General features: G+C 39.4%; 4 protein-coding genes and 3 long non-coding RNA genes across 7 annotated transcripts in view; 2 read left to right on the top strand and 5 right to left on the bottom strand.

Annotated features, from left to right (window-relative positions):
* Window positions 1-582, bottom strand: part of LOC128526384 (polymeric immunoglobulin receptor-like) — a 12,049-nt gene extending 11,467 nt beyond the window's left edge. The window contains exon 1 of the mRNA XM_053498187.1: window positions 309-582. Within this exon, the coding sequence (XP_053354162.1) occupies window positions 309-418 (110 nt within the window). The 5' untranslated portion in view covers window positions 419-582. The remainder of the gene's footprint in view (window positions 1-308) is intronic.
* Window positions 583-13,944: 13,362 nt separating this feature from the next.
* On the bottom strand, window positions 13,945-15,019 carry LOC128526127 (uncharacterized). Its single transcript, XR_008360771.1, has 3 exons — window positions 14,927-15,019; window positions 14,393-14,427; window positions 13,945-14,301 (listed from the first exon to the last, which is right to left on the bottom strand). It is a non-coding gene; the product is annotated as an uncharacterized LOC128526127 (long non-coding RNA).
* A 9,636-nt stretch (window positions 15,020-24,655) lies between these two features.
* LOC128526383 (putative protein TPRXL) lies at window positions 24,656-40,000 on the bottom strand (the record flags this gene model as incomplete). Its single annotated transcript, XM_053498186.1, has 4 exons — window positions 24,656-25,145; window positions 36,980-37,035; window positions 39,530-39,634; window positions 39,715-40,000. Coding segments are annotated over 4 exons (840 nt in total), but the record flags the coding sequence as incomplete, so codon positions are not given.
* On the bottom strand, window positions 27,998-31,755 carry LOC128526259 (uncharacterized). Its single transcript, XR_008360792.1, has 3 exons — window positions 31,452-31,755; window positions 28,353-28,697; window positions 27,998-28,065 (listed from the first exon to the last, which is right to left on the bottom strand). It is a non-coding gene; the product is annotated as an uncharacterized LOC128526259 (long non-coding RNA).
* A 14,884-nt stretch (window positions 40,001-54,884) lies between the features above and the next one.
* On the top strand, window positions 54,885-58,214 carry LOC128527112 (CMRF35-like molecule 6). The gene is made up of 4 exons (XM_053499417.1): window positions 54,885-55,082; window positions 55,929-56,258; window positions 57,339-57,452; window positions 57,564-58,214. The coding sequence occupies exons 1-4, from the start codon at window positions 54,977-54,979 to the stop codon at window positions 57,770-57,772; spliced, it is 759 nt and encodes a 252-aa protein (XP_053355392.1). The 5' UTR covers window positions 54,885-54,976; the 3' UTR covers window positions 57,773-58,214.
* Window positions 58,215-58,517: 303 nt separating this feature from the next.
* LOC128527041 (uncharacterized) lies at window positions 58,518-60,353 on the top strand. Its single transcript, XR_008360830.1, has 2 exons — window positions 58,518-58,609; window positions 59,222-60,353. It is a non-coding gene; the product is annotated as an uncharacterized LOC128527041 (long non-coding RNA).
* A 10,056-nt stretch (window positions 60,354-70,409) lies between these two features.
* sema5bb (sema domain, seven thrombospondin repeats (type 1 and type 1-like), transmembrane domain (TM) and short cytoplasmic domain, (semaphorin) 5Bb) lies at window positions 70,410-143,083 on the bottom strand. The gene is made up of 22 exons (XM_053499126.1): window positions 142,998-143,083; window positions 123,833-123,891; window positions 107,882-108,091; window positions 107,667-107,766; window positions 107,478-107,523; window positions 94,456-94,518; window positions 92,659-92,971; window positions 91,295-91,580; window positions 89,641-89,776; window positions 88,823-89,030; window positions 88,401-88,608; window positions 78,773-78,890; window positions 77,865-78,049; window positions 77,617-77,760; window positions 77,365-77,512; window positions 76,936-77,164; window positions 75,387-75,605; window positions 75,091-75,261; window positions 74,824-74,961; window positions 74,499-74,537; window positions 73,972-74,180; window positions 70,410-71,389 (listed from the first exon to the last, which is right to left on the bottom strand). Exons 3-22 carry the CDS (start codon window positions 108,054-108,056, stop codon window positions 71,228-71,230), a joined length of 3,297 nt encoding a protein of 1,098 aa, XP_053355101.1. The 5' UTR covers window positions 108,057-108,091; window positions 123,833-123,891; window positions 142,998-143,083; the 3' UTR covers window positions 70,410-71,227.
* Window positions 143,084-144,179: the final 1,096 nt, after the last annotated feature.

The raw sequence follows: 144,179 nt of genomic DNA, 5'->3' as shown, positions 1-144,179 counted from the left end.
TATGGTTCGGAAGATCCCAGGTTCAAACCCCACAACCACCATGTTGCCACTGTTGGGCCCTTGAGCAAGACCCTAAACCCTCAACTGCTCAGATGTATAATGAGATAAAAATGTAAGTCGTTCTGGATAAGAGCGTCTGCCAAATGCCTAAATGTAAATAAAGTTCTCCCATCCATTGCATTGGTCAGCAATCAAGCTCACTCCTTCTCCAAGATCCTTCCAGCGGTAAAACGCTACAGTATATTAATAAAGTATGATTTTTTGGCATTTTGTATTTTGTATGTTTGCTAATGTCAGTGATGATAGACTCACCTTCCTTTACCTTCAGGTCCACTGATGTGTAATTGTCTATCCACAATAGTATATCAACTCCACAGTAGTATGTGCCAGTGTCCTGTACAGTGAGATTTCTGATCATCACCCAGAACTCTGCTGATTTCGTTTCATCATAAAGTGAGAATCTTCCTGAATTTATCCACTCGTTCTTAACTCCTGTCTTTATTTGGTCAGAACAGCCTTTCCATGGACCGTTACAGAAATATTTCTTGTTTTGTGTGTATCCTGTATCATACTTGCACTTGATAAGGACTCCTGCTCCTGAATATCCTGTTACTTCCTTGGAATCTCCTCCATCTAACAAAACACGAAATATCCACCTGAGCAAAACCTTCCTTCATGTAACACTGCTGCTGAGAGTGAGGATTATTCTGAAGTGCATTTCTTTACCTGAGATCAGACAGAGGGTGAAGATGAGGAGGATCTTCATCCTGAGTTCACACTCACACATCTCCACACCAACTCCACTACAGAAAGATATTAAAGCTCCTGTTCTGTTACACGTTCTTACTGTCTCTGTCCTGCTCTGTGAATGTACTGTGTCTTTATCTGTCTTAAACAGAGTGTGATGCTGCACCCACTTCCTCTTCTAGCTGTGTGAGAAAGAACCGCTCAATAAGTGTATGTGTGAGATATGTGTGAAAAACATGCAGGGAACTCATAAACTTTTAGATTTTAAACATAAAAAGGTCAGTTACAGTGTGTAAACAATCATATGAGGGTGTTTTTAATATTGATGTATCTCATGTGTTTCCTCTCAGTGTTCCAGTATTAATTTTACTGATATCTATCACTCCATGTCATTGTGTACTGCGCTCTAATGCCTGAAGGCCTCTACTGCCCCCTAGAGCACAAGGTGCATCATAGCATCAGCAAGAAAGAAACTTGACCAGTATCACTGGTAAAGCAATGTATTTTATTGGTATACTCACACTAACAGTTAGCTACAGAACTGCTAGGAAGTCAAGTAGGCTTTTATTGTCACTTCAACCATATACAGTTTAGTACACAGTGAAACTAAACAACGTTCCTCCAAGACCAAGGTGCTACATAACAACATCAATTAACAAAAACTAATTAGCTAATTAGCTGTGTGTGTGTGTGTGTGTGTGTGTGTGTGTGTGTGTGTTTATATTTGTCCAGTCCCTTTTTGTTGAGGAGACGGATGGCTTGTGAAAAAAAGCTGTTACACAGTCTGGATGTGTGTGCCCGAATGCTTTTTCCAGATGGCAGGAGGGTGAAGAGTATGATAGGATAGGGATAACCAGTAGTAGATAATAGAAACAAAAAATCTCAACAATATTGTAGTGAACAACAACACACTTAACACACTAACACAGTTCTTACACACAAAAAACTGTTTAAGTTTGGTAGCTCTTCACTATATATATATATATACTTTGCCGGTTCAGGGTGCTGACCCACCAAAGACTGTCTGATAAGGGACAGATGACGATGCAGATAGCTTAGTGGATAAGGCATTAGACTACGGTTCAGAAGATCCCAGGTTCAAACCCCACAACCATCAAGTTGCCACTGTTGGGCCCTTGAGCAAGGCCCTTAACCCTCAACTGCTCAGATGTGTAATGAGATAAAATGCAAGTCGCTCTGGATAAGAGCGTCTGCCAAATGCCCAATGGTGAGACATTTAAAGATTATTCCCCATTTTTTCTCGTTACGCCGGCCCGTTTGGACAACATAAGGATCAAAACAATCCATGCCAAAAGGCAGGTTTAAAAAGTCGTAGTCTTGCTGAGGGGAGGTTTGCTATTTTTGGTACCTCCGGTTTCTTCCTCCATTTCTGACAGTGTGCACACTCTCGCTGCGAACGCTTGACTGCTTCCCGTCCACACAGGATCCAGTATTTACGGCGGAGTTCTGCAAACACCCTCTCAGGACCTGGATGACAAAGCTTTGTGTCGTAACTTTGAATGATAAATTTGGTGATGGGGTGCTTTGGATCCAATATGATAGGATGCATAAGGTCAGGTTCCAATTTTGTAATCTGATTAAATTAGATTCTACATGGAGGGACCAGGGCCCTTAGTCGGCTGTTGCAAAAAAGTGCTTTTCCAGACATTAGTTGATTTATGTCTGACGAGAAGCAGTCTTGTTGCGATTGTTGCATGAGACTGGTTTCAGCACATCTATAGTCACTGGCTGTGGGTTTACCATTGGCCACCCCTTGAATAGCAGTGGACTTGATTAGCTCCTCCAGATTCTTAAACTGGCTAAAATCAGATGATATGAAGCAGATAAAGGCACAGGTATCAACTTTGCGAAGTTTGTCACTGTCTAGTTTCTCAGGACTGGGACATTCAGGCCACTGGTTAGGAGGATCTCTCAGGAAGTTCGGTCCTTGGCACCAGTGACTTTCTGGACTGAGCACTGCATGAAAAGAGGTGTATCTGTACTAGGAAACTCCTGTATACACCACTGATTTTCGGAAGTATCTACAAGTACCACTGAGCGTATACATCAAATTCCACCAAGCTAGGATACTTCCGGATTGATACCAAAAATAAATGTCCTTCCAGCTCAGTCACATTAGATATGACACGCTGACGGCATGGCACGCAATGGCATCCTCCTCATCGGACATCAGTTCCAGTATTGCAGTCTGCCACAGTTCTCTCTCTGCATCTGTTTAAATGACTCTACAACTGGACTCCAGCAACTGCAAAACACACCATACATTAACCCCTAAAAACACTCAGAAATGTACCGAACTTAATACATAGATGAATTTGTACACTTACTTATCTTTGTTAGTTTTTAGCCCGAGTCTTAATGGAGTCTCTTAACTGAGACTTTCTTGGCTGAGACAAAAAGTATTTCCTCTGCAATGTTTAACATGTTGGTAAAAAAAAATTCAGATAAGTGATAGAAACAATTCAAATTATTAGAGGGACAAAAATAAAGGGACATAAAAATAATAACAATAACATTTTCTGATGACCCTTTATATACTCAGAGTCTGCATTTGCAAAAGTCATCTTTAATTCCTCCAGCAGATGTCATCACTCCTGATCATGAAGTAAACTAATTCTGTGTGGAAAGAGAGTGGTATCATTTATTACATTCAAAATGATTATGTAAAACCCCATACATAGCATGTAAAGAAACAACATTCTTACCCAGTTTGTGGATCGTATTTATGTGGGCTGTTTCTGAATTATGGAGGCTCCTTACAACTTCCTGTAATGTTGAATTAAAACCGCTTTAATAAATACATTTTTAAACAACATTGTATAATTAGGACGTGACAAACTTTTAAATATGCTGGACATCTACAACAATGCAAAAAACAAAAAGAAGATGTGTAGCCAAATGCTTAGGTTAACTTGGCAAGATATAATTTACTACTGTATTGTCAGGTAACATAAAGGTCAACTTACCGCATTGCCCATGTTATGTGCCCCCTTAGCTCTTTTATGCACATGGCTTGACTCTTCCTGCGGTCTTCTCTCATCAAACTTGTGCTTAAATGCATCAATACTCTGGATAACTTCATTGAGAAGAGCAGTGTGTGCAGCTTGTTTCCCCTTCAAACCCTCAAGCTGAAGGGACAAAGGCACACCATGGCTAATCCCCCCACCCGGCTATGATAAGAAGGACAACACCTCTTCCTGCTGGTCATTAACATACAAAAGGCCTTTACACCTTACAGCCATCACCTCTCACTGCTAGCTGTGAGGATTCCTGGAAAGTTTCACAGATTCCTGTATACATCCACATACATGAGGTATCGGGTCATTTCACAAAATTTCCTTTCCGATCTACCATTGTAGGACAGTGGTAGAGTCGGTCCACAAGGTCGTTTGGCGAATGGGCAGGTTCAGCTCGGTTAAGAGTACTTTGGAGAGCTGGACTCCAGTCAGTGCAGCACACAATTCCAGTCAAGGCATAGATTGTTTTTTTTTTTGGTGCAACACGGGATCCAGCGGTTAGAAAAGTCACCTCGGTTTGCCCATGTTGGTCCTCGAAGATATGCTACAGACCCATAAGCACGTTCAGAGGCATCACAGAAGATGTATATGTCACGTACACTCTTTTCTTTCTCTTTGTCAAGGCTACAGTAACATCGAGAAAGAACAATAGTTTATAGGGCAGGTAACTCCTCTTCCCACTCAGTCCAGGCTCGTAGAAGATTTATTGGCAAGTGTGGGTCATCCCAATCCCGTTTTTTGTCCCACAGGTGCTGTACAATGATCTTAGCGCGAGTGGGGATGAGGTGAGGTAGTCTAATGGATCGTACTGTCTGGCCAGTACTCGGTATATGGTGCGAATTGTAGTCTCACCACTGTCTTTGGTACGGTATTTGTAAGAGATTGTGTCTGACTGATGGTTCCAAAGGAGCCCCAGTGTTGATTCCTGAGTGTCTGTTTGACCTTGTAAAATCCACAGTTCGGTACTGTTCGATATGGAATCGTGGGCAGGTGACTTATAGTTGAGGGAACATTGCTATACCACTGCCTTAACTCAAAGCCTCCTTCATTCAGCAGCTTCCCAATTTTATTAACAAAAACTTTTGCTACCTCTGTTGATGTGAAACTCTGTAGGCAGTTGTCTACATAAAAGGATTTCAGCACAGAATTACGGACATCATCACCAGGCTGGCTATGATTTAGGATGTGTTCCTGAAGTACAAAGATAGCACAGCAGGGGCTGCAGGTAGTGCCGAAAGGGAGGACCTGCCATTCGTACACGGTGGGTTGTTCCTTTATATTTAGGTCTCTCCAGAGGAAGCGTAAAAGTGGTTTGTCTTCTGGAAGCAGCCTAACTTGGTAAAACATACCCTCAATGTCGCTGCTGACTGCCACAAAATGTTCCCTAAATTCGAGTAACACAGCAAGTAGGGATGGCCCCAACACTGGTCCTGGAAGCAGAAGCTCATTCAGGTTTTGTCCACGATACTGGAACAAGCAGTTGAAAACAATGCGATTTTTTTCAATGCGATATCTTGCTGGACCATATGGTGCGGGATGTACCAAGAGCAGGACATGTTGGTCACAGAAATCTGTGGCAATCACTTAACATAGCCTGATTGTTCCAATTTTAAAATCTCTGTGACGTAAGCTGCTGCCTGCTGTGGATTTTTGGCTAGTCTCTGTTCAGTGGACTTCAGTTGCGACAAAACCGCCTCTTGAGGTGCTTTGAGTTCAGGCATGCTCCTGACACGCATATAACTTGACACCATCCAACTCCACCCTTATTGTCCTACTTTTTAAATGTTCCACTGCCTCTTGATCCTGTCTGGACCTGATGCAAGTCTTTTCATTACACCAGGGCAGTACATCCATCTGCCATAATCTCTTGACTTGTTTGTGGAGATCTAATTCTGGTGAAGAGATTGAAGTAAAAAGGCAATGCTGTTTATTCATGTCCCTTTGCAGGTGCTGCACTGGACCCTGTAATGTCCAACCAAGATGGGTCTTTATAGCGACTGGTCCTCCAGGTGGACCTAGCTTAACTGGTTCCACAGGGTTGATAAGGTGGGGGGTAGTCAGATCCGATGAGTAACACGGAACTGACTTGGTCACTGTGGTTATCCTTGATCCAGCTTCGCTTTCGGTCTTTTGTAAGGTGTTTGAAATTACTGCAGTTGTTGAGGGAGTGCTTACTGTTGTCACAGTATGGGTAGTAAGGTCTTAGCATATCTTTCAATGTTGGAACAGGTGGTGCAGACTCAGAAACTGCTTCCTCAGTGCCCAGAAAAATTCTGGTGCTTTTAGGGGCTGGCTTAGAGTCTCTTATGCGCATCAAGGGGACTCTGCATTGACTGGTTACAAACCTTATAGTGTCCTTTTGAATTTGGATTTCATAATCCAGCTATTCTGCAAAATCCAGAAGAGTAGGAATGGACACACGATGTGGATGTGCAAATCTCCTAAACCCTGACCTTAGGTCATGTGGGAGCTTCCCAAGTAGCCGAGACACACACTGTAACTCTAAGATGCCATTCCTGCCTAGCTGCTCTAGCATGCCGACCAGTGAACGAACTTTAAGGGTAAAAAGTCTGAAGGCCTTCTAATCTCCGCTAGCTATAGATGGACCATTCATCAACTCAGCGATCCGCTGTAAAGCTAGTTGGTGTGGTTGACCATACTGCTGGTCTAAAGCAGCCATTGTCCTTGTGTAAGGATGTTGTGAATGGAAATAGGAGTCAGTGATTAATAAAGCCTTTTCCAGCTTCAGATGATCCATCAGTATTTGAAATTTAAAACTTTCTGTCGCATTAACTGGAAGAATGTTCCCCAGAGCAATTTTCAGCTGTGCAAACTCTCTCAGGCTGGGGTGAATATAGTCAGGAATTGAGGGAGTTGGACCCCGATAAGTGAGTTCCTGTTCAAGCAGAGGGGATGGAGTTGGTTGCCTTCATAATATAGGATTTTGTGCGCCCTGGTAGACTGAATTTGATGGGTCTCATCGCCTAAAGTGATGCACGTATGAATTTTCATCCCTCTTTTGCACATTGTGATAGAAGGGCTGTTCCTGTACCTGTTCAGATGGAGGGGATGGAGTACTACTGTGTGACAGACTTCGATGCTCGTCCCCTGTGCGATGCTGTGTTCAATATATGAACCATGGAGCAGGTATGGGTTGAGCACTCATTTCGTTAGGACATGCCTGTGGCTGGACACGTGGTGCAGGGTACAGGACGAATAGAGCTGTACTGTCTTGATGAAGCAACAGTTTGTTGCGGCTGACTTACAGGACTTGGCTGCTCCACTTGAATTTGTAGTTGTTTCAGTTGGTGCTTAAGCTGGTCTAGATCCTTCGCATATTGATCATTTATGCTTTGAAATGTGTTCAAATTCAAATTCAAATTTTATTTGTCACATACACAGTCATACACAGTACGATATGCAGTGAAATGCTTATATGACCGCCGGTAACCTTAAAAAGAAAATTAAAAAAACTATATAAGGAATAAATATTAATAAAAATAAATAAAATACAAAGGAAAATAAATGTAACTAGTAAAATAAACAAACTGTAAAGATAAGGGCATGTAAAAATATCACAAAATATAGAATATAGGAATATGGGGGAAAATATATATATAAAAAACTTTAAATGTTTTAAAGTGGCATTAAAATGTTTTAAAGTGGCAAAGTGGCAAAGTGGCATGTGCAATGGCAGATAAACATGTATTGTATAAAGTGACTTATGAAAAGTGTCCTGTTCAATGGCTTCAGATATGTAAATATGTATTGCATGAATGTGTCCATGATTGTCCTGTTAGTGTCAATGTTTAAAAGATATTACTCCTGTGTGGTGTGATGTGATTGAGAGACCTTATCGCCTGCGGGAAGAAGCTCCTCCTCAGTCTCTCTGTGTTGGCCTTCAGGGAGCGGAATCGCTTCCCATCCCGCAACAGAGAAAACAGTCCATTGTTGGGATGGCTGAGGTCCTTCACAATCTTCCTGGCCTTGGTCCAGCACCGCTTGCTGTAGATCAAGTGCAGGTCAGGGAGCTCGGTGCGGATGATGCGCTCAGCTGATCACACCCTCTGTAGAGCTCGTCTGTCCTGCATGGTGCTGTTTCCAAACCAGGTCGTAATGTTTCCCGTCAGGATGCTCTCTATGTACAGGAGTAGAAATTCCTGAGCACCTTAGAGGGCAGTCTAAGTTTGGTAGCTCTTCACTGTATATATACTTTGCCGGTTCAGTGTGCTGACCCACCAAAGACTGTTTGATAATGGACAAATGACGATGCACTAGGTGTATGTAAACAACTCCTTTATTGTCACCACTCAACAGACTGGGGTCCGTTCTTCGTACGTCGCTAACTCAGTTAGCTGGATTTAATTGTTGTGGATTTGTCCTGATCTTGGATTGTTTCGTTCTTCAATGCGCTTCTACCATTTGTTGTCATAGCAACATATCCGTAAGCTTGAACCTGCTCGGGAGCAGGTTTATTTCATGTAAACAGGATTTAGCCTGCGCTCCTGACGGGTTATGATTGGTTGAAATGGCGAGGTCACATCTGATTGGTTAAAGAGCACGACTGACTCCATGGAAAAAGAAAAGTATATGCCCCCTGCCATGGACTCCCCCCACCCACACACATAATCGCTATCAAATATTATATAGGAACATAAATTCATAGGTTTATTATTATCAAATATGATATTACTATTATAATAAACCCTCGGCACATCTTGTATAATGTTTATTTTGTAACATTTATTTTTCAGGGGTTTGTCATAAAAATATGCGAATAAATATTTATATATATATTAAAAATAAATATTTTATAATTTATACGAAACTAATTTTATTATAAAATAAACAATATAAAAGTATACATAATATTTGTATTTTTTCATGTACAACATATTTATTTTTATATTGCTTATTTTATTTTATTGTCTCATGTAATTTGTAATTTGTAAACCATTAACTTATGAATTTATGTTCTAATATAATATTTGATAGTGATTATGTAAGGGGGGGGCAATCCATGGCAGGAGGGCATTTCAGCGCATACCACGTGTTACAAATAAAAATTGAGCCGCTCTTTTTTCATTTCGTCAACCAATCGGAGGGGTTGTGATCAGTGTTTCTACTGTCGATGCATATTACCTTTTAAACCAACGCACGAGCACGCAATAATCCTAGACAACTCAATCCAGCTATACTAATCAACAACAACAGGTGTGCTCGAAGCACCGAATTAGCCAGATCATAATTAGCACGATGATCTCATCTTAGATGTGTCAATTCATCTCGAATGTGTCAAGCGACGTACGAAGAACAGACCCCTGGTTTGTAGGATTGTAATGCGTCAGCTTGTGTTTTTTTTTCTTGAAATAAAACAATGACATAAATGTTAGCATACAGCATAATAATAGCAATATTCACAATAAAATATGCAGGCAATAACATAATCCAATCGTTGATGCTTATTAATTTAACACTAGGACTACCAGAAAGGGGCCATTTGGCCCGGTTGTTTTTACCTAATATCCTTAATCACAAGTGAACAGTTGCCTTTGTTCTGTAAATGTGGCAATTACTTACTTAATTACTTACAGTACTTAAATGAATGGGAATCAATTTGTTGGTGATTAAGTTGTTAGTTTAAAACCAAGGGGCCATTTGGCCTACCTCTGGTAGGGCTGGAGGGGTCAGAAAAACCTGGCAGTTCTAGTGAAAAAAACACCATAACTCACTGCCTTTTTTTACAACTTATTCTAATAAAACAGAACATTAATCATCACATTAACCGACAGCTGCAAGACCTTACAGTTCTACACATTTGCTTTTTTTTTTTTTTTTTTTTTACATATAATAAAGAAGAATACTTACAAAATAGTAGAGATTCAAAGTAAGGTTTTTAGCTCTAACCTTATTCCAGTAATCTGTCCACATAAAGCAGTGTAACTGACTGAAGTAAAGTCACACAGGAGCTCATCGTTAATGTGTGGAACTGCATCATTAGAGTTGGTGTTGTAGATAGTTTAAGGACGATTAACCAAAGATGCAAAGATCACAATGGAGACCAGGGGTGTTGAGGCCAAAAGATTTTATTCTATTCAGAATAGTAAAGCTAAGCAGTTTCTCTGCAGAGAAAAAAGTTCTCATCTCGTCTAAGATGCATGCTTATATACATTTACTGTATTAATATTCCGCTTCTAACAAGATACTGTACAATGCTCCAGTACATATGTTTACTCTTTTCCACGAGGCACAATGCTCCCATACATGTTTATCCTATGGCTAAAGGAAACATAACTTAATTGGACAGCTTGTCCATGCGTTCCCATCCTATAGCGAGATGCATCTGCTCTGTAGGGTCACAGTGAGGCCTTGGTGTTCCAGCACACAGTTCCGCACTTGCCCGTGATTATCACTGTTATGTAGAGTATACAATAACCACATATACAATAACATATAAGAACATACACACTAACACTAGTTCACTATTCTCTGCTTAATATCCTTTCCTAAGTGAAAAAAGTATGCTAAGTATATTAAATCCTAGCATGCCGAAGCATACTAAAGTGTACTTGCAGCCAGACACATGGCTATTATACTTGAAGTTTGCTATTTTGGAACAATTAATTTTGTATTAAGTGCATTTAAGTTGTAAATAAATTGTTTAAATGCACAATTTTAAGTGTATTAAGTATACTTTTGTGTGCTAAAGTGGAACGACGTTAAGTATACTTAATACACTTAAAGTATATGGCTGCATTTAAACTAATGTACATACTTGACAGTAATGAAAAAATCGCTACTGTAAAGTAAAAATATAACAAATTAACCTGCACTGTACCTTCAAAAAGAATCCTGACAGAGCAGTGTTTCCATTAGAGAGAGAAAGAGAGAGTATGTGTGTGTGTCAAAACGAGAGGAGGATGGGTATGTGTGTGATGGGACTGGTCTCCAACACATAACATAACAGAGAGAGAGAGAGAAAATGAACCTTTAACCTCTTTACTGAGACTTTCTTTTGCTTTACATGCGTAAACACACGCATGTTATAATAAACATTACACGCGCACTGTACACACACATACAAACACAAAATAAAAGATGCTTTATGCTCACACACATGATCACAGTGTTAAAGAAAACAGTACACTAGTGCATGGATGTTGATTATACCAATGAGAGACGCGCATTAAGACCCAGCAGGGGAGGCGATTACCCACAATTCTGCAGCGCAAGAGAGAGAAAACCATTGGCTCAGTTGTGTTCACGCGATGCTCAGCGTCAAAACAAGAAGCTCATGCGTGATACATGATACTCGGTACTCGTAAATCAGGTCAAAATTTAGTAAAAATCTTTGCTCGTCTTACGGAACACTCGCAAACCGCGTTACTCGCAATCCAAGGTTTTACTGTACTAAAAAAGTAGTGTGGCTTTTACGCCTGTTTACCGCTCACTCGCTTCTAAATAGTTTCTGGAACTGAAGCATAGTGTGGAAGCTGTATTCTAATGCCTGCTCTTTGTTGTTGTCTTTGTTGAGCCCTTTTGTTGTCTTTGTTGAAGTATTGTGTGTTGTTTGTTGAAGATATTGGTATTTTCTTTTGCAGGTTAATTCACATTTATAAAATAAATTATTCCCTACAGGGTTTTTTTTCACCAACCTTTCACTTAAAGTATATTTTCCTATAATACATGTTTGGAAAGTGTACTATAATACAATTCTTTTGAAGTATGTTTAAAGTTTAATTCCAAAAAATTAGTAAAAACATGATGTTAGTATAGGTTTTATGTATTACAGTCTTTTCCAATTGCTAACAGACTAAAATGACATGCACAGCACAATTATTTAAACTGACACACAGAGAGCAAAACTTCTTCTCAAGTCCTTAAAAATCTAAACACATTTTCTGCTTTACACACATTTTGCATTTCAAAATGACACTTTTTAAATGCACTGAAAATAGTTCTCTGCATAAGACACAACAATCTGACATAAAGTCACATGCTTGCCATTACAAATCACTGCCATTCAAAATGACACTACATGAGCTAATTGGCCAATTACATGTGCCACCTGGCCAAACACCTCAATGGTTAATTGTTAACACTTCAATTAGAATGTTAGCACTATAAAAAGACCACAGGTGAGAACCTTTTTTTTTTTAACAACAACAATGGAAGACATTGCAGAGAGAGGAAGAGGGAGAGGAAGGTTGAACATAAAAGGGGGAGGAAGAGTGAGAGGTAGGGGTAGAACAGGTAGACGACTTCATGGCCAAAGAAGACAAACACTTTCAAATGAAATCAAAGCAACCTTAGTAGATCATGTCATCAACCATGGGCTTACAATGCGTGAGCCTGGACAGAGAGTGCAGCCAAACTTGAGCCGTTTTACTGTCGCCTCTGTCATCCGGACCTTTAGACTGGAGAACAGGTATGTAACCAAAATTTCATGTAGTACACATGTAGTATACCGCATGTCATAGTGTACATAGTGACATTAGCCATTCATGAACTGTACGAGTTTCCTGTACAATGTACTCTACTGTGGGGGAAAATATTTAGCCTACATTGTCCAAGCCCTATCTATATTTTTATTTTATTTTTTCAAAAGGACTGAGAGACGACACCATGGTGGAGGAAGGGGCCAAATGTTCACCGGGGTACAGGAAGCTGCCATTGTAAACTTGGTTTTGGAAAATAATGAAATCAGATTACGAGAAATTCAAAGCCACATCATCCAAGACAACACTTTATTCGACAACATTCAACGAGTCAGTCTGTCCACATTGGCTCGCATTCTCAAGCGAAACCAAATCAGAATAAAACAACTTTATAAGGTGCTATTTGAGAGAAACTCTCAAAGAAACAAAGAGCTCAGACGAGCATATGTGGATGTAAGTACTATATTGACTGCAGTACACTACACGCAACATTGTTTTCCAGTGTACTGGATAACACCATATTGACTGATTTTTGTTCTTTGTTTTCAGGGAGTCCTGGAAATGGATGCTCATGCAATCCCACATGAGTTAATCTTTATAGATGAGGCTGGGTTCAACCTAGCAATGACCAGAAGAAGGGGGAGAAACGTTATAATGGCTCTGTGGCCAATAGTTGTTCCTGGCCAACGTGGTGGGAACATCACAATGTGCGCTGCCATCTCCAGTATGCATGGTGTCCTCCACCGTCATGCCAAACTTGGACCATACAACACAGCCCATATTCTCACATTTCTGGACAGACTTCACAACATCCTCATACCACCAGAGCGTATGAATGATGCAGACCATCAAAGATACCGGTACGTTGTAGTATGGGACAACATCAGCTTTCATTGTGCAGCCCCAGTCCAAAACTGGTTTGCTGACCACCCAACATTTCTCGTGCAATACCTCCCACCATACTCAACATTTCTAAACCCCATAGAAGAGTTTTTTTAGGCATGGCGGTGGAAGGTATACGACTGGCAGCCCTTTGTGCGCATGCCTCTTGTGCAGGCCATGGAAGAGGCATGTGATGAGATTGATGTGGGTGCAATTCAGGGATGAATAAGGCACTCAAGGCGCTTCTTCCCTCGATGTCTGGCAAGGGAAGATATTGCCTGTGATGTTGATGAGGCGTTGTGGCCAGACCCGGCTGTGCAGCAAGATGCTGCCTAATTTTTTTTCTTGCCTCTTTTTTTTAACTGTAATATATGTTTTCTAAAATTTTGTTTTTCAGTTTACTGTTTTTTGTAAGAATATTTTTGTTCAGTCCCATGTAAATATATCTGCTGTGCATATGTTGCACTGACTTGTAAATAAAAAAATTAAAAAAAATGTTGCAACAGCATGTGTGTGTATCTGCGAATATTTCTGTGCATGTGAACAATCTGATACATATTTTAGTATTATGGCAAAGCATACTAAAGATGGGGGTGCTTTTCATTATGCCCCACAGTGTGTAGTTGGTTAGGCAAAAATCTGGTAATATGAAGTGTGTGCCATTTCATGCAAAAGTTTGATCAGTTCATTTTGCAGGATATATGAGGTATTTTGCAGTTTGGGTGTGTGGTTTTTTAAATTGTGTTAAGTATTTTGATAAAACCAGACTAGTTTGAAAAATTGTGTGTTAGCAATTGGAAAAAACTGTACATTAACATAAAATCAACACAGGAGGAAACTATGGATGTGGAAGAGTACTGTATAATAAAGGTTGTATAACATACTACATGACTTCCACAACTTGACAAATGTATATTTATTGTGAATTTTTAGAAAATCTGGTGTTTTTACACATAACAAAGGAAGAAAAGTCTCAATAAATCAGTAGAGATCCAATGTACAGGTTATTTGTCTCTAATCTCAGTTCAGTAATCTATCCACATAAATCAGTGTAACTGACTGAAGTCACACAAGACCTCGTCCTCAATGTGTGGAACTGCCTCATTAAAGCTGGAGACACTGCTGTAAATAACCACTGTGTAAATTAGACCTTCAGCAGATTTCTCCTCCTCACAGTCACACACAGCAACAGAGACCTGAAAGCAAAGACAAATAGAATCTATATACAGTACATGTACACATTTTACCTCTTGTTGTAAATGAACACACACTGATAAAGACAGTTACCTCCTGGTCTTGGTTGGAACACCTGGACATAGAAGCTTTGAAGAAAAAAATAGTCAAATAATTTGTAGTTATTCTTACTGTTTTAATCTCAGATTTTAATAATGATTATAACTTAAACATTTGCTATAGATGTAAATTATAGTTACTAATTATTAAAGAATACTGTAACATTAAGATATAAAATATAAGTTATGTTTAGGGCTTCCAGAAAGTTTAAAAGTTATTTTAAAATAACTTAATATTCCTATGTGAATAAATAAGACATAGTGCATGGCTCAATCATATAACATTTACTCCTTTCTGCCTCTACTTTCAGTAAATGTTTTTCATCAGCCCATTGGAGGACTTTGTGCATTCCTACACACTCACACACACTCACTTTTGTGTAGCGAAAAAAAACAAAAGTAACCAAAGCTAAGAGTTAAAGCCTGAACCATGAACGTGTAAGACAACAACACAAGTACTTATTGTGTGTGTGTGTGTGTGTGTGTGTGTGTGTGTGTGTGTGTGTGCGTGTGTGTGTGTTTTGCATACTGAATTTTATTTGTAAAGCAAGGAATATGACTCCAATCACAAGCAGCAGCAGAATTACAGACACAGGGATCACAGTGGAAGCTGGAAATCCTGGAAGAGAAACAAACAGACACTTTAACCTACATACTGATCATTCAGAAGAGATTAGATTCATCAAAGTCATAGAATTAGATTATGGGTGTGATGTGCATCTGAGCAGAATTACCTGCTTGAGGAGAAACTGGAGTAGACTTAGATAATAACAATGTTGATGATGATGAGGAAGAAGAGGAGGCAGATGAGGGTGATGGTGGTGACGATGAAGGTTGTGATGGTGGTGACGATGAAGGTTGTGTTGGTATCCAGGTTGTAATTGGGACATGTGGATCTAAAGTTGTGAAAGTTTAGTTAGATACTGAATGACATTGAGTGAGTTCTTCCAGTGTATGACTGAGAGCAGAACAGATGCAACACAATACATAGAACGTTTGGTACGTGTGCAACTTCACAAACACTGACAGCTTTTTATGCTTCTGATATCAGGATGTGTACTGAAGCAAAAATACACAGGAAGAACAGAGAGTCTAATACAAATCTATTCATCACATTATTTAGTCGGAAGGGACAGAATTCATCATTTTAACATATAATATCAGCTGGATCACTTCTATTCCACGAGTTATCAAACATATTACTAAACATACCTGATTTATTTGTACTCACATTATTGTTATATTCACTAACAGTCTAATAATATCACAGGCTCGTCCTGGTTATGATGTGCACCAGGGGCGTAGATTTAGGCTGGTCAGAGGGGATGTGTCCCCACCAATATCCTCCGACCATTGAAATGTCCCCACCCAATAATTTAATCCCCTTTAAAAAAAAAAACACATATGAACATTTTGATCGGCTGTGCCTTTCCCTGCTATCACGTGAGAGACTATGGCTGCATTTGTCAGAAATCAGTCTTGTGAAAGAAATTGATATGCTACATACTAATATTGCCATGGCTAGAGTTTTGTTGACAGTTCACCAATAGACAATCCACTTCCCACAAATAATTTGTAAAATGCATTCACTGACTTGGCAAACATTAATGATTTGATTCGAGATTTGCACACTAAGACTCAGAAAAGCCTGGAAGACATTCTTCTGACAGGAGAGGTGGATGATATTGTTGATCAGTATCCAGCTAGCCATGTTCAAGTACAAAAACAGTTTCAAATCTAGTACAGAAGTGGCTACTATCATGAGAGGAATGCCAGTGGTCTATTTGATCACATTGAAACCCTTGTCAGGCTGCTTTTAGTTATCCCGGTGTCATCAGCTGAAGCTGAAAGGAGTTTCAGTACTCTCAGGAGACTAAAAACCTGGCTCAGATCAACAATGCTTGATTGAACAATGCTGCTGTATGCCATGTCCACCAGAACAGTCTGGACAATATTGATGTCAAACAATTATGCCAGCAGTTTATTTCTGTTAACGAGAGGCAAAAGCATATTTTTGGATTCTTCATATAGGAGCAATAGGCATTGAGCTGTTGTGTGGTACCTAACAGTAGTTCATGTTTAGATGTGATCTACTTTTATATATACTGATGTTTGAGATGTTTCATTTGCACTATGGCCTAATAAAGAATAGTCTTTATTAAACTATTTTTTGTCAGTTATTAAACATTCCTTTAACATTACACTATTCCTTAATTTACCTTAATGAATTGCATTTTAAGTGGATTAATATCAATCGAATCATTGCAAGTATTATTGTAAAGTGATTTTGCAGCATATAAAAAAAAACATGCATTCCGTGGACGGATTTGGGGTGGGGGGGTTGCTGGGTGGGGCAGGGAATGGGGGGGGGGAGTTTGGAGTCATAGGTCCCCACCAATGTCCAGAGCAAATCTACGCCCTTGATGTGCACTGACTCTGTGTTTCATTCCAAGTATCTGTAAGATCAACATAATTGAAGCAGTGTGTCTCTGTGTCTCTACAAACTCACCAGTAACTGTCAGGTTGATCTGTGTGAAATAAACCTTGTATCCATTATCAGATTCCCAGGCTGCTTCAGCTCCACACCAGTATTCACCAGAGTCTCGCTCAGTTACATTTCTAATACTCACACTCAAGATTCGTCTTTCTCTGTCATCATACAGGGAGAATTTACCCACATTTATGAATCTTCCACTTTCATTAATAGATTTTTTATAAGAACAAGCAGAATATTGCAGGCTCATTTTACAGAGAAACTTGGGATTACTCCTGAGGGATTCTGGGTATTTACAGCTGATGTTCAAATCTCCTCCTACATGGACAGTCTCACTGATGGACTTCTCATAGGACAGATCTGCAAATCCGAAAAACATCTGATCAGTTTTTATGTATGTATGTGTCCTAGAAAAAAAAACCTTACAGTGTGAATTATGACATTTCCTAGTATATTGTTTTGGACACAAAGTTTTTCTGAATTTTGATGCAGTGTCACATGACGCTCCTCATCACACCATCACTGCCTTTCTACTCACTATAACCTTTTGCTGTTTTTGTATGCTTCAAATCATATAAATACAAACATCAAATAATAATTCTGCCCCAGTTCTTACAATCTTACAACCAGTTATATGGAGATACACTAATCATGGCAGCAAAAACATTAACCTGGAGACATTTTAATATTCTGTTCCACTTATTGCTTAATGTGATACAATAAATTTGCATATACAGTACTAATTTCATTACATGTTTCTTTGCTAAAACATAAATAAATTTACTCACATTTTCTTACATCCAGGAACATTACAGTGTAGGTCTGTATTCTATCAGACACATCAACAGCACACGCGTATGTTCCAGTGTCCTCCGTAATCAGCTCTCTGATAAACACACTGAAGAATCCTGAACTTCTGTCGTCATGAACTGAGAATCTGCCATCATGTGACCATTCACTGTTTAGTTTTGTTCTTATTTGATTTAAACAGCTATGATCTGTCTCGATCTTACAGAAAGATTTGATTTTGTCTTTGTATTTATCTTCATATCTGCACTTGATGTTGACTCCTCCCCCTGCATGTGCACTTACTGCTCTAGAGACCCTGGGCCCTAATAAAGAACAAGAGGTTCAAATCATGATTAATCAATTAAAAGTAGAACTATCTAGTCGAAATGATATAATACTTAAGTTCAAGATCATTTTTAAAGATCACGTCTTAAATCCATATTTTATTAGAGGTAAGGTTAAAGTCTGAGCTGTTTCTTAAAATTTGCGTTGATAATTTGATGACAGATGAAAGTAAGCATGAATCATTTTTAACAATTTAAATCAGCAAACAAACTCATAGTTAAAAAAGGCAGGGGTTAAAGGTCAGACACACAGCAATGCAGGACAATCCTTCCTGAGATAAGCCATGAATGAACTGAAATCTATTGAACAAGTAAGTTAAAAAAGAGTGAGTTTAATAGTCAGGTTCAGGGGCAGGTTTGTATTTAATTGGGTTTTAAATTTTAAATTAGAAACTAGTCTCAGCCATGCAAAGGTTAAATATGAATTAAATCACGATCTTACTATTTAAATCATCAGAAAGAAAATGTTAAAGATAACAAAAAATCATAAAATATATTACATAAGTGTAAAAATAATATATGATTATTTGGTGTGTTGTATGTTTGCTAATATCAGTGATAATAGACTCACCTTCCTTTACCTTCAGTTCCACCAGTGTGTAAATGTCTGTCCATGATTGTATATCAACTCCACACTTGTACGCCCCAGTGTCCTGTACAGTGAGCTCTCTGATCATCACCCTGAACTCTGCTGATTTGGTGTCATCATACAGTGAGAATCTTCCTGAATCTATCCACTTGTTTTTAACTTTTGTCTTTATTTGGTCAGAACAGACTAGTGTTGAACCCTTACAGAAAAACTTCATGTTTTGTGTGTATCCTGTATGATACTTGCACTTGATAAGGACTCCTCCTCCTAAATATCCTGTTACATCCTTGGAATCTCCTCCATCTAACAAAACACCAAACATCCATCTGAGCAAAACCTTCCTTCATGTAACACTGCTGCTGAGAGTGAGGATTATTCTGAAGTGCATTTCTTTACCTGAGATCAGACAGAGGGTGAAGATGAGGAGGATCTTCATCCTGAGTTCACACTCACACATCTCCACACCAACTCCACTTCAGAAAGATATTAAAGCTCCTGTTCTGTTACACACTCTTACTGTCTCTGTCCTGCTCTGTGAATGTGCTCTGTGTCTTCATATGAGTCTTAAACAGAGTGTGATGCTGCACCCACTTCCTCTTCTACAGTAGCTGTGTGAAAAAGAGCTGCTCAATGATTGTGTTTGTGACATATGTGTGAAAAACATGCAGGCATCTCATAAGCTTTTAAATTTCAGACATAAAATGAGTCTCTGGTCAGTTACAGTGTGTAAACAATCATATGAAGGTGTGTGTGAGTGTTTAATGTTGATCGTCCTCATGTGAGCATCTTCCTCCAGTTGAGTTGTGTTTCCTCTCAGTGCTCCAGTATTAACTTTACTGATGATATCTATCACTCCATGTCACTGTACTGCTCTAACGCTCTGGTGTAGTGTTCCCCGAGTTAAGCAAAAATGTAGAAAGACCCAGGAAGTCTGTTTTAGTAATTTAATTAACATAGATACCACAAACTTGGATCACACTGAAAGTGCAGCCGGCACCTCTGATCTGAAGCTAGGACTGTTAAATATTAGATCTCTCGCATCTAAAGCAGTTATAGTTAATGAAATTATCACGGATCAGGAGTTTGATATACTCTGTTTAACAGAAACCTGGATTAAACAGGACGAGTATGTAGCTCTAAATAAAGCTAGTCCTCCTGGATACAGCTACATACACCAGCCTCGGTTAACTGGTAGAGGAGGAGGCGTCGCAGTTATTCACAATGATAATCTAACTATTATAAAAAAACACTGACGCAAATTTAATTCATTTGAAGTTCTCTATAGTAACAAAACAAGTGTAGCTACAAATATAAAGTCTGCTTAGTCGATCCCGCTAATTATCATTTACAGACCTCCAGGGCCGTACTCTGAATTTCTTAGTGAATTTGCAGATTACCTCTCAAACCTAGTCGTTTCTGTAGACAAAGCGTTAATTGCTGGAGATTTTAATATTCATTTTGAAAATCCAGAAGACCCTGTGCGTAAAGCATTTATGTCCATACTGGACTCGGTAGGAGTAAATCAGTGTGTAGTAGGACCCACTCATAAAGCAAGTCACACTTTAGATTTAATAATATTCTTCGGATTAAGTATAAAAAATTTTTTACAAGTCCATTGTCTGAAGTTATATCAGATCACTATCTTGTCTCAATTCAAGTGTGTCATAGTAATAAAGTACACACAGCGCCGCGCTACCGTATGAAACGTACATTCACATCAACTACAAAACAGAGTTTTATCAGTAATCTCCCAGAGTTCCCAACTTTGATTAGATCACCGTCTGACCCCACAGAACTCGATCAGGCGACTGAATATTTAGAGTCGACATTTCGCTATACCTTAGATAATGTAGCTCCAGTTAAAAGAAAAATTATTAGACATAAGAAACTCGCTCCCTGGTATAACGATCAGACACGCTCTTTAAAACAGACCGCTCGGAAATTAGAACGTAAATGGCGTCAAACTAAATTGTTAGTATTTCAAAAAGCATGGAAGGAGAGCATCCTGAACTATAGAAAAGCTCTTAGTGTAGCTAGATCAACATATCTCTCCACTCTTATAGAAAATAACAAAAATAATCCTAGATTTTTATTTTTAATGCTGTAGCCAAATTAACCAGAAATAAGACCACTGCAGAAATCTCCACAACAACATCATGCAATAGTGAGGACTTCATGAAATTTTTTAATAATAAAATTGTAAATATGAGGCATAAAATTGAGGCTTTGAAACCGAACAATGTAATTGATGCAGATGTTAATCTAGCCATGTCAGATCAGAACCTAGAATACGTCACTCCCCTTTGAAGAGAATGAACTAATTTCACTTATCTCTTCCGCAAATTCATCAACCTGTATATTAGATCCTGTACCGACACATTTTCTTAAACAGATAGTACCAGCAATAACAGAACCCCTGTTGAGAGTAATTAATTCTTCACTCAGCATTGGGTATGTTCCAAAATCTTTTAAATTAGCAGTTATTAAACTAATTATAAAGAAACCTGACCTTGACTCCTGTCAGCTGTCCAATTACAGGCCAATATCAAACCTCCCCTTTATCTCTAAGATTCTGGAAAAGATAGTAGCGGAGCAGCTATGCTCATATCTACATAGAAATGGCATACATGAACTGTATCAGTCAGGATTTAGGCCTCAACACAGCAGAGAAACGGCACTCGTTAAAGTAGTAAATGACCTCCTATTGGCCTCTGATCAAGGTTGTGTAACCATGCTTGTATTACTTGACCTCAGTGCAGCTTTTGACACCATTGATCATAGTATTCGTCTTCACAGATTAGAAAATGTAGTAGGAATTAGGGGTACAGCCCTCTCCTGGCTCAGATCCTATTTGATAGATCGGTATCAGTATATAGACCTAAATTGTGATTATTCTGCATGTTCTCTAGTGGAGTTTGGTGTTCCACAGGGTTCAGTTTCAGGCTCACTGCTTTTTTCCCTTTACATGCTTCCTCTGAGCAACATAATCCGTAAGCATGGTATTAGTTTTCACTGTTATGCTGACGACACACAGTTATATGTCTCAGCAAAACCTGATAAGATAAACCAGCTTACTAAAGTTGAGCAATGTGTGCAGGACATAAGAAATTGGATGCTAATTAACTTCCTTTTGCTTAATCCAGATAAGACAGAAGTTCTAGTCATAGGACCGCATACAGCTAGTATGTATGTAAGATTCTAGATCACTCTGTAACTTTAGATGGCCTTTCTGTTCCATCAAGTGCAACAGTAAAAGACCTCGGTGTGATTATAGATTCCAGCCTTTCATTCGAAGCTCATGTAGATAATATTACCAGGATAGCATTCTTTCACCTCAGAAAGATTGCCAAGATAAGAAATATATTGTCGCTAAACAATGCAGAAAAACTAGTTCATGCTTTTATTACCTCTAGGTTGGACTATTGTAATGCCTTACTGTCTGGTTGTTCAACTAGGTGCATAAACAAGCTTCAGCTAGTCCAGAATGCAGCAGCAAAAGTCCTCACTAGAACCAGAAGATACGAGCACATCACACCTATCTTATCTTCACTTCATTGGCTCCCTGTGAAATTTCGCATTAACTTTAAAATACTACTTTTGACATATAAAGCATTAAATAGTCTCGCACCGCAGTATATGAGTGAACTGCTAGTGTCTTACGATCCGCCACGCCTACTTCGATCAAAGGATGCAAGCTGCTTATCACTAGGGCAAAGCTTTTTCTTACAAATTCCCGAAATTATGGAATAGTCTTCCAATTAGTGTTCGGGACTCAGACACAGTCTCAGTGTTTAAGTCCAGGCTAAAAACCTATTTATTTAATCAAGCATTTTTATTAATAGATTTGCCTTAGGTAAAGGAGCAGATCTAGGAGATTCATGGACGTAGAGTATTATGGTGAACTGGTATGTTTAGATGCTGTCTTCCCCACTCTCATTGATCACTCAGGTTTGTTGACGGTGAGGTGATTGGTTGCTTTACATCTCAGGGAGCCGGTTCTGGCCTCGACTGGTGTTGGCAGCTGTTTCTCTGAGGACTTGACTTTTCAATAACTACCTGGACCCCATATTAACATCAATTAACATCAATTGTTATGCTGAACTGCCTGCCAACTAACACACAGTATGAATGCAGATTAATTCCTGCTTTCTGTTTTACTTAAATGGGGATGGGTTCCCTGTTGAGTCTGGTTCCTCTCAAGGTTTCTTACTACTACCATCTCAGGCAGTTTTTCCTTGCCACTGTCGCCCTCGGCTTGCTCACCAGGGACAAACTGACCATTTTGATTCATACACATTCAAATTCCATACAAACTTAAATAATTGTTTTGATTGTGTAAAGCTGCTTCGGGACAATGCCAATTGTTAAAAGCGCTATACAAATAAAATTGAATTGAAATGAATTAATGCCTGAAGGTCTCTACTGCCCCCTAGAGCACAAGGTGTATCATAGCATCAGCAAGAGAGAAACTTGACCAAAATCACCCAAAGGCCTCAAAGCTGTAATTCATTAGTGGTAACTACAATACGATACAACATTGTTATTAACTAAAGCTAATAGAGGTGGAGAGTTTTGCTACAATCAGGTTTATTATAAAGGTTTGATATACAGTACAGTGCAGTTAAATTAGCATAATATTGACACATATAGAAACTATGAAAGTGGAGCATTTTAATGAATAAAGAGAATGAAAGATCTCTATAAAATGCTGTGCTACACAACTAGTTAGTCGACATGATTAGTTTTTTTACATATAACAATGGAAGAATTACAAAATAACAAAATACAGTAGTAGAGATTCAAAGTAAAGTTTTTGGCTTTAACCTTATTCCAGTAATCTGTTCACATAAAGCAGTGTAACTGACTGTAGTAAAGTCACACAGGACCTCATCCTTAATATGTGGAACTGCATCATTAGAGCTGGTGTTGTAGCTAGTTTAGGGATGATAAATCAAAGATGCAAAGATCCCTTTGGAGACCTGGGGTGTCGAGGCCAATAGATTTTATTCTATTCACAATATAGCCAGGCAGTTTCTCTTTAGATGCATGCTTATATATGTTTACATAACACATCTTCAGGCCATACATTAGCATTTCTGCCTGCATTGTCAGTCACTTCTTGTCTTAGATTATTTAGTTTGCTCATGGCTTCAGTAAAAGTTCCTTCTGGTGCCTTAATATTAGGGATATACATACAACATTGATCACAGAATAGGATGCACACACCTTTTTTTTTCAGCTAATAATCAATTTAGTGCTAGCCTGTTTTACCAAGTCATTTTGCATCTACTTGTTCTCCTAAGGCAGCTAAAGCATGATCTGTTTAATTTATAAACCGTTGTTGATTATAATAAATATAATTTATTCATTCTGCATTTTTATTGGGGGTTCTCCATACAAAAATAGACTCAAATCCTTATTTTACCTCATCTCTGGCTTTGAATTCATCAGGTATACCTCTGGGCTGTCCTATTGAGTCTATGTCAATATTAGAATCAGACTAATAAGCCCTTCTTACTCTATGATCATCTGACTCTTAATAGGTTGTTCTATATCACGATCCACTATTGACATCTCTTGAATAATCTGTACTCTAGCACAGATCCCTTTCCAACCCCTGGGAAATGTTGCCCCCAACAGTGGCAACACAAAAAGATACACACTCACACCTATAGTACCCAAAGTGTCAGACTGTTTGTTGTAATTAAATAAAATGAGATCAGGCCTGATATGCGCTATGACTCTGAAGGGAACCCTGAGCAGTGTCTGAGTCTCCTCAGTCTGGAGCACATGTGTACAGAAACACAAGGAGGTAAAGAGGTCATTGTGCAGAAATATCCTGTTATTGATATTACAGCATCTGGTCTAAATGGACATGACACAAACACGGACACTGAGAACTATAATTCCCAACACACATGCTTCAGTGGAATTAATTACGTTCAATTGTCATTAAATTGACACGGTCAAAAATCTTAGGTAGGTTTCTTAGGCAAAAAAATTAAATATAATAATAATAATAATGATAATAAGAATAAGAATGGAAATTAAAGAAGGGGGAAGACGTAAAAGTAAAATAAATGGTATCAGTAACAGTAGAGTTTGACTGTCACATGACTTGAGCCCTAATGACGCTAAACTAAACAGATGAAGTAACGTGACTGACTGAAGCGTAGTCAGAAGTGACGTCTTCCCTAACCTGTGGAACTGCATCATTAGAGCTGGTGGTGTTGGAGTGAAAACTCACTGCAGCATAAGTCAGACCTTCAGCAGGTTTCTCAGCTGATTGACCTGTGGGTACCTGAGCTGTGGAGTAGACGTCCTGATCAGAGGGGATTGTGGGTAACTGAGCTGTGGAGTAGACGTCCTGATCAGAGGGGATTGTGGGTAACTGAGCATTAGAATTAACAGTAGAGTCACAGGGGATTATGGGTAGTCGAACATTAGAGTAAACTGCAGAAGATTCAGCATCTGATGGTGAAAGTTCTTTGGTGTCTTTAATCTCCTCATACTCACAGGCAGAAAGAGGAATCTGAGAGAAAAGAGGAACAGAAACAAAAAAAATATATATATATATTTATATATATCTATATATCTATATATATATCTATATATCTATATATATATATATATATATATATATATATATTTAAATTTGAAAACATTAGATTTTTTTTTTCAAAAGAAATTAATGTGTTTAGCATGTGTAATAAACCCACACACACACACACACACACACACACACACACACACAATGATAAAGACAGTTACCTCTTGGTCATTTCCTGAGATTTGGACAGGACGCTGGTCAGTAGAAGCTCCACCTGCTGGCAGAAGAAAGTCACATAATCAATAGTTATTGTTATTGTTCTTAGCTTTATTTTTGCATTTTTACGATGGCCAAAATTTTTTTATTATGGGCTCAGAATTTGACATAAAGTCAAAAATCACATTTGACATTATGGTTAAAAGTTTAAATACTGTAATACACCTCTTGCTAATGAAATGATTCTGATTAACCCCAGATAAAGATCAGAACCCCAGATAACCCCAGAATCCTGAAGAGATTACACTCTAAAAACTGCTGGGTTAAAATATACTGTAACCCAAACATAACCCAGCCGCTGGGTTACTATTAGACAGAACACGTGCTGGGGTGTTTTGACCCAAGTGCTGGGTTTAACCTTTTAACCCAGAATTCTGGGTTGTTCATTTGACGTAACCCGTGGGTAAAATTACTACTCTTGCTGGCTTGACACGTTCCATTAGATTTTTTTTCCCAAGTGTACACAAGTTCACATAATGAAAATAGTTTGTCACAAAATAAGAAAATGTGAATAACTCAATTTTGACAAAAATATACAAATTCATAAAATCCCAAGGTGATCATTTGTTAAATAAAAAATAAATGCAACATAAACACTCTGTAAAACAATGAAAAACAAGAGCTTGTAAATCTTATTTTTTAAATTTTAATTGCATTTTTTTTTTTGCTTTTAATACTATGTTTTTCACTTTTCATATAGAAGTTTTCAATACAAATCTTATAATTCCCACATGACAATAAACATTTCCTACCTTAATATTTTAACTATTAGTTATTTAACTATATCTGTTTAATTTCCCTCTAAATGACATAAAAACAAAAACAAAACTTTTTAAAATATGGTTAATTAAACGTGGGGTAAAAAAACTGTTGTTCTCAAAAATTTAACAGATGAGTACTCGTGTCCATCAAAACTCACAGGTAAGAAGACACTGCTTCGTGTAGTTAACATCAAAGATAAAACATTTTTTTAAAAAACTTTAAAACAAACTTTACAACTTCCTCTTGTCTCATCCTCAAGGCACAAAATGTGGAACAGTGCTCTGGTCATCTCAATATTTTGCAGATACAGTATCATTTCCATCATGTTGGTCTCCATCTGTGGATTTCACACCATCACTTGGTTTTGCAATATAACCAACATTTGTCAGTACACAAAAATACATAATGTGAACATAACTTTAGTGTATATTTCTAACTAATTTATCTCACTATTTAACGTGTACAACTTAAAGTATATATTTCATAAGGATAAAGAAACGGCTTGTTTTATACAATGACGCATTCTCATTTATTAAACAATAAAAAACAGAATGAGAAAATAAATATTAACCCACACCACCATATCGAAGCATTTACAATACAATGTGCTCGCTCCTACCACAACTTACTAAACTAAATAAGTAAAAAGTTCGCCAAAGAATAAACCAACTACTGGGTGAAAATAACATACAGAAACAGATGACATTTCCCTGATTTGCTCACAGCTCCATATCAACGTGCAACTTAAAAAGTGGAAAAGCAAATAAACATGAAAATGAGCTTGCTCCTACCACAACTACAACATTTAAAATTTAGGTAAAAATTCATATTAACTTACCATAAAATACTGCCCTCTTTAGGTGGGGTCCCCCATCTCTATAGAAGTGAAGAATCCAGAAAGTTTGTCATGTCGTGTCTCAATTCCAAGAACGCAAAGAACAGTATTGACTTGGAAGTCCACACTCGAGGGTTTGAGAACACCGGGTATAGTGCAAATGAAATTCAGCATACAGGATGCGATATATTATACCATAACTGGTATAAAAACCCAGAATTTTAACCCAGCATAAACAACCCAGCATTTTTTGAGTGTAATATTATGTAGATGAATAATCTATATAATGTAAATGTACTGTAAATGTAAATATAAAGGAATGATTTATTGAATAAAAAATATAATTTTTCTATTATTATTATTATTATTATTATTATTATTATTTAGATCTCATGCAAACTCCATGTTTTCTTATGCTCAAACATAGTGACTGATGGAAAAAATTGCTTCTCCACTTTCCGCAGAGTGATGAAGCCTTGGTAATTTGTTTACAATTCCTTTTAAACCTTGCAGTTTGGGCCCTTAAAATGGCTAAATACCTATAGCATCCACACACGGGCATATTCATGTTTAACATCTGATAACATGCCGTGTGTATGTGTTAATACCTCGCATCTTGTGTCTCATTTGAAGAAACAAAGTGAGGAATATGACTCCAATCAGAAGCAGCAGCAGAATTACAGATACAGTGATCAAAGAGGATGCTGGAAATACTGGAGGGGAAAAAACAAGAAACTTTAACCTACATGCTCATCCCAGGGATCATCCCAAAGAGATTAGATTCATTAAAGTTATTGAGTTAAATTATGATTGTAATGTGTATCTGAGCAGAATCACCTGCAGAAGAAGAAGTTGAAGCAGACTGCGATGATGATGGGGACGATGATAGCGATGGTGGCAGGGATGGAGAAGAATGTGATGGTAACAGTGTATAAACTAATGATGATGATGGTAAGAACGGTGATGATGATGATGATGATGATGATGATGAAGGTTCTGTTGGCTTCCAGGTTGAAACTGGATCTGAATCTGTTTTAGAACAGATGCCAGACAATAAAGTGTACGTTAAGTATATATGAAATATGCTGGTATATGTTTATATTTCTGCTATCTTACAGGAAGTGTACAGGTAGTGAAGCAAATAATCATTAAATCTAAACTGACAAGTTTAACAGTTAATATCAGCGAGATCTCTTTAATGAAATCTGCTAACAAACCATATGTCTAAACATAACTGCTTCATTTGTACTCACACTATTGTTATATTCACTAACTGTTCAATACTCTGTGCTCCACACAAATCTCTACAAACTCACCAGTAACTGTCAGGTTGATCTGTGTGAAATAAACCTTGTATCCATCATCAGATTCCCAGGCTGCTTCAGCTCCACACCAGTATTCACCAGAGTCTCGCTCAGTTACATTTCTAATACTCACACTCAAGGTTTGTCTTTCTCTGTCATCATACAGGGAGAATTTCCCCACATTTATGTATTTTCCACTTTCATTAATAGATTTTTTATAAGAACAAGCAAAATCTTGCAGCCTCATTTTGCAGACAAACTTGGAATAACTCCTGAGGGATTCTCGGTATTTACAGCTGAAGTTCAAATCTCCTCCCACATGGACAGTCTCACTGATGGACTTCTCGTAGGACAGATCTGCAAATCCAAAAAACATCTGATCAGTTTTTATGTGTGTATGTGTCCTAGAAAAAAAAAAACCTTATAGTGTAATTTAGGACATTTTCTAGTATATTGTTTTGGACACAAAGTTTTTCTGAATTTTGATGCAGTGTCACATGACGCTTCTCATCACACCATCACTGCCTTTCTACTCACTATGAACTTTTGCTGTTTTTGTATGCTTCAAATCGTCTCAGGTTACTTTGATGTAACCCTGTTCCCTGAAAAGGCGGGAACGAGATGCTGCGTGAAAACGCTATGGGAATATCTTTTCATGTTGCCAGTTGTGAAGCATGTGTGTACCAAACCAATATTTTGGTTGGATTTGCGAGACAATCATATTGATGGTTAACATTTTGAATCTTTACTTTTTGAGATAGCGGTTCAACCCAAAATCGGACGCAGCCCCCTGCCTTTAATGGGGACCAGAAAGTAACGACTGTAGTAGCCTGACTCCCTGTAAGAGGACTCCTCCCCAGGAGGAACCGGAGTTCAGCAGATGCGCTCTCTCTGGTATCACGGAAGTGTAGACCACGCCGTTGAAACGCGAAGGGCGATGAGCAAACTGAATCCTGTAGCCTTTCTCTACAGTCTCTAGCACCCAGGGAGACATGCCTGGCAGTAGCTTCCACGCTGCAAGTTTCTCCGAAAGGGGTACAAGTTTTAGTACGTGGGGGGGTGTTAGTGGTTCGGCATCCAGGAATATAGCAGGATATAACCGAGGCACTAACATATCTCTGGAGGTCGGTGAGGTCCGAAACACCAGAGGCGGCGGAAACTGAACATCGACCCCCTGGGGGTGTCTGGGGGGCCATGCTCTTATAGGAAAAAGCGTTGAGTGCCGTTCCCCGGGGGGGATCACCCCCACAGTCCTGGGCACGTAGGCTTTCAGGACTTAGACTTTGAAAAGAAGACAGTGCGGCGATCTGATCTTTTGGAGGCGGCCTGTGAGGGGCGACGAGCCGTACCCCAGTCCTTACGGGGGGTCGAGGCTGGGTGGCCGAGGGCCTCGACTCTTGAGCACGGCGTGGGAGAAATTTCCCAAAAGCCTGTTCATAAGGTTTAGCTTCTCGGAACCTAGTGGCGATGGAATTCACAGCGTCGCCGAATAGGCCGGAAGGTGAGACAGGGGCATCAAGGAGGAATGTTCGATCCTTGTCCTTGATGCCTGTCAGGTTCAACCACAGGTGCCTTTCAGCAGTCACCAAGGAGGCCATGGAACGGCCGATTGCAAGGGCTGTCTGTTTAGTCGCACGCAGGGATAAATCAGTAGCCCGGCGTAGTTCATTGAATGCTTCATGATTCAGTGTGCCGCTTGTGCTCAAATCTTTCAGCAGATCAGCCTAATAAGCCTGCAAAACCGCCATGGTGTGCAAGGAAGCGCCGGCCTGACCTGCTGCTTGGAACGCTTTCCCTACCAGGGTAGAAGAAGTTCTACACGGCTTGGAGGGAAGTGTTGGTTTCTTTAATAAGGATGATGTTCCAGAAGAGAGATAGCCCTCAAGCGTCTCTGCTATCTGGGGCATCACCACATAACCACGTGCTTTTGCATCAACGATGTTCGAATAAAACGAAGTACAAAAATACGAGAAGAAAAAGGATTTCTCCAAGAACGAGATAACTCGTTGTGGAGGTCATCAAAAAATGGGAGAGAGCGGCGTTTTGGCTCCATCTCCTGACCACCCGACAGAAATCTGTCATCTAATTTAGATTGTTTTGGGTGAGCCTGCTCCTGTGGCCAGTCAATATGCAGTCGCTCGGCTGCACCCATTATAACTTCGAGCAATTCCTCATATTCTCTCTCATCTTTAGAGGAGCGTTCTGAGGAAGCAACTTCCATTTCCACAGAAGCAGGAGAACAAGTCTCTTCAACAGAACTGCGAGAAGCACCGGAGTGCGCTCCTGAAGTGGAAGGAGAGACATCGGGATCGGGGGAGAGGGCGAGAGAAAGGAGGGACTCCGTCTCTCGCGCCTCGGCCAAATCTGTTTGTGATCCCCATGAGTGCAGCGCGGCTCGTGGTTCCCTAAAGAACGCGAGGCGCGCGCGAAGCAGCTTCATGGGGAGAAGATCACAGTGCTCACACTCTCCATTAAGCCCTTAGAGAGCGAGGTTCTCACCCAAACATTCGAAGCAGAATGTATGCATATCGCCCTCCGAAAGGAAATTTTCACAAGGAGGGGGACATCTTACTCTAAACTCCGCCATACTATCTGGTGAGTTTTATGAGATTTAATTCTGCTTGTTTTATATTTTTGTTATGCTTTGCTGACACACACACGCGCACAATGCAGTGAAGAAAAAGATCTGAGGAATGTTGCCGGCTCACTCCTATTTATAACCTGCAGGTGCATCTAATCAGATGACGTCACCTGACCGAGGTTATATAAGCCAAAATTTGGCGTGTTTGGTACACACATGCTTTACAACCGGCAACATGAAAAGATATTCCCATAGCGTTTTCACGCAGCATCGAGTGTAGCCTTTGAAAGGGAACATATAAATACAAACATCAAAAAAAATTCTGCCCCAGTTCTTACAATCCAGTTATATGGAGATGCACTAATCATGGCAGCGTTCTTCTACCTATGTGTAGCAGCCTGGAAAAAACATTTACCTGGAGACATTTTAATATTCTATTCTACTTATTGCTTAATGTGATACAATAAATTTGCATATATCAATTTCATTACAACATGTTTCTTTGCTAAAACATAATAAAATTTACTCACAATTTCTTACATCCAGGAACATTACAGTGTTGGTCTGTATTCTATCAGACACATCAACAGCACACGCGTATGTTCCAGTGTCCTCCGTAATCAGCTCTCTGATAAACACACTGAAGAATCCTGAACTTCTGTCGTCATGAACTGAGAATCTGCCATCATGTGACCATTCACTGTTTAGTTCTGTTGTTATTTGATTTAAACAGCTATGATCTGTCTCGATCTTACAGAAAGATTTGATTTTGTATTTGTATTTATCTTCATATCTGCACTTGATGTTGACTCCTCCCCCTGCATGTGCACTTACTGCTCTAGAGACCCTGGGCCCTGATAAAGAACAAGAAGTTCAAATCATGATTTATCAGTTAAAAGTAGAACTATCTAAAAGAAATTATATAATACTTGAGTTCAAGATCTTTTTTTATTAGAGGTAAGGTTAAAGTCTGAGCTGTTTCTTAAAATTTGCATTGATAATTTGATGACAGATGGAAGTAAGCATGAATCATTTTTAAGAATATAAATCAGCAAACAAACTCATAGTTAAAAAAGGCAGGGGTTAAAGGTCAGTCACACAGCAATGCAGGACAATCCTTCCTGAGATAAGCCATGAATGAACTGAAATCTATTGAACAAGTAAGTTAAAAAAGAGTGAGTTTAATAGCCTGGTTCAGGGACAGGTTTGTATTTAATTGGGTTTTTAAATTATAACCAGAAACTAGTCTTAGCCATGCAAAGGTTAAATATGAATTGAATCACGATCTTACTATTTAAATCATCAGAAAGAAAATGTTAAAGATAACAAAAAAAAATTATTAAATACAAAACATAAGTATAGAAATAATATATGATTACTTGGTGTGTTGTATGTCTGCTAATATCAGTGATGATAGACTCACCTTCATTTACCTTTAGTTCCACTCGTGTGTAAATGTCTATCTGTGATTGTATATCAACTCCACACTTGTACGTCCCAGCGTCCTGTACAGTGAGCTCTCTGATCATCACCCAGAACTCTGCTGATTTGGTGTCATCATACAGTGAGAATCTTCCTAAATGTATCCACTCGTCTTTAGCTCCTGTCTTTATTTGGTCAGAACAGAGTGGTGTTGAACCCTTACAGAAATATTTCTCATTTTGTTTGTATTTTATATCATACGTGCACTTGATAAGGACTCGTCCTCCTGAATATCCTGTTACTTCCTTGGAATCTCCTCCATCTAACAAAACACCAAACATCCATCTGAGCAAAACCTTCCTTCATGTAACACTGCTGCTGAGAGTGAGGATTATTCTGAAGTGCATTTCTTTACCTGAGATCAGACAGAGGGTGAAGATGAGGAGGAGGATCTTCATCCTGAGTTCACACTCACACATCTCCACACCAACTCCACTTCAGAAAGATATTAAAGCTCCTGTTCTGTTACACACTCTTACTGTCTCTGTCCTGCTCTGTGTCTTTATATGAGTCTTAAACAGAGTGTGATGCCGCACCCACTTCCTCTTCTAGCTGTGTGAGAGAGAACTGCGCAATTGCTCAAATGTGTGTGAGATATGTGTGAAAAACATATCAGAAGTTAACATACTGTAAAATGAGCCTCTGGTGAGTTACAGTGTGTAAACAATCATATGAAGGTGTGTGAGTGTTTAATATCGATAGTCTACATGTAGACGGCATTCTTCATTTGAGTTGTGTTTCCTCTCAGTGCTTCAGTATTAACTTTACTGATGATATCTATCACTCCATGTCACTGTGTACTGCTCTAATACCTAAAGGTCTCTACTGCCCCCTAGAGCACAAGGTGCATCATAGCATCAGCAAGAAAGAAACTTTACCAGAATCACTGGTACAGCAATGATATTTATTGGTAAACTCTCTCTCTCTCTCACACACACACACACACACACACACACAGGCTTGATTGTTATTTACAGAGCTGTTGGGACAAATAGTGTTAGATAATAGAAGCCCAACAATATTGTAGTGAACAATAACACAGGCAACACATTAACACATTTCTGTTACATTTCCTCTCAACAGAGGTGAAGGTCTTCGACACAACCTGTCTCCTATTTATCATACTGCTTTTACATCTATCCCAAGATAGATCACGACCTCTTCACACGTCCACCAAGAAAACCACACTTACTGTAACCACTCCTCCTACTCTTTCTGGTTGTTACACGATTCAAGATTCAAAGGTGCTTTATTCGTATCGCCAAAGCTTAGAAGTGAGGTACAAGAAAATAACAGGAGTAGATAGTAAAAAAAAATAATAAATGAGTAAAAATAGTATAGAAAGAGTAAAAATAAATAACGACTTTCTCTAATCTCTCCATATTGTCTTCCTGACAGCTTAGTTATTTTAAACAATTTCTTTTTCACAAAACAGAACTTACAATAATACTATCCAAGAGGATTACAATTAGTTTCAGTGTTCACTTTTCGGTCAGTGATTTTTTTTTTTCATTTTATTTACCTTTTTTTTTCTTTTTGAGGTTTAAAGTTTTGTCACTAATCTCTCATGGGGCGAGGTTTACAGTGCTGCATCCTCATCGGCCAGCTATTTAAACCTCCACTGCAATCTCAGGACAAATTGACTGTTTTTCCAGACAAAATGCATTACAACATTTATATTTATCAACAAGTTGTTATTATTTTCGAGTGTTCGTGGTCTACACATACAGTAGAACAAAACATTTCATGTACACTTACTCAGAAACTCCATCGTTAGTCTATAATCACTGCTAGGTGTTTAAGAGAGGAACACAAAACTAAAAAACAAAATGGAAGAGAAAAAACTGATCAATGAAAGAAAAAAGTCCAGAAACTGAAACTGACTATAATTCTCTTGTGTACGTTTTGTTTTTATGGTAATTTTTTTGTTTCAAATAATTTGTATTCAGAAAACAGAAGAAGAAATAGAATATGTACATGTACACACTACAGTAGGTGTAGAAAAGAATCACCCAAAGAAAAAAATTCAAGTGTGATTTTTAACAGACAGTCAGAATAATCAATTAAATGATATATAATTATCGTTTCAGTAAAGTTGCTCAGCATGTTATGTTCATCTATTTTATTTTGGTTGTTTACAATGTTACTTTTAAAAGCTACAGTAGAATTCTTAACAAAGAGGTTATTATAAGTCTTTAAGAAAGCTTGAGACTGTTTAGCATTTGTTATTTTGCAAACTTGAAGATATCAAAAGCTTGCAATACACTGTTATAGTCACAAATTATTTCCACATGATTAAATAGCCTATATATTATATGTATAGGTCTGAGGATCAGTACTGCCCCAATAGAGGAGCTTTTGGTAAACGTATTCTTTCAAAAGCTTCAAAAGCTTCAGATTCAAAAATAAACAAATAGAAACCTTGTTGCTTCTCTGTTACTCTGAAACAATACTGTTGATTTTGAATTCAAATTCAGTGTATAAATAATATTACGTTAGGGAGTGGCTAGTGGGATGTTGATTTGATAAAACTTAAGAGAATTTCTAAAGCCCAAATGGACAGAATTTAATGATGTATTCTGTTTATTCCATGCAGTTACGTCAATAAACTCTCCAGATCAGCAGCAGCTTCCAATTAATCAAGAACAACACAATAAAGATTGTAACAGTGGTCCGAATCGATCTGTTATACTTGTAGGACATTTTGCATGTTTAAATAGTCACAAGAGCTCAGATGGTGTCACCTTAATTTGCAGATTCATTAAACCATCAGAATCAAAACATGTTACATTTAGAAGGAAAGTTTTTCTGAAGGATGGTACAATATAATTTGATTAAACTAGAAGTGTATAGATAATTTTTAAATAATATTATATAAAACAAAATAATACACACTCACACCTACTAACCAAAAAAACAGCAGGGTGTATGTTGTAATAAATAAAATGAGAGCAGGTCTTAGATGTGCTGTTACTGTGAAGGGAACACTGGATAGTGTCTGAGTGTCTGAGTCTCCTCAGTCTGGAGCGCATGTGTACAGGAACACAAGGAGGTAAAGGGCTTATTGTGCAGAAATATCTTGTGACTGTGACTGATATTACAGCATTCAGTCTAAATGCACATGGACAATGAGAGCTACAAGTTCCAGCACAGACTCTTCAACTCAGCTACCTACTAATTACCCAAACCTGGACTTGATGAGATACTTTTACAACAACGCCAAGTATAAGAATACTTCCAGTTTACTTACTTGATGCAACACTTCATGTAATTTGTTATCAGTTGGCTAACAAGCCTTGTTTAAAGGCACCCAAGAGGAGCTTGGAGGAGCTGCTGCCCACATGGGCCCTTTAATTACATCCAGTTCACCTGGACTTGTGTCCAACTGTTATTACATTGTATGTTGAAATCAAAATAACCATGAACAGCTTTTATCACACTTACTGATTTATCACACTTGCTTCCATCATAAAACTGTTGAGAGCCTCAAGGCCTAACAGTGATCAAATAATTCAGGCTATAAACTCTAGGTTTCATATGTAAAAAAAAAAAACATGCAAACAAGCACACTGTGCAAACTTTACAGAATAAGCAGCATTAGGTGTATTTGGCTAAAAATAAAAGTCCATTCTATGGTCACTGCTACTGAATAAGAAGTGGAGAAGAGAAAAAGAAGTAGAAAGAGGTGAAAGGGTATCTTGACAAAGCGTTCCAGGGTCACGTGACTTGAGCCCTAATGACGCTAAACTAAACAGATGAAGTAACGTGACTGACTGAAGCGTAGTCAGAAGTGACGTCTTCCCTAACCTGTGGAACTGCATCATTAGAGCTGGTGGTGTTGGAGTGAAAACTCACTGCAGCATAAGTCAGACCTTCAACAGGTTTCTCAGCTGATTGACCTGTGGGTAACTGAGCTGTGGAGTAGACGTCCTGATCAGAGGGGATTGTGGGTAACTGAGCTGTGGAGTGGACGTCCTGATCAGAGGGGATTGTGGGTAACTGAGCTGTGGAGTGGACGTCCTGATCAGAGGGGATTGTGGGTAACTGAGCTGTGGAGTAGACGTCCTGATCAGAGGGGATTGTGGGTAACTGAGCTGTAGAGTAGACGTCCTGATCAGAGGGGATTGTGGGTAACTGAGCTGTGGAGTAGACGTCCTGATCAGAGGGGATTGTGGGTAACTGAGCTGTGGAGTAGACGTCCTGATCAGAGGGGATTGTGGGTAACTGAGCTGTGGAGTAGACGTCCTGATCAGAGGGGATTGTGGGTAACTGAGCTGTAGAAGTAACAGTAGAGTCACAGGGGTTTGTGAGCAACACTGTGGTGTGACAAAAAGGTTGAGAAGGATCAGAGGAGATTGTGGGTAATTGGACGATAGAGTAAACTGCAGAAGTTGCAGGATCTGATGCAGAAAGTTCTCTGGTGTCATACTTACAGACAGCAAGAGAAACCTGAGAGTAAAGAGAAACAGAAACAAAAAATATATATATAAATATTTTCAGCTTTTAAATGTTTGTTTAAAAGACAATAAGTATTGGTACTAAACAGACACACACACGCTAAAATAAAGACAGTTACCTCTTGGTCATTTCCTGAGTTTTGGACAGGACTCTGGTCAGAAGAAGCTCCACCTGCTGGCAAAAAAGTCACATAAGTTTTATGATGGCCAGAAATCCATTTTATTAGGGGTCATGTACTGTAACTGTGCTCAGAAATAACCAATCATTTAAAATCTTTGTTAAAAGTTATTATTATACTTTTAACAAAGGAAGGGGGCAAATAGTGTGAAAAACTATTTGCCCCCTTCCTGATTTCTTATTCTTTTGCATGTTTGTCACACAAAATGTTTCTGATCATCAAACACATTTAACTATTAGTCAAAGATAACACAAGTAAACACAGAATGCAGTTTTTAAATGATGGTTTTTATTATTTAGGGAGAAAAAAAATCCATACCTACATGGCCCTGTGTGAAAAAGTAATTGCCCCCTGAACCTAATAACTGGTTGGGCCACCCTTAGCAGCAATAACTGCAATCAAGCGTTTGCGATAACTTGCAACGATTCTTTTACAGCGCTCTGGAGGAATTTTGGCCCACTCATCTTTGCAGAATTGTTGTAATTCAGCTTTATTTGAGGGTTTTCTAGCATGAACCGCCTTTTTAAGGTCATGCCACAACATCCCAATAGGATTCAGGTCAGGACTTTGACTAGACCACTCCAAAGTCTTCATTTTGTTTTTCCTTCAGCCATTCAGAGGTGGATTTGCTGGTGTGTTTTGGGTCATTGTCCTGCTGCAGCACCCAAGATCGCTTCAGCTTGAGTTGACGAACAGATGGCCGGACACTTCAGGATTTTTTGGTAGACAGTAGAATTCATGGTTCCATCTATCACAGCAAGCCTTCCAGGTCCTGAAGCAGCAAAACAACCCCAGACCATCACACTACCACCACCATATTTTACTGTTGGTATGGTGTTCTTTTTCTGAAATGCTGTGTTACTTTTACGCCAGATGTAACGGGACACGCACCTTCCAAAAAGTTCAACTTTTGTCTTGTCGGTCCACAAGGTATTTTCCCAAAAGTCTTGGCAATCATTGAGATGTTTTTTAGCAAAATTGAGACGAGCCTTAATGTTCTTTTTGCTTAAGTGGTTTGCGCCTTGGAAATCTGCCATGCAGGCCGTTTTTGCCCAGTCTCTTTCTTATGGTGGAGTCGTGAACACTGACCTTAATTGAGGCAAGTGAGGCCTGCAGTTCTTTAGATGTTGTCCTGGGGTCTTTTGTGGCCTCTCGGATGAGTTGTCTCTGCGCTCTTGGGGTAATTTTGGTTGGCCGGCCACTCCTGGGAAGGTTCACCACTGTTCCATGTTTTTGCCATTTGTGGATAATGGCTCTCACTGTGGTTCGCTGGAGTCCCAAAGCTTTAGAAATGGCTTTATAACCTTTACCAGACTGATAGATCTCAATTACTTTTGTTCTCATTTGTTCCTGAATTTCTTTGGATCTTGGCATGATATCTAGCTTTTGAGGCGCTTTAGGTCTACTTCTCTGTGTCAGGTAGCTCCTATTGAAGTGATTTCTTGATTGAAACAGGTGTGGCAGTAATCAGGCCTGGGGGTGTCTACAGAAATTGAACTCAGGTGTGATAAACCACAGTTAAGTTATTTTTTAACAAGGGGGGCAATTATTTTTTCACACAGGGCCATGTAGATTTGGAGTTTTTTTTCTCCCTTAATAACGTAAACCTTCATTTAAAAACTGCATTTTGTGTTCAATTATGTTATCTTTGACTAATAGTTAATGGTTTTTGATGAGCAGAAACATTTAAATGTGACAAACATGCAAAAGAATAAGAAATCAGGAAGGGGGCAAATAGTTTTTCACACCACTGTATACACTAATGAAACAATTGACTCTGATTACCTCTAGGTAAAGGTCAGTGCTACGATTTCTTCCACTTTAAACACTACTCACTATTTAGGGAATGTCAGTCAAAAACCTTCATTTGAAACATCCTGCAATGTCCCCAATGCTAACATCATCCTCCATGTGTTACCTTGGAAACCTAACCTAATCTATCACTGTTGGCCAGGTTCGATTGTTGTCTCTGTGTGCATGGAGGTTGTGTGTTCTCCCCATGCTTGGTTGGTTTACTTTCGGTACTCCGGTTTCCTCCCACAGTCCAAAAACATGCATATTAGGCTAATTGGTGTTCCCAAACTGCCTGTAGTGTGTGAATAAGTGTGTGAGTGTGTGTACGCCCCCCACAACCCTGCATACAGGATAATTGGTATAAATGATGAGGGAAAGTAAATAATATGTAATAGTGACATTTTCTGTATTAAAAAGTAAAATTCACATTACGTTGCCCTTGATAATAATGAATGGTGCATGAAGCTGGATACAGTGACTGATGGGTAATATTGTTTGTCCACTTCCGAAACAGTGATGAAACATTGTTCACTTGTTCCCTACACCACTCACAGTGCCATTTAAACTGACAGTTTTACACTCTGTGGTTTGGAAACTTACTTAACATGGCTGAATACCCATGGCCAAATAAAACTCATCCACCCACCGGCATGTTCATGCTATGCATTTGATAACATGTGATGTGTGTATGAATACCATTGATTTTGCGTCTCTTTTGTAAAATCAAAGTGAGGAATGTGATTCCAATCAGAAGCAGCAGCAGAATTACAGACACAGTGATCACAGTGGAAGCTGGAAAGCCTGGAAGAAAGAAAACAAGAAACAGAAGAGATCAGATTCATCAAAGATTATTGGTGTGATGTGCATCTGAGGAGAATTACCTGCTGGAGAAGAACCTGGACTAGACTGAGATGATGACAGTGATGATGATGGTGATGAAGATGAATGGGGTGGAAACGGTGGGTATAATGATGGTGCTTGTATGACCAATGGGGATGATGATGACAATAATAAGGACAATATTGATGATGATGATGATGATGATGATGATGAAGGTAGTGTTGGTATCCAGGTTGAAACAGGAACATGTTGATCTAAACCTTCTACAAGTTTTACACAGATGCAACACAACGCTGTACATTTATTATATGTGGAATTTATTGCTTTTTATACTTCTGCTATCTCACAGGAAGTGCGGTGAAGCAAAAATACACACATGAACAAGAATAGCAGCCTAAAACAAATTAAGCCTAACAGACATCTGCTTATCACATCATTTCATGTCATAAAAAGACAGAAGTCAATTTTACAGTTAATATCAGCTAAGCTAATCTTCCTTCTAAACAGAACTGCACTAATTGTACTCACATTATTGTTGTTATATTTACTAACTGTCTAATAATATCACAGACTAGTCTTGGTTAGGATGAATGCTAACTCTGTGCTTCACAAAAAGCCTCTGTAATTTCAAAATAGTTAATGCAGAATAAAACTCACCAGTAACTGACAGGTTGATCTGTGTGAAATAAACCTTGTATCCATCATCAGATTCCCAGTCTGCTTCAGCTCCACACCAGTATTCACCAGAGTCTCGCTCAGTTACATTTCTAATAATCACACTCAAGATTTGTCTTTCTCGGTCATCATACAGGGAGGATTCCCCTATATTTACATTTTTTTTACTTTTATTAAAAGATGAATTATAAGAGCAAACTGAATCCTGTAGCTCCATCTTGCAGAGAAACTTGTTCCTATTCGTGAGGGATTCTGGGTATTTACAGCTGATGTTCAAATCTCCTCCTACATGGACAGTCTCACTGATAAACTTCTTATAGGACAGATCTGCAAATCACAACCAACCATACCAGTTATACAAACAAACATACACACACACACACACACACACACACGATAGTTTTTGAGTGAACAATTAATAAGTTTTGAAGCAACAAGCATAATAGGTGTACTGTACTGTAGATTTAACTGATGAACAAATATAATATAATAATAATTGTTTCCAACAGTGTTAAAAGGGTTTTTAAAACATGTAAAAGTTTAATAGTGGTGAAAAGTAAACAAAAGAAGAAAAAAAGAAGATAGCACCACTGACTGAGGTATCAGTGACATTTTATACCAGTGGATGTTTATTAGATCCCCAAGTGCTGTGGCTAACGCTGCTGAAATTATGATTAATGACAAGGATCCTGATTGCTATAAAGAGACACACACTTGGTATATGTCCTAAAGTGTGTGAAAAGAAAGAATGTGTAAATAGAAAAGTAGAGAAAATGAATGAAAAGACAAGATAAGGGAAAAGCTATGTTAAAAAGAGAAGAGTGCATTAAAATAATGAAAAAGTTGTGTTATGGAGTAAAGAAAAGAGATAACCCTGTCTTAAGGAGACGGGGATCAACACGAATGGGGATCCCTCTCTGAAAGTGTGCACCATCACTCCCGCAGTGCAGACTCACAAAGATCCCCCACTATTTAGCGCATAACATTAACATTGCCAAATTCTGCTGAGTAAACTTTAGGCAGATCAATTAAGACTTACATGCAGACAATTAATGATTTAAAACATTTAAAGTGGTTAGAATTTCAGACTCTAATTTACATATACCTTCATACTCTAATTTACTGTACATATACCACAAAACTGTTATTTATTTGCTATGCAATGGGAAATGAAGCACCAGTCCAGACCTTTTAGTCAGGTTAAAAGGTCTGAATAAATTTTGTACTCACCTTCAATTACCTTCAGTTGCACCCGTGTTGAATTGTCCTTCCCATTTTGGTCAACTCCACAGTGGTACGTATCAGTGTCCTGTACAGTGAGCTTTCTGATCATCACCCTGAACTCAGCTGATTTGGTGTCATCAAACATTGAGTATCTTCCTGGGCTTACCCACCTGTCTGTAGCGCTTATCTTCATTTGGTCAGAACACACTGATTCTGAACCCTTACAGAAATATTTTGGGGTTTCTCTGTATTCTGCCTTATACGTGCACTTGATAAGGACTCCTCCTCCTGAATATCCTGTTACTTCCTTGGAATCTCCTCCATCTAACAAAACACCAAACATCCATCTGAGCAAAACCTTCCTTCATGTAACACTGCTGCTGAGAGTGAGGATTATTCTGAAGTGCATTTCTTTACCTGAGATCAGGCAGAGGGTGAAGATGAGGAGGATCTTCATCCTGAGTCGACACTCACACATCTCCACACCAACTCCACTTCAGAAAGATATTAAAGCTCCTGTTCTGTTACACACTCTTACTGTCTCTGTCCTGCTCTGTGAGTGTACTCTGTGTCTTTATATGAGTCTTAAACAGAGTGTGATGCTGCACCCACTTCCTCTTCTAAAGGGTGAAAAAGAGCTATACATTAAGTGTATGTGTGACATATTTATAAAGTCCTAGTGCACTGTAAGTGTTTTCTAATGACTGACACATATAAAACAAGCCTCTGCTCAGTTCTAGTGTGTAAACAATCATATGAATGTGTATGAGTGAATAATATTGATAGTATTCATGTGACTTGTGTTTCCACTCAGTGCTCCAATATTATCTTTACTGAGGAGATAAAGTTATTACTTATTACTCATTGTCAGTGTGTTCTGCTCTGTTGCCGGATGGCCTCTACTTCCCCTTTAGAGCACAAGGTGTGTAACAGTCTCAGGGAGCTCAAGGGTGGACTCCTGCTGGGTGATTCTACAACTGCATTATATGACATTTGTATTCCAGTGGTATTACACTCACAAAGTAATGAGAAAATAAGTTGAAAAAATATTACTCATATTTCATATCAATAATTTAAAAAAAGGAACATATAAAATTAATAGCACATTGAAAAGGATGTTGCTTGTTTCAGCACAATGTAACTACTGTACATTGTGTATTAGTTTTTTATAGTGTGTAAATCCCTTTAACATTTCAATTCACGCATAAAGCATTCTTTTCCATGAGTAAGTTATGTTCTGCAAATCCAAGCTACATTTCAGTTCCACAATAGTTATAATAGTCACAATGATACCAGTATACAGTATTCCACAAGTTATATATATTTACAACAGGAAGTAACATCATCTCAATCTTTTTAGGATTGTAGGAGGATATACAATGTTTTTTTTCTTTTCCTTCCTTTATGAGATCATGATATGGACTGACAAGCTTTACCAAAAACAAATACATGAAAAAATACATTGAAACTAAAAAGCTCCTCATGGTTCTCATACTATTAGCATAAATGCTAAGCAACAGTAACTATTTGGAATTTATATGCTTTTCCTTGATAAAATTTTATACTTTTGACAGGGATCATTGATTGGTGAAATGTTTTCTAAAATTCTTTGTTCTATCCCTGTGCTCATGCCCAGTTCCTCCACAGCTCCCATGACATCCCTGACCTTTATATCACTGCTTCAGCATTGCAGAAACTGACCAGGGATTTTGGGGGGAGTTAAGGTGGTACCAACAGGTGCTCAAAATAAGGTGGTACATGTTGCCACCTACTGGCACAAGTCTGTGACCACGTTGGACCTTTCTAGACTTTTATTTTAACCGTCAATGCATAAGACAGGGTCCTGATCTGATTTCTATTCAAAATTGGTGAAAAGAAAATGACTTTTATTAAACTTACGTATCATTTACAAGCAAGTCAATCTGAGACATAATACATTCAATCCTAGTCGAAAAAATTTCACTGTTTGTCTACAATCAGGGACTTCAACCAAAAGACTCTAACTTTTAAGCAACTTATTTTTAATTGTGAGAAAGATTCAAAATATGTTCCAAGTTAGTGCAAAAGAAATAAATGACACTGTTTGCCTGCAAATTATTTTTTGTAAACCTGAACAACTCATACTTTTAAGTGTTTAGACAAAGTTTTCACTACAAGAGAAAAATTTTAATTTAGTGATTTGGTAAGCGACCATGAGGAGTCCACTGCATGGTGATGAGGAATTTGTAGGATATAACTGGATTTTCCTTGACAAGAGGGACAAGAAGGGGAAAAGAACATGCTAGAGGGCTTCCCATCCTTTAAGCACAAAGAAAACACTGAATCCAGCTGATTCAGGAGGACAGAAAGAGTGAAGCTGATTGATTGGTTTTTGTCACATGACCTGCGGTGTGCTTGCGATATTCTGAAAAGTTGGGATTTTGTTACAGTATATCGCTGTGCTGTAAATGCACATGGAAAACCCACGAGTGTGAGAGCATTTGTTAGGCGTCTCCATTTAAAACAACACAATTGAGAACGGACAAAATGCAACATGTATACGACCCCTTATACAGACAAAATACACAACAACCGAGACTGAGAAATGGCTCCATTCAATTAGCTGCCTAAACACAAATCTTTTACTTGAGTAGAGATACAATAGGAAAAATATTACTTAAGTTAAAGTAGAAGTCCTCAATTTACATTTCGAACAAAAGCACAAAAGTACCGTTTTAAAGTTAATCAATCATACAATGTACTGAGCTTGTATTAGCTTACAGCTTTAAGTCATAAGGTCATGGTAAAAGGTTTCTCTCTCTCTCTCTCCCTCTCTCCTGCTGACTGCAACTGCTACACTTCTGATATTAAACACCTGCTATATGATTAGGCATTTCATAGAGAGTAGGCAAACTATGTAATTCTGCATAATCATCAGTAGCTGATGACACAAATACAGTGAACCTTGCATTGCGAGTTACTTGGTCTGCGGGCATTGTGCAAGACGAGCAAAAGCTTTTAATAAATTGTAAGTGTTAAACGAGCAAGGTCTTCATATACAAGTAGTATGCATGCGCTTTGTCTGCCGAGCATCACATGATCACGACTGAGTCAATGGTTCCTTACTCTCTCATGCTGTGGGATTGTGGGTAATTGTCTCCCATGCTCAGTCTCAGTGCGTGTGCGTCACTCATATAGTCAACATCCGTGCACACGTGTACTGTTTATTATGACATTGTAATCACACGTGTGCAAATTCTTTTGTTATTTTGTGTCCAAGTGTAATGAGTGCTCTTTAGTAACTGTACTGCAACAATGGCCCCTGTGAAGAAAAAAAAGGATAAAAAGTCTATAGCAGTGCAGGAGATGATTCTAATGAACAACAATGCAACGTCACGTTTCCGCGAAATCCCTAAAGGAGGCAAAAAGACGTGTTATTAGAGAGATTCCTTGTTAAAGTCACGCAAAAAGAAGAAGATCCAAGTCAGACTCTGTCATAGAGGAGTGATTCCGTAAGTCTGTGTGTTAATGTGTTTTATTTTCACTTTATATATTGTATTAATTATTTTTATATGAATATTTTTGGGCTGTGGACAGAATCATCTGAGCTTCTAGTGTTTCTTATGGGGGAAATTCGCTTTGATTGATTTAATATACAAGCATGGTTCCATAATGCATTATGTTCGCAATCCAAGGTTTAACTGCATAATATGTAACACAATACTTTTAGAAATGTTGTCAAGTAAAAGTATAGATATTTGTTGTGGGATGTTGTGTATTAAAAGTAAAATATATTTATTGATAAAAATACTCATGCAAAGTATCCAAAGCTTGAATGAGTTTACAGTAGCCTTAACGTCATGGTAAAAAGTCTCTCTTTTACAAGTACAGTATACATACGTGAAATATGTACTTACTGTAAGAGAGAATGGGATGTTTGTTTTGCATAGTTTAAATAAGACATAGTTAATTTTTTTATTTACTTATTTATTGCTTTTTGACAATTCCTGACTTTTTTATCCATAACGTTATGTTTCCAATGTTCAGAGTTTTGAGCCATTATATAAGGTTCTGTAAGTTGATCTAGTATGTGACTGACAGAAAAACTGATTCAATACAATGCAGTGTATTTGTATGTGTGAAACTTTTAAACAAATACTGATTGCTGTTAGCTGAGGAAACCACCAGCTATAGACAGCTGTGCCACATTGCTGTGCTCTTATAAATATTTCTGATATCACACAGGAAGTGTATAAAAGAAAAAGTACACATGTGCACAGTAAGAACTAAGAACAAACTTTGAGCTTAATACAAATCTGTTAATCACATCATTGGTTATAAATAATATCAGCAATTCAATGTGTTAAGAAGCTTCTCTCTGTTTCTCCTGCCATTATTGTTAACGGGCAATAATATCACAGGCTAGTCATGATTAGGATCTGCACTGACTATGTGTTTCACACGAAATGTCTCTGGTGTCAAAATAGTTAATGCAGTGTGTTTCTGTGTCTCTACAAACTCACGAGTAACTGTCAGGTTGATCTGTGTGAAATAAACCTTATGATCTTATAATCAGATTCCCAGGCTGCTTCAGCTCCACACCAGTATTCACCAGAGTCTCGCTCAGTTACATTTCTAATACTCACACTCAAGATTTGTTTTGCTTTGACATCATCCACAGAGAATCTATCATTATTTAAATTCTTTAACAGATGCTTTATAATAAAGAGATATAACTTGCTGCCTCATCATGCAGAGAAATTTAAGGTCATTCTGAGGGATTCTGGATATTTAGAGCTGATGTTCAAATCTCCTCCCACATGGACAGTATCACTGATGATCTTCTCATAGGACAGATCTGAAAATCACAACCAAGCACTGATTACCAACACATAGACCGTTCTACATACAGTATGTGCATATAAATATAATCAAAACATGTTTCTTCTGTTTAAACACACAATTAAAGCTTCTCAGCTGCTATAACAATCCGTTTCACTTTAGTGTAGTTTAGTGTAACATTTTCTACATACACAAAAGACTCATTACTCTCAAATATTGTTCACAAATCTGTCTAAATCTGTGTTGGTGAGCACTTTTCTTTTGCCAAGATAATCCATCCCACCTCACAGGTGTGGCATATTAAGGTGCTGATTAGACAGCATGAATATTGCACAGGTGTGCCTTAGACTGTCCACAATAAAAGGCCACTCTGAAATGTGCAGTCTGATCAAACAGCACAATGCCACAGATGTCGCAACCTCTGAGGGAGCGTGCAGTTTGCATTCTGACTGCAGGAATGTCTACCAGAGCTATTGCTCATGAAATTAATGTTTTCTCTACCATAAGCCATCTTCAAAGGCATTTCAGAGAATTTGGCAGTACATCCAACCGGCCTCACAACCGCAGACCACGTATACCCACACCAGCCCAGGACCTCCACATCCAGCATGTTCACCTCCATGATCGTCTGAGACCAGCCACCCGGACAGCTGCAGCAACAATCGGTTTGCATGATCGAAGAATTCCTGCACAAACTGTCAGAAACCGTTTCAGGGTAGCTCATCTGCATGGTCGTCGTCCTCATCGGGGTCTGGACCTGAATGCAGTTTGTCGTCGTAACCGACTTGAGTGGGCAAATGCTCATATTCGATGGTGTCTCACACGTTGAAGAGGTGTTCTGTTCACGGATGAGTCCCTGTTTTCACTGTTCAGGGCAGATGGCAGACAATGTGTGTGGCATCGTGTGGGTGAGCGGTTTGCTGATGTCAGTGTTGTGGATCGAGTGGCCCATGGTGGTGGTGGGGTTATGGTATGGGCAGGGATATGTTATGGACGAAGAACACAGGTGCATTTTATTGATGGCATTGTGAATGCACAGACATATTGTGACGAGATCCTGAGGCCCATTGTTGTGCCATTCATCCACGACCATCACCTCATGTTGCATCATGATACAGCACAGCCCCATATTGCAAGGATCTGTACACAATTCCTGGAAGCTGAAAACATCCTGGTACTTGCATGGCCAGCATACTCACCGGACATGTCACCCATTGAGCATGTTTGGGATGTTCTGGATCGGCGTATACGACAGCGTGTTCCACTTCCTGCCAATATTCAGCAACTGTGCACAGCTATTGAAGAGGAGTGGACCAACATTCCACTGCCCACAATCAACAACCTGATCAACTCTATGCGACGGAGATGTGTTGCACTGCGTGAGGCAAATGGTGGCGACATCTGTGGCATTGTGCTGTGTGATCACACTGCACATTTCAGAGTGGCCTTTTATTGTGGCCAGTCTAAGGCACACCTGTGCAATATTCAGGCTGTCTAATCAGCACCTTAATATGCCACACCTGGGAGGTGGGATGGACTATCTCGGCAAATGAGAAGTGCTCACCAACACAGATTTAGACAGATTTGTGAACAATATTTGAGAGTAATGAGTCTTTTGTGTATGTAGAAAATGTTACAGATCTTTGAGTTCAGCTCATGAAAAATGGGAGCAAAAATAAAAGTGTTGCGTTTAAATTTTTGTTTAGTGTATATTGTAATATGCCTGTTCCAGCAGGGGGGAAATAAAATCCATAGATTTGATAACTTGGTCATTCAGTACATTCAGGTCATCAGCTGACTTCATTTTATTGCCACATAATGTTGCTGAGCCTAGACAGTCTATATAGCTGTTTAGTCCCAATCCTGTGAGTTCTTGTCACATTGTGCACGTGGAAATGCTCTTACTTTCACTTTCACTTTATCATCTTTACTGTGCATTTTTATGATGCAGCTTCACCAAGTCATTTAGGTAATCTCACATGAAAGTAAACTATTTTATCGACATGTTATTACATTAATGTAAACTTTTTTAATAATTAGTTCTTGACACTTCTTAACCCAATTTCAGTTTTTCTAGTGTTTCCCTTGCTACACGCCAATTATTTAAAACAGTGACATTTTTTGGCCAGGCAGGGTATTTCAAGCAAATAGAGCAATGAGTGACAACCAAAATTGAAGTGTATGATTTGAGAAAAACAAATACTTACAAACACATAAAACACAGTAAACCATGCAACAATAAGCCATAATATAACTGACATATCAGGGATTAATTGAGGCATAACAAGAAACCAGTGAGCTCAACAGGCAAGTACAGAGACTGTTTGAGACGTAACTTGATATTTTAATTATACTGAAAAAATAAAGTTAAAATGCCTTTATTGTTTTCTCAGCCATGCAAGATGAAAATACAGATTTAATCGTGATCTCACTGTTAAAAGAAGACTATTAAAGACTAAAAAACTCCTAAACTGTTACTTAACCATAATAAATAAATATGATTACAGTATTTTGCATTTTGTCTTCTAACGGTGCTGGAGCTTTCTTAGGATAAACAGAAGGCAGCAGGTGGAGACTTACCTTCCTTTATCTTCAGGTTTACCTGCATGTAAATGTCTCTCTCCAGCCAATCAACTCCACAGTGGTACGTCCCAGTGTCCTGTACATCGAGCTCTCTGATCATCACCATAAACTCTGCTGATTTGGTGTCATCATACAGTGAGAATCTTCCTGAATTTATCCACTTGTTTTTAGCTCTTTATTTGGTCAGTATGCCTGATGCTGAACACTTACAGAAATATTTGGGGGTTTCTCTGTATTCTGCCTTATATGTGCACTTGATGAGGACTCGTCCTCCTGAATATCCTGTTACTTCCTTGGAATCTCCTCCATCTAACAAAACACCAAACATCCATCTGAGCAAAACCTTCCTTCATGTAACACTGCTGCTGAGAGTGAGGATTATTCTGAAGTGCATTTCTTTACCTGAGATCAGACAGAGGGTGAAGATGAGGAGGATCTTCATCCTGAGTTCACACTCACACACCTCCACACCAACTCCACTTCAGAAAGATATTAAAGCTCCTGTTCTGTTACACATTGTTACTGTCTCTGTCCTGCTCTGTGAGTGTACTCTGTGTCTTAATGTGATGCTGCACCCACTTCCTCTTCTAGGTATGTGAGATGTCATATTTAACTATAATGCTGGGTTAACGATACTATTACTCACAAGCATTAATACCTGAGAGCAGTGCTGGTCATTATCTCCCAATGTCAGGATGTAGGGGTACGGCCTTGACACTTTAGCCTGCTGGAGGTATTCCACCATGTTGGTTCCAACCTTAGAAACTAAGAAACGTTTCTCCTAAGGAAGAAATGAAAGAAAGTAAAAGTTTCTGAAATTTGAGAGGCTAGGGTAGTATACATATTTCTAAGAAGATTAGTGTTTTGTAACACCCCAGCATTTTATTGTACCGAGATTAATAAAGTTCTAATGGTAATGTGGTTGCTAATGCTAGCAACCTAGCTAAATGCTAGCGTCATTCTGGCACTACAGTTAACAGTTTAGCTTTCATTCATCAATTCACCATCCTTATACACCCTGCAAGCGTTCTACAAAGGAAGCTAAAAAGCTCTGACATTTTAGCAGTTTCTTTCATACACAGGTGGGGCTCTTTGGCTAGCTAGCAGCTATTGTCAGATAAACTATCAAGCATATCCTCAGACCAGGCTAAAAGTTTGAGCGTAACATTAAACGATAACAGTAATAAGTGTTACATACAGTAAAAAAAAATTCAGTCATATGTGACTTGTGTGTATACAGAGTGAAAGTGTGTATACACAAAAAGTATCCTAAAAAAAGTACATAACCCCCAAAAATTACCCAACAGAGGCAACCCAGCGTTTGGGTAGTAAAAATAACCCAGCATTTTTTAGTGTGTGTAGTTCGAGCCTCAGCAGACGCACAGGGGTGTGCAGAGCAGGTCAGACCAGTGGCACTAAGCAGCTGGTGCGGTGTAGGCAGAGACAGCAGAGCTTGTGTGAGAGAGGGCAGCAGACATCGTTCTCATAGGAGATCAGAACTCTGGTGCACTTAAATCTAGGGAGACAGGAGAGTTGTGTAAGTTATAGCTTTAAAAAGGTTACAGTCAGCTGCGCAGACGCCGAAAGCTGAAATTGCTAATCTGCCTTCAATCTGCCTTCAACCCAGGTGAGTTCCAATGGCCTGCCCCCTTATTAGGTGCACTCTGTCATTGGCGCACGCTACGTGGAGAACCACTTGCACTGTGTGGCTCGCCGTCACTAGGTGAATGAGAGTTTAATATTAACAGTATGCACATCAGTATCTTTCCGCATTTGAGTTGTTTTCCTTTCAGTGCTTCAGTACTAACTTGTATAAGATTTATTGAGATGTAGAGCACACGGTGTGTAGCAGTTTCTGTCGCAAACTCCAATGAGGCCAAAAGAAGCCAGGTTTCCCTGGGTTTTTTTTTTTTTTTTAAGATTGTACGTGTAATTATATTTTAAAATAAAAATAAAACAAAAATAAGAAATAACACATTTTTTCAGGAATAAATACTGACTCATATCTTGTCTCTGATTTTCACTATTTTATAGTGAAACAGCGCCTCCCTAAATGTTATGTGGTGAAACACGGTATTGCACTCATACCGTACAGTACTGTATCTTATGCGAGTAGACCTCTGTTTGTAAAAAAAAAAAAAAAAAAATCTATAATAAAATAAAGATTAACCAGTCTAATAAGGCTATTTTCACAGCCCGTAACTCTCATTAGTAACATTAGTTCCTGTACACAAATCTTTTTTGGATTGCATTACTGTATTGATTATGTTATTTATTATTATGTGCAGCACACTGATAGGATATTTATTTATGTATTTTATTTTAATTGAGAAGTATTATTTCATTTGTTTTGCTAGTTGTGTTTGTAAGAAAAAGTGCATGCATTTATTCATTCTGATTAATGATAATTTCAGTAGAATCACAGAGATTGGAGTATCCTATTTTCATTGTGTGTAAGTTTTGTTGTTGTTTTGATTATTTACAAATGTGTACTGTGACCGCTCATTGTCAAAATTATTCTGTTAGTTGGAAAGACAATAAATTGTAATGCAAATCAAGCATTGATCTCTTAGTAATGTATTTTACCTCGGAGCTCCAGTAGGGGGAGACAGAGCCACTTTCTCTCTTTAAATCTAAGTATAAAAGTAAAAGTGAAAGCAGCATGTTGGTCCTTTTTCATCTTTCTTCCCTCACTGTTTTTTCCTTATTTAAAGTAATCATACTTCATAAATTAAATATTATGCCCTTTTAGAATTCACAACCACCAGCACCAATGCAGGAGTACCAACCAGCATTCAGGCCAGGGTGGGCAAGAGACACGACTTTATTTCAACAGAGATTTGCACCACAGCAGTATTACCCAGTGCCACGTCCCTAGCTAAGGTGTATGCTTGTGTGCAGGGATCTGCAGGAATTGCTGTCAGCAGTATTATAGATGTGGTAGCAGTGCGCATTTCAGAGCAGGTTGTAAAGCAGCGAGGTTAGAAACATCAACTAAAAAGTGTCATTTAAACTAAAAGGTGTTGTGCCATACAATATTTGTCCCAGTTTTGTGTGGGATGTAAAGAACAGAGAGAGAATGTGAGACTAAAGTGTTGTTCAGTTTGTAAAACTACTCTATACTGTTCAAAAGAAACATCAAAAAGCCCACTGGCCAGTACGTAACTGATATTGTAAGTCAAACACATGTTTTAGTATTAAGGGACAGGTATGTTTAAAAAAAAAAAAAAAACATTTTCGGAGAGGGAACTTGTAGGGAAGAAATGCCTCATTAGATGTTTCATAAATTAACAACAAACTCAGGCGCTCTGGGATACAGGGTCACAAATCTGTGCAGTAGATGAGGTGTGGAAGGACAATTTACCTGATTTGCCTTTGAAAGATGTGGCAAAGTAGTTCATCTATTTGGTACTTTACAAATTTAAGCCATCACTGGGAAAGCAATGCCATATAATGGATGGTTTGAAGTGTCCTTTTGGCTTACTTTTAATAGTCATGAGTTTTTAATCCCTATGCTTGGGTTGCAAGGTGACCAATAACAGTACCCCATAATTAGCTTGAATGCCTTGTGATTGACAGTGTGCAAGACCAGACAAAACATAGGAACAAAAAAAAACCCGGTAGAAGCAGTAAAAGTAGCATTTCCTTACCTTGGGAAAAATAAAGGCAGAAGTCTTTGATGACTGTAGAGCACATGTGTGAGTACAGTGTGAACAGTCAATAAGAGGGGCAGTGTGCCCAAACGTAGTTCTGTCCAAACTGACTGTCGAGCTCAAACTTCACCTCCCCTTATCCTTGAGCCTCATGAGAATCCACAGTGGCCTGAAGGACTGGAGGTTTGCGATGCGCTTGCATCAGTGAAGGCAGTCATGACCCCCCAAAATTTTGGTAGGGTGTAGATTCCAACAAATCATGAAATATACTTGCTGGAAAGACTACTATGGGACAGTCAGTCAGTAAGTGAAGTCAGTTTATTCTGCCAACATATTTAAGTGAGACCTTACACTTACTGCACCAACCCACCATGTCCAGACCCACAGCTCCAGTAGAGACACCCCTTTCCATGAAAAGTGGGGTTCCTGTTGATCTAGCTCACCTTGATGAACATCAGAGACAAATAGTCAGCCAGAAATGGTTTTCAAATTTTCATGCAAATAAAAAAAGTGTGGCCTTCTCATCCAACATCAGTTTCTGACCTCACAAATGCATTTCTGGAAGAATGGTCAAAAATTCTCATAAACACACTCCTAAACCTTGTGGAAAGCCTTCCCAGAAGAGTTGAAGTTGTTATAGCTGCAAAGGGGGCGGGGCCAAAGTCATATTAAACCCTATGGATTAAGATTTGTTTGTTTTTTCAGTCATTTTTACAGTAGCAGCAAGTAGTATCCAAGCTCATTTCATTACCAGAGTAATACACAGAGGAAGTGATGTCAGCATCGATGATGTCGCAGGTTGTTTCTAAATGGGCGGATTTTATAGAGGGAGCGGAGATTACTGTTTTACGTACACTGTGGAACAGAATGCAGAATAGGTGTACAAGCGTGTAAGAGGATGTCATTTTAAGAAAAAAAATCTGATTAAAAACTGAAATATATTCCTGTGTATTTATCTCAGTTTTAGTATTTAACCTAAAACTGACATAAGCATTAATTAATACAGCTGTTGATGACCTTGGTGATTTATCTTCTTATTTAAAAACAAAAGAATCAATTATTACACGAGTTATCATTTTACGGTTTAATACTAAAGTGGTTAATTTGTGGTGCCTTCATGTTCATTGGTATAAATAATGTTAGTAAAGGGCACCTTAACATAAAGTGGGTTTAAATTTTTTTATATATATTTTACATATTTGATTGTATATGTCTTATGAACTCAAAAATAAACAGCACTGTATATCACAGCCACAAGGATTTCTTTATATTTCTCCTGTGTCCATAGAGAGTTTATAATTTATTTCTGTACATTCTGTAAATCCTGCATATTTCATACCATTCTAATTTTATTTTTGGTAACATTTTTCAGCCTGATTTTTTTTGGGTTTATTTTTAAAAATTTATTTTTATTCTAATTATTATATTACTATTGGAAAATTAATAATTGCAATTTTAAATTATTTGTACTCTCTGGTGCAACTTATTTTATCGTAGAGAAATCTTTCTTTTTAAATCACAGACAGTCGTATAAGCATTTCACTGCATATCATACCATGTATGTTTGTGTATGTGAAGTATAAAATTTAAATCTAAGAATCTCTCTGGGATCTCTGTTTGCCTACATTCCACCACAACCCAGTTTAAACATTTACTGGAAAAAAAAAATGAATTAATATATTTTAATGATATCATCTGTAACTTAGCAGAGTCTGTTGAGAAAAGACATCTAAAGACAACATCAACTACTGGAAGAAGTACATTTTCTTTTTCATGTCATTGTAAGAAAACAATTGTAACAATGTCATACATTACACATACTTTTATAATGTGCCAAAACGGGAAGTGGGAACTACCTTATTTCTGGTTAAGACACAGATGAAGACACAGAGTACACTCACAGAGCAGGACAGAGACAGTAAGAGTGTGTAACAGAACAGGAGCTTTAATATCTTGCTGAAGTGGAGTTGGTGTGGAGATGTGTGAGTGTGAACTCAGGATGAAGATCCTCCTCATCTTCACCCTCTGTCTGATCTCAGGTAAAGAAATGCACTTCAGAATAATCCTCACTCTCAGCAGCAGTGTTACATGAAGGAAGGTTTTGCTCAGATGGATGTTTGGTGTTTTGTTAGATGGAGGAGATTCCAAGGAAGTAACAGGATATTCAGGAGGACGAGTCCTTATCAAGTGCAAGTATGATACAGGATACACACAAAACAATAAATATTTCTGTAAGGGTTCACCACCACTCTGTTCTGATCAAATAAAGACAGAAGCTAAAGACAAGTGGATAGATTCAGGAAGATTCTCACTGTATGATGACACCAAATCAGCAGAGTTCAGGGTGATGATCAGAGAGCTCACTGTACAGGACACTGGGTCGTACCAATGTGGAGTTGATATACAATCATGGAGAGACAATTACAAACAAGTGGAGCTGAAGGTAAAGGAAGGTGAGTCTCCCATCGCTGCCTTCTGATTATTTTCCAAGCCATTAAATATATTCTGCATAATTAATTAAGATTTATGTTAGTGCATATGGCAAGGAGTCATACTGCAGTTGTGTACATTGGTATTCAGAACCAGTTGACAGGTGAATTGGGAGCTTGCTCAGGGCAGGGCCGTGCCTAAAACAGAGGTGTGTCTAAATTACACATAATTCTGTCCTTGAAATCAAGCCGAGTGTTCCTGCAAATGCATCTCTTCCGCAAATTGGCAATAAATTATCTGACAATTTTTCACGGATCAGGTGTTCCACTCACTAAATGTTTGGGATCGTCATTCACGGATGTACGGCCTTCTTTGAATTGTTTGCATAATTTCGATGTTTGACTACGACTATGAGTCTCAGCACTTTACTTTGCTTCTGTAAATGTCAATTGGTTTTTACGCCTTTATCACCACAAACTTCTTCAAGTCCTGGTTTGACTTGAACGCCCCTCTTACCATCATCAGAGGATTTCTTCTTTCCTCAAGGATTGATTATTTTAGCATAAATACACAAACTTCATGATTTAAGCCCGATTGAAATCTATTAAGTGGTGATTATATCAAATTTTACAGGATGGCATTATACAGTACTGTCCTCAAACCGCCAAGCTGACTAAACTGACATTTCACTTATTTCCTCTTAATGTGCTTCTGGTAAACTGTTATAATTTCTTTGCATCAGGCCACATCATAGCATCCTGTTCTTGATTATTTTCCTATAACTGCACAATATTATATTTAAATTCTACAATTACTGTATTGCTTATTACAATGATGTCATAGGACTTTACCACACCTGTGATTTGCAGATCTGTCCTATGAGAAGTCCATCAGTGAGACTGTCCATGTAGGACGAGATTTGAACATCAGCTGTAAATACCCAGAATCCCTCAGGAGTAATCCCAAGTTTCTCTGCAAGAGTCTACAGTCTGCTATTTGTTCTCGTAAAGCAAGTGGAACACATGCAGATATAATGAAATTTATCCTGTATGATGACGGAGAAGGACAAACCTTAAATCTCACCCTGAAAAATCTAACTGAGCGAGACTCTGGTGAATACTGGTGTGGAGCTGAAGCAGACTGGAAATCTGATCATGGATACGAGGTTTATTTCACACAGATCAACCTGACAGTTACTGGTGAGTCTGTTAATCTAGTGATGGTTGCATCAGGGTTCACATCCATCTGCTTTCATTAACTTGCACCTTAAATTTAACTTTCTAGTCTCTGGTTTATTTTCCAAATGAATATTACAGTCAGTATCGGTTTAATGCAAATATGACACTTTATACTAACCAGGTTGTGATGATCTGCTTTAAACTAACAGGAATGACGTTTCATGCTATTTATTTATACAAAAAGAGGTTTCAAGGCTAAATAACATAAACTTAGAAGCATTTGATTGTTTTGATGATAATAGACCACACAAAGCACTTTTGGTATCCCCTTGTTTCAAAGTGAAACCAGATTCAACAAAGCCAGAATAATGTTTTTATTTTGACACCATGATGTGAAGATGCTGTTTAAGTGTTTAATAGTCCAAGGTAATTTTGATTGCATGCCTACCATTCTACTGGCTATCATTAATAATGATAATAATAATAATAATAATAATAATAATAATAATAATAATAATTTATACAAATAAAAGTTTTGCCAGTTTTGTAAATTTTGTGTGGAATAAAAAAAATAATCAAAAAATGTTCATTAAACAAAATGTAATGGGGAAGAGAAACACACCCATGACACACTACATCTCTGATTAAGACACAGCTCCTAAAAAACCCCGGCCTATTCTGTGTTAAATTAATATTTAAACATTCAAGTCAAATTCATTTCTGTCATTAATTTCTGCTGAAACAAGTCCGGATGTCACGTCCTTCACAGTCCCCTGATGTCTAACCCACCTGCTTCCTGTTTAAACAGCCAACAACAGTCAACAACACTTTCCCTCAGCGTCCCCCACTATGTGCATTATTTCTTCATTTCCTTTTTTGAGTAAAAGACACACACTTTCCTTGTTCTGCGTTTATTTGTCTTTGACCTGTCTTTGCTGGCTTTGCGGTCCTAATTTTTTATTTATTTTTTTTGCTCGTATTATGAACATGAACAACATTTTTGGGAGCTGATATAAAACAACCAATCTACTATATGAATAGAGAAGGTGGTGAACAGAAAAAGTGTTTTTGATGGACTTATAAGTTGTTTCTCTGCTTCAGCTATTTCCTCACCACCAGGTACAGTGGTATCATCACCATCATCACCATCATCATCATCATCACCACCATCATCATCACCACCATCACCAGAATCAACACCAACTTTTTCTCCAAGTCAGTTTACCATAGTCTAACTACACAGCTTTATTGAATCTGATTAGATCTCTTAATTATCAGGATGCAGTTTAAATGCTACCAGATAACCGCTCGTGTGCTTTTCTTCAGGCCTTTACGCAGTTTCCATCGCGCTCACCGTCTTAGTAAATATTGTGATCGGGCTTCTGATTGGTAGCGGGTGCCTTTTTGTGATTCTTCGAATTAAACACAAGATAGAAGGTACCGTATACACATCTACACGCACACACACACACACACACACACACACACACACACACACAATAACACATAGCAGACAATTTGGGAATGTCAGTTAACCTAACCAGCGTGTTTTTAGACTGTGGGAAGAAACCGGACCTATAAATCAATTAATTATACATATTGTGGTTTAGGCTGACACTGAGATTTAGAACAAATATTGTGTTGAATTGGGAAACACACAGATTTCAGATCCACCTTTATGCTTTGGGTCTCTAACAACCAAAGATGAAACTGAACGAGACTGAGACTGGATCATTTTGGAACGCAAAAGATTGGATTAATTTAACTTATTTTTATTAACTTATAATTTATTAAAGCAAAATATGCTAACTGGCCAACAGTTTCTGTTAGTATCTTTTGTATAATCATCATTATTAACTAGAACTCACCCAACTGGACTGACACAGAGATGGAATAATTAACAAATGTTGTTCTGAAGTCGGCTAAAAGCACCAACTATTTAAATCCCCTTTTTGTGCGAACCAATCAGAAACAAGACTGAATTCCAACAGTTTTGCATCTTTTATTGTTTGTTTGTTTGCTTGTTTGTTTGTTTTAATTTATAATTTAATTTACAACTTAACAAAAACAATATGTACTTATCTAGCAATAGCTCTTTTTACATTGTCTCTTATACTCTCACACAACTTTCCATAACTTCTGTGTTGTTGTTGTTGTTGTTTTTGTTGTTTTCTTTGATGTATTTTTCCTTTAAAGCAGTTATAATAATAAAATATGTGCATTTGTTTAGTATATTGCTTGCATTAGCGGTTATATTGTCTCCTTAAGTCACTAATCCTAAAGTGCATTAATAATTGTTCCTGTTATTTGTTTCAGCACGTACAGCAGCTCATGACCGGCGTTCTGCTGCAGACACTGGAAACGGCCCTGAGGTCATTTATACTTTATAGTTTTACTAGAGAGGGTGTTCAAGTCAAACTGGGATTTTTGATTTGGCAGAATAACAACACAGTTATGAGAGTTAAAATCTCTCTTTATTTCTAATGCACTTATCCCACCACGCTGGCCTGGAGTGAGGTCAGGACTGTAATGTACAGTATGTAGCAATAACTCCCAGACGAGTTCCTGTAATGTGTAAGGGGTGTTGATGAATAATTGTGTGTACCGTTCCCACACACTGATGCGTCTCTTCTGCAAGTTGGTGACAAGTTATCCATCTGTTTAAGGAACGACTGCAGTGGGCTCCAAACCACCTCAGTCGGGATCGTCATTTATGGCCTTCTTTAAAACATTTGCACCATTAAAATGTTTTATTGTGGTTAAGAGTCTCACCGTACTGCACTTGAAGTTTTCTATGAATGTCAATCAGTTTTACGCCTTCAATCACAAGAAATATCATCACAAGTCCCAGTTTGACATCAAAGCATGTGTTTAATACTAAACCCCCTAATATGATTTCATTAAACAAGAAATAGATCATTTTAACATTTAAATAAGTATTTCTAGTCTTTTCTTTGATCCTCTTTTTTGTCTGTAATCCTCAGGATTTTAAAGACACCAGAAGACTTGTTGCTTCAGAAGTTGGAACTGCAGTTTCTTCAACTGTGCAACTACCCACAATCCCCTCTGATCCTCCTCAAACCGTTTACCCCAACACAGTGTTACCAGCAAGCCGCTGTGATTCTGCAAGTCGTGTTTCCACTCTCTCTGGTTCCTCAACCAACTCTGTTGAGAAATCAGCCGAAGGTCCGACTTACGCCACAGTACGTTTTCACTCCAACGGCTCCAGCTCTAATGATGCAGCTCTTAAGATTAGGTTTAAAAATGAGGCCGAGTCGTGTGAGTACGCTACAGTGAGTCATGGTCATTCATAAGGCTAGTTTCACACACTCTGCACATCAGTTGGCCACTTTATTCGTTTATTAGGGGTGTGTAAGGTGGCTGTAAACTTGCTTTGTGTCTGTCTGTATGATTGTATGCGTACATGTGAAGGCACGAGTGTGCAGATGTACAGGTTTTCCTACTAAAGTGTTTACTGAGTATATTTACTGAATACTATGTGTAATAGGCCTCTGTACAGGATAAGAGCTATAGAGAATGAGTGTGTGAGTGAGTATTTTACACCAGGACTTGTTTGGTAGATGGCAAACAAAACAATTTACAATTCATTTTTGTTTTGTGAATGTTTAAATCACAATGTAACTAGTAATTGTAAATGGATTAAATGTCTGCAGATTTCAGCAGAGACATAAAACACTGCTGTTTTTTTTATAACTTATTATATGTAGAACAAAAGTTGTCATTACTTCTATAATGTGTAAATCTGACCACTAGCAGAATATGGGAATGACGTTGCAAAAATGTAAAACGCTCAAAATGTGTGTATCTGTGCTATTTCTTTGCCTGTGTGACCCTTTTTATTTGTTCAGTCATATTTGGTTAAAATTAAGTAAAATTCAGTTTATCATATTGCCGAGGTTGGATATGTCCGGAATATAGAAATCTATACTGCGCAATCTCGATCCCTATATATGTTTATTTAAAAACAGCGAAACAAAAAAATGCCTCTGGATTTAAATCACTTCTGGATGGTGTGTGTACAGTTATATCTATTTAGTAATTAACTGCTGAACTGTAAAGTATTTTTGTAATTAAAAAAACTAGTGCATGCTTGTCTTTTATTTTTTAAACTAGCATATAAGATTTTTGTGTGTGTGTGTGTGTGTGTGTGTGTGTGTGTGTGTGTGTGTGTGTGTGTGTGTGTGTGTGTGTGTGTGTGTGTGTGTGTGTGTGCAATGCAGTTTCCTCATACTGTAGGATACACACATTATTCTGTAAGTCGGTTTTTCTCAGTCCTGGTAAACGTTTATGTGCTTTCATTTCTCTGCTTCATCTTATTCTACCTGCTTGAAGTTTGTTCATTAGCTGAAGAGTTGGATCAGTTGAGCTGAGAACAGGATCAGGCCCAGGGCCAGGATTAGGAAATGGATTGTCAGTATTAATATTGTAAAAGTCAAAAATTTACAAATCATCTTAAAAAATTATAATTAAAACATAATTTTATGGGAAGTGACTAAGAATCTCGAAAACATTAATCAACTATTTAAACAATTATTTAAATATTTAAGTTGCAGCACTAAGAATAAACAGGAAGAAAGTTAAAAAAAATGGATTTGAAAACGGTTACTCCTGAAGCATTTCTTATAACTTCAACAGAAACTGTTGAACTCGTTTCAAAGTAATTTGTAACAGGAAACAACTGAACTCGGTGTCATGAACACCAGACTTCGGTAAGAAAAGAAGAAAATAAATGAACAATTGCGCAACATCCAGGTTAAATTAAGCAAATACCTACTGATTTATGGACGTTTTAATTACAAAGTAGTGCGTTAGAGTACTTGGATCACTTTTTTGATGTAATGAGTAATCTAACGCGCTATGTCCACCATTTAAGTACTCAGTTATTTAGTTACTTTTTAAAAAATGTAATCCGTTACTTAGACAATTTATGTAATACGTGAGGCAGACAGCAGTTATTCCCAATCCATTAGTGTGTGTGTGTGTGTGTGTGTGTGTGAAAGTCGTCCTACAAGCCCCGCCCCCGATAACCCGCCCCCCTCTGTTATTCCTGCTGTTATACCCCTATCTCACTTAAGCAGTTTGACTATACGAGGGCTGACGCGCGGAAAGATGGAAACGTGATCACTCGCGATCTCGCGGTGAATCATAATGAACCATACTTAATTATTATTTATAATAATTGTAATACAATTATAAGAATTGTAATTAAATTGCAATATGTAACTACTGAATGTGTGATTTTGCCTTTCAACATTGTCTAAGTGAACATAAAATAATGGCACAAAACAATCTCATTAAAATGTATATTTATTTATCATGTATTTTAAACCATTACAGTGTACTTAACATAGATGAGAATTAATATACCGAATGACAATAAGCTATTATAGATAAAATATTTAAAAATAAATAAATAACCCTTACCACAGTGTATTTAAAATCTATGCCAAATAGAAGGATAGTCATGTGATGCAGGTGGCACTGGGATAAACCACTTCTGTCTTACAGAACAGAGCTTGGTTATTACCTTACTTAAAATCATTTAACTGAAAATTTTTATTTTTTAGTATTTATAAATATATAGTTATAAGTTCTAATTGTTTTTATTTATTATTTTAACCAAAAGATCAAATCAATTGCGAAAGTGGATGTTGTAAACCTGGTCCCTAAGCATCCTTTTACGGTTGAGTGAAGCAAAGGATGCAGAAAGCGAAGCAGTTATATAGTGAGATATTATAAGATGTTTTCCCTTAACTAGCAAAATATTACGGTCAAGGAGATAATATTTATAATAAATACATCACCCGACATTAAAAGCTCCCCAAATTATAGAATATTGCTGCCTCACCGCATAAATGAATAAATGTAAGTAATTTAATAATTTATTAAAGCTTACCTGCAATTTATTACCACTAGGGGGCGCCTCTGGATCACATATTTCCAACAATGGCGTTCTGGTCTTCTTTGCTCAACTCTAACACACCTGGTACAACTAAGCAGCTTCCTGGGATCAAGTGGCTTTGATGTGCTCCTGGACCAGGGATAAACAACAACAGCAGCAGCATGATTCTCAAAAGTACTTTTGTAAACAATGAGATAAATAAATCATTTTATTAAAGTCATTGTTATATATACAGTATATACACTCACCTAAAGGATTATTAGGAACACCTGTTCAATCTCTCATTAATGCAATTATCTAATCAACCAATCACATGGCAGTTGCTTCAATGCATTTAGGGGTGTGGTCCTGGTCAAGACAATCTCCTGAACTCCAAACTGAATGTCAGAATGGGAAAGAAAGGTGATTTAAGCAATTTTGAGCGAGGCATGGTTGTTGGTGCCAGACGGGCCGGTCTGAGTATTTCACAATCTGCTCAGTTACTGGGATTTTCACGCACAACCATTTCTAGGGTTTACAAAGAATGGTGTGAAAAGGGAAAAACATCCAGTATGCGGCAGTCCTGTGGGCGAAAATGCCTTGTTGATGCTAGAGGTCAGAGGAGAATGGGGCGACTGATTCAAGCTGATAGAAGAGCAACTTTGACTGAAATAACCACTCGTTACAACCGAGGTATGCAGCAAAGCATTTGTGAAGCTACAACACGCACAACCTTGAGGCGGATGGGCTACAACAGCAGAAGACCCCACCGTGTACCACTCATCTCCAATACAAATAGGAAAAAGAGGCTACAATTTGCACGAGCTCACCAAAATTGGACAGTTAAAGTCTGGAAAAATGTTGCCTGGTCTGATGAGTCTCGATTTCTGTTGAGACATTCAAATGGTAGAGTCAGAATTTGGCGTAAACAGAATGAGAACATGGATCCATCATGCCTTGTTACCACTGTGCAGGCTGGTGGTGGTGGTGTAATGGTGTGGCGGATGTTTTCTTGGCACACTTTAGGCCCCTTAGTGCCAATTGGGCATCGTTTAAATGCCACGGGCTACCTGAGCATTGTTTCTGACCATGTCCATCCCTTTATGACCACCATGTACCCATCCTCTGATGGCTACTTCCAGCAGGATAATGCACCATGTCACAAAGCTCGAATCATTTCTAATTGGTTTCGTGAACATGACAATGAGTTCACTGTACTAAAATGGCCCCCACAGTCACCAGATCTCAACCCAATAGAGCATCTTTGGGATGTGGTGGAACGGGAGCTTTGTGCCCTGGATGTGCATCCCACAAATCTCCATCAACTGCAAGATGCTATCCTATCAATATGGGCCAACATTTCTAAAGAATGCTTTCAGCACCTTGTTGAATCAATTCCACGTAGAATTAAGGCAGTTCTAAAGGCGAAAGGGGGTCAAACACTGTATTAGTATGGTGTTCCTAATAATCCTTTAGGTAAGTGTAGACAATAACATTTTAAAAGTCCAGTGTATTCAGGTGTGCTAATCAGTTTGATAACTTTCCCACTAACATTCTCTCTTTGTTTAAATCATTATTAAAGCAGCCTTCATTATTCCAGACATTCCTCTAGCAGAAGTAGTCTGCTAAATCAGATTCAATAGTAATAATAATAATAATAATAATAATAATTGTTATTATTATTATTATTATTATTATTATTATTATTATTATTATTATCATCATCATTTTTAAGCAGATAAAACAGTGTAATAATATTCAATCTGTTCTATTTTCATTATATACATTCTGTAAATTATTCCAATTGTTAAAAAATATATATTATTAAAAATTATTATTATTAAAAATTATAATTATAATTATTAAAAAAAGAATTACATTTTGTATAAACAAGGAAATTCAACATATAAAGTTTTAAATTTATACGAATTGTCCTTAAGTCCATCAATAAATGATTAGATAATCAATACATTTAATGAAAGACCCCATTACAGGCCATTTTACACTTTTTTTTGTCGCTTTTTTAAATTAGCTTTATCATTTGTAAAACTGTACAAAATGCAAAACACAATGGATTACCTGCAAAAGCCTCTAACTCGCTCAAAACCCTTATTCTATCTCTCAACAGTAAATATTTATCTCAGTGTCAGTACCTAAGAACACGGTAGTCACAGTTCTCACTCATATTGTCCGTATAGCAGTGAACTCTTTACATGTTTTCTGATCAAAGCTGCGGCTAATAGTTGATGACAGTGATTGAAAATGCACCAAGCTGCACTTTGTCTGTACGGCATATATCAATTTCAGAAGAACAAAGTTACACATTACTGTATGTAGAAGATTGATTGCAGGAGATTGGACAGGATATAATTTATGCTTTTTTTCAGTCTCCTGACGTTCCTGTCTGACAGGCGGCAGATTTTCTTCCACATCACAACGCAGCGCTGAAAGAACCTCTCGGAGTGTCTCATCCAGTTTCTGCAGACGTCTGCTCTGACGTCCTCACGTACCGCGTCTGTGGCAGCTAGATATTTTAGAGAACCGGTTTATCGCTAGTTGATCTAATGCTTTAAACATGCATTGCTCCATTGGTGCAGTCAAGAGTCACCTGAGAGCAGCTCATCAACTAAAAACACATTTTTTAATGCTTTTTTAACCATGTTGCGTGTAATGATGTAAACAATGAACGGTGTTGTGTGTAACGCGTTATAAAGTAATGTTAGAGTACTTGGATTACTTTTTTGAAAAGTAATCAGTTACATTACAGCATTACTTTCTGATAAAAGTCACTAGTTCGGGTACTTTTCCATTTGGCCCATAATCTGTTACCTACTAATACCCCTGTCTCACACACGCAGTTTTACGCGGTGACTGTAAATACGGTTCATCATGATTCACCCTAAATTTTGATTTAGGAAATGAACCATAGCGACTCAAAAAAATCTGTAAAAAGGGGGGGCCTATTATGCAAAATTCACTCTTTTATTTAGTCTCCATGCACAGACAATACATTCTCCCTGTCCCTAACTCTATGTCTGACTCCGCCCTCCTATGTCTGACTCCGCCCAGCTCTGCCATCAGAATTATTCATTTAAAATCTCTGTTCCAGCACTTTGGTCTCTTACTTAGTTGCTTTAAACACTAATTACAAAGCAACATTAAATGATGACACACAGCTCACAGTGACATAAAGCATACAGTACAGTGTGGATGTAATTAAAAATGTAGTAATAAGTATTTAGTGTCTATAAGCTATTTAATCAACTAATGTAACTTATATATTTTTTATAAATTTATTTATATTATCTAATTGATTTTTATTATCAAATCTGATCGTTAAGTCGTTACAGCCTGAGTCCTTTGTGTATAAACTAACGCCGGGAGTTTAACACATTAATTTAGATTAATTAATTACACAAAAATAACGCGTAAAATCTTTTTAGCACATTTTAATCGCACTTATTTTTGCACCACGGAAAGTTTCTCACTGGATGAGTTTCGGCGGACCGATTATACTTGAGCACCAACTAGCGTTTAGACAAAAACAAACCACAGTGAACATGGACAAAGAAGCTGATGAGACCGCTTTGGTTGGCCCTGTGGATGGGAAATTTAGTTATAAAAAAACGACTGGATGGAAGCGTCGATAAGAGCATGGTTGTGTGCAGGCTATTCAACAAGGAATCCGCATATCACCGCAGCACATATATATTTATTTTTGCTAAATTTACATATAGCAAATATTTATATGCGATTAATTTCGATTAATTAATTACAAAGCCTCTAATTAATTGGATTTTTTTTTTTTATCGAGTCCCGGCCCTAGTATAAACTATTGCACCTTACAGGTGTGTGTGTATCTGTGTGTGTAATTAACGCTCTTATTATATTACATAATAACAATAACAATAATAATAATAATATAATAATAATAATGTAAAACATTAGCTTTTGTATACAGTACCTGTTTGTATATAATAAATAAGAGTTTTATAATAATGTTTGCTTTCAAACTGCAGGAGGTAAAGTGCCGTATAACTGAAACTCTTCACAATGGATCAGAGAGCGAGAGGAGAGCGGCGCTTTGATCCTGCGTGAACGCTTTCCACTCAGTGCTGTTTAGACATCCACACTGCATTGTTACCTCTGAAATGGCAAATGCCTTAAAAGCTGCAGGAATGAAAGAAATAAACCAAAAAGAGAGAACGAGCATGATACAGAGAGAGAGAGAGAGAGAGAGAGAGAGAGAACTGTAAAAGCTTCTGCTGACATTTTAGAAACTTTAATGCTGAGATTCACAAAACCTTTTATGACGATCGGAGAGCAAGAGATAAAGAGAGAGAGAGAGAGAGAGAGAGAGAGAGAGAGAGAGAGAGAGAGAGAGAGAAAGGGACAGGTATAAAGAGAGAGAGCCGTACTGACATAGATAGTTAGAATGATAGATAGATAGATAGTTAGATTGATAGATAGAGAGAGAGAGAGAGAGAGAGAGAGAGAGATTTAAGATAATGCAGTAGAGTTGTAGTGTTCTCAGGTACGGGTGTGGCAGAGACGCTTTCATTCGTGTGTGCAAGTGGTAACTTTAAAATCAACTAGGACTCAAAGTCTGATGTGCAATTAGATAGTCTGTATTCTTTTCTCATAAATCAAAACAACACATACACCTGTTCACACACACACACACCTGTTTAACATCAGTGCTTTAGTGAGAGAAGCCGGCACCGCTGTAGGTCAGGACTCATGAAGCAGATCGCTCACTGCGGGGTCAGTCTGTAGCACAGAACACACACACACTAACTGCTTGTCTTATGTTGACAGTTCATTTGTCCAGTGGAAATAAAGTGGGCTCGTTAGGCATTTTATTAGTCCTATTACGGCAGTGGAGTTTCACCTGTAATGACTGAGGCTCTATTACATTCATGACTGTAACAAGTACATTATAGAAAGGCAGAGAGATTCTGATTTTAGGCTGAAGTGTAGGGATAATCTCACCCAGATCCTGTAAATCTCTACCTGATGCTGTAATGACAAGGACCGATTCTGTCTAAGATCTTATTTTGCTGCTGGACTTGAACATATTCAGCACTGCTGTTTCAGAATTTAATAAAAACAGTAAAATCACGAGTAGAGAGACAGGTGGATGTCATTGCAAGTGACAACATTATTAAAGCAATCAAACAAAAGATAAGACCTCATGTCATGAATAAAATGAAAGAGGAAAGGACATGTGTCGTGCCTTAGGGACGATCTGTGACAGGTAGGATGGATTACCTTCATATAACAGAACAAGAGGCAGAGATACATGCCGTCCTCCTGCAAGCGACAGGAAGGAAGGAAGAAAGAGGGAGGGAAAGCAAGTAAAAGAGAGAGAGAGAGAGAGAGAGAATGAAAGGCTCTGAAGCAGTAAAGCAGCCACACATCATCACAACACCACCACCATGTGTGTCTCTTGGTGTGATGCTTCTCGTGGGTATCAGTAGTTTTCACATTGCGACACTCCTATGGATGTCCTCACTCCTTTAGACACTCATAATGGCTCTGTTGTGACATCACAGATGATGACAGAATTGTGTTTCTCTCGCTTCTTCTGACATGATGGTTCAAGTTTCAGGGTTTTGAAAATGACTTTGTAACCCTTTTCAGGCTCATACATTTCGAAAGCATGCTCTCTCGTCTCTCCTGCAGAATTTCCTTGGCCCCAGACACAGTGAGCTGCTTGTTAACATTTTTTAAAGAATTATTAAAGTGAGTTTGAGGTTAAACAGAACTGGCAGCACACATGGTTGACTGAGTCAATATGGGGCAATTACTTTTTTCACACAAGGCCAGCTGTGTTAATTAATGTTCTTCGCTTCAATTAATGAAATGAATTACAGTTAAACCTTGGATTGTGAGCATAAGTCGTTCCGGAAGCGGCTTATAATCCAAGGCACTCGTATTTATGAGTAATTTTTCAAAGAAATAATGGAAACTCAGATGATTCATTCTACAGCCAGAAATATTCGTAATAAAAAATATAAAGTAAAAATAAAACTAATTAACCTGAACTTTACCTTTGAATCAAGAATCATGGCTGTTATGAGGGAGATGAGAGAGAGGAGAGAAGTAGGAAAAGGAGGATGGGGGAGGGGTGTAGGACGACTTTTTCTATCACTAATGAAATCACTGCTATCTGTTGGCACACTGGAATCTTTTTCTTTCTGTGTCACTTTAACAATTAGACTCTTTAACCATACTTGTTTTTGCCTCCTTTTAAGGTTTTGCAAAAAGTGATGTTGGATAGTCATTACACACACACACACACACACACACATGGTCACAACGTTCAGTAAACAGTAAGACCTAACATGGTAGATGATTAACCACAATCCTGCAGCACGAGAGAGAGAGAAAAATCATTGGCTCAGTTGTGATCATGTGACGCTCGGCAGATAAAGCGCATCCGGGTACTCATATTGCAAGACCTCGCTCGTTTTTCGAGTATAAAATGTATTGCTCGTCTTGCAAAACGCTTACAGACTAACAATCCAAGGTTTTACTGTAATGAGCATTTAAAAACCATGTTTTGTGTTTACTCAGGTTTCATTGTCTTTTATATAAAACTAATTTGACGTAAAAAGTGTGACAAATATGCAAAAGCAGAAGAAAGAATGAGTTTTTCGACCACACGAGGTTTACGTGAAGTTTATTTCTTATGGTGCGCTGCATACAAAAATAGACCATAGCAAAAGTTGACAGTAAGTCAAAAGGCAGTGATGGTGTGATGAGGAACCGGTTTTGCATAGGGAAGCTGCTGAAGTCTCAGAAAGAGAGAAATACAGTAGAGCATCACACCACGTCCCAGTACTGCGCTACAGCACGCGGCACTTCCCTTTGGTCGAGAATAATATCCTGTTATTCCATGACTCGAAGCTCAACGTTTGTTAAACAAGTGAAAAAAGAGCATTAGGTCAACATCAAGAGCAGAACTGACCTGTGACCTGATGTTTGGTTTATAAAGTGGAGGATAAAGCTGTTTAAAATACATTTGTCTGGCTATTTGATATGACATCACCTTTAGTTGAAGGAAGAAAGGATAGGAAAGAAGAAAAGAAAAAAGAGGAAACACTTAAAAAGAAAAAGTCTAACATGGTAATATTAAGAAGGAAGGGAGGAAATATGTTAGAAAGTAAGAAGAGGAAGGTAGGAAACCTGTTCGAAAAAGAAAGAAAGAAAGAAAGAAAGAAAGAAAGAAAGAAAGAAGGAAAGAAAGAAAGAAAGAAAAGAGAGGAACCAAATGAGAAAAAGGAAGAAAGTGGGAGGGCAGAAGGCTATTAGAAGGAAGGAAGAAAGGAAGGAAGGAAGGAAGGAAGGAAGGAAGGTGTATGATACAAGCAAAAGAAAGGCAGAAACAAAGAAAAAGACGTACGGATGAAAGAAGGGAACTTGCGGCGAGCATGTGTTTAATGAGTGTGTAGCTCCACTCAGTGTGAGTTTAAGTGAAGCTTCTGATTGGTCAGCTGCTGCCACATGTATGATGTCACCAGCTTATTTTTACTTTAAACGTTAAAAAAAAAAAAAAAAAAAAAAAATCCCCAACACATTTCCTTAGTGAACTTCAAAGAGAAGTGTTTTCCCTTTGATCTGAAACATTTCTAAAAAGTTATTAGTACAGTTCTTAAGCTTTTCACCTTTAACTAAAATGATTTACGCAACTGAGTTTATACAGAAATATGAGTTTAGGGATTCCGGCTTCACTCGTCTCAGAGGCGTGTGGGAGACGAAGGAAGGACACAAGTGTGAGGAACAGGACTTATGTCTCTGCCATACACACACTAATGATGCCAGTATGCCAGTTTTTTTTTCAGACTCAATATGAGTATGTCAGTTGGTTCTCATGGATACAGATACCAGTACTGAGCGCATGACACACTACAGCCTGCTGATCAGCGCAGGACAGCACAGGACAGTTTATTCAGCTCTCTGCATATATGTCTGGGTGGAATATGTATACTTATTTATGCACTGAGGCGCCTATAGACTCATTCCTTTGCTATTTCAGTCAGACTTGTGTGTGTGTGTGTGTGTGTGTGTGTGTGTGTGTGTGTGTGTGTAAAAGGTATCAGTGTTGGTATCAATAAATCCCTAATTAGTACAATGTTTATTACAATGTAGTTACACTGTTAGTTACATTGTAATAACAGACTTGCATTAATGTAACATATTTAATGTTGGTTTCTGAGCAGCTAATGTGTCTACACACACAAATCAAACTCACACAGAGACCTGTGTATACACACTTATCATTTTTTATACACACGTAATATACCATACGATAGTTTTTGGAATGTGTGTAAGTGGATGCGTTTAACGCTAAGTTGCATCTTAAGTAGAATGTATGGTGTAAGTTAACAACACTGGTTTGGTTTAAAAAACATAAACAAACAAAAAAAAAACAGCTGTGTGTGTGTGAACCGTAAACCGTACATCCAGGCTGAGGCTCCTTTTAGCAATAAAAGCTACATTAGTCCCCAGTGGTATTCAAGTTTATGTAGGTAGTCGGTGAGATTGTTTATAAAAGTATTCAGGTGCCATTTTCAGCGTGGCATCTTCATGAATTCTTGTATTAAATGTGATGCGATTGCACAGTCAAAGCATAAATGGATCAGATTCTGTCGCTGAAAGGATAAAAGGATGGTAAGTTATTAAAGTCTGATGTGAACACCATGCCAGATCCAAAGTCATACAGTGTTTCTGCTTTCCATCACAAGGTCTTTGTCATTGTGGAAGACTCACAGATCGGTGGATCCTGCACAAAGGTGTCCTGGTTTAGTTGCATGTGGACAAGTTTCCATATTTTGGTCGCGTAGTGGTGTGTTCGTGCCTTTTGGACCACCGGCCTTCCATCAACTTTTTGCCCTAGACGTCCAAAACAATGTAAAGCACCCAGTACATATCCGTTTTTTATTTATTCCCTTGTTTTCTTTTCCAACGATTTTTAAGACCAAGATTGTGCTGAGCTCTTGTTGAACATCCACACACTCTAGAGGTTCATGCTGCATCGCTGCACATGAGATAGCACACAGTTCGGAAGGTTCGAGTCTGGAATTCAGCTGTGCATGTAGTTCCTGCAGGGAGAGTCCAAAGACGGGAAGTCGTATTTTCCCAGGGGAGGAGCGTAGTATGTAGTGGTGTAGACGTTCGTCTGGGGCGGAGGAGGAGGGTAGAAGTTACAGCTCTCATCTGGCAGCAAGTTGTTCTTGTTCAGTGTCTATGAAAACAGAAAAGAGAGCATTTTTACGTCTTAATGTCATTACCAAGATGAGACTTTTGAGAAATGTGGGTGTTAGAAAAGGGAGACGTTTCCCACTTTAAAATAAGTTTTTCTTTTAAACTATCTCAATCTGGCAACCTCTTTAACTATTTTGTCAATAAGCATGAATGATTCCAGTCCTAGTGGACTGATATTAGTGTTTACTGCAATTGAAATAATAATAAATGATGTGTACAGTAACAATAAATAGTGGTGTGACAAACCACAGTTGATCAGTAAGAATCCCTCACACACAGTTCAGCGTGCATGTGACCTATGAATTAAACGTAAAAGTTTACCCTTCATAGTGTAAATTAATTTAAAGCAACACTTTTATGGTCCAGTTAAGCTTCCATAGAGATATTAGTAGGAGTGCAATGTATCACAATACTTGGATGGGGTTTTAGCAATGCATAGGCGAATCTTTTTATCACCAGGGTTGCCAAATCACACTGAAAAAATCCTGCCTAGCCTCTGCTCAAAACCCACTCTGGGTAAAAACAGGCCAAACAATAACAATACTAGAACTCAAATATATAAACATTGCTGTTTTATTAAAATACTCATTTATTTTACCCACACAAGACTCTTTTTCATCCCAAGAGGATTTAAAGTTCGTTCATTCACTATAGATCAAAGGAAGAAGGTGAGCACCTTTATGTGTGAATAAAAACATAGTAACAAAAAAACGAAAAAAAATAAAAAAAGACTGTCACGGCTCACAGGTTTGAACGCACCGGGGGACCCACAAGCGAGCACACAAGTTCTAATGAAAAAAACTTTAATCTTTATTGAAGTACCACAAGCTGGCAAAGCAAAGAATGTGAGTACTTGTGATTGCAGGGATAAACAGCGTGAACACCGAGTCTGGTGATTACTAGCTGAGATGGAGGTAGTTAATGTCTTTGATGGAGTTGTGAGTATAGAGAGGCTTTTCTCTCTCAGAGTCTGGCTGACCGCTCTGAGGGCGTAAAACTATGATCCTTGGCATGAGAGAAAAAAAACGCTTAAGATCAATAATTTCAAAACAGATCTGAAAAGAGTCTCTTTAACAAAAATTCAGAAATAGAAATTAAAATTCAGAAAAATAAGTAATTCCAGGAAATAATCTGTGTTTGATTCTCTTTAGAGTCTCTTTATTCAGATGAGAAGCTAACGCTAACTTAAGGACTCTGTGAATCATAATCAGGTCATTTATCCGCAAGTCAGAGACGAGTCGAAAATATTTAATTCCAGTGACAGCCGGGCAAAGAATCAGTGAACGCTAATCAAAGTCTCCGAGCCCAGCAATCAGAAGCAAGTCGAGGAACTCAAATCCAAAGCGCAGTCCAGCAACCAAATCGGAGTCTCTCTGTCCAGAATCTTAACAGACACACTGGGCAAGAAACGAAGCATGGGACCAGAGAATGTCTTTACGGAAATCAGGCTTAAACTGGAGGAGGAGACGTTACGAAATAGACCAGGCCAAAACAGAATCATGCACTTTCCACTGCACTTTAAATCATATTTAAAATTGGACATTTGGAATGTTGTTGACAAGAGGTCATTTTAAGTGTTCTTTAAGTTTTATATATTATATGGCAGAAATTATATTTGGCTGCTTAAAAAAAAAAAGATGCGATCCGTGACTCTAAACACTGTAACTACTGTATATCCAATTAATAACAACTTTATGAGAGTGGGCCGATAAATGTGTTGTCCTGTGATTGCGCAACATCTAGAAAGTTAAGCAAAACCTTATTTAGTCTCTGATACCCGTCTGATTACTGATTAATGTATTATGGTCACTGTTTCCTGTCTTTTGTTCACTGTTTCCTGTCTTATGGTCTTTGTTTAATATCTTTTGTTCACTGTTTCCTGTCTTTTTGTCTTTGTTTCCATTCTTTTGATCTCAGTTTCCTGTCTTTTGGTCACTTTTTGCTTTCTTTTGATCTCCGTTTTCCATCTTTTGATCACTGTTTGCTTTCTTTTGATCAGTTTCCTGTCTTTTTGTCACTGTTTCCTGTCTTTCGATCTCTGTTTCCTGTCTTTTGGTCATTATTTGCTTTTTCCATCCTCCAGTGTTTTGGTCTTCTTACTGATATTTGTGGAGTCTACTGTGTGTTTTCTTATTTATGCTTGTTCTGTGCACTTCATGGTTATTCTCTCCACCCTGTTATTGTGCTTTAATCTTCTGCTGTTTTCCCTGAATTTTATGAATTACCCATCATTCTGCCTGGCTTACCCTCAACTGACTTCAATACCTGTTTAACAAACTCTGTGTCCTGTCTACTCATCACGAGTTACAGCTTTTAATTAACTCTAGGTGTAATTTCACTGGTTATTGCACCAATCCAATTATAGACCTTTCTACTCTGAGTAGACGTTTGGATAATTAAAGCTCCCTTAAGAGAAAAAAAAAAAGAAATTAACATTTAGTACTCTTGGGTTTTTTGCTATATTTATGACAAGTTTTAACAGACAGGTGGGAATCTGAGACTCTCATATTAAGCAGATTTATAAGAGATAAGAGGAGAAATGCAGAGTGGCATGGTGAGTACCTTAAACTCCATGGGAGTATACTTCTCGTTCTTCGGCGTGCTGGTGTTGTGTTTGTGATGGAGGTGGTTGGGGGTGTTGGGATGGATCACTGCAGGCTCCTGGATGGGTTTGTAGACCTTCTGAAAAAACACGTAGACAAGAACAGATCCCAGCAACGCTACCAGGAAGGAGACCGCGCCTGTCAGGATCAGGTGAAACAACGAGAAACCTGAGACAGAGAGAGAGAAAGACAGAGAGAGAGAGAGAGCGAATTCAGGAACATTTTCCACTGGAGGATTGAGAGCTGATTTTAGTTCTAGCTTCAGGCTCAAATTTAAGCTCCGCAGAATGACTGATCATCTTATTAACCATGTGTTTAGCTAGCAGCTAATTATTTATTCATGGTTTTTATTACATGCACCGCTACACAACACGGAAATCTGGGTAAAAAAAAAAAAAGATTGACGCGAACACGAGATTAGTTTGAGCACAGCATAGGATAGTACGATGCAGGGAAATACTGTACAGGCAGAATGATTGGAGTTACCTCCACAGTTTAAGCCTTTCTTCCCTCCTGGAGAGCCGACTTGAAAAGAGAAAAAGAGAATACAGTAGCATTATTATTATATAATCTCTTATTTAGTAAAGATTGTTTAGTGATTCTAGTGTCAGCAATCCATAATGATGAGCTTTTCATAGGTTTGTGTATTGGTCACATGACAAGCTTTAATACTCAAAAGAAAGAACAAAAAAACGAGTGATGAAGGAAATTGTCATTAAATTGCTGTGGTATAAGTAAAGGGCCTTATTTCTCCCTATAAATATGGGGTAACATTAGCCTTAAATAGGGAGACAGTGAAAGGCGAACTTACCTGCACTGTCTTTTGGAGGACACGCCCTCTGATCAGTGTGGTTTCCCTTACAGGGGGCGGGGCTTATCTCACACACTCGAGTGCGGTACTGAAACCCGTCCTCACACTCGTCCCATTCGGACCACATCCCCCATCCACCTACGATCCACACACATACACGCTTATATATTCACATTCCAGACTGTGACCACAAAATATTTCATTTGGATTATGTGTATGTGTGTGTGTGTGTGTGTGTGTGTGTGTGTGTGTGTGTGTGTGTCTCACCATCACACTCATGCAGGTTGCACAGAGCCTCCTCAGTGTGCAGGCCGACGCAGATGTCCCCTGAGTGGGCCGGGGCGGGGTTTGAACAGGTGCGAGTGCGTTGGTAATGCCCGCCTCCACAGGAAGTGGAACATTCCGACCAGGAAGACCAGCATGACCACGCCCCCTTCACTACAGCACAAAGGCAATTCTGTTACTTAGCTATCTAAAATCAAATAAAATACAAGATTTCATAATAATCCTGTTTCTAATCAGCTTCCTTTTCCATAAAGTGTCTACTTGTGGGATTCGGGCACCTGGGCACGGCTGTGTGTTACAGTCCTGGTACTCCACCGGTGTTCCACTGCACGGGAACGCAGGACTTTTTCCATCAGGACTCACGCACAAGCGCTTACGTGTTCGAAAGCCTCTGGAGCACTCCTTGGAACAGGAAGACCACGTCTCCCAGGACAACCAGGTCACGCCCTGAACGGGGGTCGAAGGTTGTGCCATGCTCACTAAGTCTTGGACTAGATCTGCATGAACGAGATGGAATGATTTGCACAGTTACACTGTACATTATTAATAATAATATAGTGACATATAGTGTAATAATATAGTGTAATAATAATAATAATAATAATAAGACATATAGTGTTACACACGTATACTGCACATTACTATCTCACTATATACACACCATAACTCTGTTATATCATATGCATCTTGTGTTCGTATAAAACACTGTTATTTATTGTACATAGGCCACTTGTGCACTTCGGATTAGACGCTAACTGCATTCCATTGGCTCTGTACAGTACATGTACTCAATGTGCACAATGACAATAAAGCTGAATCTAATCTTAAAAAACGTGGAGAAAGAATGCAACATGCAGTAGACATGACTGCTTATTTCTACTATTACTAATACTAAGGATATTATTGTATACATGATATTTATAATAATTGTTTAAGTGTTGGTGATGTAAATCTATGCTGATATTAACAAATAAATATTTTCAATTTTCATAATTTACATTGTTTTAGGGTTTAATAAAAATAATTATTCCAATGGACTTTTTAAAAGTTTGCTCGAAGCATGTAGGTGTTCTCTAAAGTGAATAGTGTATAAGGTACGAGAACACAGTGGACTGATGACAGTGAGCTGAATTATGAGGGGTAATGTCTCAAAAACATGTCACTTCCTCTTATAATCATTTTTAATATATTTTTCACACTTTGTAAATTTTGTTACATGTAATTTGAATTAGTATATTAATACTCTTTTATTTTGCAAACCTAATTTGTAGTGTCAATTTTATTTTATTGTAATTATATGAGGGGTGTTCAAGTCAAAGCGGGACTTTTTATTGTGCAGAATAACAGAACACAGTTATGAGAGTAAAAACTCCCTTTATTTCTCTATATAACCTCCTGCGAGACTAATCCCACTTATCCCAGAGCCATGATCAGACCGCCTGCTTGATATCTGAATCGTTGGCCTCCCAGGAACCTATTTATTGGCCCTTTAGTTTAATAAAAAGGTCTTCTTTGTTTTTACAGGACAATGCAAAATGCACGGTCCACCAACACCAGTGGCACATTACAGGAACTCGGCTGGGAGTGACTGCCACACCCGGTGTACAGTCCTGACCTCACTCCAAACCATTCCCCCGTGTTTGGGGCATTAAAGTAGTTCCTGGGAGGCCAGCGTTTTAGACGTGAAGCCAGCAGTATGATCGTGGGTCTGGCGTACCGAGAAAACTTGAGATGGTATCTACGCACTAGCACGGGATTATATAGAGACATAGGTTTATTGTTCTGCACAATCTAAACACTCAGTATAACTCAGTGTGTGTGTTTTACCGTCAGTCTCACACCCTGGCGCTCCGCCAGCATTTGGGCAGTGACGCGTCTCCACTTTGCGTTTGCCCAGCTGGAGGAGGTGTGTGTCAGCCAGCGGCGCTCGACAGGTGTGTCTCACGCGCTGCTCCTGTCTGACTCCGCCCACTGTCACGTTCATGGGGTACCAGGGAGACCAGGGTGTGTATCGACGTACCTCAGGACATGCCTCCAGATTGCACGTCCTGTACTCCTTCATGAGAAAAAAAAAAGAATATTTTTTGTCAAATCATCTGATATTTGGTTAATTCAAAATTACAGCCATATTGCTTCTTTCAATCCTGGATATACTTGATGATGATATACTTTCAAACTCCTCTGGTAACAAAACTGCCATATTCAGGAGGCGGGGTTTAATTGGACATTATTTTGATTGACAGGTTGAGTGTCTACCTGTGGACACCCAGGGCAGGAGACTCCATTCTCACAGGTTCGGACACGGGACTGATAACCGCCGCCACACGCCGCTGTGCATGTAGACCAGGAGGTCCACTGGGCCCAGGACACAGGCACAGGACAGACAGAGTCCTCGTTACACAACCTACACAAACACAAGATCACAGGAACACACACGCATTTATGCATATCTTGCTTTAATAGTGATTCTAAGTGCTGAGTGTGTGTGTGTGTATATGTGTGTCTCACCGCTCCTCTCGTGTCTGGCCCACACACACTCTCCCTCCGTGTCGAGGGGTGGGGTTACTGCATGAACGCTGACGGACCTCAAACCCGACACCACAGCTGGTGCTGCACGGAGACCAGGAGGACCAGGGAGTCCAACCTCCACTTCTACACACACACACACACACACACACACACATAAACAAAGAGCCATATTAAAGAGCACAGCAAGTACCAAGCAGAATCTTCTGCTCTCATGGGTTTAACGTCACCTGGAGCAGTTGGTCACCTCCATCATGTGTCCCACACACTCCGCTCCCCCACACTGAGGAACTGGGTGGTCACACGCACGAGAGCGACACAGGCAGGTGCTTGAAGTTTCACCTCCATCATCATGGGTACAAGACCGCCACGGAGACCAGGAGCTGAAGCCGCCATCTCGGGTCAGATTCTGCTCCTGAAAAATCAGAATCAGGGCCCGTATTCACAAAGCTTCTTAAACCTAAACGTTTCTCCTAGTGACCAAATTCTACAAAAATTCTTAGAGTTATTCTAATTATTATTATACATTTTCTTAGAATTTCTCTAAATTTAGGACTAAATCTTAGTAAAGATGAAATGATTTACAAAATTAACTTTAAGATATTTGGCCTATAACAGAAACGTTGCATAAACTAGCCCATAGTCATGATTATACAATTTCTTTATATACAAACATTATGATTTCACTGTCTGTTCTATTGTCATATATTCTATTTTCACAAAGGAAATTAGAGCACATTTTAAGACCACACCTCCTCACTAAGATACAGGTTTTTGTATTTTCCTCACTCAGAGAAGTTTCCTAAGTCACTTTTAGTCTAGGACTCCCAGCTAGGACTTCTTAAGCTAGGATAGGAGCTCTCTGAGAGAATTCTAAGAAGCTTTGTGAATAAGGTGTGTTGCAATAATACTCATCACTGTAACTGATCACAGAGCCTCCTTTTTGGACATTATTCAGAAATTTCGCATAATTTTGTCACCAGATTGACGACTAGGATTTGTCTCTTGTCTCCCTCGTCATTGTGTAACGGCTAAAGTACTGTAAAACAGTAGTTCTATTATTTTCTATTTGTTTGTTTGTGTGTGTGTGTGTGTGTGTGTGTGTGTGTGTGTGTGTGTGTGTGTGTGTGTTTCTTACAGGACACTGTGTGATGTTTTGGCTCCACTGGCTCATGTTGGAGCTGGCTTCGATCGTAGTACAACGTCTCTGTTTTCTGTCCCAACCACAGTATGGATCCCTCGCATACAAACATTCCCTACAGGAGAAAACACACACACACATACACACACACACACGGTTAATCGTATATCAACACTGATGAAATCTAAGCGAAGTTCTGAATGGTTTCCAGCCACTCTGCTTTTACACTAATAATATAAACGGATGTGCCGTCTATACACTCCTGTAAAAGTGGCAGCTTGTTTAATGAAAGGCAGGACGGATCATCTATACGTACAGTAGCAATGACCTCGTTACCTGCATAAGTCTACGCACCCTTAATTAATACTCCTTTACAACATGTTTTGTCTCGCTCAGTCCACCGACTCCAGCACGTCTGTACTGGTGTAATTTTATTCCACTCTTCCTTAAATAAGCATCCAGATCTATCGCATCGTAACGGATCTTGAGTGCACAGCTGTCTCTACGTACATCATTCCACAGGTTTATGATGGGATTTAGATCTGGCATCTGACTGGACGACTCTGAAACCGTTATCTTCTTCCTTTGATGCCGTTCCATTGTTAGCTTGGATTTCTCCTTTGGGTCGTTATCGTGCTGGAAAGGTTTTTCTTCATCTTCAGCTGTCTAAAAGAGGCTTTCAGGTTAGACTGGAATTCGGAGAAATCTGTGCTGCCATCTATCTCGAGTAAAGCTCCGTTATGAGCTGAAGAGAAGCAGACTTGTAGCATGATCCTGCTCTCTCTTGCTATGTTTGCTTCCTGTTTAGTTCTCCTTTTTTCCCCTGTAAATCTGTATATAAACCTGTAAGTTAGTGCCGTTTTGAGTCTGTTTTTGGTTTGTGCCAACATCACTATACTCAAGTTTGTTTTCTGATTTTTGCGCTAAATGCTAATATAACCATAGCTTCAGTTCCTATGTTTATGTACTCTCACTCACTTATTATGTATACTGCTTATCCTGTTCATGCCTGCAGGAGGCCTGGAGCCTGTCCCATGAGGAAAGGTACACCCTGGATGGAGTGCCAGCTTATGGCAGCGCACACAAACACACACACACACACACTCACATGCTACCGGGATTTGGAAATTCCAATTAGCCCAACATGCATGCCTTAACTCTAAACCCAGAGTACCCAGGCGGGATACAACCCTCAACTTTGGAGGTAAGGACACTATGCCACCATGCCGCCTATGGTTATTTCATTCATGCAAATTTAATAAAGACATGCACTTGCATTTCACCTTCCATGTCATGGAAAAATACCAGACCATAACAGGACTTCCCCCACCATCACCACAATGGTTATTAGAGCTATAATAACAAGGCTAACAGGCAACAAGGAGCAAGCAACTGGCCAGATCTCGGCTTGCGTTACACCGCAAGAAGTACCGAGGTATCCGGAGTGAGAAGCCTCCTTGTTCCATTTGCCAAAAAAGGGCCAATCAAGAGCAGCACAAAGTTGTCCGGGATGAGAAGGCTCCCCTACCATGTGCAAACTAAAAGCCAACAACAAGAAACTCAAACTTTTTCAGGTTGGAAAGGCTCCCATGCTTCAACTGACCATTGGAAGTGTAGATCGGCATGAGGTTGAGAGGATGGCTCGACATCTCCTGGGATGTACACACGTGATAACTCCAAGCTGGAGACCTGGAGACTCCTGGGACTGCACACTGTCAAGTCATACCACAGAATGCGGCACAGCTTACAGCTCAATGTGCTCTCCACCATGTTCTACGCCATGACAGAAGAACCCTGGTAAGGATGGTCAGAATATCTAACTGGGCCAGTCAGCAGGCTTTGGAATTCACTTTGAAACTGTCGTGCCTAATTCACATTCCCGCTTCCATGACTTCATGCTTGCAGTTTAATCTAGCCTTGAGAACAATATGCTCTGCTCTCTGCTCAGCCTCGAAAACCCAGCTTTGATGACATTGTACTTGCGCTGAATTCAACAATGGCTTGGCTTCAAAAACATGATACTTGCTTAGCACCCCTGATTCAATGACGTCATCCCTGCAGCATACTTCAACTTCAGTGACTTCATGCTTGCCACTAGCCTGGCCCAGTGTTCAGGCCAAGTCCCTACCCAAAATCCCTGCTGGGCTCTGTCACAGCACTCCTGCCAAGTTCTCACCTCCTGTGCCAAGCCTCGTCTTAGTTTTTCATGCCAAGCTTCGCTCCAACTCCCACCGATCCCCCATGCCTCGTATCTCGGTACCTTCCAAACAGGGGCAGCTGCCTGGGGGAGGGGTTGTGGGAGTCTCCAGGCTTTATACATTTACTGTTTCAGTTCATGTTTCACAGATTTTCAGGACAGTGACAGATGAACCATTAAAGCATTTAAAAAAACATCTAACGCAAATTTATGAACCAGTGCAGATGATTAGTGTACTGCTGATGCTGAATGCTGAGTGGTTGGAACAGACGAGAGGGAAAATGAGGTCGCTGCTGTAGTTGTTACATAAACAATACAATTTTTAATTGTATATTTAGGCATTTTGCAGCTTTTGACAGTAAAGCGTTTTTATTTCTTTAATCTAATCTACAGTACATCAATTCATTTAATATGAAAAAATAAGAGTAAAAAAAACAAAACCTTGGTACAGTCCTGTAGTTCTTGTGTTTGTTTCGGGAATAATCACATTCCTGCACTTATGTTCCATCTTGTTCCTCTTGCCACCATCATGATTCACCACACTTGTGATGCTCCTTTAGGTGCCTTGTTTTGTACCAGTGTCTTGTTTGTTTGTTTTTGGTGCCAAAATATCTTTTATACTTCAAAAAGTTTACATTGGACTTATTAGACCATAAAATATTTTTGCTACATAGTCTGAACTGAATTAAGCTTTTTTTTTTTTGGACAAAAGGCTTCTATCTAGTCATCCCCCCCTACAGCCCAGGCATGTGAAGAATAGGAGAGGCTCTTGGTCACATGCAGGGTGTGAACAATACTTGGTAGTTATTCCACCCGTCATATCAGAGTTGTCTCTCTGCAGATTCTTTGATGATTTCCGTCTGCTTCTTTTGTCCATTTTCAAGCGCCGTCCTTTTCCTGGTCCTCTCTCAGAGGTGCTCTTTTCTCTCCACTTGTTGTGATCTTCACATTGTTCCATGGCACATTTAATGTTTTCTCACCTGAGTGCTGTGTGTCTATCAACAATGAGTGCATTTTATTACGTGCCTCGGAAGATATATCCAGATCAGTCAGATTATACCCGAAAGATATCAAAAACTCCCACTAAAAAAAATCGATGTTAATAAAAATCATTTTTCATTGAATTTTGTTGGTTGCTAGATTACATGGATGGTGCGGTGTGTACGCTTCATATAGACTTTATATACACTAAATACCTAGTCTGCATTTTGAACTAACTCTGACTTTCCTCGAATGTAAGTCATGGTATACTTTTTTCTCACACTATTGAGAGATTCAGTAAAAGTCTTATGTATCATTTGTTTTGCAAAAAACAGATCTATGGGCAAAGCAATGAGCAAAATTATAGGTATAGAGTTATAAATTAATGCCTTATCTGTGGGTTATTTCCCCTGGAGCATGAACAGACATAAACACATCTGTTGGACCTTGGTGGATCAGACCCGAGAGCCTGGGGTGACATGGTGAGAGTGCTAACCACTAAACCAGGAAGAAAATGAAAGACCTCAATTAAAACTTTCATATCATTCTGCACAACTTACAAACAAGAAAATGTAGCTGTCAAGAGTTAATTAAAGCTAATGGAACCATTAGGAAACATCTACGATAAATATGCATATTTCCTGTTTTTTCTAATTTCTTTGCGTTTTTTGTAAAATGGCTAAAATGTATTATTTATTAAAATAAATGAAATGTATTATTATCCCATGTATTAGGTGTCCCTTTCCTTCTGAGGAGAATTCGTACATAAAATAAATGAATAAATCGAATGAATGTTCATGAATTAATTGTTAACAAAAAAGAAAAAAGAAAAAACCTGATGTCAAACTACTTTACTGCTTTTAAAGGTGAAGCAGATTTTAAGAGAATAATGACTTAAGTACACGGATGCCACATGCCACATTGTTGATCAAAACACTCATTTAAAAAGATGCAATTTGTTTACTGTGTTTCCTCTCTGATTTAATTATTACTGAAATCATCCGGCGTAGCAAATATGCAGTGATCACAGAAAGCACGGAGATGGGCGATTCTCCATTATACAATGAATCAGTTTAATTTATTCATCTGTGTTGCAGAACTGGCTTACTGATATAACTATTATTTTATTCTCTGTCTCCGTTTCCTGATGGACACAGAGGGACACTGAGAGTAAACAGTCTGGGATGCCAGGTATGTGTCATCTCTTTAAACACACACACATACGCTCAATCAACAGGAGTGCTCTTCACACACCACTGCGTCTGAGCGTCCCGCGAACAATCCCACAGCATAAGACAGCTGTAACCCATATGTGTGTGTGTGTGTGTGTGTGTTCTGGAGATTGGAGCCACACATTTTTCTATTATGAAAAAAAAAAAAACTGCTTTACATTATTGATTAACAAACCCAAAGCTCATCAACCCTTTAGGAGCAAACATGTGACCATGCATAGACTACATGGTGATCTATAGTCTACAGGTGACCATCTACTCTACCAGCTAGAGTCTACAGGTGACCATCTGTAGACGGCATGCAACCATCCATAGTTTACACATGACCATGTATGGCTTAGTGGTTATCTCCAGGGTGGATGGGGTTTGATTTCCGCTTCAGGGTCTGTGTGCATGGAGTTTGCATGTTCTTTCCCTGCTTTGTGTGTGAAAGTTGATTGGAGGTCCTACCACAAATGGTGACAAATACAATGGTTACTGTTGGCCTCCACAGTCCCTAGTTGGATTACAGAGGTTCCTAGATGTATGGATGGATCTTTAGTCTACACAAGACCATCTATAGTCCATATTTGACCATCTGTAGACTGCATGTGATCACCCGCACCCTTACACGTAATCATCTATAGACATGTGATCATGTGATCACCTGTAGCCTCGTACATGATCATCTATAGTCTACAGTACGTCATGATTTTCACATATAGTGTGAATTTATGTTCATGTAAATACATACTGTATGAGCGTAAGTGTGTGTGTGTGTGTGTGTGTGTGTGTGTGTGTGTGTGTGTGTGTGTGTGTGTGTGAGTGTGTGTGTGTGTGTGTGTGTGTGTTTAGCTAGGTGAACATTCAAGACAGCACCAGGGCAACATGGACATGCTGACAAGCCCTGCATTGTATAAAAGAGAACCTCTACTTGGAAAGAGCACACACACACACACACACCTTCCTGTCACAAGGTGATGGATCTCCTGGAAAACTCTTAGTGACACATGACACCTCGAATGCAGGAAAATAAATAAATAAATGGGGAAACAAGAAAATAAATGGCTTTTTGTACTTTCCTGCCAAGAGCAGCGGTATTTAAGTATTTCCTCTAAATCTGTCACAAACACCTGAAAGTACTAATGAGCTTCTAGTTAAGACCCATTAAATAAATCTCATTAGTGGGGCTGGGAGCACCAGAGGCTTAATAAAAACACAGAGCAACTAACTGTACACATGGGGACATAACGTGATGATGGGACGGTGGACGTTTAAAAAAATTACTATGAATGCATACACAGTTAGAAACGGGTACGTTCTATTTATAATAATGCTGGCTGCTGTTTGCAGGCTATACGTAACGTGACAATATGAGTCGAAATTTTTGAATGTTTGATACCAAAGCAAGGGAACTGGATGAAAAGGGAAACAAAAAACTAGGATAGAGACTAGGAAATTAAAGACTTAACTACCAACAACCTAAATTGAACTATAAATAGGAAATAAGAACTTGGGAAAATAGGAAACTAAAGTAGGTGGCACGGTGGCTTTGCACCTCCAGGGTCGAGGGTTCTAGACTGTGTGAATGGAGTTCTCATGTTCTCCCCGTGCTTGGTGGGTTTCCTCCCACAGTCTATGGATTAGCTTTACTGGCGTTCCCAAGTTCCCGGTAGTGTGTGTGTGTGTGTCCTGTGACGAATTACCCTCACCCTGTCCAAACTGTACCCTGCCTCGTGCCTAAAGCCTCCTGAGATAGGCTCCTGGACCCAGAGACCCTGGACAGGATCAGTGGTATAGAAGATGAAGATGGTACTAAGGTACTAGAAGATTTAACGACAGACACTGGAACTGGGAACCGTCCTTAGGAAACTACAAGCCATCAAGAGGAAAATGGGGATCTCATGCAAGAAGTGATATAATTTCCTCTTTTTTTTTTTTTTGCTCTTCTCTTCCCAAGATAAGAAAACCATTTTTTCACAGTCCGCACATTGTTTGTCCGATTGAGCTTTTGAGTTTTAAAAGAACGCACAGGTGTGATGAGATGGATACATGGCTGCTGAGCCCTTTCAGATTGCCTATAGATTTCTATAAACCATGTACTTATGAAACCCACTATCCACTTCAACTGGTATAAAAAAACCTCAACTTTATAAAACACTACAGAACATGTGCCATCAAACCTCTTTAACCGTCCGTCCCGCGGCTGACACGGCAATCGCAGCATTAAAGTTTTTCGCCATCACTGCGTTTTTGATTTACCTGTAACATCAATGCCCATGCTCTGACTTCGCTCCAACTTCATTACAATGTACTAAATAAATCGTTACTATTCGCTGAAGTTTTTCTTTGAAGTTTTTTTTTTTCTCCAACTCTGGTGCCCCGATTTGCACTTGACGCAGTACACACCTGCCCTTATATGGTGTTTAAGGGGCATTACCTATGCTAAGTACATGCTAACGCTATGCTAATATTATGCACCTCCAATGTAAGATCAAGTAGGATTCATCATTCAGCTCACCTGCCTAAGAGAAGATTAGGATGGGTAAGAACATTTAGTGCATCTGTCGTCAACATCTCTTGTTTTTTCCCCTTAAGAAAAGGGTAAGAGAAAATTTTAATTTTAAAGAAGACAATGTTGCTGCATGAGGCACAAGGAATAGAAAAATGACGAAGTTAAGAATGATGGCCAGAAAAGAACTAATCATCTCTATACAGTAGGACATGGAGTAAAGAAAGGGCAAGACATTGGGAACAAAGTCCAGGAATAAAACAGGAAATGACAAATTGCGATTAAGGAGAAAATTCTTATGTTTCCGCAATCCAGACTTTGTCTTTATAAAGACAGGACCAAATGTATTTGTAGCAGCTGGCAATAAATTGAAAATTAAATTCAATACAAGAAAATTGAAATAACTTCAATACATGCTTATGGGATTTATTTTTTATTTTCTTTTTTATAATAATTTCCACATGCTTCCCGATAGCAGATACAGAGGCTGAATTTTGAAAAGCAGCTGGTCTGGAAAACTCCCTCACACACACACACACACACACACACACACACATCGGTAAAGAGACACTTCTACATTTGCATCCTTATTGCTTTTATGTGAAAAATGAACCTGATAGAATATTGCAAATGTTACATAATAAATATTATAAAATAAAGTTTCATGTTAAATCTATTATCTCGCGCGGACTGGGAATAGTTTTTTTTAAATAAAAAAATGGATCGGAGTTTCGGTAGTAATGCAATTTGCGATAGGCTAAGTGTGTAATATGTAAATTAAGCTCCGCTGAACAACAGCCATTTCCCGCCTGAGGATAAATTAGCCGGCGCTTTTTTTCCTGCGGAACGCGAGCAAAGTTGTTTAACTCTGTCTATTACTGATGAAGGATATTAAGTTTTAAGAGATGCATCGTCCTCTCGCCACATCACGTAGCCGTGCCGCAGACACCAAGAGACGTTGCCATTAGAGACAAATGTGGTCATTAGCTAAAACCACTATTTAATACATAGGGAGCATTAGGAGGATGGATTGGACCCATACGAAGGGGTACTTTGGACAAAGGTCGTTTTTTGGGGGGTTTGGACCAGTAGTATTGGAATAGCATATTACCATGGTACACTGTCATAGCGATTTCAGTTGCTTGCAATATGTTATGCAAATGTTCATCAATTACAAAGAAATAGTTTCTTTTTCAGTGCATGATGATGCACAGCACCACTGCAGACTGTATAGTAAGTCTCCACACCATGCCTTTCCACCATTGCTCAAACACTGCTTGTACTCTATGTATTTTACTACCTACTCACGCTCAGCCATAACGCTATGACCACTGACAGGTGAAGAGAGAAACGTTGATTATCTCATTACGGTGGCGGCTGGATGTGGGACAGATATATAAGGCAGCATGTGAACATTTTGTTCGTGAAGTTAATGTGTTGCAAGCAGCAAAAATGCCCAAGTGCACGGATTTGTGCGATTCTGACAAGGACCAAATTGTGATGGATAAACAACTTGGTCAGTGCAACTCTGGAGAGGTGTCAGAACACACAGTGTATCGGAGTTTGATGCATATGAGGCTGTGCAGGTGCAGACAGGTCAGGGTGCCCATGCTGAGGCAGTGAGATGCTCTGGGTAATGTTCTGCTGGGAAGCCTTGGGTCCTGCCATTCATGTGGATATTATTTGACATGTACCACCTACCTAAGCATTGCTGCTGACCAAGTACACTCCTTTATGCAAACAGTATTCCCTGATGACAGTGGCCTCTTTCAGCAGGATAATGCACCCTGACACACTGCAAAAATGGCTCGGAGGAACACAACGAATTTGAGGTGTTGACTCTCCAATTCCTCAAGATCTCAGTCCAATCAAGCATCTATGAAATCACTTATCGTCTATACCACTTTATCCTGTCCTCAGGGTCGCTGGGGGGCCTGATGCCTATCCCCAGGAGACTTAGGGCACGAGGCGGGTTACACCCTGGACAGGGTGCCAATCCATCACAGGGCACACACACACTATGGGCAATTTGGAAATGCCAATTAGCCCAATCTGCAAGTCCTTGGACTGTGGGAGGAAAGCGGTGTACCCAAAGTTAACCCACCAAGCGCAGGGAGAACACGCAACCTCCATGCACACAGAGACAGGGATCAAGCCTGGCCGAGAATCGAACCTGGACTCTGGAGGTGCAAGGCAACAGTACTAGCCACTACACCACTGTGCCACCTCATCTGTGGGATGCGCTGGAAAAATAAGTCCAATGCATGGAGGCCCCACCTCACAACTTACAGGACCTCAAGAATCTGCTAATGATGACTTGGTGACAGATACTACAGGATACTTTTAGACGTCTAATGGAGTCCATGCCTTAATGAGCTGTTTTGGTGGCAAAAGGCAGAATTAATATGACCTCATAGTTTTATATCTGGATTTTTTTACAACTTTGAATATGCTACTTATGTACATACTTCTGGTTGGATTTTTTTTTTAACAAGCTTGTAAAGTCAGAGCACAGGATCTTAAAACTCTGGTTAAAAATATGGTGACATGTCTTGCTTAAGGGTTCAACAGTGACAGCATGGCTGGGTTGAGACTTCAGCCCCTGAGCTTCTGATCGGTAACTGATGAGCTAACACTGCCACTTACGCCATGTACACTGGAGAACTGCACTAAAGTTGAACCTAATCTAATCTAAAACTATGTGTACTGTATGTGTCGGCTTACCGTTGAGATTCATAGCTGGAACATCTCTCCAGTGGGATCTTCAAAACTCTACTGCTCAAACCCACAAACAGGGACCTGTCGCTCTGCAGGATCTGCAGGTTAAGGATTGGTTCCTGCTGATCTGCTGGAAGGAGCTTCATCTCCTCGAGATAACATCCGTGCAGATTTTGGCTGGATGTGGACAGCGCCTTGATAATGGTGCCATGTTCTGTTTGATAAAACCAGAAACTATATGGTTATAATTGCATGATTACTGAGCGTCTCTTGAGTACTAGAATGAAATGAACGGAGCACACATTATCCACATGATGATCATTACTTTGAAGACAATTAGGTGCACAAAACATCCCTCAGGCTTTATTCCACCTACTGTATAGATACACATCTAACTTTTCTAAAGAAGCACTTTCGCCATGTCTGACCTGTGCCGATGTAAATGACGTGGTATAACGTGTCCCGGCCCTGCACGATGTCCACAACCAGTTTGGAAAAGCGGATATTATCCTGGCTGATCAAGGGGTCAACGGATACAGGCTGTACAACTTCACTCATCAAAAACAGTCTCTGAGCATCCTGCAGACTTCGTTCTGTTAGATTCCCACCGGGGCTGTTGTCACCTACTGTCCCACACTGAGAAAGTTTAGACAGAAAGAATGAAAACCAGAAATATAGCAAAGCAACACTAGACTATATACTTAAATGGTGCATTCGGAACATTGGACTAGAACCTGGGGATAAGAGATTAGAATGAATGAATGTTGGGAAGGCAACTATTCTGGGGAAGTTCTATGAGATGGAACATTGAAATTGAAGGACATCAACACAGTGCATTGGGAAACTAGAGTCAGAAATTGGGACATCAGTAGATATGACCTGCACAGGACATTAATATGGTGCACTGGTAACGATAAAAAAAACCTGAAGGGGTCCACTGGACAAAGTACAATTTGAAAGGGTTCATCAGTTCAGTAACGGTAACGTACACTGGAATAGTATATTTACACAGTACTAGAGGAAAATAGTATAGGACACGCAGGGACAACAAACTTTTTTATTTTTTTAATTGTTTAAAATTCAAGCCCAGGGACTTGGGATTATAATTCACGGAGATGCTTGACGGAATTGTAAAAACAATCATGGATTTGACCTGCAGCTTACAACATTTGGGAATAGTGTTGTTCTGCAAAAGGCTGGAGATAAAAAAGTAATTACAGACAAGAGGTGCTGGTGTGTTTCCAACCTGAAAGTTGGGAATGGGGTTTGGGGTGGACAGCCAGCTCATCCGAGGGTTCTCCTGGTAGCGGAATGGACCACTGAAGGCCTGCGTGATGGCACTGAGGTTGAAGGCACACACTGCAGAAGCAGCAATGCTGTTACTGTAGAAGGATACAAGGCCAGTGAAATATCAAATAAGGCAGACGGCAGGCTTGTCCTTAAAACATGAATTTCAAGAAATTAAATTGTGTTTCTAGAGCATGAGAAGGCGTAGATGATCTGAATTATATCTCTATCCTTCGATATTTATCGTATATTATATAATATATAGGCAGAAGTGAAGTCAGCGTTGGGTTGAGGAAGGATACTATATACACAGACGCACATTGTTAGAGAGCGGTAGTGGCTCAGTGTATTTAGGCTCTGAGTTACTGATCGGAATGTCGGCATTTTGAGCCCCAGCTCTGCTAGGTTGCCACTGTTGGGCCCTTGAACAAGGCCCTTAACCCTGTCTGCTTCAGGGGCGCCGTATAATGGCTGATCCCGCACTCTGACACCAGCCTACCAAATATGCGATAAATGATGAATTTCAATGTACGAACAGAAGCTGAACTTAATTTACATATATCAAGCATCCTTACATGCTACAGTAGATGATGACCATGTGTGCATGAGTAGCATGAAGTAGTAAGGTGCGGTATGTATTCTGTATGTCTTATGTGTATGGTTGCTTCTCAAGTGCAATAATGGCATTCATCATCATGCCATACACTAATCCCATGAACTTGACCATTATTATCACACTGGAGATCAACCCTAGTGCTAAAACGTTAAGGGAGCCTGGTGTGTTCCACTGATTGGAACAGAACAAGTCTGTGTTTCATCTCTTATTGCACACTTGGCAGTAAGAATTCTGAATTCAATTTTATACATAATGCTGAAGTTTTAATGATTTGTTCACAATTTCATACCCTGCCTCTACGATAAAAAAAAAATACACGTTTTGCTATGTTATCCCGCTCCATTTCGATTGCACTAACCTGTATCAAACATGGTGTTTTTCAAGATCTAAAATCATATAACCCCCCCCCAAGTGTACTCTTTGTCTCTCACTTCCAGTGAGTTAAAATTTCAGAACTGAAATCTCACTCTGGTTCTGTTACCCTTTCTGCTTTCAAATACGAAATATACTCCAAGATCACAGGACTATACTAAAACTGTTAAACATCACACGCGGCCCTAGTGTTAGAGTGTGAACACTTGTGTTAATCTATCGCAGGTATGCGTTGTCTCTCAACGGCAGCACGCAGCATCAGCTGATTGCCTCACTGCATTTTAATCAGACAATCCTTGGAATTAAATCTGCCTCGTGACCCTGTAAGTCTCAGGAGATCAGTGCACGGGATACATAACTCCAGCTGCATGTTTAAATCTGCTTATCCCTCCACAACCCAACGCTGAGTTCGCTTTAGCCTATATGTTATATAATATACAGTACATAACCTTTAGCATCCTTAGTGACCGCCCAGTCGGGGTCAGGGTGGATTATATTATGAGTGTGTTAGTTTGCAGGTAAAAAAAGTGACGATGTGTTACACCAGATGTTTAACTGCTTCATGAGAAAGGAGTTAAAAACACTGAACAATTCAAACATTTTGAGGAAGTGAACTGAGGCTCACATGTTGGTGGTGAAGACACCATAGATGAGGTCCTGCTCGGGCAGGTAGAAGGTGCTGTGGAGCTCATGGTAGTAGAAAGGCACATCTCCTGAGCGTGAGCAGTTCAATCTGGCCTTCATGAACGTCGTCCATGTGTCTTCAAGGAGAAACCGGCCGCCTACATCGTTCTGACACACCCGCGCCACACGAGAGAACACCGCCTTCCCACAATCCTCCTCTACCGCCACCTCCCGCAGGAAGAAGTAGGTGAAGCGACCAACCTCGTAAGCTGATACAAACTGGGGCTCTGGGGAAAGCAGGGAGAAAGAGGAGAAAAGAGATTTGTTCATTACTAAGCTACTAAAACAGGGAGGTAAAGAGTGAGACATAACAAGTGAGGAAAAATGTGATGGATGGGGAAAAAGAGATGCAAAGGAAAAAGTAGTGAGGACTTCATGAATTTTTCAAAAAACGAACTTGTAAACATTATGCAAAAAAAATAAAAAATCAGGCTTTGAAGCAAACAGTTTTATTGATGCAGATAATAAACTAACCACATCAGATCAGAACCTCGAATATATTTTACTCCCCTTGAAGAGAATGAACTAATTTCACTCTGCCAAATCATCACCTGTGTATTAGATTAGATTGCATACCGACACATTTTCCCAAGCAGATAATACCAGCAATAACGGAACCCCTGTTAAAGGGACTTAAACCGTCCGACTCATCCTGCAGCCTGGGTCTGGTTGAAGGTCTCATCTCCATGGAGGTTCCACTTTACTGTGATGACAGTTCTGGCTGATACAGGCGGCTGATGCAGACTGGAACTTCCTACAGTCTACCTGAGGGTCCAATAACCAACTGGACGCCATATTAACATAAACACATCAACTGTTATATTGAACTTCCAGCCACCTGGAATGCAGTATAACTGCAAAACAATCCCAGCTATCCGTTATCACCCAAATGAGGATGGGTTCCCTGTTGAGTCGGGTTGCTCTAAAAGTTTTTTCCTAATGCCATCTCAGGGAGTTTTTCCTTGCCACCGTCGCCCTTGGATTTAGTCATCAGGGCATCTGATCATCATGATTTTTGCACATTTTCTCACATTTTATACACATTTCCATCATTTTCTTTTGATTTTGTACAACTGCTTTGCATCAATAACCATTGTTAAAATCATTATACAAATTAAATTTAATCAAGAAAGAAAACCTATAACAACAAATCAAAGAACGACAAGAAAAAAGATAAAAAGATAAGGAGTTGGAGAAGTAACATAAAAAAATAAAAGATACTAAAACAGAGTAAATCAGAAGAGTGTGTAGCTGCAGTCTCGGTAAAGCAGTGAATGTGAGTACTGTAGCGTATGGTATACACACCGTTCAGCCATTTGGAGTTGTACTGAGCTGTGCGAAGAGGAGGCATGTTCCCCAGGCTGCGGTAAATCACTGGGTCACGGCCAGAAAAGTCAATGACTGTGGCGGCATAAAGGTCACCGCTTTCCGTTACCATGGCGGTGGAGTTGTGTTTGGGGTCATAAGGACAGCGGGCGACCCCGTTCACCGTCTCGATCACGTGTGCGAGATCGGTGGCAGAGCGTGCGGTGCAGACAGGTGAGAACGCGTTAGTGCCACAGGAGAAGATACGGGAACCGCTCAGGAGGAGGACGCGCATGTAGTTCTGACACTCGTCCTGAGAGAGAAGGAAAGAGACGAGGAGAGGGGACAGAGTTCACTGTTACAGCCTTAAGCCATCCTGTGTTTATTTTACAGCACAGTCGATATTTTATTATGTAAAACAAGAATAGAACAAGATGCTGTAACTAAAGCAACAGGAAATCTCTCGTGTCCTGAGTGCATATTAATTATATACACTATAGAGTATATCTAAGTAGAAACTATTATATGTAAATGTATAAAGTATTGTTTTTAAAGCACTTAATAATTGTGTTATTTAAAAAGTATCACGCCGCCCTGATGAGGAACACAAATGAAGTGAGGAGAAGGAGATCTGTGAAGATTCCCAGTCGTACAGGTGAGATCTTCTAGAACTTAAGTGGAGTCATGAAGTCAACTGGACTTCTTCCGTTTTAGTTGAAAACGTTTCACCGCTCATCCACGTAGCATCTTCAGCCTGTGGGAAGTTGATCGGATTCCACAAATTTGTATCCTCCAGGGTCAGATGATCTTCTCCTGCCTGAATGGGCTCATTAGATGAACAATGGAGAAGGTGAGAGTAGGACGGAGAGAGTCATTAGGGAGTCCCTCCTACTCTAAACTTCTCCATTGTTCATCTAATGAGCCCATTCAGGCGGGAGAAGATCATTTGACCCTGGAGGATACAAATCTGTGGAATCCAGCCAACTTGCCTCAGAAGAGAAGATGCTACTTGGACGAGCTTCTACTTATATTCCTGTAGTTTAGCACTGCACTAGTAACTTTGGACTGTAAGCTCTATAGCAGGCGTCACTAAATGCTGGACTCATGGCCTGGATCCGGACTGAGTGACAGTTCTGTCTGGAACCTGATGCTTTTCTGCTGAATGAGAATTATTAATATATCAGTAATCCAGCGCTTTTTCCTTGTGGCTATGCACGTCCCTCGCCGAGGCAATCAGCATGTACAGTATAGATCAATTTACCGCATATAGACAGAACGTGCGTATACACAAGGTCCGAGGTGAGGGTGTGTACAGTAGACCTGTTGTCCTCGTTAGGAGACACTTTATAGCATCATTTAATGGCAGCAAAAGCACAATACACTAATTGGTGGAAACACAAAAGGGTCAAACTCAGGTTTCTGCTCAGAGACAATGCTTAGATTTTATACTTGTTAGGTCCTACTAATCCCAGATATATGGGAAAAAATAAAAAAAGCATGCAAAATTAAAGCTCGGCTCATAAAGTTCAAACTGTCCACATGTTTACCACAGTTACTAAAAAATGGAAATAAATATTATTGAAATTTGTAATTGTTTGTTTATTTATTTTTATGCGATCACATCTATAAATCTGCATCGGTGTAATTTGCAACGACCTCATTTCTACTGTAGGTCTGGAACTTCCTTCAGGATCAATACAGCATCTTTATGACTCAAAGAATGAATAAATTGTGTGTATATTTACAAAAGGCACCTTTGTGCTTCATCTCAGCTCTTGACTCATATGTTTCTCTCACCTCCGTCTTCCCTTTGCTCCGACAAGATCTGCGTGTGTCTTCATCCACTCCACACTCTATGCCCTGTAACCACACAAACACACACACACACAGGTGAATTACACATAAGCCTCAGTATGTAACCGCCATTCCTATAACTGCAATAAAGCACAATGTGGAACGTTCTGATGATTTGAACACACCCGCATCCAAATCCATAAAGAGAAGCAGATTTTACCAAATGCCAGACATACAGTATCAGTGTGTTAAAGTTTAGTTTGATCTTTAAGTGACAAACTTTGACTTCTTTAAACCAAAGTAGTGCTTAGCGATGAATCCAGGGTTTAATTAGAGAATCAAGTTGAACATTACACATTAAAGGGCACCTATTATGCAAAATGGACTTTTTAGTCATGTTTATACATTCAGATGGATATCCAGTGTGAGTGAAATACATTTAATGCTTTTTGTTCTTTGTCCATTTTTTCATTGGCTGGGGCTTATAGCTCAGGGGTCAGAGGTGGCTCAGGCATTCAACTACGGCTCTAAAGGGAGGTCTCAGGTTCAAACCACTGTTGGGCCCCTGAGCCTAAACTGGACCTGAACTGCTCACATGTATAATGAGATCAAAATGTAAGTCGCTCTGGATGAGGACGTCTGCCAAATGCTGTAGGTCTAAAGCAGGTAGTTAGATTTCCCCCTAATGTGACCTCATATATTGGAAACCCTCCCCAGGATTGTTGCTGTCAGGCCTGCAGTTCCCTGGTGGGTGTGGCTCAGCAGCAGCTCATTTACATAGACACTGAAACAGGCTGTTTGAAGAAGGAGTGAAACAAACATTTAAAAAAATTGCATTATCTGAAAGGTATTAGACCTGGGTAAGAGTACAATATGGGACCTTTAACTCATTTCTAGCTTAGTCAGCAGACCTAACGTTTGATAGCATAATCACGTTGCTTGTAACTGCAAACCATTTAGCGCAACAGCAAACTCCGAGGCAATGCTATTATGCTTTTGGACTTGGCATCATGTTACTGATATTGCGGTCAAGCTTCCCGACCTTTGCTGTTGCAGTTTTGGTTTGTTGTTGTGTTTTGCTTTCACGGTCCAATAAAAAGGGTTTGGAAGCATTTGACATTTAAAGAATACGTCAAGCACAATACAGTGACTTTTAGCTGCAGTAAAGGTTTTGAACAAACTTTTTCCTTGAATGATGATCCCGTGATTGAACAGTCGAACAACACCCCTCGCACATTACAGAAACTCAACTGGAAGTTATTTCCACATCATCTGTACAGTCCCGACCTCGTTCCAAGCCATTTCCACATGTTTGAGCCATTAAAGGAGTTCCTGGGAGGCCGGGTCTAACGCAGGCAGTCCGATAATGGCTCTGGAACACTGAGAAAACGTTCTACCCTGATGGTGTCCAAGCACTAGTGAAATAAAGAGAAATAAAGGCAGGTTTGACTTGAACACTTCTCGTAACAGAATTCAAGCCGTCTAAATTATTTTCCTGTACTTTACATTTCTTTACTGATTTCCTAAAGTGCGAACATGCCAGTTTATTACAGTAACAAGCCCGTGTGCTGATAAAAGAGTCAGAGGACTAAAAACACAATGACTTTGCTTTAAGCATTTTTATTGCTTGACAGATTGCAGCAGTGCCTTCTGGGTAATTTATACCGAAGTTGACAGTGTTATTGACTCGATCCTTCATTACAAACAACTTCACTCAAGCTGTTAAGCTAACAGAATGGCCCTTGATACATTAAACGCGGTAGGAATGGATACTCGGAAGCCGACAGGAGCGCATAAAAAACTCCACCGTAGTTGGACACTTTCCCACTTTATTAACTGGAGTAACGAACAGGCTGCTGCGTTGGTGTTTCTTTTTTTTTCTTTTTTTTTTTCAGGAGAAGTGAGCATGACTCAGAAGCAGTAATGGAGCGACAGATGTACGTTCGGAGAGAGAGCAGAGTTAAACGGCGTTCTCTCACAGCGCATTAGTGCATTGCCTGCTTTAAGACGCCAAACGCAGCAAATTCATCACGTTCAATTAGCTGATGAATTTGTGTGCGAGAGGGAATCAATATTTTCCTTTTCGAATGCACACAAATGCTTTTAGCTTCTGCGATAATAATGAAGACTTGGCCACAAAGCAAAACACCACAGAGTACAACATGGCATGTGATTTATTTCGCACATCGAGCAAGGCAGCCTGCTGGACCGGCGTGCAGTGTTTTAAACATCCCAGACTGCTCCTTACTAATGTAATAAGTAAGGAATAAAACACTTCTGTTACAGGAAAGCGGTCCAAGAAAAGACGGGGTGGTGTGGTGGTGACGGAGCAGAGTTATCGAGTGAATTCTTTTCCCCAAAACTACAAAGTGTTTTATTCCCCTTAGACCTTAACAACTCACTCACTCACCATCTATATCGCTTCGTCCTGTGTTCAGGGCCGCAAGGGGCTGGAACCGATCCCTTTAGAATAAGGGCAAGACGCGGGGTACACCCTGGATAGAGTGCCAAGCCATCGCACGGCACACACACATACACACACTACGGACAATTTGGGAACGCCGATTGACCTAATCTGCATGTCTTGGGACTGTTGGAGGAAACCGGAGTACCCAGAGGAAACCCACCAAGCACAGGGAGAACATGCAAACTCCATGCACACAGACCCTGAGGTGGGAATTGAACCCGGATCCTGGAGGTGCGAGGCGACAGTGGTAATCACTAATCACAATTTTTACATATTTTTTATCAACTATGGGCTGCGTTTAATGTTCCCCAAAATGTTCCTGTTACAGTATCTCAAGAGTCATACCCTCACCAGGATTTTTTACCTGCTCTCTCACATCACAATAAACTATCACCGGCTCATCTCTATCTCTCGTGGACACTTTATTCAGCTCTGTGCCTTAGTAGCACAACCACTATACTGTTAGCTACCGGCCCACCGTATCATGAGCAAACAGACCTAAGAAGAGCTTCTTAACCAGTGGCATGAGCTGAACACTGCCACACACTGACATCGACACCGTTCAGGACTAGCAGTGTTGTACTGTACACTTACAGTTCCATTTCCCCTTTGTATGAAATGTAAAAAATATTTATGAATCAAAATGATTAGATATTAGAGATAATGATTATGTTGTTCAATATAAATACTGTATATAAGTCATACAGTAAAGTAATAAAAAAATAATTTTTGTATCCGTCCAGGAACCCTTGCGAGTGTTGAGCTACTTAAGCCAGGATCCGATTGACTCGCCGAGGTTACGCCATTGAAGAGACCGTGTGAGGCAGAGTAAACGCGGAGGTGTACGGACCAGGCTGGAAACTAACTCGTACAGACCGGACCTCCCATCCATTATAATGATGAACGTTTGCTCCCTGGAAAAGTCGACTCCATCAGATTACGGAGATCTGCAGGGTGACATGACAGACTGCTGAGTCTTCTTTTTCACAGATACATACTGTATATGGAACTATATATATATAAACTATATAATAAATTGAGTGTACAAAACTTTTTCTTCTTGGGATTATCTGTTATGAGCAGCACTTCATCACTTTATTAACACGGCGTATGCCCGTTTTTCACACTCCTCAGGGGTACACGCGACACACTGACAGCTGGCATTGATGCTTTCACAAATTGCCTCCATTCACTTTTTATCTTTAGAGGTAAGAGTAGGGCGAAATCTCCTCTCTCCAGATTCACTTTCTTTTCAAAGTCATTACAATCAGATTATAACAGTCCTACACAGCTCTACTATAGGGGATTTAAACAGTTGTGATTAGAGCAGTCTGATTGGGATGATGTCATGCAGCCGAGTCACGCATCTATACGTTTTTTTGTCTGAATCCAGTGAAGAGTGTTCAGAGCTCTACACCGGGGAGACAAAACACACTCTTCATAAAAGGATGTCTCAACACAGAAGGAGCAACACCTCCGGTCTGGAATCAGTGGTAAACCTTCACCTGAAGGACGAAGGACACACACTTGATGACAAAAATGAGTGGATAGATGGTTGAAAGAAGCCATCGATGTGCAGGTGGAAAATCTTCGACAGGCTGCCCTTTCGTCTATCCCAAGGAAGATCAAGACCTCTCCACACGTCCTCCAAAAAAGACACATTTATGGACATTTAAGGTCGTTACACCTTAACGATCCTCTCTAATCTCTCTCTATTGTCTTCCTAACAGATCTCCCCGTCTACTCTCTAATAAACCTCCCTCCTGTTCTCACCTCTCCACTGCTCATCTAACAAGCCGTTTCAGATAGAGGAGGACCCTTTGACCTTGGAACTTAAATACGAGGAACTTTCCAACTTACCCGAGACTAAAGAAGCTACTTGGATGATTAGTGGAACGTTTCTACTGAACTAAGAAGTCCAGTTAATATAACTCAACTTCCAGATGTGTGCATAAAGCTTTCACACAACTTCCGCTGATTTCAGCATTTCACTTCTCCACCATTTAAAACTACAAAAACCAGTTGAAACGACAACACCCACTATAAGGTGCAGCCTGCTTTGCAGCTCTCAGTGTCGGAAAAAGTAACATCACATGCTTTTCTCAGGAGCCGTCCTACTTTTTGCTGAAAGTAAGAGTAGGACGCTTCCTAAACATCTTTTATTTCCTACTTTGAGCTAGGAATATTTTCAGTCCTAAGTGAACTTCGGGTGTGATTCCTAGGAGTGATTCTGAGACGCATATATGCAAAGTTGCCATGAACAGCTACCAAATAAAAGTCCAAGACTTGGACTTAAATCCAAACCTTTTTATTCTTAATTTGTCATGAAATAAGAAATTATCTTACACAACCGGTACACAAATAAAAAGTAAATCTTAAACTCTAGACGTGCGTGTCTTTGTTTATGGAGTACATTCTGGGTAAAGATCCTGTATTGTTACTCTCTCAACATTTATCACATACAGGTTCTGCATAAGAGGGAACATACGATTTTTACACATATACACACACACACACAAACACAACAATAGCTTCCAACACAGATCCTCGGGTCACATTTAGGCATTTCCTATTAATCAGAGCTTTTTCGTAGTATGAATGGGGAAAGTGCAGTGAGGTCAGAGGTCAGAGTCTGGGGTCAGGGCACACAGAGACTAATTATCCTCTGAGAAGTTTTTACTACACAAAGAGCAATCAATAACCCAAACTCACAATAGAATAAAAAAGCCCACGGACTCCCATATATCATCCTGGAGTCATTGTTAGATTATTAAGGCCTTCTCAGAGCGAGTGGGTCTGAAAAAGCGTCAGTAAAGGCACATAAGTTTTCATTCGGAAAGTTCTTGTAGTAATACAGTTCTGAGTTAATTTGAGCTCTATGTTAGGTTGACATATAAGAAGATTTTAACATAGTATGTACAACAGTCTATTAAAGTAAACTGTAGTACATGACATACCATAGGAAAATCCGATATTTTATATTTTGTTCTTTTTCTCTGCAGCTTTCTCTTTATTCCATTTCCTAATTTATTTCTATTGATAATTTAGATTTTAAGGTCACGAGCGGTCGTGTAAGCATTTCACTGCATATCGTACTGTATACGATTGTGTATGTGACATAAAATGTACATTTGAATAGTATTATTGTGGAACTTCCAACATTAAACTGGTAGGCGTATTTGGTCCATAAACATGTATAACATATTTTTGACAGTATCCTGGTACAAGTTTAATTGTACCATGAACCATATAATAGTACATGTGCCGTTCTACCAAAGTGTGATACTATATCAGCAAATAAGTAACATAGTACAGTCAAAAATACATGGCACAGGTACCACGTTAAAGGTTTTATTTGGGAGCTCTTTGTTAATCTCTGATTTAAGTTGCACTCTGAGTCGAGTCAAATGCAGCGTTCATCTCCTGGGCTGTGTTCCAAATGCCATTCTGTTCCCTTTTCCCTACAACGTCTTACTGTGCATTACACTACTGTTAATTAAATGTCATTTCCCAAAAAGATATACTGGCAGCAGCAAAACATTTGCAGTAAAGATCTATAAGGCTTATTTAGAGTAAAGTAGAGTTATATACAGTATTGCATAACACAAAATAACATCATCCAGTACATTTGCTTGTTGGTCTGTTGAAATTGATTTACTGAAACATTTACAGCAACTTTACTGTGATCTTTTAGCATGATGCGTAAATTTAGGGAACCTTAAAAAGCTTCAAAGGTTAAAACGTTCAGAACTGGTAACCTGTTAAGGAGGTACATTACAATAGCGAAAATCCTCTGGACAGATATTCATTTCTGTCCAATGTCAAGTGGACAGGACATAAAATGACTAATAACTCCTCTTACATAAATATGTTCATTTTCCATCATTTCAAAAGACGCGACTATTTACTCTTAAATTATCTTTTTTTTTTTTAAGAAAACAATGCGGAAATCTCATATTTTCAGTTTAGCTTTGATTTTACACTATTAATGCATTTTATCAGTAGCTGAGTTTATTTTCTCTATTGGAATAACAGAACTTATAATATCTTCTAAATTGTCATTTCAATTCCGGTCCACAAACGCTTTGTAGTTCTCAGTTGGGGTATTATTTGGTTATGGCACAGTGTCAATAAAATAAAAAAACACTTCAATGGCACACTTCCCCGTCATTTGTTAAAATGCATCATACCATCGCTGAAGCGATAACAAGTGATATATAAAAGGCTATTACACCAAAATCCCTCCAATGCGCTTGAGTTCTTTTCCATTGTTGGTAAAGGAATGTGTGTTGTAAATCTTGTCTGTGCGTAATCACACACACACACTTACACTGCTGATGTGGTGGACAGAGATTAGGGCTGCGTGATTAATCCTGTTTTATTGTTATCATTGAACGCAGAGCTGGGAAGCTGGGATAACAAAACAGCATGAGGTGGTGCGAGTCGCTTTATTCACACACAGCAGTAAACTGTGTGTGTGTGTGTGTGTGTGTGTGTGTGTGTGTGTGTGTGTGTGTGTGTAGGTTTAGGTGTGTATGTGCGCCTATTCAGCACTTTGTGAATACAAAGTGTCCTCCCGGTGATAAGATAGTGTCAAACATCCTCACAGTGATCAGGCCAAACGTCCTCACGAGCACTATACATTTCCCTTCCACATTTAAAGCACTAAAGGTTTCCTTTAGTTTACTGATGTTACGGTTACGGCTAGATTTAGGCAATTGTCCATAAGAGGCTCAGCGTATAACATGTTTTTAATGTGCTGTCATAACCCTAAATGCATTGTTTTAAGCAAGATATAACCTTTAACATTAATTTAAAAAAAAAAAGTTTTGTAGGGTACCATTAATTCTGAGGACATTTGACACTTTGTTATCCTTGTAAGGACATTTGACACAATGTTATCCTTGTAAGGACATTTGACACTATCTTATGAGGACCTTTTGAGGACATTTGACACTATCTTATCCTTGTGGGGACATTTGACACTATCTTATCCTTGTGGGGACATTTGACACTATCTTATCCTTGTGGGGACATTTGACACTATCTTATCCTTGTGGGGACATTTGACACTATCTTATCCTTGTGGGGACATTTGACACTGTTATCCTTGTGGGGACATTTGACACTGTCTTATCCTTGTGGGTACATTTGACACTGTTATCCTTGTGGGTACATTTGACACTATCTTATGAGGACCTTTTGAGGACATTTGACACAATCTTATCCTTGTGGGTACATTTGACACTATCTTATCTTTGTGGGGACATTTGACACTGTCTTATCCTTGTGGGTACATTTGACACTATCTTATGAGGACCTTTTGAGGACATTTGACACAATCTTATCCTTGTGGGGACATTTGACACAATCTTATCCTTGTGGGGACATTTGACACTATCTTATCCTTGTGGGGACATTTGACACTGTTATCCTTGTGGGGACATTTGACACTGTTATCCTTGTGGGGACATTTGACACTGTTATCCTTGTGGGGACATTTGACACTATCTTATAAGGACCCTTTGAGGACATTTGACACTATCTTATCCTTGTGAGGACATTTGACACTATCTTATCCTTGTGAGGATACTGACCGCTATCTTATCATTATGAGGACATTTGACACTATCTTCAAAGTCTTGTATCAAAAAAGGACCAAAATAGTAACAAAATCAGGACCAAATTTAACATAGACTATTTTATAGATTTATGAAATCATGATAAATATGGAGTTGCAATTCATATCAAATCATGATAGTATCCTGATTAAGATAGTATCATAATTAAGTATCCTGATAATATTATATCACGTGATTACACGTGATTACAGGATTCCTGTCCCTATTGAACATTGAACATCTTTGTAAGGACACTAAACAGTTTGACTGCAATAGCTGATGTTCCTTTTGGCAGTTTTTGAAAATTTCTTTTTTCCCAAAGAAGCATTAAAAATGTATAAAGTAGATCCTGTGCAGGGTTTCTTTAAGTCACAAAGGTGTGCACACAAGCACAAATGGCAAAATACAATGAATGATCATTTGTTAGGTTATATCTGTGTGAATTTTACACGATTAAACAAAAAGCTACAACTTTACAATGCATTCACAATTGTTTTTTGTTTTCACAATGGATAAAGCAGATAAATAGTGAGTTTTAATTTGTGAGTGTGTTTTTATAGTCACGTCAGTGTGTTTTGAGTCACGGCAGCCAAGTGGACCATAAAAAATTGTTGAGTTTGTTGCACACAAACCTTTTTCATTCTAAGAATGATGAAGATGATGAGAAACCTTATAAACGAACTGTATTTATTGGACCACAGCATGCAGCAGCCATAACCAGATGTATTGAATGCAACAGCTTCCCGCACACAACATGTGGATCTTATTCATCTTGTATAGAAAACACTTCTGCTGAATGTTGTAGCGTGATTTCTCTCCTCAATTTTCTTTGGAAAATATTACTTTCATATATATGGAAGTGCACAATGGCTCCCAAGTGCAGCATAACCAGTGCTACTGACAGTTTAAAGCTTCTAAAAAAGAGAAGATAGAGCAATTTTCAGCAAATATATTTTGTTATATACAACCTCATGTGTCTATGGAAAATAAATATAAAGAGAATAAGTAAAACGCTCATGTTTTGCAGTCAAACTGTTCATTTGGTCTATTTTGTTCTTTGGTGTAAAGCTTTGCATTCAGATTTCCTTGACAAACATTATAGACTTTATTTAAATAATATAAAAAAATGTGCATTAAGTATTAACACATTCAGTCTCTAATAAAAAAATCACTCTAAGATTAAAATAAATAAATCTAAATATAAAAAATACATAATCATAATAATCATAATAATAATAATAATATTTAATAAAATTCTAAATACATTTTTAATTAAATAAAATGTTTTCCATATAATTAATAAATAAATAAATAAATATTTAGTTTCTTATTACTGGCGAATAAAATGTTTTCTACTATGTATTATAAAATTTAATGAATTTAACAACTGTGATATAAAATAAATTACAAAATATTAACAATTATTATTATTATTAGTGGTACTAGTATTGGTAATATTAATACAGTAATACAATATCAGTTTATTTTATTGATTCCATTATTTATTGTTTATATATATATTTTTTTCATATCATCTTCGTCATCATCCTCACCATCATCGTCAGTGCTTATGTTCATACTGTGCTGCTCTAATAAAGAATAATATGTAAAAAGCTGATGGTAAACTGTGAGAAAAAATGCATACAATAGAGATAATAAAACTGCTCATTTAAAAAGTGAATGTGTTTGCGTTTGTAAATGTGAAGCAGAAAGGCCTTAAAAGTGTAATTTCATGACCTAAGGTCTAAAGGAGACTCACAGAATGAATTCTCATTATTCCAGAGTATGATGGGCCTCGTTCATCACAAAGAGAAGTTCCATGGGTCAGAGGTCACGGCTCTGCTAGCTGTTTGTGCATACGTCTCCTCTCTGCTAGTCGATCATCCTCCCTGACTGCTAAAAATATCACTTATAAACCCTGTGAAATATCAACCAAACACCATCTTCCGTCAGTATAACAATCACCAACCCATGATCAGGTTGTGTTTCAGTCTTAATTGCATCCTCGTCAAAATCAAACCATGCAGCTATACACAACGTAGAGCTAATCTCCTCAGATCCTTTAGCGAGGACCAGAAAAGTCTTATGTTTTCACCGGCAGCAGCTCGGCTGAAAGGAATGTCAGCACACACATTCAAGAGTATCGGTGTGTGAAAGAGTTGGGGGTTAAAGGTTAAATATCAGGCTTGTGGACACAGCTTCATCAGATCACTGAGGATTTTCACAAAAAGTCCAGAAATTCTGAGTCGAAAGTAAACATGGACAGCGAAAGAGAGGAAAAGGACAGAGAGACAGGGAGACAGAGAGATGCAGTCTTTGATATTTCTGTAACTGTATCTCTCGTGCCAGAGAAATTGCATTAGGATTAATTACAGAGTCATTATTTTTGTATATGCGTAAACAACCTTTTTACGCACATTCTCACGATATTACGATATATTGCGATATTTCCACACCTCATACACACATATAAAGGTTTTAAGATGAATACAGCTAGACGAAAGAGGAAGCCATCATGATCAGACTGCCGGCCTCATGTCTAAAACACTGGCCTCCCAGGAACTCCCTTAATGGCCCAAACATATGGAAATAACTTGGAGCGAGGTCAGGACTGTACCAACACCACTTGCACATAACAGGCTCTTGGCTGGGACGTATTGACACATGATTGTGTGTACAGCTCCCACAGACAGATGCGTCTCTTCTACAATTTGGTGACAAGTTGTCCATCGATTACCAGGGATCAGGCGCTCCACTCGCCGAATGTTCACAAGAACGACTGCAATTGGTCGCAGTCGGAGCGACATCATGATCATGCAGAGAAGATTTAAATCCCAGGTGAAGCCGAAGTAATCTGTAGGCAGGAGGCCAGGAGGCAGGCTGGGAGTGTCCTCAGTCACAACGTTTACATGGACAGGATTTATTCAATCCGATGGAAGTCTTTCCGATTTAAGATTCTGATTCTGTATTCTGATGAGATGTGCGTACTCAAAGCCTTCAATCAGATTTAATCAGAATGTTTTTTGACGTGCCCAAAGTGGCTCTGTTCGCTCTGAAGCCGAAATCTCCTGGAATTATAACAAGAAAATTTTCTGCAACTTTAAGAAATCTTTTTTTCCCAATAAATCCCAGCTTCTGCATTATGATTCCTTACAAGAAGTCAGTCTCATTTGTGATTGATGAGATGCTTCACTACGCGCAAAACAAAAGCCAATCAGTTCGGCTTCCTGCACCAGACACCCAGTAAGGGAAAGCCTCGAGTAAACACAGGTGGGAGAGAGCTGTTTGTTCTCACAGAGTTTACCGAGCAGGTACAGAAGATCCTGGATACTCGCCACATCACCTGATGTTACTCCCACTGCTGTTACTCAAACGTGACAAAAAACATGATATCGGTGTTAAAAAGTGTCTCACTTTGGTGAAAAGGTGAATTTTCAGATAGGATCATATAACACCATTTTTCAGAATACTTACTGCTTCATCTCCTGATCCATGATTCGTACAGAAACATTTATATTTTCATCAGATAAGAAAAAACACATTTGCTAAACACAACTTCATTCCCTTTGTCGGTACCTTTTCTGAATTTAAATCTTACAGTAACTGTCATTCACATGAAAAAACAAAATGTAATATTGTTAAGATATTGCAACATGAATTTTACATGGTTACGGACACTACAGGGTTTTTTTGCTTTTTAAACTTTTACTTTTAAAACTTTTTAAGCAACAGTTTTTACAGATCATATGCTTCTAAAAGCTTACTCCGAAGAAATATGAATAATTTGCATTTTAAAATATGATTGTTTGAAGTGAGACGTATAACACGCATGAAAAAACATCCATTTCTCTAAAGCGGCTGATGTTAACAACTTCCATGCTGCATAAACTTCAGAAGTAGCTTCTTTGGCCACAAACATTTTCTGTACTATATGTATAACATGAACAAACAGATCAGCACCGATACTGTGTTTTGGTCCCAACAAGTGAGAATCTGCTGGAGAGATGATCAGGTTTGCAGACCACGCGTCTCGTTCCGATCGGGCCGGCTCAGAGCAGACTTTACATGATGCCATGTTACTCCACCTGCGCTATTATTCCTATCATTAACAGAATATCAGGGTTAATATCAGGTGTACACGCGCCTGGTGTAAGCTCACACGCGCGGAACGGGACGGGACGGATAGCGCTTTCCTCCAGGGGTCGCGTGAACACGTACAGCTGACCAATCAGCAATCAGCAGTTCATCTTAACCTCACACTCACTGGACGTACAGTACATGCTGATGAGAACGCTAACACACACTCATTATAATCACACACTTTTACTTTATGCCATTTTTCGGGTGGTGAGTGCGGTTTGATGTGTGAGTGCGCTGAAGATAGACGCGAGTAAAACTAGGGAGAAGATTTGAGTGGAAGAAAAAGGTGGTCAATGTGATTTTAAGGAAACAATTCGAGAATTGAAACCGAAAATGTTTAAAAAGTAAAAAGTTCTTATGAAATTTCCGGTCGAGTCCGTGAGTGTTCAGTGTCACGCTTTTGTTTGTTTGGGTCGCGGTCTCGTCTAGACGTCTTCACGTCCTCACGTCTGTCTCGTCCTGGTACTGATCGTTCTCACCCGTCCTGTGTGTCTGTGTCCTCACTCTGTCTCGTATCTGTGTTTTTGATCCCGGTTGATTTCAGGGGTTCTGACGGTGTGTTCGGGTCGAGCCGAGCTGTGTTTTGGCCCAGGCTGTCGGGACACTATGACTACAACTCTCGGATTGTCCATGATGAAGCTCACGCTGAGCAAACACACTTCTGTCCTCGATAAACACATCCTGCTTTCAGAGCGCACTCGTCATAGAAGAAGAGACTTTTTACTGCAGATGACACAGCCACATCGTTCTCACACACACACACACACACACACACACTAATGACAGAGAGGCTTTACCTGAAGTAGAGAAACATTAGCCAGACTCAGTCTGAACAGGTAGTTCCTACAGAGAGAAGGACAGAATATTAGCAATGTGTGTCTGCTTCATGCAACTGATTGATGAGTGCTCTTAGAGCAGTGTGTGTGTGTGTGTGTGTGTGTGTGTGTGTGTGTGTGTGTGTGTCGAGGTGATGGGGAGGTGTTTACCTGGCCCCGACTATCAACTGGTTCCTGCTGAGGTCTAAAGCGAGCTGAGAGTAATCACTCACTCCAGGCATAGAGAAAGACGAGAGCCACACACTGAGACCTGTGGAGACGGGGGACATCGAGACACTTCACGTCTCAGCATCCTGGGTCATTACACACAATTTCAGATAGAGAGATAGAGAGAGAGAGAGAGAGAGAGGGACGAAATGGCTGACCTTCATAGGACGTGACAGGATGGAGTTTCCTGCCGCACTGCCGAGCATGAGACGTGACACGGTCGGGGTCAGAGGTCAGGGAATGCTGGGACGAAAGGAGCGGATAGAGGGCGAGGGAGAAAAGGACGAGGAACGGTCCGGGGGAGCCGACGGGCATGACAGGCATGGTTACCATGACAACCACACCTTTACCACAAAACTGGGAGTGACCTGGAGGAGGGGAGGAAGAGGTCATTAGGGCGGGATATAGAGGCAAAAGCAAAGTAATGAAAGTGTGTGTGTGTGTGTGTGTGTGTGTGTGTGTGTGTGTGTGTGTGTGTGTGTGAGAGAAAGAGAGAGAGAAAAAGAGATCAATAACTACCTTTAGCAACAGACTGAGCTTTCAGAGAAGTTGGCTATAGGCTGCAGCTGATATGTACAAAGCATTTTCACACACACACACACACACACACACACACACACACACACACTCTCTTGATAGATTCCTCTTATAAACACTTACATGGTCACATGATCGCTCCATAAACCCGAACAATTTGTACAAATGTGGCCTCTCTCTCTCTCTCTCTCTCTCTCTCTCTCTCTCACACACACACACACACACACACACACACACTCACACTCACACGCAGTCTCTATTGCGCTTTTCTCTGCTCCACTCGATCCTCCCCTGAGCGTGTCTAATCCGGCTCAAAATCTAAAGGACCCCTCTACTACTGCTAACACCCGGCTAACACCGTGCTAACACCCCCCCCCCACACACACACACACATACACACACCCCAAACTCACTGCTGCGCTCACACACACACACACCTCCATTCACACAGCGCCTTTCAGCCCGAGCCAGGCCAGTGGAGACGGACGGATGTCAGAGGAAAGTGAGAGAGAGAGAAAATGAAAGGGACAGACGGTGTTGATAGACGTCCAGGGGGAGAGAAGGTCCCCACGTGAGACATTGAGGTTTTGTCTGCATCGATTCGATACGGGTGAACAGATAACCGCGTGAGGGACAAAGCAGTGAATTAATGAGGCCGCGGATGGACGGAGTGACAGATATATCAGTCACAGGTCATGTTTATGGACAAAGCTTGGAGTGTTTTATTCCACTTACTGTAACGATTTACCGACTCTTAGAATCTTTAACTCATTAACACACGTCACTATTTCCAATAGTTTTTACAGTAAAGTTGTAGAATAATGTTCTGAACCACCAGAGAGTCTCGTCAACCCAAGACACCTTCTATAAACGTTAAATAGCTGCAAATGTCTCCGAAAACATTCCTCTTTCCTAAACATTAGAATGTTGAACACAGATTGTGTACCATGCACGCCCCAGTGTGTGAGCTGTTACCATGGAAACCATAATGCATTTGAAGATTCTGAGCATTAATAGTAACCTACGGTTCACATAACAGCAGGAGCGACTTGCCAGTCTAAGCTGGGCTTTTCTACCGAAATGAGACGGACCTGACCAATCAGAGTCGAGAGCTTATCCCTGTTTTTTGGTATTTAAATACATTTCTGTGCCTATTTTAAGATGTTGCGCGTGTTATTTTCGCACGATAACAACAAAACACGCTACACACACTCTCAGCAAAAAAGATCCCAACGTTCCTAGATTCATACAGCATTTTCATGGACGTGTGATCCTACCAAAGGGAGACGACTCACCCATCCGTAACAGCCGTGTGCAAGGACATGACGCGATATATACAATACTGTGCGAAAGTATTGAGCCACCTCAAGTCTTCATTTTCACCTTCATCATCTACGCCGCTTATGTAGGATCTCCGGTCAACACTCACACGCTCATTCGGGCAATTTGGTCTAATCTGCATGTCTTTGGATACAATTTTAAAGCTGCTTGTTTGTGTAACAGCCTCAGCAGCGACCTCATTTCCCCTCTCGTCTCTTCCAGCCACTCAGCATTCAGCATCCGCAGTATAACTAATCATCCGCCTGATCATCTGTCATCATCTGCACCTGTTTCTCACCGGGTCAGGACTTAAGTTCGATCGTTTTTATGCCTTAATGATTCATAGATCACTGTGTGGCTTAAACAAAAAATTGGACTGAAAATGAGGACGTCTGGAAAACTAGTCCTCAAGACTACATTAATAATACAGGAAGGTCCGACCCTCTGGAAGCAGAATATGAGGAAATGAGAGGGTCGAGACTTTTGCACAGATTTAACAGATTAGTATGAAGCACTGACCACTACAGAGATGATGTCATGATTACGTCATTGTGTTGTCTGGAGACAAAACAATATAAACTTGAAGGCATCATTTACCGAAAACCTAATCTCGCTGTGTTGTTGCGGGACAGAATCAAATGAGTAACTTTTTAAAAAGTTTTTATCACAGACCAGCTTTTACGGCCAGTTACACACAAATAAAAGCAAAGTACTGTGGTGAAGCGTGATAGGAGCGAAGGGTTGGATGAGGTGATCATCAAAACCGCTTGTGTTTGTAGAGCTCACTTTATAGCAACTAAGGATTAATAAAGTGTGGTCTGTTGCCGGCACAGATACATGTATGTCCTGTTTAACTGTTTATCACGCCAACATACAGTAAGGTTAAGCAGAAATTACAGAAATTACAAAAAAACAGAACAGAGTTATGAGAGTAAAAACTCCCTTTATTTCTTTCTATAGTCTCCTGCTACACTAGTGCACTTATCATCCCAGTGTTTCACCAGTGCTTAGACACCATCAAGGTAGAAAGTTGTTCTCAGAATGCATGTGATCGGACTGCCTGAAACGCTGGCCTCCCAGGAACTCCTTTAATAGCCTAAACATGCAGAAATGTTAGTTCCTGTAATGTGCAAGTGGTGTTGGAGAATGAGTGTGTGTACAGTTCACACAGACAGATGCGTCTCTAAGTAAAGGACACAAACCAGAAAGATTTGGTTAATGAGAACATGAGGGTGTGCAGTCTTTAGATGTATATAACTATCCCCTGAAAAATCACGTACCAGACCTGACCTAAAAGATTTAACAGATGAGTTGTAGTTTCACAGACCAGTTTAGTGCAGATGTTTGGTTCCTCCATCAGATACTGTAGGTGTCTATGTGTCTGTCCGTGCCACGGTATCTAATTCTGTAACACATCCACTAAGCGAGTGTGTAGGGGTTGGTAGATCTCAACATCTTGGTTAATGTCTACGTTTTCTATAAACATTTGCAGTAACAATCGTAATATTCAGATAAGCTCACATTTTCTTCATCTGGTCTTAAAACACACATACTTGGTACCCAGGATTAGTTAACATGTCGGGAGATTTTAATTTTTTCTGCCTCCAGGTAAGCTCCGCCCACAAAAAAGTCACCAGGTTTCCTATAAGAGAAAGGTGGGATATAGATATGTTTGAACTAGATCTTTCCATACAACTACTTCAGTCTGATGTTGCACAGAATTATACTGCACCAACAACTGCACATCTGTCCACATCTGTTTTCGTATATTTGTCACACTTAAATGATTAAAATCATCAAAAGTTACACAAATTGCAGTTTTTAAATGGTGACTTCATTTATTGATGGAAAAAAGCTGCCTCTGAACTTGCCTGGCCCTCTGTGAAAAAGTAATTGCCCCTAAACCTAATAACTGTTTGTTCCACCCTTGGCAGCACCAACTGCAATCAAGCGTTTGTCATAACTGGCAACGAGTCTTCCACATCGCTGTGGAGGAATTTTGGCCCACTCTTCTTTTTAGAATTGTTTTAATTTAGACAAACTGGAAATTTTAACCAGGTTAAGGTCATGACACAGCAACCCAATTGGATTTAAGTCCAGACTTTGACTAGGCCACTTCGAACCATAATTGAATTTTTATTTTTTTTGCCATTCAGAGGCGGACTTGCTGGTGTGTTTCAGATAATTTATCATTCCGTTGCCTTCTGTTGCAGTGAACGTCTCTCCACGGACATACTCCAGTTAAAGAGAAGTCTGCGTGTATAATAATGATTAATATCTCATTATGGTGGGAGTCTGAGGTGGTCTGGATTCTGTCTCCGTCTCAGGCAGTAAGGTATGTGTACTGTATCTACAGCGCTGATGTAATTACATGTACGGAGTGTGTTTCTCATTTGTCATGAATTAATTTGGAATTGTGCCAAACATTTAATCATAGAAAGGAAGTGGGGGGGGAGGGCAAGATATACAAGCTGTCATGCCATTAACGCTTGTTGAAAGAATGACTATGTGGCCAGGTCATGTGTGCGTGATCAGTGTAACAAAGTAACGTGTTAGAGTACTTGGATTACTTTAATTATCTAACGAGTAATCTAACGCGTTATGTCCGCCATTCAAGTAATCAGTTACTTAGTTATATTTTTTGAAATGTAATCCGTTATTTAGACAATTTATGTAATCCATGAGCCAGACAGCATTGATTCCCAACCCGTAAGTGTGTGTGAAAGTCGTCCTACAAGCCCCGTCCTCGATAACCCACTCCAACCCCCCCTCTGTTATTCCTGCTGTTATACCCCTATCTCACCTATGCGGTTTGACTATATGAGGACCGACGCGCCGAAAGATAGAAACATAATCGCAGCGCCAAAACTATCGGTGAATCATGATAAACCGTACTTACGGCCACCGCGCGAAACCGCGTAGGTGAGATAGGGGTATTAGTAGGTGAGATAGGGGTATTAGTAGGTGAGATAGGGGTATTAGTATGTGAGATAGGGGTATTAGTAGTTAACACATTATGGGCCAAACTTCACTGAGTGATGATTGTAGAATAATTATAAAGGTTTTGACTAAAACAACATGCATAAGGAATCACAAAGGACTTTATTTTCTGCAATGGAAAAGTACTCGTTATCAGGCAGTAACGCTGTAATGTAACTGATTACTTTTTTATGTTAGTAATTTCGTAATGTAATTAGTTACTTTAAAAAGTTACGTCTCCCCAACACTGACTTATAATCCTGGGGGAAAAAATCTAAATTAAACTGATCAGAATCCAGTGATGAATGTCATGTGCAGAATTTGTAAGATCATACCCTAAAAGCCAGAAAAGCATTTTTAATACCCTTTTATAAAATCAGATCTGTGAGCCTATACTTATCCTGCCCTGGAGCATGTTAGTCAAACTGTACACTGCAAGTCCACGCTTACATTCACAATTACACTTAAAATCCATTCAGCTTTACAGACCAAAAAAAAAAAAAGCGGGTCGTCTGTGGTCACGGCGTACAGAGAGAACTTTCTACCATAGTGTTACTCAAGCACTAGGGAAACTCTGGGATAAGTGCATTAGTGTAAAGGAATATATATATATATATATATGGGTGATTCCATCTCAAATCAACCAGTGTGTTCCACCACATGATCACAGATTAACAGTTTTTCTGCACTTAATTAGCACCAAGAAAAAGATGATGCAATCACCAATGAGTGCGAGGCCACTCATGGAGTTGGTTGGAGGTAATTCAACTTTCTGATCAGTATGAACCTGAATGGTTCAGTTACAGGATACTGTTTGACAGTGATACATGTATCTTACATGTACCACCATAAAATAACACATTTACTGGTAGATAAGGCCTATTGTGTAGATCCACGTACATTCTCTGTATATAAAATGTGTATCAAATCGTAAAACATTTGCAAAACCTGGACAATTAATTTTTAATGATTTCTATAAAACAGGGCATAACACACCTCTGGTTTTTATTTATTTTCAAGATAAGGTGATGTGAAGTAACCCCTATTTTTTTCAGAAATATCTCCATAACCACAGCAGATAGCCAAATTCCGATTGCAGAATCTGAATCTACATAAAAACTTACATAAATATACCCAGTTTCATCTCCATATGACATAATGCAAGTGAGTTATCAAGGAAAAAAGGATTTCAAAAAGGGGCGTGGCATGTCTTAAAGCACTTTGAGGCCAAAAATTAAGATGGCTGCCATTTTTTAACGAGTTGGAGTTGGGACAAAAAAATTGGGGTTTTTTATTTTCATGGCAATATCAACAATTGGTGAAAAAATCAGCAAAATCTGAGAGGTGATGGTGGAAAATTTCTCTTTCATTGGTTGATTTGAGATGGAATTACTCATATATATATATATATATATATATATATATATATATATATATATACACTGTATAGAGAGAGAGAGAGAGAAATAAAGGGATTTATTTTTTTTTGGGTCCCGGTTTGATTCGAACGGCCCTTCAGACAAGGCTGCTGTCAGAGATTATAAAATATAATTGGCAAATTACAATAAGAAGACTTGAGTCCTAGACAGCGCTGGGGTAAAAGTAAATATAGAGTGGAGTTTTACTGAGGCTGTGGCTGTCGTTACAGTATAACGGGCTGGTTTTAATCAGCCTGTGGGTTTGCCTTCTTGTGCTTCTCCGCCGTTTGGTCTTCTAATGGGCTCTCGGTAATGACACAGTGTAGGTGATGTAAAGCGCAGCGACTACATTATAAAAGACTTCTAAGGCATCTACCTCTCTGTGATTCTGTGCTTCAGGGTTTTCTTTTTTGGTGAACGCTGAATATAAATGCTATTTAAATGAAGCGAATCTTTCTAGTGACAACTGAAATCACTTCAGAAACGCTTTCAGTGCAAATCTGCCTGGTGTCTCATTGATCTTACTACATTCTTTTGGCCCCATTATCATTCCAGTCATCAGCACATATGCGTGGACACACTCGTTGTACGGAAGAACAGTGTGTGTGTGTGTGTGTGTGTGTGTGTGTGTGTGTGTGTGTGCAGCAGTCACAACTGCAGCAGACAAGGAAAATGTTCTTTAATGGGAAAATTATGAAAAGCTCAGTGTCCACACACACACACACACATAACGGATGATGTAATCTCCCATAACAATGAGTCAAAGTAAACTCTGCATCGAAAATCCAGCGGTAACACTCAGTGTTTTTACAGGGATGTGAGAAAGTGCGTCGCTCTCAGAGAACACAATCTGTATTGTGTGGCAGGACCATTCACAATCCACACACACACACACACACACACACACACACGCAAACCCTGGAACACACTGACCATAATGTACACACTCTATACCCTGTTCATCATAGGAAACACACAGTGCTGATATCCGTCACGACAGCACAACCTCAACAGCACACATTATTATGCACACTGCATGCACGCTACACATTGTACACACACTGTATATAAACTGTATGCAAACTGTACACACTGTACACACAGGGACACAAGAATGCAACCTGATGTTTAAATAATTTCTCTTTACAGATGATAGGACGTGCAGATGTACAGTATATACTAATAGGCAACGTCTAAACATATTTATATAGATAGATAGAAACTGACTTTATAATTGTAAAAAAAATACAGTGGAACCTTGGATTACGAGCACAATTCATTTCGGAATCAGGCTCATAAATCAAAGCACATTTTACCATAATAAATAATGGAGACGCAAATTATTTGTTCCACAGCCTCTAAAAATAAATACACAAAAATAATTAATACAAAATATAAAGTAAAAGTAAAACAAATTAACCAGCACTTTACCTTTAAAAAAGTAAAAATAAATCCCGTGTGTGTATGTGTTTGTGTATGTGTGTGAAGCTGAAGTAAGAGGAGACTCTTACTTTAAGCCCCTCGTTATCTGTGCGCGCGCGTAATTTGACACTGTGCCGGTTCACACACTCTCTCTCTCGCCTTTAGTGTGTGTGAAGCAAAGAGGGGGTGCTTCACACACACAAACACACACACACACTAAAGGTGAGAGAGAGAGAGAGAGAGAGAGAGAGAGAAAGAGAGTGTGTGTCAAAGTACGTGCGCGCACAGATAACGCACACTCAACGACAGAGAGAAAATAGATTTTTAACCTTTAATAAGATTTATTTTTGCTTTACACGCGCGCACACACGTGTTATAAGAAACAGTACACGGACGCTTTCAAAATAATATGTTTTACACACACACGTGGTCACAGTGTTATAGTAAATAGTACACGCGTGCACGGATGTTGATTATACCAGTAACGGACGAGCACTAAGACCCAGCAGGGAAGACAATTACCCACAATTCTGCAGCACAAGAGGGAGAAAAAAAATTGGCTCAGTTGTGATCACGACAAAACAAGACGCGCATACGTGATACGTGATACTTGTGCTCGTAAACCAAGACTTGCTCGTTTTCCAAGTCAAAATGTATTAAAAATCTTTGCAAACCGCGTTACTTGCAATCCAAAGGTTTCACTGTATATGATTATATGATACCTTCCAAACACACACACACACACACCCCAGCAGAAAGTGTTATTTATTGTCTGTCACTTTTTCATTTGAAACTTTCTGAACTTTGTTCCTCTTCTCGTTCTCTCTGTCTGCTTTATCTTTTCCCTTTTCTGTTATCTCTTTGTGCGGGTAAATCATTTTGACTTTTGCTGCATCTTTACTCCTAATTTACTTGCAATGTGACAAAAAAGCCCCAGTACATTTGTATAGGTAAAGTTACAGAGGGGTTACAAAGAAACAATGAAAAGAAGAAGAACAATAATACATTGTACTGTTTATAAAACTGTAAAAAAAAAAAAAAAAACTAAAATGCAAATGAAAAAACTCATTTCTCGCTCCTTTTATCAAGTCCCTCTCTCTCCCCTTTCTCCCCTCTCTCTCACTCTTTCTCCTCTCTCTCTCTCCTTCTCTCCCTCTCTGTGGATGTGTTTTCGTGTGTGTGAATGCCTGTTCTGTGTTAGCTGTCCTGATCTCGTTAGCGTGTGAATGAAGCTGTTGATTTGACCGCGTGATTGTCTGCCAAAGTTAAACGTCGAGTCAGAATGTTAAACAGCGCTAAACAGCGCTTCTTCATTTCTCACTGATCTCCTCCCTCTGTCTCCGCTCGGTCCTCTCTGTGCTCTTCTCCTCCTGTATTCCACACACATCTGTTCTTTAACCTCACACACTCCTAGTTTACAGCGCTGTCTATACCCAAACCCGGGAGTATGTTTTCCTGATTTTAAAGGTTTTTTCTCTCTCTCTCTCAAAATTTTCTATCACACGTCCTGTTGAGGACTTCTTTGATTGTGACTGACGTCTAGTCCGGCGAGGAAGCACAGCTAGAACGTGTTTGCTGAGAAACTCAGCTGCCCGTGTAGCACATGACAAGTCTCGATTTAAAGTCTCTATGTAGCTGAAACGTTTCCTGTCCATCACTGACGCTTGTTAACAAATAAAATAAAGGTCTGATGGATGAGTTCTGGTCCCGAGCGACCCGCTGCCCCGCACATCTTACGGTTTTCTCAGCTCCCAGCAGCTCTGATGTCATAAATTACAACAGAAATTAGAAAATTGATTGGCCGTCGTGTCCTGTCCCTGGAGGATCTTTAAAGTTCACGCTGTCTCAGGAAGGTTCATAGCATCCTTTAGGACTCAGACCACCCGGGTCTTCATTTCTAGAGCCATCACACATTAAACAACACCATGTCGGTCTCACTTAGTAAAAAGGACTACAACACTCTGCAATACAACACCACTGAAAGCTTCAGAAATATACAGTATGTCTGCAATACAATCTGTTACTGTACAGTGCCATGTATGAAAAGTATTGGTACCCCTTGAACTTTCTTCCGCATTTTATCACGTTACAACCACAAACGTAAAACGTATTTTATTGAGATTTTATGTGGGAGACCGACACAAAGTGCCACATGATTGTGAAGTAAAGGAAAATTATAAATGGTTTTCAAAATTCTTTACAAATAAATATCTCGAAAGTGCGGTGTGTGTGCATTTGTATTCATCCCCTGTGAGTCGGTACTTTGCAGATCCACCTTACACTGCAATTACAGCTGCAAGTCTTTTGGGGTGCGTCTCTTCTTTGCAAAATAGCTCAAGCTCAGTCGGATTGGATGGAGAGCGTCAGTTTTCAAGTCCTGCCACAGATTCTCAATTGGATTTAGGTCTGTTCTTTGACTTTAACACACGAATATGCTTTGATATAAACCATTCCATTGTAGCTCTGGCTGCATGTTCAGGGTCTTTGTCCTGCTGGAATGCGAACCTCCGTCCCAGTCTCAGGTCTTTTACAGACTCTAACAGGTTTTCTTCTAAGTTTGCCATGTATGTGGCTCCATCCGTCTTCCCATCAACTCCGACCAGCTCCACTCCCCCTGCTGACGATAAACATCTCCACAACATGATGCCGCCACCACCATGCACATTGTTAGTTTCCCACCACACATAGTGTTTTGCATGTAAAATCTTGGTTTTATCTGACCAGAGCACCTTCTTCCACATGTCTGCCGTGTTCCCCACATGGCTTGTCGAAAACTGCATGCAAACAGAACTTCTTATGGCTTTCTTCCAACTTTGGCTTTGTTCTTGCCACTCTTCCATAAAGGCCAGATTTGTGGAGTGCACGACTAATAGATGCTCTCACCTGAGCTGTGGATCTCTCCAGAGTTCCCCTGGGCCTCTTGGCTGCTTCTCTGATTAACGCTCTCCTTACCCAGGCTGTCAGTTGAGGTGGATGGTCATGTCTTATTAGGTTTGAAGTTGTGCCATACTCTTTCCATTTGCAGATGATGTATTGAACAGTGCGCTCAGTGAGATGTTTAAAGCTTGGGATTGTTTTATAAACTAACCCTGCTTTAAACTTCTCTACAACTTTATCCCTGATCTGTCTGGTGTGTTCTCTGGGCTTTATGATGCTGTTTGTTCACTAATGTTCTCTAACAAACCTCTAAGGGCTTCCCGGAGCAGCTGTATTTATACTGAGATAAAATTACACACAGGGGGACTCTATTATGACTTCTGAAGGCAATTGGTTCCACTGGATCAGAGTGAAGGGGGATAAAAACAAATGCACATATTGCTCGACAATGTTGCGTTGTTGGTGCCTTAAGTGTTGTGTTCCTTTGTGTCAGTTAACACATATATCACACCGTTTGGGATTACGGTTAATTTGTTGGTACTAGTGCCATGACAATAAAGCGAACCTTGAACCTTGACCCTTAATCAGCAGTGAAACACTAATGCAATAACATATGAGTTACCATGAACCATGAAATTCTCCAGCAGGGTTCCTGGAGTGGACAGAGAGAGAAATAATACATACTGAGACCAAGTCTTACTACACCAAGTGCGAAACATGATAGTGTTCTTTCTCAGGTCTTTCTCGGTATATGTGTATGCATGAGATGCTGAGATCTCCTGAATGTTCGTGTTAAGACGCTCTGGCTAATAACAATGCCTCGACTAGCAGGAGTCGATCAAATGTCTCCATACCGCATCGCCAAAGTGCAATAAATCCTAATTAGTGAACGCCTACTGTATACACACTGATAGATATCATGATTACTCACTTAGTCGTTAATACAAGCTCTTTATATTATCTATGTATCTATTACACTAATTAACCCAGACTGCAGTATTTAGAGCACTCTGTGTAATAAAACATGCTCTCGATATGTATTTATTGCTCTCTATGACACTCCGGGAGCTCTCGGTCCGCATCAGCAGAAAGATTTTATCACAGCAAGTCGGCCTGATGTTATTGTTCCGCTAACATCATCAATATTGTACTTAATTCTATTTTAAATTATGGTTTAAATTGTGATTAAATTAATCAGTGATTGTTTTGTTTTTTCAGAGCTATATGATATAAAACAGGCCATTTATTAATAGCATGTTTCAAAACCGCCTGGCATTTTTTATTCATCACAGTCTGCCTTAATAAAACTGCTTGAGACATCTCACATGAAATTTCCATTTCCATTAATAAAATCTACCTCTATCACCAGCTCTAGCAGCACTTAAAACCCAGAGCAAGAAAAAAAAAGTAACCTTTTTTTATTACTATTACCATGTTTTAATAATTGTAGGGTGGCAAGAAAAAAATATGTGAACTTTTGAGAATTTCATGGTTTTCTGCATTAATTTGTCATGAAATGTGATCTTCAACTAAGACAAGGGTACGAACAGATACAGTATAATGTGCCGAAAATAATAACCCTAAAAGAATTTTGAACCTTCTCACGTCTTTATTGAACACACTCATTCAACATTCAAAATGGATTTGGAAAAAGTAAGTGAACCCTTGGAATTAATAACTGCTTGACCGCTCCGCGCCACTCGGCAGCAATAACCTCGACCAGGAGCTTCCTGTAGCTGTGGATATTCGTTCCTCCTGACTGAACTGCTTTAGCTCCGTCATAGTCTTTAGTGGATTTAGTTTTTTCTGAAGCCATTCTGCTCTGGTCTTTTGGGTCATTGTCCTGTTGCATCAACTTCTACAGTGATTAAGCTGACATACGGACATTCTCACATTATTCTGAAGAATTTTTTGATACACTTGGGAATTCATCCTTCCAAGCTGTCCAGGCCCAAGTCATGATGTTTCCTCCACCACACTTTACACTTGGGATGATGTTTTCATGATGACATGCAGTGTCCTTTTTTACGCCAGTTGTAGTGCTGCATGTTCTTTCCAAATAGTTCAATCTTAGTTTCATCAACGCACAAAACATTTTGCCAAAACCGCTGTAGAGGGTCAATGTTCTCTTTCGTAAACTTCAGTCATGCAGAAATGTTCTTCTTAGTGAGCAGCAGCTTCCCTTGTGGTGTCCTGCCATGGACACGCTACTTGTTCAATGTTTTACAAACTGTAGACTCATGAACACACATGTTGGCCATGACGCCTTTAAATCTTTAGCTGTCACTTGGGGTTGTTTCTTTACCTCACTGATGAGTCATCATTGTGCTCTTCTGGACATTTCGTCTGGGTGCAGACTTTTTGTCAGGGTAGCCACAGTCCCCAAGTGTCTCCATTCGCCTAACTCTAGACGGGTCAATTTCTAACGTCTTTGAAATCACTTTGTAACCCTGTCCAGCTTTTTTAAAAATCATCTTTTCTTGATTGTAGATCCTCTGAAAGCTCTTGCTGGCGTGGCAGGGCTCACATTAGTGTATTCTTCTTGTGCGGAATAAAAAAAAAATTGAGTTTTTTATCCAGTGTGGTCCAGAGTATAGAGTAGAGCATGTCTAGTCCTCATCTCCAAACTCCGGTATGCTAACACCTGACTCCAGTTTGCTTTTTAAGGTCATTAACTCAAGGATTCACACACTTTTTCCACTCGCACTATGAGGTTCTTATGGTTGTTATAAATAAAGACATACAAGATCCAATTTCTTTTGTGTTATTATTTTAGGCACATTATATTTGTCAATACTCTTGGCTTAGATGAAGATCAAATTTATGTAGAAAACCATGAAATTACAGAAGGGTTCACTTACTTTTTCTTGCTACTGCATATTTGCGATGTCTTCTGTGCATTTAAAAGAAACGATCCAAGTTTGGCTCTACATGACACATCTGAAGATCCAAATGCCTGATGATGTCTGAAGCCCACACACTGGCAGGACTTACATAAAAGCAGTTCAATATGAAGCACTTTTAATCAGCTTAAGGTTTTGGAATTAAAGCTACAAATTACTAAGAACTTTTCTACAACTACAATACACGACCATTCTCTCTCCGTAGATTCTAGGTGTTGTGTTCAGGGTATGCTCAGAAATTTCGGTGAACGTTAGCTAAAGAAAGTGGTTCTACACAAATACTTATTTTTACATTTACGAAGCCAAATGCAGCTATTCAGCCTAAAGTCCTCAAATAATGATTTCCATTTTATAAGGGATATTTTACTCACTGACTTATTGTCTATACCGCATAAGCGTGTATACAGGGTCGCAAGCACGGAAGCACGAGGTTAAACCAGAGTTATACAACACCGGGATGGGGGAGGCATTGTAATCTATTAACCAAGCGTTGAAGGTAAAGTGTTCTCTCTGTACCAGCAGCACATCATTAATGAAATATTACAGTACCATGTAAAAGTCTTCACAGCCATTGAACTTTTCCACATTGTGTCACGTTACAAATACAAACGTAAATGTATTTTATTGAGATTTTATGTGACACAAAGTGGAGGAAGGAGAATTATAAATGACGTTCAGAGAATTACAATGACGTTTGTAGAAGTATACAGCTGCAAGTCTTTGGCTTTGCACATCTAGCTCAAGCTCAGTCAGATCGGATGGACAGTGTTGGTGAACGGCAGTTTTCTAGTCTTGCCAGAAGATTCTCAATTGGATTTAGGTCTGGACTTTGACTAGGCCGTTTTAACACATGAGTAGGCTTTGATCTAAACCATTCCACTGTAGCTCTGGGTGTATGTTTGGGGTCTTTGTCCTGCTGGAAGGTGAAACTTTCCCCCTTAATCACAATTTGTTTTACAGACTCTAACAGGTTTTCTTCTAAGATTGCTTTGTATTTGGCTCCATCCATCTTCTGACCAGCTTCCCCGCCCCTGCTGAAGAAAGGCATCCTCACAACATGATGCCGCCGCCCCCATGTTTCACGTTGCTAGTTTTGCATTTGGGCCAAAAAGTTCAATTTTGTTCTCATCTGACCAGAGCACCTTTTTCCACATGTCTGCTGTGTCCCCCACATGGAAACTGGAAACAGAACTTCCTATGGCTTTCGTTCAACAATGGCTTTCTTCATAACACTCTTCCATAAAGGTCAGATTTGTGGAGTCCAGATCTAATAGACTAACAGATTCTCCCACCTGAGTTACCCTGGGCTGCTTTCATTTAGCAAATCAGTTGATCTCTCTTGATGTCATCATAACCGAGAGTCTCTCCTACATTATAACGCTCAGTGAATCAGCTGAGTCAGCAAAGCTTTTAAATTATATCCAAGGTTACGGACACAGTCATTTAGCAAATCAGTTGAGTCACTGAATCCTTCGGTCCTGGCTGAGATTCGCCTTTTGTCATTTAGCAAATCAGTCGTTTTGGTCCGTCTCAGTCGTAACCAAGAAGAATTCTTTTAAACATGGAGTGAATTAAAATAAACTTGTAGAGAGCCATGTGATCAGGCTGCTCGTCACACAACAGAATCAGTGAACAAATCAGAACCAATCGGTTAACTGACGGGACTCAAACCAGAAGTGTTCATAAAACCTGGGTCCCTGGGACTATACCAATTAATCACAGATCATCTCACTTTAATTTGCAAAACTATTCATTTACATATCCACGTCATTAGTTTGTAATAACGTCACCGTGATTCGTTTAATTACGCGAGTCGTGCTGAGGAATGTGACTTACTGTATGTCCCTATAGTAATTTTACATCCATTCGGTTATGTTTATTTACTTGTCTGATGAATAGTGCTATTGAAGAGACGTAATGAGTCACTCTCGCATCACTTTTCCGAGAAATTGTTCATTTGGGAGTTTTTCTGGTTGCGAATTAAACAATAAGGTGCACTGTATCCCGACCCCGAGATAGAAACAGGCTTTTATTTTTACTTTCTCCATTTTTCTGTGCACGTGTACAGAGGTAGAAAAACCTTGCATATTTAATAAATAGTCAACTATCAGAGTAAAGTTTAGCATCTTTGATGAGATATAATATACCGTAGGATGCTTTATGCTTGAGTAATGTGAGAACTGATTCAATTAAATTAAGTATTAATCAGATTTACAGTTTAGAGAGAGAGAGAGAGAGCGCTGTGTGAGCACAGGGACAACACTGATTCATTCTTAAACATTATTTCTGTCTATTCAAACACACACATTCACACCATCCAAATGGACACACACACACACACACTCACACACTCACAGAGGAGAGAACAAAGAGAGCCAGACACAATAGGGAAGAGCCAGAGACCAGTCTACATAAACACAGAGAGAGAGAGAGAAAAGAGAGAGATTGTGTGTGTGTGTGTGTGTGTGTGTGTGTAAGAGATGGGGGGGCATTCATCTAACTGAGGAAGAAAGCAAGGCATCAAAAGAAGCTTGTGACAGATACAAAGAGGTAAAAGGCGGCAGAGAATCTGAAAGCAGGAGAAACAGATGAGAGAAGGAAAAGGAGGGAAAACTGAACAGATGAATGAGAAAAAACAAAACAGTGGACTCACCAGCCGAGCGTCAGCATGGACTCGATCTAGTGGACAGCGTCCAGCACACATCAACACCTCTGTAGGGGAGAGAGAGAGAGAGAGGAGCCGAGAGAGAGAGATGGAGATATTTCACTCTGCCTTGTGCATGTGTGTGTGTGTGCATGTGTGTGTGTGTGTGTGTGTGTGTGTGTGTGTGTGCATGTGTGCGTGTATGCATGTGTGTGGTGTGTTCACTCAAGCAGTAAGTCTCAAAAAACTAAATGTTAACTTTTTAGTGTGAAGGGGAGTCAGGGGTCTCCGGGGATTTGTTAATGAATACAGACAAACTGTGTGTGTGTGTGTGTGTGTGTGTGTGTGTGTGTGTGTGTGTGTGTGTGTGTGAATATTGTGCACAAAAAAGGGGCCTTTTTTGGAGATTATATGATGCTTATTTTAATATCCAAATGAAGGTATTTATAGCCACATGCCACGCCCCCTTCTCTTGAACATGACATGCACAGAGGCCACGCCTCCTTCTCTTGAACATGACATGCACAGAGGCCACGCCTCCTTCTCCTGAACATGACATGCACAGAGGTCACGCCCCCTTCTCTTGAACATGACATGCACAGAGGCCACGCCCCCTTCTCTTTAGCATGACATCTAATTTGCACCCCTATTTGCACATAGGCCACGCCCCCTTCTCTTGGACATCACATAAACAAAGGCCACGCCTCCTTAACTTAAACATGACATGCACAGAGGCCACGCCCCCTTCCCTTGAGCATGGCATGCACAGAGGCCACGCCCCCTTCTCTTGAGCATGACATGAACAGAGGCCACGCCCCTTCTCTTGAGCATGACATGAACAGAGGCCACGCCCCTTCTCTTGAACATCACATAACAGAGGCCACGCCCCCTTCTCTTAAACAGAGACCTCCTTCCCATAAACTGACAACACATGCACAGAGGCCACGCCCCCTTCTCCTAAACAGGACATGCTCAGAGGCCACGCCCCCTTTACTATTGAACTAAAAACTTTATTGCCTTTGGCATAAAACTGGTTAAAATTCCTGTGATTATTCTGGGTACAGCTGTCAGACACAATAAGCGTGTATGTGTGTGTGTGTGTGTGTGTGTGTGTGTGTGTGTGTGTGTGTGTGTGTTCTCGGTGAGTGAGACCTTTGCTTGCTCATTAGCTACAAGTACAACTGAAATCCTTGTGCATGTCCTGTGAAATCCTTGGCTGACCTTGTTTTTCTCTTTCTCACACACACACACACACACACACACACACACCCACCCACACACACACACACACACACATGAGCCTGTCACTCACTCACTTATAAATCCTTTGATTCTCCATACTACTCTTTCAACCATAAAGTGAGAAAAAAGTGTTAGTAAACACACACACACACACACACACACACTCATGAGTCTCCACGAGTAACGTCTTAATCACACCGAGACGTGGAAAGAAACATATTTGGCGGAGTAAACAGGTTTGTTTTAAGATCTGTGAAAAGCGCCGGCGAGCATGCGGTACGTTCACACAGACTCGGCTCACTTCGCCGTCTCGACAACACGCCCGAGTCTCACATCGCGCGTCTCACATCGCGCGTCTCATTTCCACAGATTTACGAGCTGTGCAGAGACGGTAAATAAATCAGCGACTGTAAAAATGTTAAAAATAATCATTTTATATAGCGTATAAAATAACGTGATGTCTATTAATGTACTCAGATTCCAGGATACACCTAGACACTGAGAAGAGCGAATCTTAATAACAAATCTATAAAAGTATGCCAGAGTGCCTCGTAGCACCAGACTTTATCTCACACTGCAACCAAAAAGCCCTGAGGCACCACAAAGGGAAAAAGGAAGGAAGGAACTCTTTTCCCTTCAGACGTAGAAGAGAGAGAACCGAATAAATGGAGTGTTAGACTGCTGGAAATGAGACGAGCACAAGGGCGGTCCAGGTCGTATCACAGAGCGGAGGCATTAAAAGATCATGCCACAAACTCCTATCTTCATGTTTCATCATCTCTTTTCATTTTCTCCAGGCTTCTGGAAACAGAGTTCCCGTCTGCCTGAAGAGCAAGCTGACTATCACGGCTCCACGGGAGGAGAAGGGGAACACCGTGTCGCTGTCTGGACCGGTACCTGCAGCTGTTTAGGTCTGTCTACATTATTATTTTCATTTGAGGTCTACCTTTCTAAAAAGTTAAGTTGGAAGTATTTCTAAACAAACTAGTAGTCAAAATGAAACCACGGCAACGTTGACCAGGCAGTTACTTAGCATCAAGTAGGATCCTGAGGCCTCCAGAGAAGGACCAGCTCCAGCTGGATTCTGCTTCATGATGGTTTGGAGCTACACATGCTGCTCCTGAGCTCCCAGCGATCCAGACCCCCGTCTGATTCCTCCTGGTGCCATGCTGGTGCCGAACTGAACTGAACTTCATGTTAACTTCTTTAGTTACGTTGAACTTCCAGCTGCCGTCCACAGTATGTCCGCAAAAACAAATTCCTGCTACCCGTTATCACCCAGATGGGGATGGGTTTACTCTTGACTCTGGTTCCTCTCAAGGTTTCTTCCTATTGCCATCTCAGGGAGTTTTTCATCGCTCACTATGATCTATACATTTTTACTTTCTCCTACACATTTCCATAATTTTCTTTTAATTTTGTGAAGCTGCTTTGAGACAGTCACCATCGTTAAAAGTGTTATATATTAAATAAAACTAAATTAAAACTAATAAAACTTAATTTGATTGAAAACTTAGAAGACCACTAGGAGCTGGCTCCAAAAGTGACTCGATACCCATGTGAGAATTCCAACAGTTTGGGTCTCCGCAGCTAGAGTTCACATTCCTGTAAATCAGTTCAAATTAAACTTACACTAATCCTTAAACGTATGCATAATCAGGGGTGTGGCCAATTTGAGTGACAGCTGAATTGCAGGGGTAAATCTCACTTCAAGCCTCACTTCAATCAACCAGCTTCTCAGCTGTGTGAACTCTGTAGAGCATTCTTACTCTTATTTTAGAAATAATACGGCTTGCTGTGTAGTAACTGTACTCACAGACCATCTGCTTGAGTTTTCTTTTCTTTTGTTTTTCATGGTGAGTGAGTGGGGCACTGGTGGCTCAGTGTGTTAAGGCTCTGAGTTACGGAAGCTCAGCGGTTCGAGCCCCAGCTCCGCCAGGTTGCCGCTGTGGGCCCTTGAGCAAGGCCCTTAACCCTGTCTGCTCCAGGGGCGCTGTAGAAATGGCTGACCATGTGCTCTGACCCCTGCCTACCAACAAGAAGTTGGGATATGTGAAGAATTAAGCATTTCACTGCATATCGTACTGTGTATCTGACAAATTAAATTTGATTTGAATTTGAATTTAAAGTGTGCTAACCAAGAGAAGCTCAGGTTATTCCAGCCAAAGGCCCATTGATGGTTTATCCAGGATTTAAGCGGCTGTTGGCCTCTCGGTTGTAGCCTTGATGGGAGAGTGTCCTTATGACAGGTGGGACCTGGATATGACTAAAATAGAAAAAAAAAATCAAAAATGAGAAGGATGAAAAGAAAAATAAAACATGTGGGTGATGTCACGGAGGGTTTGTCCATTTCTGATACAGTTTGTGCTAAGGATCGATGAACAAACACTGCTGTAAGTGCTTGATTTTTGCTATTAAATGAGTTTTAAAATTTGAAGATGAATGAACTTATATATGGGACTGGGGTCGCTCAGTGGTTAAGGTGTTCAGCTTCTGTTTCGGAGGTTCCAGGTTCAAACCCCAGCACCACCAAGTTGCCACTTGGGACCTTGAGTATTTGCCTTTAACCCACAGCTAATGTCAGGAGAGCCACAGTCGAAGACGAGAAAGTTCTCTGTTTATTATTTGTTTGTCCAAACGCCTGGTGTTAACTACATCTGACATGTGACAGAGCATTGAAAGTTCTTTTCATTGTTATTAAGAAAAAAATGCACCTCATCAGGTTTAATTAAAGGACATAAACCATCTTAACATGTCCTGGTAGATCCGGGAGAACGGAGAGTGAACGTTGTACAGATGTTCATCCGAAGACAAACCAGGAAGCGTAACCACAAGAAAGGGAGAGAGAGAGAAAGAGAGAGAGAGAGAGAGAGAGAGAGAGAGAGAGATAAGGTGGCAGAGTTAACATGTTAATGTCAGATCCAAGGGGAAGACAGGAGCCTGGAGGAGTTCACACATTTTATATCAAAAAAACACCAAGAGTCGACATGCTTCATATCATCTGAGCACTCACATTCACATCAAAGTAAAAAACGCCTCTACCCTCCACCAGATGTCGTGTTAATCCATCTCTCTATCTATTTAAGAAAAAAACAAATATTTCATCCTTCAAACAGGTTTTCTTTTCACGCTGTATGAAACTTTCCAGCCTGGTTTTCAAACAGATGGTACTCTCGGTCTCTGACCCCCAACCAACATGAGGCTGTGGTTTGGATAGACACTACAAAGCCCATCTGTAAGTCTGCTTTGGATAATAATGTCCTCCAAACACTATTGGCTGATTTTATATTTCATTTTATGGTATACATATAATACAGTAAGTTTATGTAAGATGGAAGTGACCAATCTCGCTTCCCTAAAAAAAATACACGTTGCTATCTTTAGCCGGTTTGGAGAGATGATTTTATTTTTTCAACAATTTGGCTTTTTTTTATATTGTCCCACTTCAAATAATAATCATTTTAAATGAAAATTATCCATATTTATTTATGAGTGTTAATACTTAAATTGGTGTAAGCTTGAAGAAGCATATGATCTGTAAAAACTGTTCCTTACTAGGGCTGTAGCTATCGAATATTTTAGTAATCGAGTATTCTAACAAAAATGTAATCGATTAATCGAGTAATCGGATAAAATTTACTTTTGCTTAATTAAACCACAATGTATAATATATAAGAGAAACAAAGATTAATTGGTTTTATTTTTAGAAAAATCAACGTTTATTTTTTAGATGCATACAGCATTTTATCAAAAATCAACACAGTCATTATTCATAATACAAGGAATAGCTTAAAGTTGACTGAGATGAATTAAGAGCATTAAAGTTTTTTATTTTAAAGCTTTTTGCAGATGCAAAAACTAAAAAAACTCATTTCAAATGACTTTAAGTATCAAAAAAAAACTAAAGCGTACATTAAAATAAATAATTATACAAAAACACTAAATTGTGCAACTTAACCTTCAGAACTAAACTGCCTCGATCATTTTTTGTAAATGAATTACTCAAGGAATCGTTTTAGCCCTATCCCTTACATTAAAGCATTCCATGCAATATTAAGGATTTTTTCACCAAAGAATATGTAGTGTCCGTAACCACATCAAATTCATGTTGCAATATCTTAACAATTTAGCATTTTAGAATAATACACTTTTTCAGGTTTATGTCTTTTCATGTGAAATCTAAATTGGCCAAGTTTCATCTGAATCCTAGACAATTAGGATCATTGAATGATTTTAAGTGAAGAACATTAAAGGCATTACATAGAAGGGCACAAAATTGTATTTAACAAATGTGTTTCTTTTCACCTGCTAAAAATATAAATGTGTAGGCATATTTACAAAATTTCACTTTTGACACACTTTTTAGCATCAGAACCATGTGGGTGTATAAATGTGTAAACACTATTAATTTTATCACGTAGATGCTGTTAAAAAATAAATTACAACAAAGTGAACATTTCTACATGTAGAGAGATAAGAAGTACATGGAGTCACAGGTGCACAAGTCAGCTACATGGAGGAGACCCTGCCACAGCAGAAGGAATGAGCGAGGTGTATTGATTTACTGAGCCGCCAAGCAGACGGAGCAGGGGTGCAGACGGAAACAGAGATAACTAGAGGAACAAGGCTAGCTTATAAATGTTAAGAAAAGAATGACCACTCCAAGCTAGCAGACACCGCTGCGGCCCGTTGTTGTGTTTCACAAGAACACAATGTTCTGTATGATGTACATCACACACACACTAACTGAGACAGAAGACAGGACTCTATTTCCAGCATAGTTTCAAGTCAAAATGTACAAGCTGCTAAGCCGTTAGCACCAGATGGTGTACATGTGACCCCACATGTGTATCAGACGAGACGGAGGACGGCACGATGGCGTATGACAGAGCGGTTTGTAGGACAAAGACACTTAGGAACTGGGTTTGTTCTTCAGTACATTACATACAGTTCTGATGAATGCATTAATGATGCTCGGGGATGAACGGGTCAAAACGGATCATTTCGGAAAAAAAGAAAAAAAAAAACAGGTATTTGGGACCAAAATCAAATAAAGTGCAGCTAGTGTACAGAGCTAATCCGCGCGCTTCTGCAGTGTAGCGTGTAGCACACGAATTTTGGTGCTACGATTGTTTTACATTGATTAGCATAAATAGATTGCTTGTGGCACCAAAACAATTCAGTTTATAATGAGCTGCCACAATTACGCTAAGGGCTCAGTTTGATTTGCAGAATGTTTTTGGCATGTAACCAGACTCATCAGACCATTTCTAAACATTACTCAAGGGGGAATCCTAATTTGGGATTTTTTTTTAAACACCTCCTTTTTTAATAAGTTTCATTTTCAGTAACCTAATTTCACAAACTAAAACGTTTCAGAGCACAGAGAGACTGAATATCTGCTGTTTCCTCTTCATGGATAAACACGGCCAAGAGCTGCGTACTTCAACAGGAAGAGGCAGAGACGTAGTGTAACAGATGATCAGCCTCAGATGTTTTCCTGCTGACTGTGGGGCAAACATGAAGAAGAACTTGTTCTCTCACCACTAAGCACTTCAAACACAACTCGCGGAGAACTTTGAAAGATGACGTTTCATCAATTTTTAGTTTTTCCTTTCAATCCAGTAATTACGTCTTGGTCTAAAAAGCTCACTGAGTTGCAGCATTCAAAACTTTCCTGCATGAAAAGAAACACATAGAAGAGAGTGTGTGTGTGTGTGTGTGTGTGTGTGTGTGTGTGTGTGTGTGTGTGTGTGTGTGTGTGTGTGTGTGTGTGTGTGTGTTTGTGTGTGTGTGTGAGTGTGTGAGTGTGTGTGTGTGTGTGTGTGTGTGTGTGTGTGTGTGTGTGTGTGTGTGTGTTTGTGTGTGTGTGTGTGTGTCCAGAAGACCTGAGGGCACAACTGGCTCTAACTTTAAACCATTTAAAAAACCTGTTTACAGAAAAAGTGTACAAAACTTAGCAGATGTTCCACATCAAAAGCATATTGTGACTTTCGATACTTTGGAAGTACACATTTGTCTACAGTTGTAATGTAATAGAGTGCTACCTTCGACCTAAGAACTGAATCTTTGCAAGAAATTAACATTGACATACGAAGCATTTACCAATTTTCGAACGAATTGAGCCGAACCAACGTTGAGCCGTTTAAAACTTGTTTACATCAGTGGAAGGCTACGCGAAGCAATAAACTTTTTTTTTTTGTACTTTTTTCGCGATATTTAGGACTATAATATTGGATCACATGACTGTTAGGACGGTAGCAAGAAGAAAACAGAGCCGCTTTCAGTCACTTTCCGGTGCCAAGAGGAATCATAAATTAAGGTTAAGTGTGGTTTATTGTCTATTTATCTCATTTTATTGTCTATTTATCACATATTATTGTCTATTTATCTCATTAACTTCATTTACTTATCTTTATCGAAATGTTTTTATATGCAAAAATAGGATTATACTGTTGGAAACTGGTAATATTTTTGGGTGGCTGGAACAGAATATCTGCATTTATATTCAACGAATGAAGTTTGTTTGCTTTGGTAGAGTTCGTGGAAATGGTGGAAGTTCAGTCAGCGGTTGAAGTAAACTGACTACATATAATTATTTAACATTTTTATAAATAAGGGACGAGTGCTGCTTTGTGTGTGTGTGTGTGTGTGTGTGTGTGTGTGTGTGTGTGTGTGTGTGTGTGTGTGTGTGTGTGTGTTCGTTCACGGGAAATTTCATCATAAGTCTCTGATTGATTTGAACGTCCTTCATATATTATTGTCTCAGTCTATCACATATGTACACGATAAGCTGTTTAAAGTATCAGTAAAGGCTGTATATAGCATGTATGTATGTATTATTATAAATAAAACCGTAAATATTATTTGTGACTCATTTGGTGCTCGTTAAGTTTTGCATATGCAATAAAAATAATCACAGTGCGCCTTTTAATTATTGCAGACTGATTTGCCTGATTGCACAGCTTTAAGTTCTAAGTCTTGGCTTTTGCTGTAATGGTTTGCCCTGGCACTGTGCCACATCAGTCCCCCCCCCCGGGCAGTGTCTCTGGTGTGTGTGGTGCCCCGGGCAAACTCCCCACAGTAACGCAGGTTAAACATGAGGGATGTACGAGCTTATTTTACTACATGCATTATATTATACTCACTAAGAGGTGACATTCCTTTATCTTCTGCCCCGTTCTTTCCTTTTCTTTCCTTCTTCTCTGCCACCTAATAGCTTTGACCTTTTTTTTGTTTTTTATTCGACAAGCATCAGGACATATTAACACAATTAAACTAATTAAAGTCAAGACTAAACCATTTCCCCTTGGGGTGTGTAGACTGGTTATATATCCTTCACACAAAGCAGAAGAATGAAATGTGCCTGTGAAACTCTACACTACAGTGTTTATATTCACATTATTAAGAATGAACTGACACGGAAACCGACTGCACAAATGTCATCATCGTTCTGAACTTTTATTTTATTTCCATGCTCTCAGTGTCGCCCCAACCCCCTGGGGGAGAGGACGGGTTTCTTTCTACCCAGTGATCATTTTCCTTCTATCACAAGCAAGTTAAAATGTCTAAGCAGTCTTTTAACCTTAATCTAATTTCATTAAATGCATTCTCAAAAATACTGAACAATGCACGTCCCGTATAGGTTTAATATGGAACATGGCTTTAAGCTTCCAATTATGGGACGATTCGGTGTTTTGCAGGACAATCCGCGTGGAAACCCAAGTGTAAGATGATTTTCCGAGGTGGTATCAAGAAGTTTTGAGTAGGCAGCAGATGGTCGCACAAGACTGCACGCACAGTCGCACCTTCATAAGTCAGTGTGCCAAAAGACATCATTCTGGAGCTGTGCAACTGGTGCTATTCCCACCATGTGCGTTACCTCGTCTGCTATTTCATCAAAGAGCGAACATGAAATTTTGCGGGAAAACTGGGCAAATATGCCAAGAACTCCGTCAGCGTGCCATGGATGAGCCGTCCTTCATGTCAAGGATCATTACCGCTGACGAAACTTGGGTGTCTGGGTACAACCCTGGGATGTTCTACTGCAAGGCATGTAAGGGAGGACATACAGTATGGCGAAAGCGACAGGATCTGTGGAGCAAGAATCTCCAAACATTTACCCGCTTGTCTTTTCAGCCTCAACCACAAAAAAGAAAGTTAAAAAAAAAAAATATATATATAGGACTAAATGCAAAGAGCTCATTATAGAGAGCCAGAAAAAGTGTCAGACAGTAAATTCAAAAGGCAGATAAAGTTTGCTGTTAGTGTCCTGGTTTTAGGAAGCGTATGTAAAAAGCAACTGTAGTTTATGTGTCTGGGATGTAAACGCTTCTGTCATTCAAAGTAAAAAATACTGCAGATACTGCTTCCATAATAAATTGAATCTCAATGTGAAATCGATGTTCCAGTTGCACTAAAAGCCATGTCGCAGCGTCACTTAGTCCATGTCCGAGCAACAGAATGAGATGCCAGTCTTCATCCGAAAAACGGGGGGAAAAAAAACACACACACAGGAGCGAGAAGGCCAGGCTGACCCAGCAGGCAGCATAAACATGATGGCAATTACGCGCATACATCCCTCACCACGCATCATTAAAATACGACATGGATGCGACGAAGCGGAGGACAGGAGTAGTCTGGCGTTATGGCATTTCGCTAACCTTTCCAGCCCAAAGTCAAGGCATAATTCATCTTCCTCAGGAGCGCTCGACAACATGCTTCAGAGGCAGAATCTCAGCGAGCGTGGGTGGGCGAGGGCGAAGGGCGATGTGTGTAACGTTAGAGCAAATGAGAGAGAAGATTGTAAGCGTTATGAGATTGACATGCAAGTGGCACTGTATGTTCTAGCGAACATGTTTAATGACTAAAAACAAACTGTCTCCCTCACACCACCTGATGTTCTTTATTTAAAAAAAATGTAAAAACCAGAGAGGTGATTTACAGTAGCACCCCTTCATGAGAGGATTATGATTTCTATGGGTCAAGTTTGTTTTTTACATCGACGCCATCTATCTAGAGCAGTTGAGAGTTAAAGGCCTGGCTCAAGGTCTCCACAAGGGCAACTGGCTGGTCATGGGGTTTGAACCGGAGACCTTCTGAACCTTAATCCACTGAGCTGCACCATACCGAGCTTCGCTTACCGCTCTAAAGAAATCGCAAAAGTGAGGCTATGAGGAAAGCAGCCAGTGAAAAAGTGCAACTAAAGTTCATGTTTCCAAGAAAAAAGAAAAGAAACATTCTACACGTACAGGATGTCTAGGAAGGTGTATGCTTTAGGGTTCCACCTCACAAGGAAAAGTACTGTTTAGTTTTTTGGGGGGTGCGTCAACTATAAAAGTATAAAACTCTGTTTTGATTCTAAGTTGTGTGTGAGTTTCCACCGTTTCCAAGTTCTGTATAGTGCGCGGTTTGGCCGCATCCTCTAAAACATGCCCACTGGTGGACACTCTGAAAGAGGAGAATGTGTGTCTGTGTGGCGTCCTGAGACGGACCGGTGTCTCATGCAAGGATAAGTTCCAGGTCCACAGAAGACGACTGATTCCAAGCTGACTCACTGGCTGAAGGCGCTAACGTTCACTCCTCTTAACCCAGTGGTTGGGTCGATTATTAACACATAAAATATTGACACAGCTGCTATTGACAAAGACTGGCAATTCTGAAATAGGAGTCGGATCAGCACCAGACCCAATCGGGATAAAGCGCTTCCTAAAAGGTGAGCGAGAAGTTCTTTACTGACACGTTACTCTCACGGCAACCCCTGGTGATGATGGACTGTTCAGGTGTGTTTTTTTCTTTGGTGTATGACAGCGCAGTCAGCACATGGCAGGCGTTTACGCTACACACACACACACACACACACACACACAGAAATACAAACACATACTGTATACATGGAGGAAATAGGAAGAACGCATTATGCCAAAACATGCAAAGAAACACACACACACACACACACACACACACAGAGCGTCAACATATGCCATGGAAAAACATATCCATGTGTTCTTTCATTGGGTTCCCCTTCACACAATGCTCACCCTGTTACTCACACACCACCCCTCTCTCTATCCACACACACACACACACACACACACACACACACAATTTACTGTAACAACATTTAGGTAAACTCACACTCTACTCGCACTATCAATCTTACACACACACACACACACAGTCTTTTTCCATCGCTCTTTATAAACAGTTATCCAGTGTTTCTATTACAGTTCCACAGATTGAAGCCTGTCAATCACAGTGATGTGGGCGTGGCCTTGAGAGGTCAGCTGTGGCTTTATGTCTTTCTCACCAATACACACACACACACGTTGGCTTTTCTGAACCTGAAATACCATTAATATAAAAAAGTGTCTCCACTTTCTGACCGCAGACCCTAAATATCTCTCTTTCTCTCTCTCTCTCTCTCTCTCACACACACACACACACACACACGTACACACACAGAGGTCCTAGTGTGCTTCTGACCATAAAGTGAAGTCAGTGAAAGAGAGGCTCTGTAGAGACCTCCACACATATAACACTGGCAGAAATTTCTTCCTACTCCCCATCCTTATCAAAGTGCATTATGGGTGTTCGGCATTGCCTCTACACAGGACGCTACCTACCAAAATAATACACCCCTTCATCTCCCTGTGCTTGGTGGGTTCCCTCCGGGTGCTCCGGTTTCCTCCCACAGTCCAAAGACATGTAGATAAGGCTAATTGGCGTTCCCAAATTACCTGTAGTGCATGTGTGTGTGTGTGTGTGTGTGTGTGTCCTGCGATAAATAGGCACCCAGTCCAGGGTGTACCCCGCCTGGTGCCCTAAGCCTCCTGGGATAGGCTCCAGGTCCCCGCGACCCAGGATTAAGCGGTATAGAGGTTTGGAGTGAGTGAGTGAGTGAGAGAGTAGATGGCGATGAAGGTGCGTTCCAGCGGACACTGAATTAATGATCTGTAAACACAGCCTGGTCATGGGTCTGATTAATGATAAATACACACGGTCTGCACCCAGAGAGGTGTACCTGCACCAGCCAGCCGTCCCTAACAGACCTGCGATTGATTTGTTCCTTTCCCACTTTAACCACCAAAACATTAATCACGCTCTCAAATCCTTCACACAGACTTTTCCACAAAAAATGAGAGTATGTTTGTCTACCTGTCTAAGCAATGATGGATGATGTTACAATAAAAAAAATAATTAAAAAAACATGGTTTATGACTAAAATAAGAAAAGACCTCAACTGGAAGTTTTACACAGTTTTAATTTTTATATTGGTTGAGATTTCCAGGAAAAAAGTTACAGTATTTGCAAATTATACTGCGCCTGTAAAGGGACGTACTGTTTGGCTAGTGTGACACGGCGGGGATTATAATGTAAAATACAGTTATAATAAAGTCTACTGTAAAACTTCAGGGAGCGCAACAAGTTTAACCAACTCACTCATCGTTTTATCCTGTGTACAGGGTTACAGGGGGCCTGGAGCCCATCCCAGGACACTTAGGGCTCGAGGCTGGTGCACATTGGACAGGGTGCCAATCCATCGCATGGCACACACACACACACACACACACACACACACTATGAGCAATTGGGAATTGCAATTAGTCTAATCTGCATGTCTTTAGACTGTGGGAGGAAACGCACCAAGCACCAACCACGCACCAAGACTCAAGGCGGGAATCGACCTCACACCCTGAATCAAACCACAAAGTTTCAAAGGGAAGTGCGATGGAACTGAACAACAGGTCGTCACATCACTGGAAAAAAGGAATGAAAAAATTCCCATCAGTCATTGCGTTGGGATTCGTTGGTGCTTAAAAAAATGGAGCTCAGAAAAGGATTTATATATTTATTATCAATATTAACGAGGATGACATCATATTAATAGGACATATTAATTTACATTTTCATTGAATCAAGAAATCTGTAGCAATCAACAGGCTAGTAATCGGTAAAGAAATAAATCTCTGTACATCTTTAACCAATTATTATTATTATTATTATTATTATTATAAAAAAAGGAGCAGCTGAAAGGCTAACGATAACTTTACCGCTCTGGTGATGCGTATAATAACACACTAGCTGTCCTATAAAAAGACCAATCCTGTTGTCTTCACTTCTCCACTCACAATTAGTGGACATGTTCCTGTAGAAGATAACACAAGGTTTATCTGATCCTGATGTAGAAAAGCTCTCATTATAGTGCAGTGGCACTTAGTTGGGCTTAAGGTTCTGGGTTCCTGACCAGAAGGTCCACCAGGCTGCCATTGTGGGCCCTTGAACAAGACCCTTAACCCCTTCTGCTCCAAATAATGTCACTGTACTGAGTGGAGAGGCTCCATTACTAATACTAACTAAAATACTGAGAGACTTTCGCTGACTCATCAGCCTCCAATGCTAAACCTAGCCAGCGAAAACATTCATCTTCACGCTCCTCCGTTCCTCCTGATTCACTCGGCACATTTTTCGGAGAAAGTGTCACCTCATTGTTTTTTTTATAGCTAATCCCATGTTCAACACTAAGATTATTAGAACTGCACCACCTCCAGTTAGCTCTGTAGCGCCTGATTAGCACATGAAAAGCAGCGCCAGCAACACTCTGAAACAGGATAGACTACCGTCGCGTGAATATTCATGACCCCATGAGGAGAATTTTTGCACTCGGGGCAATATCAGACCGAGGCTACATCAAATGGATTGGATAAGTGTGAAGCGTGACAAGACTTCTGGCTAGCAAATAGCATTCTATAAAGATTAGCATGACTGATTCATGTGCTAATGTCCCGAGGAAATAAACGATAAAATCCTCTGTGTGTGTGTGTGTGTGTGTGTGTGTGTGTGTGGGATTGAATGCGTCAGCGTTTAGCAATAAAAGTGGACATTTCCTGCATCTTTTCAGGGCAGAATCGGTGATAAATAAAACCGTCTTGTTTATGTGAGTTACGGCGCGGTGACGCTCACACTGACCAACACGAGCGCGGCGGAAAATCCAGAAAACTGATAAAGTTCTTTATCTATGGAATAAGTGACATGTGCAGCGACGGGTGTTTTCCACACAGGTCTGTCCCGTCAACACGTTCGGGTGTAACAGACAGAGGAGACACTTTCACTCCTGCCGTTAGTTGCTGAGGTCAGGTTTCTTCTACTCTGTGGCTCTTCCTCTCTCATGCTTACATTCAGTCGTTTAGCATTCCTCTCTGTTTTCATTTCCGTTTGACTACACACACACACACACACACACAGTAACACACTACAGGTGAAAGGATGATTCCATAATAATGAATTAATGAATAAATTTGATTTATAAATATGGTGGCCGTGAAGTGCAAAACAAAATAACAAAACCCAAAACAAAGTAACAAATTTAAAACCAAATTAACAAAACGGAAAACAAAATAACTAATATCTGACTGGCCGAAAAGTGCAATACAAATAACAAAACGGAAAACAAATTAAAAACCAAATAACAAAACCCAAACTATTTTTTTGGGGGAGGGGGAGTTTTGTTGTTTTGTTGTTTTGTTTTTTGGTTTTGTTATTTTGTTTTCGGATTTGTTCATTTGATTTTGAATTTGTTTATTTGTTTTCCGTTTTGTTAATTTGTTTTGCACTTCTCGGCCAGTCCGATACAAACCGGAAAAGGTAGGTATAGTTAGCGAATAAAATGCTTACCGCTGATTGGACGAGACATCTGTCACTCAAGATATACAGGAAGTAGGAACTTGTCTCTTTATCTTTGTTTCTTGTGTGTTCTGCTTCACTTTAAACTATGATGGCCGTGAAGTGCAAAAAAATTAACAAAACTGACTTCAGGGCCACCGTAAGAACGCCATATTTGAAACCACAATAATGTTTGCACATTCATACACACACGAATCTACCGCTACTACAGTACTTCCTGTATATCTTGAGTGACAGATGTCTCGTCCAATCAGCGGTAAGCATTTCATTCGCAATCTATACCTACCTTTTCCGGTTTGTATCTGACTGGACGAGAAGTGCAATACAAATTAACAAAACAGAAAACAAAATAACAAAAACAAAAACAACAAACCTCCCTAAAAATGGTTTTGGGTTTTGTTATTTGGTTGTTATTTTGTTTTCCGTTTTGTTAATTTGTTTTGCACTTCAGGGCCACCGTAGTTTTCTTATTCCTGTTTTTTTTTTTTTTGTCCTTCGGTTCTTCCCTTTTACTTTCTTTGTCTTTTTTTTTCTTTTTCTTGTTTTTCATCTTATTCTCTCCCATTCCCCTTCTTTTTTAATTTCTCTCAACTTCTATTCTCTTTCTTTTTCTTCTCTTCCTCTCTCTCTTCACTTTTCCTTCTCCTTGCCCCTCCCCCATTTTCTTTTCTTCTCCTCTTTTCCTTGTGTTTTCTTCTTCTTTTGTATCTTACTCCATTTTTCTCCTATATTTTTACTTTTTGTCTCGTCCCTTTATTCTCCCTAGTTTCCTTCCCTCCCTCTCTCTCTCTCTCTCTCTCTCTCTTTCCTTCTGTTCACTTTTTTCTTTTCTCCTTTAAACAGTTTATGGTGTTATGCTTTTGAGGGTCTGGTTCTCTTTCTTTCTCTTTTTTTGTCTTTATTACTTTTCCTGTTTCACATCCTTTTTTGTCTCCTTTCCATTTTAATTTCATCTCTTCCTTTTCCTCTTTTATTTTCTTCTCTTTTTCTTTTGTCCATTGTCTTTTCCTCTCTTTTCTTTTTTTTCTGCCCTGTTCCTTTCTCCTACTCTTCTTTTAATTTCTTTTCTCTTTTTTTCATTACCTTGTGCTGTTGATTGTTTTTAGATGATCATTACAAGTGGAATGTTAGTTTCTCCTCCTGAAACGTACATGTTTAGCTTCTCACATAACAGAACTTGACGACGTTATTGAAATGATTTATAGGAGGAAGCTTCAGGAATTATTTATAAATCTTCTCAAATACTTTCCCTGATTGTATCCATCATTTTCCACTCACTCCCTACATCACCTGACTTCCAGCTCCGAAAATATTAATCACTTTCTTACACACACGCACACACACACACACACACACACACACACATTTATTCAGATGCAGAGCCAATTTAGAGGAACCAGTGCATGAAAATGTCCGTCTCGACCTCCACAGCAGCTAAAACAGTCCTTTAACCGGCAAACCGAGCGGCTGCTAAAATCTCATCCGTCTATGAAGACACTTTTGTTTTGTGACAACTTCATATCTATAAAAATCTTCTGTAAATCAGTACTCAGTCCTCAGGAGAACAGTGGCGTCAGCGTGGATGTTTATCTGCATAATGAGTGAAGTGTCACAGCGCTATAAACAGAGCCAACAGAGGAGCATCTGTTCTCATCAGCAACAACAAGCCGCTCTAACTTACACACACTCAGCACACGTACACACACCGCATTACAGCTCGGGGTCAACTTCATGTTAACGCCTGTGTGCAGATACACCAGCGCTGATCGGGCGGAAAAAACATTTAATTAAAAACAATATTTTTGCTTTCGAAAAAAAAGCCTCTGTATGCTCTTTTCTCTTTTTACAACTCTCTCTCTCTCTCTCTCTCCCCATCCTTTATCTGTTTTCCCTTCTGTTACGCTGTAGTGTTTGGCTTCTCTCACTTTCTCTTTTCTCTTCCCATAATCCTTATCTTTATCATATTCTTTCTATTCTCCTCTTTTATGTTTTCATCATTCTTTCTTTTCCATTTTATAATTTTATATTTCCTTTATTCCTACATTTTGCTCTTCAATATTCTAGACATGTCTATTAAATATTAATTATCTTCATATTACGCTTTTAAGAGTTTTTTTTAAAGAATTTAACACGAGCAGTGAAAATATAATTCAGTCTTTCTTTCTTTGCCTAAAGTGGAATAATTCTTTCTGTGCTCGATCATATCTTTTCATTTCTTGCACCAGGTGCAGTAATTCCTCACAGTAAGTATTATAATGTCATTTATAATAATTTCATGCATGGCAAATTTCTTCATGCAACCCAAATTAGAGATTAAAGTAAATCGTATTTAAATCCAAAACATATTGAAATAGGTTGTGTTTTAAAAACTGAAAATAGTTTTAAAATATACACAAAAAAAGACAAATCAACTTATTCAGAATTTTTTTTTAACTGGTATTAAACTTTTTAAAGTCAATTCCACAACCTTGTTCCTAGTAAAGGTCTCACTGCTGCCACCCAGCGGTCATAAATAGAAGTAAAGATTAAATCTCATTGCTTCATTGCACATCACTACCTCAGTGTCTCATATAAAGCTCTATTACAGACAGGTTTATGTAATCGACTGCATTTGAACCATTTTTCATCATCATCTTGTGTAATCTAAATGTAATTTCATAGTCGTTTATCCCGACTCCACAAGCGTGCAAACACTGGATCCAGTGTAGTGAGAAACACATACAGGTTTATCTTAACAAGCCTGTCACATTATTGTGCTTCAGTGTTGCCAGTTATAGTAGGGAACACTTACGGACACACACCCACACCTGTACCCATACACAGACAGAAAGACAGGGGTTTTTATGTGAGAGAGTGTGAGCGTTTGTGTGCGTGTGTGTGTGTGTGTGTGTGTGTGTGTGTGTGTGTGTGTGTGTGTGTGTGAGTGTGTGTGTGTGCTTAGTGGATTATCATGGTCTGAATAAGAGGTGAATCCGAACCATCACTACATGCAGGGTCCTTAAATTCGCACCTAGATGGGATGCCCATGCATGACAGGACTGTACAAAGTAAATTATATATATATAAATATATATATATATATATATATATATATATATATATATATATGACATAATACATCAGGCGTGTGTAGAGTACTGAAACTGAGTTAATTCAGCACGTCATGTGATCCTGTGTATGGTTCACTGTAGCCTCAGATGTTTATCCTATACTGACAATGCAGTCAGTGAAACCTATTGTGGTTTTCTGCTCAAGGATTGATGTGTGTGTGCGTGTGTGTGTGTATGTGTGTGTGTGTGTGTGTGTGTGTGTATTGCAAGATGCTGTTCTGCTCATCACCCTTACATTGTAAAGCGTACTCATTCGAGTTACTACAGCCTTAACGTCAAGCTTGAACCAGTCAGGTTATTCTCACCCTGAGCTCTCTAATCAACAGGACATTTCTACCCACACAGATTTTGTCTGTCTGTCTGTCTGTCTGTTTGCTCACACACCAGTCTGTTTAAATTCCTGAGATTACCCCAGATTTATTTGCCTTGTTCTGAAGTTTGATGCTGCCACATGATTGGCTGTTCAGACAGTAACACATGCCTAAGAGTGTTCCTAATATAGTGGACAGTGTGTTTATGTAATAGTAACATACAGAGTACATAGAGCATGCATGTGCTACACATACATACACACACACACAAACACACACACACACATAAACACTTATATACATGTGTGTGTGTGTGTGTGTGTGTGTGTGTGTGTGTGTGTGTGTGTGTGTAGAGAGAGAGAGACATGCATGTGCTACAAATATATACATATACAGACACATATATATACCTACTGTATATACACACACACACACACACACACACTGTATACACATAAATACACACATGCACACACACACACATATACGTACAGAGTCACCCAAAAATGTATACACACTTCAGGAAATTAAAAAAAAGGTATGATGTATATTATTTTTTAGATAATTATGATCATAGAACGTATAGCAATACATTAGGTATTAAATATTTTAACGTTTTTTTTACACTTATAAGTCTTTCTTTTTTTTTGAAGTGTGCATAAATGTTTTTGGCTGACTCTGTAAATAAGTCCAGTTTTTTAAACTTTGTCACGTGCGCATCTCTCTATATAAACTTAAAAGCCCATATAAGTTCTTAAAGCCTCATTAACGCAGATAAAGCGCGTGCGCTCTGTTTAATCATGTGATCATATGGAATCTATAACTTACCTGTGTGTGTACAGTATGTGCGCGCGTGTGTGAGCTGCTCCTGTCACTGCGCGCGCCTCAATCCCCGCACAGCGCACTCGTGCCATCCGCGCGCGCTCCCGACACGCGCGCGCTCTCGTCTCCGAACCGGACCAAACCAACTGCGCTAGCAGGGGAGCGACGGAAGAAAACTCCTCTGGAGCGGAAATACTCTTTATATTTGTTTGGTTTTGTTTACTTAATATCAAGAAAAATATCACAAATATTCATTAAACTGGAGATGAATATAAAATGTATTTTAAACCCTCAGAATGTTTTAAACACACACACACACGCACAGAGTGATAAGCATGTGTCCACCCCTCGGTGCAGTAATAGTCCCTTCCTGGAGTCCTTAAATACACTGGGACAGGAGTCTCTATGGAGGTGATGTTGAGTAATAACCTGTTCATGAATGATGGATGAAAAAATGTATGAAATGTATAAAAAATTCAGATGCCCTACACCTCCATCTGTTTCTCTAGAAATTACAGCATGCATTATATTATAGTTTTCTCCATCACTGAGGAAATAATAAAAAACGGCATAAAAAATTTACAGTCTGTAAAACTGGAAATAATAATATTGGAAATGTTGTAAAACTTATATACACTGATTTTTAAATTGATGTAAAGTAAAAGAGTGAAAGAAAGAAGCAGACTGATAAACACGGCCGGGGTGTTTACATAGAGCACAGAAAGGTTTATGTGAAACTCTAACAGTGTTTATCTTTAGATTGATAGGATTTAATTATTCATCACCTGTACCTTGCAGCACAATATATATATATATATATATATATATATATATATATGTATATATATATATATTTTTTTTTTTTTCCCCCCCATATATCCCAGTTAAAAGCTGAGCAGATAGAGTTGATGCCATTGGTCAGGGGCTCAACAGTGGTAACTTGACGGTGTTGGGGCTCGAACCTCCAACTTTCCGATCAGAAACCTACAGCCTTAACCGTTTGAGCCCAAAGAAAATTCCAGAAATGTTCTTGTATTGAATCTTTTTTAGAAGCTTATCGTTCTGAATGGATAGGCTCCAGGTCCCCGTGACCCTGAATACAGGATTAAGCGGTATAGACGATAAGTGAATGAGTGAGATAATGTTGTTTGCTCTGTTTTTTTGGATTTTTAAATCCAAACCTTTCTT

Source organism: Clarias gariepinus, chromosome 6 (assembly GCF_024256425.1).
Source record: "Clarias gariepinus isolate MV-2021 ecotype Netherlands chromosome 6, CGAR_prim_01v2, whole genome shotgun sequence".
In the NCBI taxonomy this organism is placed as follows: domain Eukaryota; kingdom Metazoa; phylum Chordata; class Actinopteri; order Siluriformes; family Clariidae; genus Clarias; species Clarias gariepinus.
The sequence above is the reverse complement of the archived record's forward strand: the minus strand, read 5'-3'. Positions and strand labels throughout refer to the sequence as shown.

Excerpts from the sequence above, each read along its gene's own strand:
- LOC128527112 (XM_053499417.1), top strand. The coding sequence starts at position 54,977 with ATGATCAGAGAGCTCACTGTACAGGACACTGGGTCGTACCAATGTGGA. Across the intron at positions 56,259-57,338 it reads GATCAACCTGACAGTTACTG|CTATTTCCTCACCACCAGGT; the intron begins GTGAGTCTGTTA and ends TCTCTGCTTCAG. Across the intron at positions 57,453-57,563 it reads AACACCAACTTTTTCTCCAA|GCCTTTACGCAGTTTCCATC; the intron begins GTCAGTTTACCA and ends GCTTTTCTTCAG.
- sema5bb (XM_053499126.1), bottom strand. The coding sequence starts at position 108,056 with ATGGTAACCATGCCTGTCATGCCCGTCGGCTCCCCCGGACCGTTCCTC. Across the intron at positions 78,050-78,772 it reads AAAACATCACACAGTGTCCT|GAGCAGAATCTGACCCGAGA; the intron begins GTAAGAAACACA and ends CTGATTTTTCAG. Across the intron at positions 71,390-73,971 it reads ATACTCCCATGGAGTTTAAG|ACACTGAACAAGAACAACTT; the intron begins GTACTCACCATG and ends CTGTTTTCATAG.